The sequence below is a fragment of the Loxodonta africana genome, chromosome 9 (assembly GCF_030014295.1).
Source record: "Loxodonta africana isolate mLoxAfr1 chromosome 9, mLoxAfr1.hap2, whole genome shotgun sequence".
In the NCBI taxonomy this organism is placed as follows: Eukaryota; Metazoa; Chordata; class Mammalia; order Proboscidea; family Elephantidae; genus Loxodonta; species Loxodonta africana.
In genome coordinates this window covers 2,086,532-2,230,710 of record NC_087350.1, presented here as the reverse complement: position 1 = coordinate 2,230,710, position 144,179 = coordinate 2,086,532, and the positions used below count along the sequence as shown (strand labels likewise).

Sequence of the window (144,179 nt, the reverse complement as noted above, 5' to 3'; positions counted from 1 at the left end):
TCCACTTTGAATTGAAGTTATATAAAGAGCCAGATGAGACAGTTTATTTCATTTTGACTTAGAGTAACATGGCCTACAAATGGGGATTGATCTCAGTTCCCCTAAATTTGGATTTTTGGACTTGATATGATTTATTGCAAACACAACATATTTTTTCTAAGGTGCACTCTAGCTTAATTAGATTGTAATGAGAAATTTCCAGCCTTATGCGCCAAGGTCCCTCTGCAGGCAGTGTTGCAGTTATGACATGCAAGTTTTCTGCATCCTGTGAGGTGTGAACATGCCACTCAGGGTTCACGTGAGCGGTTAATAGTTTGCCATGCTAGAGAAAGTGGGAATCCTGAGGTAGGCAGGTAATTGAAGAGCTTGTTTTACTCCATTTTACCTGCTGCATTGACACAGTAGGCAAATATTCTTTGTTTCTTTTATAACCCGTTTAAAAATGTAGACACTACTCTTAGCCTAAGATCTGTACAAAAACAGAGCACAGGTCTGCTTACCCCTGCACTAGAGTATATACTAGAGTAAAACTAGAGTAAAGAGTGTTTTCTTTGTTTGTTTTTGTTTTTTAATACCTCAAACTGCAAGAACAAGGAGAACGGGTGTTCTGGTTATGATTTCTGCATGTAAAGGAGAAATAACCACATCTTTGGTGAAAATTCTAGGACACAGGTCCTTAGTTTGGACAACAGAATTTTCCAAATCTTTAAGTTCTGTTTTAATTTTGCATAGTTCATTTTTAAGTCCATCTCTCTTCTCACATTTTACTGTAAGCAGCAAGGAGAAACCATGCTGCTTCTTTAAGATCTTGCTTAGAAATCTTATCAGTCAAATATCCAAGTTTCCCACTTACAAGTTCTACTTTCCACCAAACATTTCAACATAATTCAGACAAGTGCCTTGCTATCTCCATAAAAAGCATCACCCTTCCTCCATTGACCAAACACATATTCATCATTTTCATTTAAAGCCTTACCAGAAGCATATTTAATGTTCACATTTCTAGCAACACTTTGTTGCTGGACCCAACTGTGTCCTCTAAGACAATACAGACTTTCTCTATAGCTCTTATTATTTCCTTCTGAGCCCTCACCGGAATTGCCTTTGACATTCATAATTCTACCAAAAGCCTCTTCAAGGCAATCTAGGCTTTCTCTATTAATATGGATGGATTACTGAAAAAACAAGGTAAGAACATGGCTAGCACATCAACAAAACAGGGGCACCTGCTGTCCAAAGCAAAGACTCATAGATACCAAGCAGACAGGACATAAGGAAAAGCCAGTGCACAACAATGATTCAAGAAAGACTTGACTCATTATCCTCGTTAAGTATAGAAGTGAATATTGTTTGGCAGCTTCATTGTGATAAAATCACTGAGGAATTTTTAAGAGCATAGAATAGAAAGATATGTTTTTAATTACAACATGTTTTTTTAGAGAGGAAACGGAAACCCTGGTGGCATGGTGGTTAAAAGCTATGGCAGCTAACCAAAAGACCGGCAGTTTGAATCCACCAGGTGCTCCGTGGAAACCCTATGGGGAAGTTCTACTCTGTCCTATAGGATTGCTATAAATCGGAATGGACTCAACAGCAACAGGCTTGGTTTGGTTTTTTAGAGAGGAAAGATCTATCTAAAAATAAAATACAGTAATTTGTTGTAATATTTGTTTTCTGATCACTAAATTATCTTTTATGATATCTTTTCATTTGTTCATTTATAATCCTATTATTTATTAAGATACAAGCATCAAAATTGAAATATAAGCCATTTAAAGCAAAATTGGTAAGTAAATTTTTCCTTGTAGGAGAGCAACAGAATTTTACATTGATTGTTGAAACAAGTATGTTCACTACTCATTTTCTTTGTTGTAGAATATGTGGAATACTCTTCTTGTAAAAAAAGTGGCTTATAGTAAAAACCTTAGTACCTTGCATGCAATAAATTTTATATTCCAGTTCATTGCATTCCACAAAAATGGCGTATTAGTTCAATCACTAATATTATATTTGCATTTTTTTAAGTTGAATAATGGATAGCTAAGACACACACATTTCATTATGATACTTTACTTTTTCTTGTCGAGCCACGCTTTGAAATCTCCTGTTCAACTTTTACTTCATCATTTCTTCCATTTGCTTTAGCTACTCGATGTTCAAGAGCAAGTTTCAGAGTCTCTTCTGACATCAGTTTTGATCTTTTCTTTCTTTCCTGTCTTTTTAATGCCCTTTTGCTTTCTTCATGTATGATATCTTTGATGTTATCCCACTACTTCTCTGGTCTTCAGTCATTAATGTTCAATGTGTCAAATCTGTTCTTGTGTTGGTCTCTGTATTAAGGTACAATATACTCAAGGCTGTATTTTGGCTCTCGTGGACTTGCTTTAATATTTTTTATACAAAGAGACAGGACGCCAAGCTTCTACTCTAAAATCAACAAGGCAGACTTTTCCAGGGTCCGTTTGGAGGGTACCAGCACCTCCCCCACACAGACACTGTTGGCTGCAAGCCTACTGTGAATTGCTAGAGAAGGCCCCCTGCAGTAGAATCTACTCTCATAGTCAGCACTCTACCTGCCTCTCTGCGCACCCCATAACTCAGGTGCTTGAAACCAACAGAACAGACCTCCCAGGGAGTCAGTTAGGGTCTGCCTGCTCCCCCTTTTGGTCAGCACTGAGGACTGCTGATTAAGGATGCTGTGTACTAAGGAGCAGGCATGTTGAGTTAAGGCTATACCCACAGCCAACATACTACAGGCAGGACTTTGGTAGCAACAAGACAGGCCTCCTAGGGGTCTGTTCAGAGCATGACAATTCCTCCCCCACCTGGACAATGTCACCTGCAAGCCTGCAGTGAATTGCTATAGAAGGCCCCTGGAGTGGAGTCTGCTCTTATATTCAGCACTCCACCTGCCTCTCTGGGCACCCCATAGCTCAGGCCTCTGAAACCAACATGAGAAACCTCACAGAGGGTCAATTTGGGTTACTCTGACCCCACTTCTGGTTGTCACTGAGGACAGCTGCCTGAGGCTACTGTGTGCTTGGAAGCAGGCATCCTGAGTGGGGGCTGCATTTGCAGCCAGCAATCTACCAGGAAGGTACTGATAGCAATAAGGCAGACCTCTGTGGGGATCTGACCCAAGCATGACATCCACTCCCCACCTGGGAACTGCAGTGGTGTCCATTTGCATAGACAACACTCAACCTGCCTCCCTGTGCATCCCATAGCTAGGGCCTCTGAAACCAACAGGACAGGCCTCCCTGGGGATCAACTTGGGTCTGTCCGCTTCCCCTTCCAGTCAGCACTGAGGACCACTGACTAAGGAAGGCAAACATCCCTGGGAGTCCATTCAGAGTATGACCATCACTCCCCCACTCAATAACGATCAGCTGGACTGATACAACCCCCTACAGAAGGTCCCCTACAGTGGAGACAGAAGGAGCGTCACCTATCAACCACCACAGGCCACTGGGGCTCTGAAACCAACAAGACGGATCTCTCAGAAATTCCTCTGGGGAGTACCAGCCCTTCCTCCTCCTCAGTCAGAGGAAAGTTGGCTTGTGCTTCCCCTGAAAGCCAGCTCAAATAGAAGCAAACCCACAGAGCAGGGAAGGAAGCCTTGAGCAAAACCAGAGGGCAACACTCAGCCCCGAAAGGGGCTCACTGGGTGTCAGTTCTCTAACTGAAAACTTGGTCTCAGAAGCAGTGAAGGGAAGGGAGCAATAACCAGAGAGAGAGTACTGAGCCCCCTGATGGACAGATTGATTAATACAAAATATCTCATGTGAGTGGTGGTGCTGGCTGGTGGATGAATTGATTGTAGCATTTTTCTGGTATGTTTGGGAGAGACTGAAAGCTGAAAATCAAGATCTGGAACTTTCAAATCCTAATTAAACCAGGGGCAAAAAAGAAGCTATAACACAGAGGCAGAGGAAACAGTAAGCAAAGACTGAAGGCTCTGTCTGCCTAAGAGTTTTTTGCAGAAGTATTGTGAGCAAAACTGCCTAATACTGGGGAGAACTGAGAAAGTAAATACCTTGAAAATCTCAATGGCCCAGCAAAAAAATCACAAGACACACAAAGAACAAAGAAACAATGACCAGTCAAAATGAACTTGAAAAGGGAATAAAAGTGCATCTAGGGATGACCAAATAATTTCGAAAAATGGAAGAATATAATACAACAACATTAAACACAATTAAAAAACTAAGGAAAACATAGACAAAGAACTAAAAGAAATAATGGAAACAATTTAAGAACAAAATGACAATTAAAAAGATACTGCAACTGAGGGGACAATAACAGAAATGAGAAACACAGTGGCAGAACTTACCAACAAATACAATCAGATAGAAGAAAGAATCAGTGAATTAGAGGATAAGACAGTTAAAATTACAGAGGCTGAAAAGGAAGCTCAAGAAGGCTGAGCACAGTTTAAGGAAATTATGGGACAAAAAGAGACACATCATGGAAATTCCAGAAGAAGATGAAAGAGAAAGCAAGAGAAAGAATATCTGAAGAAATTATGACAGAAAATTTCTCCAATCTAATGAAGGGCATGAATCTACAAATACAAGAAGGTCAAAGAACACCAAGCAGAATAAACCCAAAGAGATCTAAACCAAAGCACATCTTAGTTAAGTTCTCAAAAATTAAAGATAAAGAATCCTGAAAGCAGTGAGAGAGAAGCAGAGAGTCACATATAAAGGATTCCCAACGAGATTAAGTGCAAATTTCTCCTCAGAAACATTGGAGGCCAGAAGGCAATGGAAAGACATATTTAAAGTGCTGAGAGAAAAAACTGTTGACCAAGAAACTAACCTTCAAGAATGAAGGTGAAATTAAAACATTCCCAGTTAAACAGAAGCTGAGAGAATTCATATCCACCAGATTGGCTGTACAAAACATACTAATGGGGTTTCTGTAAATGGAAGGGAAAAGACAGTAGAGAGTAATCTACAGCTATACATAAAATGAAAGATTCCCTAATAAAGGGAAATGCAAAGACAAGTATAAGGGCTGGTAATAAAGTATTCATGCTTGATAATTCTAATTGTATTGTTCTTCATGATTCTTAATAACAAATATACAAAAAGCAGAATAAAATTATGTTATAGGGCACATAAAATATAAAGATGTAATTAGTGATAATAGCAACAAAAGGGGGGCAGAATGGTATAGACATCAAGCTTCTTATATATTACTGAAGTTGATAACAACTTAACGTAGAATGTTATAAATATGAACTTTTTAATGCAACACTCATGGTAATGACTAAGAAAATATCTTTAAAACATGCACAAAAGGAAAGGAGAAAGGAATCAAAATGGCTCACTAAAATAAGAAACAAACAAAAAAGCAAGCAGTAGTGAGGACAAAGATAAAGAAGGCTTAAGACACAAAAAACAAAACGGCAGAAGTAAATCTCTTCTTATCAGGAATTACGATGATGTAAATGGACTAAGAGCTCCAATCAAAAGGAAGAGAGTGGCAGAATGCATTAAAAAAAAAAAAAAAGAACATGATCTAACTATATGTTGTTTACAAGAGACACACCCTGAACCCAAGGAAACAGATAAGTTTGAAAGTAGAAGGATGGAAAAAATATTCTGCAAAAATAATAACAAAAAAAAAATTCAGGTGGCAATATTAATATCAAAGTAGGCTTTAAGACAAAACCTGTTAGAAGAGATAAAGATGGACATTATATAGTGATGAAACGGCCAATTAATCAAGGAGATTTAATAATCATAAACACATATCCACCCAACATCAGAGCACCTAATATATAAAGCAAATACTGACAGAATTGTAGGGAGAAATTGATAACACTACAACAACAGTTGGAGGCTTAAACACTACTTCAGTAGTGGACAGAAGTTCTAGAAAGAAGGTCAACAAGGAAACAGAGTACCTGAATGTCACTACAAACCAACTACACTTAACAGACATGAATAGAACACTCCACCCAACAACAGCACAATATACATTCTACTCCAGTGCACATGGATCATTCTCCAGGACAGACCACATGTTAGGTCACAAAACAAATCCCGATAAATTTAAAAAGACTGAAATCATGCAAAGTATTTTCTCTGACTACAATGGAGTGAAGCTGAAAATCAGTAACAAAAAAAACTGGAAAATACACAAACATATGGAAATTAAACACACATTATTAAACTGCCAATGGTTCAAGGAAGAAATCAAAACAGAAATCACAAATTTCTTAAGGTCGAATGAAAACGAAAGCACAGCATTCTAAATCTTGTGGGATGCAGTACTCAAGTGGAAATTTACAGTAATAGATGCCTACGTGAAAAAAGAAGAAAGATCTCGAATTAACAGCCTAACTCAACAACTCCAGGAACTAGAAAGAGAAGAGCAAACTAATCCTAAAGCTACCAGAAGAAAGTAAATAAAGATCAGAGCAGAAATAAAAAATCCAAAAACAGAAAAACAATAGAACAATAAAACCAGAAGCTGGTTCTTCAAAAAGATCAATAAAATTGACAAATTTTAGCTAGACTAAAAAAGAAAGAAGATGTAAATAACCAAAAAACAGTGGGGGCGGGGGGAAACATTACAACTGATCTGATAGAAATAAAGAATTATGACATAATATTATAAACAACTGTACAGCAACAAACTGGATCACCTAGATGAAACAGACAAATTCTTAGAAGCACACAACCTACCCAAATTGGCTCAAGAGGAAATAGAAAGTCTGAACAGACCCATAACAAGTGAAGCGATCAAATCAGTGATCAAAAACCTCCCAACAACAACAACAAAAAAGTCCTGGATAAGATGACTTCAATGTGGAGTTTTAACAAACATTTAGAAAAGAATTAACACCAGTACTGCTTAAACTTTTCCAAAAGATAGAACAGGAAGGAATACTTTCTAATTAATTCTATGAAACAAACATAACCCTGATAACCAAGACGCACAAAAACACCACAAGAAAAGAAAACTACAGGCCAATATCTCTTATGAATAGAGACACAAAAAACCTCAAGTACTATCGAACAGAATCCAACGGCATATTAAAAGAGTCATACATCATGACCAAGTAAGATTTGTTCCAGGAGTGTAGAGATGCTTCAACATTAGAAAATCAATCAACGTAATACACCACATCAATGGGACAAAGGAAAAGAACCACACAATCATCTCCGTGGATGCAGAAAAAGCATCTGTTAAAATCCAGCACCCTTTCTTGATGAAAGCCTTAAAGAAGATTGGAATAGAGGGGAAATTCCTCAGTATGATTCCGGGCATATATGAAAAGCTAACAGCCAACATTATACTTAATTAAGAAAGACTGAGAACTTGCACCCTGATATCAGAAACAAGACAAGGGTGCCTGTTCTCACTACTTCTATGTGATATTGTATTAGAAGCCCTAGCTGGAGCATTAAAACAAGAAATAAAAAGTATCCAGATTGGAAAAAAAGTAAAATTATCTCTATCTGCAGATGAAATGATCCTATGTACAGAAAATCCCAGAGTTCACAAGAAAACTTCTAGAGCTAATAGAGAAATTTAGCAAAGTTGCAGGGTACAGGGTCAACAAACAAAGTTTGGTTGGGTTTCTATACACCAAAAATGATAAATATGAAAGAGAAATTAGGGAAACAATTCCATTTACAATAGCATCTAAGAGAATAAAACACCTAAGAATAAATCTGCCAGGGACATGAAGGACTTTTACAATAAAATCTGCTGAAAGAGATTTAATAAGACTTAAATAAATGGAAAGATACTCCATATTCATGGATTGGAAGACTCAATATTGCTAAGATGTGAATCCTACCCAAAGCGATCTGTAGATTCAACAAGATCCCACCTGAATTTAGAAACGATCTCAAGACTAGATTTGATGTGTTGAACACTAATGACCAAAGACCAGACGAGTTGTGGAACGACATCAAGGACATCATACATGAAGAAAGCAAGAGGTCATTAAAAAGACAGGAAAGAAAAGACCAAAATGGATGTCAGAAGACACCCTGACGCTTGCTTTTGAACGCTGAGTTGCTAAAGCAAAAGGAAGAAATGATGAAGTAAAAGAGATGAACAGAAGATTTCAAAGGGTTGTTCAAGAAGACAAAGTAAGTATTATAATGAAATGTGCAAAGATTTGGAGATAGAAAACCAAAAGGGAAGAACGTGCTCGGCATTTCTCAAGCTGAAAGAACTGAAAAAAATTTCAAACCTTGAGTTGCAATATTGAAGGATTCTACAGAGAAAATATTAAACAAAGCAGGAAGCATCAAAAGAAGATGGAAGGAATACACAGAGTCACTGTACCAAAAAGAATTGATGTTCAGCCATTTCAGGAGGTAGCATATGATCAAGAACTGATGATACTGAAGGAAGAAAGCCAAGCTGCACTGCAGGCATTGGCGAAAAACAAGGCTCCAGGAACTGATGGAATACAATTGAGATGTTTCAACAAAAGAATGCAGCGCTGGAACCACTCACTCCTCTATGCCAAGAAATGTGGAGGACAGCTACCTTGCCAGCTGACTGGAAGACATCCATATTTATCCCTATTCCAAAGAAAGGTGATCCAACCAAATGTGGAAATTATCGAACAATATCATTACTATCACACACAAGTAAAATTTTGCTGAAGATCATTCAAAAGTGGTTGCAGCAGAACATTGACAGGGAACTGACAGAAACTGAAGCCAGATTTAGAAGAGGACATAGAACCAGGGATAGCATTGCTGATGTCAAATGGATCCTGGCTGAAAGCAGAGACTACCAGAAAGATGTTTACCTGTGTTTTGTTCACTATGCAAAGGCATTCGACTGTGTAGATCATAATAGGTTATGAATAACATTGTGAAGAATGGGAATTCCAGGATGGCTGATTGTGCACACTAGGAACCTGTACATCATAGATCAAGAGGCAGTCATTTGAACAGAACAAGGTGATACTGCTTGGTTTAAAGTCAGGAAAGGTGTACTTATGCTGTATATTGAGCAAATAATCTGAGAAGCTGCACTATATGAAGAAGAACAAGACATCAGGATTGGAGGAAGACTCATTAACAACCTGCGATATGCAGATGACTCAGTCTTGTGCTTGGCTCCTAGTTTTTCTTAACTGAGGCTGTACGGGATAATTTAAGTTTCCCCAACATCATCTTTGGACTTACACTAGTTCCCATCTATAAATGGGGTGGAACTAAATTTTGTTCCTCAATTTCCTCAAATGCATGGTCTCCCAAGAAAATGAAAGGGGCCCTTATGATTCTCCCACCCATGAAGGGTTGCCTTCGCAGCCTTCTCTGATCATTCTTTCTCTTGGTGTGGGTAGATGTATGTCAGGAGGGGAGAGAAAGATCTCCCTCTTCTCCATACTAGTCTGCATAAACTCCTGGAGAGAGGAGATGCGTTTCATTCATCTTCCCAGTTTCTTTCCCTTCACTCAGGCCCTTTCATTTTACTCTGGAGTTTGCATCAGGCCCTGCAAGGTGACTTGGAAGAGGAGGGATTATTTTCAGGAAACTCTTTGCCAAGGAGGGGAGGATATTGTTCCCAGTCTAGAAAGAAGCCCGTTTGGCTGGACACAGGGTGAGATAAAGCTGGAGAGGTGAGAAGGGCTAGGTCAGGGAGTACGATGAACACCAGGCAGGGGAAAGTAGCCACGAGGCACTTGCAGAGGCCTGAGAATCTCTTCCATGTGCAGATAAATGGCCAGAATATGAACTGTCATGCTTTATTGATTGTTAAAGTAATACATCCTGCCCCTCAGCCCCTTCTCTCCAACAGTTTATAGGGCATTGTAAGTGGTCCATGTTATCCCACCAATAAATGGACGGACGGACGGATAAAAAAAATCTCCCCTAGGTTCTCTGCCTTTCTCATTCCTTCTGCATTTTTGATGTCTTCCCACCCTAACAAATTGTCACTTGACTAAAAAATATGCCTGGGACAGCTTTCCATGTAAAAGCATACACATCTTCCTATTCCTTTTAAATTTTCAGTGTTAAACAGTATAGATAAGCCACAATTTAATTGGCTTCTTATCATTTGGCATTTAGGTCATTCCCACTTTTAACTGTGGCAACAGAGTGTCGACGTGAGGATCCTACAGGTGCTGCAGCTGGGTGCTAGACACTCTGTGGCTGCCCTCACCAGTCCTGTCTTGGGCAAAAAGATGGCCTTGAGGGAAAAGATGGCAACTGCTCCTAGTGCTCAGGAGGGACTTCCAAGTCCTGCAGTTGAGGCCAGAGCAGAACCGGAAGAGAAACAGGATGCTGCCAGTGCTGCTGGGGCTGCAGGGGAGGAAGGTGCAGCAGGGGCTACAGGGGTACCATCCCTGGCTGCAGAGCCTGTGGAGGCTGCCAGTCCCAACTTGGCTGCTGTCCACTGGGTAGGGCACACTGCCCTTTTCCCTGCAAGGTCAAGTCCCTGTGCATGAGGATGAGTCTGGGTTCCTGGCTCCTTCCTGGTTCCTCCAGGTGAAGTCCAGTCCCAGTTCCACCAGCTTCAAGCTGTGTGAAGGGCTGTTGGGAAGCTGGAAGCAGAAGTAGATCCCCTGGGCTCTGGCTGGAGGAAGGAGAGTAAGAAGCATTCCCAGAAGGCTCACACATTGCACCAGCTGGAGTCCCCAGGTCAGGAGGCAGGGCCACCTTCGTGTCGATGATCCGGGACCTGAGAAGACAGCTGGTCCGCAAACATCCCCCGACTCCCAGGAGAGGCAGTTGGCATCATTCTGGGCCTCCGGAAGGCTTTGCAGCCAAGAGTACTTGGGGGTGCACACACCAGGGTGACTCTGGGCTGGAATCTGGGCCCAGAAGGCCTCCACGCCAAGACTCCTCTGGCTTTTCCTTGGGATTCTAGCTCTTCGGTTCTGAAACCAGACCTGGGAAGGCCCAATGGAGAGACAGAACATTTCCCAATTAAGCCCAGTCCCATAATTACCATCACCAAGTGGCCTGTCAGCTGGGGTTAAGCAGTTGTCAAGTAAAAGCACATCTACTAGAGCTCAGAATAAAAGCTAAGCTGATCTAAACCATTGCCTGTGGCCCAACCTACCCTCCAGCCAAAAAACCCAAAAAACCAAACCTGTTGCCAAGGAGTCGATTCCGACTCATAGCGACCCTATTTTAACTGCCCCATAGGCTTTCCAAGGACTGCCTGGTGGATTTGAACTGCCAATCTTTGGTTAACAGTAGTAGCTCTTAACCACTACACCACCAGTGTTTCCACCTTCCATCCAAGTCTCCCCAAAGCACCCACTTTGCACCACATACCCATGTGCACATGGCTGTGCCCACTTTACACAACATGCACACATATGCAGGCACACGTGACATATGCCACGGGCCTTCATAAATTCTCCTCTGTGCTTGGACGTTCACTCTTGCACCTTCTCTGCCTCTCTCCAACTGCAATGTATTCTTTATTATCCATGTCAAAGATAATCTCTCAAAAAAGCCAGTAGGTCCCATCAGATAGAATTTTTAAATCCCTGAAGATCTTTGCCTTTTTAAAACATATAGAGAGTATTCATTAAACAACTACTTATTAAAATAACCAAGTATGTTTCAAAAACCTACTATGCCTACTATGTGCCCAGCCCTGGTGAAATAGTGAGATACTGAATATACAAACCAACAATGGCCAGACCACATGTGACAACAGGACCTTGACCCACAGTCTGCAGCAACCAGCCTGGGCAGGAATCAGCCCAGAATGGTCAGAACTTGGTTGATGACTGCCAGCTTCCCTATTTCTGCCCTTACTACCAACTCAAGACCAACCAGAGAAGACCAAATATGGACCCCAAATCAATCACATAAGATGCCCTAGCCTAGCTAGCCTACCTCCACCTCCAGCTCCCTCATGCCAATAGCATCCAATCAGGGCATATCTGATGCCCAAACTTATTTTCATCATAGAGCTTTCCCACTCCTTGCCCGCCTTTGAATTTTTGCCAACCCATGTGATGGGTTGTAATAGTCAGCTCTGGATAGCCTCTGTTCTCATTTGGGTAATCTTCACTTATTTCCACAGTAGCAACACATAAAATGGACATGCACCACCCCCAACTTCACCTAGGCCAAGTTAGTCCTTTGTGCAAAACAACTATTGATCATCTCTCTTCTTCTCCTTTTCCCAAACATCATCATCCCCTCCTCTCCTTTCCCCAGACTGGAGCAGGGCACCAAGTCACCCAGGAAGCCAAGTCAGAGGCTTGTCTAAAGGGCCTACTTCCTTCCTCCCATTTCTGAGATGTGGGTGGGTCAGGGTCAACTCCTGCCAGGAATAATCACTTTCCCTAGTGGGCATCTCCTCTCCCTCCTGGTCCCAGACTCAGTCCCTCCTCTCTTTCCTGCCCTACGAACACAGCCACTTTTCCAAATCCCAGCGTTCAGGAATGCCCTGAAGGTCACAGTGATATGATCATGACAGAAACTAGCTTGTATTTTCTCTGCTTAGAAAAAAATATATACATCCCAAGTTACAAGACAAAGCTCCAATTCTTCAGCCTGGCATTCCTGAAACTACCAACCTGGTCCCTCCCACATACACACCCCAGCCTCAGGCCAGGCCAAGCTGCTGGTTGTTCTTCAAGCCTGCTTTCCTCCTTCAGGACTTTTGCAAAAGTAATCAAATCTTTCCTTCTCTGCAAACTCTGTGGCCATTCCAGGCAAAATTAACTTTCTCCCAGGTCTCCCTGTAAGGAACACTGTGGTACAACATCAAGATAAGCACTTGGGTTTCATGTCCTGGCTCCAGGAGCCACTAGCTGAAACCCAGAACAATTCACTGAACTTCCAAAGTCAGTTCATTAGTCTGTAAAATGGTAATGAAATTGAACCCATCTAAAAAAAAAATAGGGCTGTTTGCAGCTTCAATGGAATAATGATTGCGAAGTCCTTAGGGTGTTGCGATAGAAACAGGATACTGTGCTGCCCAGGGCCTTTCTCTATCCCAACCCCCAACGAAGTTGCATTTCCCAAAGACCAGATGATAAAAGGCCTCCTTGGTGGCTTTCAGCTCTCTTTGAAACATAGGGTTGGCCTGGCCTCCAACTCACAAGGCTATCTCTAAAGTTTTCTGTATCTTGGTTTACTTTCTAAAGTGTTGTGGAACAGCAGGGCTTTATAAGAAAGAAGATACAGATATTTCTTTGGAAATACTCAGCTTAGGTTACCTCTTCTGAAAAGCTCCACCACTCTCACCTTTTCTCTCCCTACTACCTGCTTCTTTGGTTAACTCTTTCCCCTCTAGGTTGTGCTTTGTTTAAACATTTCTGGGGTTATACACATTTTTAAAATAAAATTCTTAAAAGAGTGCCTGACACATAGCAAAACTCAGCAGATGTTTATTCTTACTATAGTAGCGACTGATTTATTTCACCGTCTTTATCAAGCAAGCTGAGGAAAAATTGTAAAGAGAAAACTTCTGCCTCGGGGTGACAAGCTGAGACTAACAGTTTAAAGAGAGGGTCCCCACAGTGGGTGTGTGACCAGGGCTATGACAGGGAGCAGTGGGGAGCTGTGAGACACACTATGGGTGACTCGAGCTATGGGTGACTTGAACTCTGCGGCACATGACGACCACCTAGGGGCGTTTCAGAATTCCCCCGGCCCAGGACGAACCCCCTACTCAATTACGTCAACATCTGAGGGTGTGGGACCAGCTATGGGCAGGTTAATGCTCTCCAGGTGGTAACAACATGCAGTCAAGCTTGAGAATGCAGTGCAGGGCAAAATTTCCACATGCCAGAATCACCAGGAAGTTAAAAAAAAATCTAGATGCCATAAACCAAAGACACAAGGGAAAGATTAGTCCAAAGGACTAAAAGTACCACAGCTACCACAGCCTCCACAAGATGGTGCCCGGCTACTGCCACAGACTGCTCTGACAGGCAACACAGTAGAGGGTCCTAGACAGAGCTGGAGAAAAATATAGAACAAAATTCTAGCTCACAAAACAAAGCTAGACTTACTGGCCTGATAGAGACTAAAGAAACCCTGAGAATATGGCCCCCAGACACCCTTTTAGCTCAGTAACGAAGTCACTCCTGAGGTTCACTCTTCATCCAAACATTAGACTGGCCCATAAAACAAAATGAGACTAAAGGGGCACACCAGCCCAGGGGCAAGGACTAGAAAGCAGGAGGGGACAGGAAAGCTGGTAATGGGGAACCCAAGATTGAGAGGGCTGACATGTCATGGGATTGGTAACCAATGTCACAAAACAATATGTGTACTAGTTGTTTAATGAGAAGCTAGTTTGTTCTGTAGACCGTCATCTAAACTACAATAATAAAAAAAAAAAATCTAGGTACCAGGTCACACTCCCGAAGATTCAAATGGTTTGGGGCAGGGCATTCATTGTATCTAGAAGTTCCCCAAGTGGTTCTAACGCACAGGTAGGAGTGAAAACCATTGGTCTAGGTCAGGGATTTTCAACCTCAGAGCTCACAGTGGAGTTTCCCAGTGGCTGCAGGACATGTTCCCTGCAGATGGAATGTGGACCTAAGCATCCGGTCATCTTCTACTGCCATCCTTCTCACTGAATTTTCTAGCTTTAAAAATGTGGTTATTTTTCTTTAAAAATATGTTATTTAAGTTAATAACATGAAATTGGCTTATTATAGTCATTTTTTAATGAATTAATATTTTGAAATTTCTTAGTCTTAATGTCTAATACAGTAAATACTGGTAAAGATTACTCACATAAACCAATTAGGCAGAGTTGTAACCTAAGTTATTAGTAAACCTCTCTGATCTTTATTTTTCCAATCCAGTAAATGTGGATAATACCTACCTCACAGGGGGTATTGAGAAGATTAACTCAAAAGCTTTTTTAAGCCTGTCAAACAATTGACACTCAAAGAATGCTTGTTTTACAAATAAACCAATTAAAAAATGGGCAAAGGATATGAACAGACACTTCACTAACGAAGACATTCAGGTAGCTAACAGATACATGAGGAAATGCTCACAACCGTTAACCATTAGAGAAATGCAAAACAAAACTACAGTGAGATTCCATCTCACTCCAACAAGGCTGCCGTTAATCCAAAAAACACATAGTAATAAATGTTGGAGAGGTTGTGGAGAGACTGGAACACTTATACACTGCTGGTGGGAATGTAAAATGGTACACACACTTTGGAAATTGATTTGGTGCTTCCTTAAAAAACTAGAAATAGAACTACCACATGATCCAGCAATCCCACTCCTTGGAATATATCCTAGAGAAATAAGAGCTTTGACACGAACAGATATATGCACACCCATGTTCACTGCAGCACTGTTTACGATAGCAAAAAGTTGGAAACAACCAAGGTGCCCATCAATGCATAAATGGATAAATGAACTATGGTATATGCACACTATGGAATACTACACATCGATAAAGAACAATGTTGAATCCATGAAACATTTCATAACAGAGAAATCTGGAAAACATTATGCTGAGTGAAATTACTCAATTGCAAAAGGACAAATATTGTATAAGACCACTATTGCAAGAACTGGAGAAATAGTTTAAACAGAGAAGAAAATATTCTTTGATGGTTACAAGAGGGAGGGAGAACCGTAGTTCACTAATTAGATAGTAGATAAGTTTTATTTTAGGTGAAGGGAAAGACAATACACAATACAGGAGAGGTCAACACAAATGGACTAAACCAAAAGCAAAGAAGTTTCCTGAATAAACTAAATGTTTCAAAGGCCAGCTTAGCAGGGGTGGGGGTTTGAGGACCACGGTTTCAGGGGACATCTAAGTCAATTGGCATAATAAAATCTATTAAGAAAACATTCTACATCCTACTTTGGAGAGTGACATCTGGGGTCTTAAACGCTAGCAAGCAGCCATCTAAAATGCATCAATTGGTCTCAACCCACCTGGAGCAAGGAAGAATGAAAACACCAAAGACACAAGGTAATTATGAGCCTAAGAGACAGAAAGGACCACATAAACCAGAGACACATCAGCCTGAGACCAGAAGAACTAGATGGTGCCTGGCCACAACAGATGACTGCCCTGACAGGGAACTCAAAAGGGAAACCCTAAGGGAGCAGGAGAGCAGTGGGATGCAGACCCCAAATTCTCGCAAAAAGACCAGACTTAATGGTCAGACTGGGACTGGAGGGACCCCGGAGGCCATGGTCCCCAGACCTTCTGTTAGCAGGACAGGAACCATTCCCAAAGCTAACTCTTCAGACAGGGATTGGACTGAAACAGGGGATGGAAAATGATACTGGTGAAGAATGAGCTTCTTGGATCAAGTGGGCACATGAGACTATGTTGGCATCTCCTATCTGGAGAGGGGATGAGAGGGCAGAGGTGGCCAGAAGCTACCCAATGGACACGAGCAGGGAGACTGGAGGGAAGAACTGTGCTGTCTCATTAGACGGAGAGCAGTTATGGCAAGGTGTATGTAAATTTTTGTACGAGAGATTGACCTGATTTGTAAACTTTCACCTAAAGCACAATAAAAATTAATTAAAAAAAAATGCTTGTTTCCTCCCCAAACCCACCCCCACCCACCTTCTTCCTCAAAGAGAAGACATAAATAGCCAAATTTGTACTGTACCTGGATTCTAGACTCTGGAATGTGGGTTAGTTCAGCCAGTTCTCCTCGGACATCAATACCACGGTAAGGATCCCTTTCAAATGCCTCAGCAAGAACCTTGTATTGATTTTTGTCAAATTTGGTTCTTCTTCTCCTCTGGTTGCCTTCAGGTACTGGAACAGATAGATACACAGTCTAAGAGAAGAGAAGGTACACCTAGAGGAATCAATTATCTGAGTGTGAGGCCTGAGCATTTCTTTCCTTTCCCAGTTCAGCTTAGAACTTGCAGACTCCCAACAAGAACAAACTGGTTTTCACGCTTAAAGCTCAGGTCGCAGTCCCCCCTCTATATGTAATCTGTAGAAGTCCTTGGAACACTGACTCAGAACACACCACCAGACTCGTCTCCTCATCTCCTAACCTGGTGGCTTCCCCTGCATGCCTTAAAGCTACCACAAGTCAGTGTGCCCCAAACAATTCCTAGGGTCTCTGCAATATGGAATCACTTTATGTACACATCCATAGATAATGAGATGGGTAGGACTGAATCTTTCTAGACTCCTGTTAGTAGTTCACTACTGCATATGTACTGTTTTTGTCCTTTGCTAGGACCAAAAATAAATTATTAAAAGATGCCAAAACTCAACCCACCTGGATCAAAGGAGAATGAAGAACAAGAACACCAAGGTCACATGACAACTATGAGCCCAAGAGTTAGAAAGGGCCACATGAACCAGAGTCCTACATCACCCTGAGACCAGAAGAACTAGATGGTACCTGGCCACAACCGATGACTGCCCTGACAGAGAGCACAACAGAGAACCCCTGAGGCAGCAGGAGATAAGTGGGATGCAGACTCCAAATTCTCGTAAAAAGACCAGATTAATGGTCTGACTGAGACTAGAGGAATCCCAGCAGTCATGGTCCCCAAACCTTCTGTTGGCCCAGGACAGGAACCATTCCCGAAGACAACTCATCAGACATGGAAGGGACTGGACAATGGGTTGGAGAGAGATGCTGATGAAGAGCGAGCTACTTGTTGAGACTGTGTTGGCATCTCCTGTCTGGAGGGGAGATAGGAGGATAGAGAGGGTTAGAAACTGGCAAAATTGTCACAAAAGGATAGACTGGAAGGGCTGACTCATTAGGGGGAGAGTAAGTGGGAGTATGGAGTAAGGTGTATATAAGCTTATATGTGACAGACTGACTTGATTTGTAAATGTTCACTTAAAGCTCAATAAAAATTATTTAATAAAATAAAATAAAAAAGATGCCAAAAGCCAAATGTAAGGAAATTTCGTGTGAGAAAAACCTAAAATTGAGAAAATTCTGTATATTAACTTTAGTATTTTCCCCATGACTTGAGAAAGCTCACCAGCACTCAGTTTTAGCTTTGGACCTCCTGAGTCTATGAGAGTTAGGAATGTTGTAAAATTCGCTATGACTTATGGCTAAGTTCAAAACAGAGTTCACTCAGTGTGATAAAAAAATCAATCCTGTTGCCATCGAGTGGCCTATGAATCGTCAATTCCAATTCATAGTCTGTAGGACAGAGTAGAACTGTACCATAGGGTTTCCAAGGCTGTAATCTTTATGGTGGCAGACTGCCACATCTTTCTCCCAGTTAGGACCGCTGACCTTTTGTTTGGCAAACAAGCTTTTAACCACTGCACCACCAGGGCTCCACTCGGTGTAATAACATAGGCAAAATATAAGACTCAGGAGAAGCTATGAACTTCTTTTCCTCACCACCCAGCACTTATCCCTGGAGAGGCAACCAGCCATACCTCCTCTCCCCACAAGTCTCAGAACTACCTTGAGTGCCACTCTGCCCAGCAAAAAGGAATATTTCCCCATTTTTCAATTGAAAAAACCATACCACCTATGGTACCCCTCTACCTCCTGAATTTCCTCAAAGATGGGTTCTTAGGGCTTTGTTTTGGCTTGCTATTTAGCCTTTATTGTCTTAAGCCTTCCCCCTTTTCAAGTCTCAACACAAGTGCCACTGGTAGGCAGTAAACTTTAAGGCAACCATATGAAATGAGACCTGCCCTTAACAATTCATAATACATCCCCAAAGAAGGGGCAAGTCCACACTCCCCAGATTTTCCTGTTAAAGGACTCCGAGGAAAGGGAACCCTTTGGACCCTCCTTGAAAGAGACTCACGGTCAGAAGCCATGGTGAATCTGCGTGCTGCCCATCAGGGAGTCCCAGTGGGAGTGAGATTACTTCCTGGGAGTCTCATAAAAAGGCCCCTGAGAGACACGCCCAGTTAAGCCCCCTTTTAGCACCAGGCAAGGTCCACCTCCCTTAATATTATCTTCCCTGGAAATAAAATTTCCCAAGAATTCCTGGATGGTACAAACAGTTAACACCTTCACTGCTAACTAGGAGGTCAGTGGTTTGAGTCCACCAGAGACACCCTGGAAGAAAGACCTGGTGATTTCACTTCTGAAAAATCAGCCACTGAAAATCGTATGGAGCACAGTTCTACTCTGACACTCAGGGTTGCTGTGAGCCAGAACTGACTTGATGGCAACTACTTTTTCCATTTGCCTTTCAGAGCACAGGGGATTTTCTCCAACTGCTTCCTAGGCCTTGCAGGATTGTTGAGATCACAAACACACCTAACACGGGCCTTCAAGAAACCTTGCTTAAGGTTGACAAGCACAGCCGCAAAATAGCGGAGAAGCAATGTTTAACACTGCTAGTTATCAATGAGTATTTTCGGGTGGGGCCATAGCCACAGACGAATTAGCTATAGATTGAGGAAACACACTCCTTGTACCCCAAATGTTCAGTGCAGCAAACTCTCCTCAAAAAATATGTTCTAGAGAAGAGATGTTCAGCTTCAGAGTCATACTGTCTTAATTACTATGGAATCTTCCACTGCTCCTTTTCCTCATCTGTATTCTCAAATTTCAGTCCCTGGGTGCTGCAAATGGTTAAGCTCTGGACTACTAGTCCAAATGTTGGTGGTTCAAGCCCACCCAGAAGTGCCATGGAAGACAGGGCTGGCAATCTGCTCCTGAAAGGTCACAGCCTTGAAAACCCTATAGAGCAGTTCTACTCTGCACATGTGAGGTCGCCATGAGTTGGAATCAACTCGAAGGCAACTAACAGCAACATGTTCAAGTTGTCATTCCTCCACACAATTTTTTTGGGCATGAAATGAACTACCACTATGCCTACCTAACACACAGAAAGTGGTGAATTAAAATTTAGATTTCTACCATATGATTGGCCCCTTTTCTTTTATCTGGGTGGACTGATCAAGCCCCAGGGTTTTTTAGTACTGTGAAAACCTGTGAAAGTAGTTCAGAGCCACCTCTAAGCTGCGGGTCCTCTGACGAGAAGGAAAGAGAAAAGTTGCTCCTCTGTTATCTCTGGTGGTGATTAGCAGGGTGGGACATTAGTTGCAATCACATTTTAAAGACCATCAAGTGGTCACATTCAAGCCACTTAAAATTTTATTTTGTTTCTGGCTGGATTAATTTGCAAATAAAATTTTTTTTGACATCCTACTTTTTTTTTTTTTTTTAATAATAATGTCTTGGGATAGCTGCAGAAAAACAAGGAAAGAAATTATCTCCACAGAAGTCTGTACTGAATTGAAAGATTTAAATATCAAAAGAAGAGGCTTCAAAAAGATAGATGGGTTGAGAATAGGATAGGAAACCATTTTGGGAGCTGCTGAGAGAACAAAAACGTAATTCCATATAATGGCTTTCTGATAGTCTCCTGTGGAGAATTCCATTTCAAATGGAAATCTAGTTCCTTCTTTCTTCCTCCACTGTAGAGGAAGCTCAGAGACACCTACAGCCCAGGTCCTAGGTCATCCTGTATGCTCCCACCTTCCTTCGCCACTGTGATGGTCGGTTTTACTAACCTGCCTATGACTCAAAACTGACTCGATGGCAGTGGGTTTGGGACAGGATGGGAAGAAGCAGATTACAAATACATAAAACCTTTTAAGTTGTAAAAGGATTTCAACCACCACCAGTTGGGGTTAGAAAGGATCTCCAAAGCTGTCAAGAGCCCTGCTGATGTAAGAATCCTTGAAAAATACTCATAAAGTCTTGGCTTGAACGCCTTGGGATCAGGGACTTACGGGGGCGGTCACTGAAGGAGCCACTGTAGGATTATTTAAAAGCTCTTTTCTGACCTGCTGCTCTTTGTCTGAATCCCAGGAGCAGATTAGCCAATAAACAAGGTAAGCACGGGCTTACCTGTGCTTACTTACTTATCTGTAATGAACGATTTCACAGAGGTTTTGGTGAATCCCCGCACAACTCTATGAGAGAAATCTGGCTTGCTCACCTGGCTCCATTTTACAGAGACTAAAACTGCTGTAAGCCCATACACTTCTGCATTAGGGCTGCAGCTCCCACCCAGGCCTGGGGACTGTCACTATCCCTGTGTTTCCACGGCACCAGTTGCTGGAGAAGGACATCATACTTGGCATCATACCCTGTAGGGTCAGTGGAAAAGAGGAAGACCCTCAAGGAGGTGGATTGACATAGTGGCTGCAACAACGAGCTCAAGCATAACAACGATTGTAAGGGTGGCTCAGGACCGACCGGGCAGTGTTTCGTTCTGTTGTGCATAGGGTCCGTATGAGTCGGAACCGACTCGACGGCACCTAACAACAACATGTATTCCTAAAGGCTGGCTAAGCCTCTAGTCTTGAACACATTCTTATATCCTCTCTCCCTTTTTTTCAAATCTCCCTTGGAAGCTGTTGACAACCCTTGGCCTAGAAACAGAATATCAATATAAAAGGCACCTGGAGAGTTGATAGCTTCTAAGGTGTGTAGATAAAGAGTTCCAAGAACAGAGATGCATTTTGGAGATTGCGAATGGTTTCCTTGGTGAAGAGAGAGGCAGCATCGGTTTAACTCTCCCCTATGTCCTTGTCCTTGTCCAGGAGCCTCTGCTTTGGCTAGAAACTCTGGCGCAACTAAGCAACAAGTATATGACTTTAGCAAAACTCTTTGCTTTTCCTAATTCAAAATGGATCAAAGACCTAAATATAAATCCAAAAAGTATAGAGTTCATACAAAAAAAAAAAAAAAATAGAATCAATGCTAAAGGCCCTAATATGTGGCATTAACAGGACATAAATCACAACCAACAACACACGAACTCCAGCAAATAAGCTAGATAACTGGGATCTTCTAAAAATTAAACATGTATGCTCATCAAAAGACTAAAAAGAGAACCTACAGACTGGGGAAAACTTTTTGGCTATTACAAGTCAGACAAAGGTCTAATCTACAGGAAAATCCAACACCTCTACAACAAAAAGACAAATAATCCAACTAAAAAATGGGCAAAGGAAATGAACAGATACTTGACAAAAGGAGACATTCAAGCAGCCAACAGACACATGAGGAAATGCTCGTGATCACTAGAGAAATGCAAATCGAAACCACGATGAAATACCATCTCACCTTGACATTACTGGCACCAATCAAAAAAACAGGAAATAACAAATGTTGGAGAGGCTTCAGGGAGATGGAAACTCTTATGCACTGTTGTTGGGAATGCAAAATGATACAACCATTTTTGAAAATGATATGGCACTTCCTTAGAAAGCTAGAAGTAGAAATACCATATGATCCAGCAATCCCACTCCTAGGGATATACCCTAGAGAAATAAGAGTCGCCACATGAGTAGACATAATGCACACCCATGTTCATTGCAGCATTGCTCACAATAGCAAAGAGATAGAGACAACCTAGATGATCATCAATAGATGAATGGATAAAGAAACTACGGTACATACACACAATGGAGTACTAAGCAATGATAAAAAACAATGATGAATCTGTGAAGCATCTCATAACATGGATGAATCTGGAGGGCATTATGCTGAGTGAAATAAGCCAGTCACAAAAGGACAAATACTGTATGAGAGCACTACTATAAAAACTCATGAAAAGGTTTACACAATCTTGGTGGTTACAAGGGAGGGGAGTGGTGGGGATGGAAAAACGCTAAATAGACAGTAGGTAAGTAAGTGGTAACTTTGGTGAAGGGTAAGACAGTACACAATAAGGGAGAAGCCAGCACAACTTGACAAATGCAAGGTCATGGAAGCTCCATAGACACATCCAAACTCCCTGAGGGACTGAGTTACTAGGTTGAGGGCTGTGGGGACCATAGTCTCAGTGAACATCTAGCTCAACTGGCATGACATATTTTACAAAGAAAATACTCTACATTTTACTTCGGTGAGTAGTATCTGGGGTCTTAAAAGCCTATGAGGGGCCATCTAAAATACTCCACTGGTCTCGCCCCTTCAGGAGCAAGGGAGAGTGAAGAAAACTAAAGACACAAGGAAAAGATTAGTCTAAAGGACTAAAGGACCACAGCTACTATGGCCTCCACCAGACTGAGTCCAGTACAACTAGATGGCACCCTGTTACCACCACTGCCTGCTCTGACAGGGATCACAATACAGGGTCCCAAACAGAGCTGGAGAAAAGTATAGAACAAAACTCTAACTCAGAAGAAACTAACTCTGTCAGACTTACTGGCCTGACAGAGGCTGGAGAAACCCCGAGAGTATGGCCTCCTGGATACCCTTTTAGCTCAGTAATATAGTCACTCCTGAGGTTCACCCTTCAGCCAAAAACTAGATAGGCCTGTAAAACAAAATGAGACTGAAGGGGCACACCAGCCCAGGGGCAAGGATTAGAAGGCAGGAGGGGGAGGGAACCCAAGTTCTAGAAGGGAGAGTGTTGACTTGTCATGGGGTTGTTACCCAATGCCATAAAACAGTATGCTTACTGTTTAATGAGAAACTAGTTTGTTCTGTAAACCTTCATCTAAAGTAAAATTAAAAAAAAAAAAAAAAAAAAAGGCTGACAGAAAAAAAAAACTTTGTTTTTCTGGGTCTCAGTTTCTGCACAGTAAAATCAGGTATTTGCAAACGATAACCTCTAAAAGACTTCAGCATGCAAACAAACTAACCTTGGCACTCTTTAATCTTTGCCAAAATATTTTAACTTCTCCAGATAGGGAAACAGCTCTTGAGTTATCCTGACATTTGAAGCTATTTTTCTCCAAGTTTCTTTTACTAATTGGTTAGAATTGTGAGTTGGAAAATTACCTAACTACCTAATTATCACAGAGGTGAGGTTTTAGAGATGAAGGTTAAAAAAAAAAACCCATTGCAGTCGAGTCGATTCCAACTCACAGTGACCCTACAGGACAGGGAGAACTGCCCATAGGGTTTCCAAGGAGAATTGGTATGTTGGAACTGTCGACCTTTGTGTTTGCAGCCCAACACTTAGCTACCGTGCCAGGTGAGGAGATGGAAAATCACTTTCATCAGTGGGAACAAACCAGCAAGTGACACAGCCAACATTTTAACCTAAGCTTCAGGTTCCAGACCTGGGTTTTTACCACAGCATCACGCTGGAAGGGAGAATATTAGATTATGATTTCAAAGCAATCTTCCAACTCTGACATGCAGGGATTATTCAGGTATATTTCACCAGAAAACATAGTAAGAGCCTGGGTGTGGGTGGGGATGAGGACATAGAAAACTGCGATAAAATCTTTCTCCTCACCATATTAATTTTATTTTATTAGTTTCCTTAGGAAAATTACAGAGGAAAAGCATACAGACACATAAAACAAGGTTAAAACCAAGGTGTCCATCAACGGATGAATGGTTAAATAAATTGTGGTGTATTCACACAATGGAATACTAGGCATCAATAAGGAACAGTGACCAATCTGTGAAACATTTCATAACATGGAGGAACCTGAAAGGCATTATGCTGAGCGAAATTAGTCAGAGGCAAAAAGACAAATATTGTATAAGACCACTATTATAAGATCTTGAGAAATAGTATAAAAACTGAGAAGAACACATACTTTTGTGGTTACGAGGGGGGGAGGGAGGGAGGGTGGAAGAGGGTTTTTTACTGATTAGTAGATAAGAACTGCTTTAGGTGAAGGGAAGGACAATACTCAATACATGGAAGGTCAGCTGAACTGGACTGGACCAAAAACAAAGAAGTTTCCGGGATAAACTGAATGCTTCAAAGGTCAGCGGAGCAAGGGCGGGGGTTTGGGGACCATGGTTTAAGGGGACTTCTAAGTCAATTGGCAAAATAATTCTATTATGAAAACATTCTGCATCCCACTTTGAAATGTGGCGTCTGGGGTCTTAAATGCTAACAAGGGGCCATCTAAGATGCATCAATTGGTCTCAACCCACCTGGATCAAAGGAGAATGAAGAACACCAAGGTCACACGATAACGAAGAGCCCAAGAGACAGAAAGGGCCACATGAACCAGAGACCTACATCATCCTGAGACCAGAAGAACTAGTTGGTGCCTGGCCACAACCGATGACTGCCCTGACAGGGAGCACAACAGAGAACCCCTGAGGGAGCAGGAGAACAGTGGGATGCAGACCCCAAATGCTCACAAAAAGACCATCCTTAATGGTCTGACTGAGACTAGAGGTATCCCGGCGGTCATGGTCCCCAAACCTTCTGTTGGCCCAGGACAGGAACCATTCCCGAAGACAACTCATCAGACATGGAAGGGACTGGACAGTGGGTAGGAAAGAGATGCTGATGAAGAGTGAGCTATTTGTATCAGGTGGACACTTGAGACTGTGTTGGCACCTCCTGTCTGGAGCGGGGATGGGAGGATAGAGAGAGTTGGAAGCTGGCAAAATTGTCACAAGAGACTGGAAGGGCTGACTCATTAGGGGGAGAGCAAGTGGGAGTACGGAGTAAGGTGTTTTATAAACTTATATGTGACAGTTTGACTTGATTTGTAAACGTTCACTTGAAGCTCAATAATAAAAAAAAAGGGTTAAAAACAGTAAACCGAAATTTTTTCAAATGAGATAAAATTAGAGGGAAATATTTTCTCTCCACCACAACTCCTCAATAATACCTCCCCCTCCAAACAAAAAAAAATTTTTTTTTCCAAACACAACTCCCAAAAGTAACTTTTTCCACTGCTTTCCCAGAGTTTTCTTATATTTATACAGACCACATACTATTTATTTTGCAAAAACACAATAATGTTAAATATATTAGATTGCAAAATGTGTTTTCCCTTCTCTTGGACATCATTTCCTATCAGCAAATAGAAAGCTGCCCCCTTTCTTGTAACTGCTGCAAGGACTTCCATTATATGGCTTCATAGTTAATCCCGCCTTCACTGATGGATATTTAAGTTTCTTCCCCATATTTTTGCAGCTACAGTGAATGTCCTTTCACACACCTTTTTTGTGCTGACTTCTGCTGGCAGGATTCCAGCAGTGAGTTGTTAGGGAACAGGGTGCTGAGCACAGTTCAGCAGGACCATGGACACAGGGACCTGGCCAGACCTGGAAACCAGCCAGCCAACTCAGATCCAGCAGGGGGCAGCTCCCTACAGGGGAGGATTCCAAGATACACACCTGGTGTTCTCAGAGCAGAAAAGTGTCTACCCTATCAATGGCGTAGCAATCAGGAACAAGGAACCAGCTTTCCCCTGCTGAACCCTGTCCGCAAGGGGAGGATCAAAGGCCGGAGAGAGGGATTGTAGCTGTGAAATAGCTTAAATGGATTAAAAAAAAAAAAGACAGAGTTGCCTTTGAGTGGATTCCGACTCAGGGCAGCCACGTATGTCAGAGCAGGACTGTACTGCACAGGGTTTTCAGTGGCTGATTTTTCGGAAGTAGATCGCCAGGACTTTCTTCCCAGGCACCCCTGGGTGGACTAAAACTGCCAACCTTTAGGTTAGCAGCCAAGCACGTTAATCCTTTGCACCACCCATAATTTGATAGAGAACGTGAACATTTTTGAAGTAGAGCCTGTTTTCAAAGTCTTACAGCATTTAAATAAAAAAAAAAAAAATGTCCTGGGAAAGGGACTTGAAGACCCACTGGTTCTACGCTGACTTTCACTTTCAGCCTTGGGCAAGTGACTCCACCTCTCAACTCTCAATGTTGTCGTCTACAGAACTTGGGATAAACGGAAGGCTCTTAAATAGAACATAAAAAGCACTAACCATAAAGGGGAACAATGAAACATTTGACTTCATTAAAAGTAAGAGTTTCTGTTAAACAAAGAAGTAGATTAATGAGTGAAAAGGCGAGTCACAATGGGAGAAGACACCTGCAGTACCTAAATCCAGCCAAGAGTGCCGCACAATCGTGGAAGATTGTACACAATCCTAGTAAGGATTAGTTGCCTAGGATTTCCAAGGCTGTTGGGTTTAATCTTTATGGAAGCTGACTGCCATGTTTTTATCCTAAGAAGTGACTGGTGGGTTCAAACTGCCAACCTTTTGGTTAGCCGCCCAGGCTTAACAACTGCGCCACCAGGGCTCCTTCCCATAAAGATTACGGCCTTGGAAACCCTAAGGGGCAGTTCTACTCTGTATGTGGGTACGAGGACTTCTGACACATTTGGGGGTTTTAAAATACTTCCTGTCCCAAACAGGATCAGTCTGTTGTTACCAGTTACCACAGAGTCGGCTCTGGCTCAAGGCTACTTCATCTACAACCGAACAAACTGTCGTTCAGTACAGCGCCATCTTCATGATCATGGATATGTTTGAGTTCGTTGTTCTGGTTATTGTGTCAATTCATCTCATTGAGGGTTTCCCTCATCTTCATTGACCAGGATTAGTCCAAGAAGCCAATATTCCGTCTTTGGATGCCCCCTGGTAACTTCCCTCTGTGGCTACATTTTCCCATCCCTGCCAAATGCTCACCAAACAGATGAGTCCCCAGCAGGAGGGAATACTAGGAGAGTTTGGGGATGGGGGGTGGGGGAAGGAGTCCTACAGGCACCCAAACACCTGCAAAAGGGCAGGATTGGGTGTCTGTGACCTTATATGTGTAGACACACACCCAGATGGTGTCATGGCCACTGAGTAGATGAGTGGGGTAGAGAGGAGAAGGTGAAGTAAGGGGGAGGGGGGAAAACCTCAAGAAAACCTCTAGCCCAAAAAGCTATAGTGAGAAAGAAGGTCACAGGGGTTACCTCAGGAGACTGAAATTAGTGGAGGAAAGTTCTACCTCTCACAACCATTTGAGCTGTTGCAATGAACGTAAGTCCCCTATAATAAAAATACAATATTCAGAAAATAAAACAAAGATACTGCCCTTCTGCAACTAGAAGAATTCAAAGCCACTAAGAGGCAGCTTTTGGAAACCCTGGTGGCTTAGTGGTTAAGTGCTACGGCTGCTAACCAAAAGGTCGGCAGTTCGAATCCACCAGGCACTCCTTGGAAACTCTATGGGGCAGTTCTACTCTGTCCTATAGGGTCGCTGTGAGTTGGAATCAACTCGACGGCAGTGGGTTTGGTCTTTTTTGGAAGAGGCAGCTCTTATTCCAAGAATAAGTTTCCTCTCATTGGTGGAATGGGGTAAGGTGGATTTAGGGGTTTCTCCGATTCTAGAAAGCCTCGCATGATGTCTGAGAATTTCTTTTACATTCTAAACCCTAAATGGAGTCATGGTAGCCTCTCAGAGCAGAAAGACATAGAAAAGTGAATATCCACACCCCTCCCCCCACCTCCACACCAAAGGTTCTATGGTGACCCTGCCCCAGATCTGTCCTGATCCTAGGTTCAAATGCACCACATCTGAGGTGAACCCCTTCGCTGAGCTGCCCTTTGGGATTGCTAGCAGTTCCCACCTCCTGGAAATTGTGGAGAATGAGAGCTGCCTGGACAGGTGCATCCTCCACACTGTACGGTCTGCAGCCTCTGGATCTGCCTTCTGCTCTGGGGACCTTCAGGACCTAGGAAATGATGGCCTCCTGCCCTCCTGCTGCTTCAAGACCTGAGGCTTCAGGAAGGTCCTCAGAGAGGACCTTGCATTGTGGGCCCTGGGCCCCGGGCTCCTTCCAGTGCCACCTGCTCCAGAGAAGGCTCAGGCTCAGCTGCCACTAGCTCTGGGCTCAGCTGCCACCTCCTGCTGAGCGCCTGAGCTTGAGAGCAGCAGGATGCCCTGAAAGAGATGTTGTCTTGAGGTCCTGGGGCTGCAGGTCCTGCAAAGGGGCTACTAGGGCCTGCGCCGTGCGGAGCTCAGGCATTGTGTTTGGGACCATGGCTTCTTCCCTGGCCCCTGACCACTCCTGCACAGAGTGGCTCTGGGTCCTGCTCTGCCGGAGAAGGGGTCCGATCCTAGTGGGGTCTCATCACTACGGGGGATCCTAGCCCTGTGGGGTATCCCAGCTGTTTGGGGGGTCTCTTGGACTGCAGGGGTGGGGGGAGTCCCAGCACTGTTAAAAGTTTCCCAGTCCTGCAAGGGGGGTCCTGTGGCTGGGGCAGGGCTTTGCTCAGGTGTACCTCTGCCCACAGATAGCACGAGCTCTCTATCCTTCCAGGTGGGATTCTGGTCCTTTTACTCAGGAGCCAGGTCTTAAGGGAAAAGGGAAAAAAATTATTAAATTTTCTCACTTCTCTCAAGTCCCATCACTTCCTTTTTCATAAAATAAGAAGCCTATTTTAGACACAATTCTAGGACCATTGCTGATTTTCTAGGCAACTTGGAGTAAAAAAAAAAAAAAAAAAAACCAGTGCTGAGTAGGAAAATAAAAAATAATTTGATTCCATTAAGGTCCAACCCAAGATCCTTAGTGACCTGTCTCCAGCCCAGGTCTCTGAGCTTCTGTCCATTCTTTACCTGCACACCTATTCTGTCTGGAATTTGGCTGCTTGACATCCCCTATCACCTCCCAGCACACCCTGTGACCCTATACCCCCATGCCTTTACTGTGTGCTCCAAGGATTCCCATTGCAGGGAAGACCCTCCTCCATCCCCTTAATCGAGTGCAAATCAGTGATACAGTCTCCCTCCCAGAACAGTCCTTGCCCTTCAGCTGAGCTTCCCATCACCATTAGACGTGAGCGTGTCTTTTCTGCAGATGCATCACGATGAAACGTGATAAGATGGGTGATGATGAGGTCACAGGAAGAAACCTGGAAACCTTATTTTAGTCACTATCATTTTCTAGCCAACTCCAGCTCCAGGCAAATCGGTTAGTGGCTCTGAAACTCCCTTCTCTCATCCAGAAAAGAATAAAATATATTTATTATATTTATATTATATAAATGATATTGTATATCCATATATAAATAACATCCTAGTTGTTTAAAATATTCATCTAATTGTTAAATATTATATAACATATTACATATAGCAAAACACCCTTTGCTGTTGAGTCGATTCCAACTCATAGTGACCCCACAGGACAGAGTAGAACTGCGCCTATTACGTATACTGCACATAAAACACATACTCCCAGTTGGCATGAAGGATTGGAAATGTAAAATAATATTGATAACACTGTTTTTCTCTGGGTGATAGGATTGCTGATTATTACTGTGTCTTCAGTGCTTTAAAATCACTCGACTCTGTCCCCTTCTCCATCCACACAGCTTACGCCGGTTATCAGTTTATTTCCTCTTCGCCTCGAATTCACCCTCCTTTGCCTGCGAGAATAGACCTGGGTCCTTCGTGTTTGCTTTGCCAACTGGCGTGATGGTAATCTTTGTCAGTAGAGGGCACTAGAGAGACATTGCAGGAAAAAGGGCTTTTCCTTCCCGGTTCTAGTGTGCTTAGTCCCCAGGCTCCTGGAGCGCTCAGACGTCTCTCTTGTCCTACTCCTGCAGTGTAGGCAGCTTCTCAAGTGTCCCGCTCTGCGGGGGAATCTTCTTCAGCACACAGTTCCTGCCGCACATACAGCCTTCCCACAACCCGCTCCTGAGACGTGGGTGGCTTCACCGCACGTGATGGTGGCTCCTATAGCCAGTTTCTGCAGCACGTTCCAGCCAGCAGCGCTCGGTGGCCTGCAGCTTCCTCTGGCAAAGTGCCTGTATTAGTTTTCCAGGACTACCATAACAGAGCATCACAGTATTCTGTCACAGTTGTGGAGGCTGGAAGTCTGAAATCAAGGTGTCAGTAGGGCCATTCTCTCTCTAAAGGCTCTAGGGGAGGAATCCTTCCTTGCCGCTTCAGTTTCTGGTGGTCCCAGGCTGTTAGTTATAGATTCAGTTGTGATCCCCAAAAGTGTATGTTGCAGTTCTAGCCCCTGTTTAAAAATAGGGGTTTTCTTTTGTTAATGAGGATGTTGTTACTATGTGCCCTCCAGTCGATTCTGACCCTATAGGGCAGAATAGAACTGCCCCATAGGAACAGCTGGTGGATTCACCTTTTGGTTAGCAGCCTGTGCTCTGAACCACTTTACCGCCAGCGCTCCATATCAGAGTACGGTGGGTCCTAAGCTTAATCCTTTCTGAGTGGTGTCTTACAAAAAAAGGACAGAGTGACACACAGGAGTAAGACAGACGCTACGTGATGAAGACAGCAGGTGCATCCACAAGCCCAGGAAGAATTTTTAGCAGCTATTTTTTTTTTATTTTACTAAAAGCTGAAAAAGACAAAGAATGACTTTCCTCTAGGGCAGATGCCCTGATATGGACTTCTAGCCTCCAAAACTGTAAGACACTAAATTTCTTTTCTTTAAAGCCACCCAGTTGTGGTATTTGTGTTATGGTAGCTTTAGGTAACTAAGACACAGGCATTCCTTGGCTTGTGGCAGCATGACTCTAATCTCTGCCTCTGTCTTCACATGGCTGTTTCCCCCTGTATCTCTGTTTCTGTCTTTCTTCTCCTCTTCTAATAAAGATACCTATCATATTAGATTAGGGCCCTTACTCCACCAGTATGACCTCATCTTAACTAATTACATCTGCAAAGACATTTTGAAATAAGGTCCTAGAGGTTAGTAGTTGAACATATCTTTCGTGGAGGACACAAATCAGATTGTAACAGTGCCTCTTCTCATGAGATACCTTCCCATGAACAGTTTTCCCTGGTACAGAGAGGCAGAATTTCTGGCAAGTTCCAAAGGGCAAAATTTTGGCAAGCTCCACCAGCATATTATGGATAACATCGCGAAGAATGGGAATTCCAGAACACTTAATTGTGCTCGTAAGGAACCTGTACATGGATCAAGAGACAGTAGTTTTAACAGACAAGGGGATACTGCATGGCTTAAAATCAGGAAAGGTGTGTATCAGGGTTGTATCCTTTCACCATACCTATTCAACCCGTGTGCTGAGCACATAATCTGAGAAGCTGGACTATATGAAGAGCAGGGTATCAGGATTGGAGGAAAACTCATTAACAACCTGCGTCATGCAGATGACACAACATTGCTTGCTGAAAGTGAAGAGGACTTGAAGCATTTACTGATGAAGATCAAAGACCACAGCCTTCAGTATGGATTACACCTCAACATAAAGAAATAAAAAATCCTCACAACTGGACCAATAAGCAAGATCATGATAAATGGAAAAAAAAAAAAACTGAAGTTGTCAAGGATTTCATGTTATTTGAATCCACAATCAACACCTATGGAAGCAGCAGTCAAAAAATCAAAAGACGCATTGAATTGGGCAAATCAGCTGCAGAAGACCCCTTTGAAGTATTGAAAAGCAAAGATGGCACCTTGAGGACTAAGGTGCACCTGACCCAAGCCATGGTGTTTTCAATCGCCTCATATGCATGCGAAAGCTGGGCAATGAATAAGGAAGATCAAAGAGGAATTGATGCCTTTAAATTGTGGTGTTGCCGAAGAATATCAAATATACCTTGGGCTGCCAAAAGAATGAACAACTCTGTCTTGGAAGAAGTACAACCAGAATGCTCCTTAGAAGCAAGGATGGTGAGACTATATCTCACATACTTTGGACATGTTATCAGGGGGATCAGTCCCCGGAGAAGGACATCATGCTTGGTAAAGTAGAGGGTCAGTGAAAAAGAGGAAGGCCTTCAACGAGATGGATTGACACAGTGCCTGCAACAATGGGCTCAAGCATAGCAACAATAGTGAGGATGATGCAGGACTGGGCAGTGATTAATTCTGTTATGCATAGTGTCTCTATAAGTCAGAACCAACTCAACGGCACCTAACAACAACAACAACCACTAGCATGGCACCACAATACCTTTCGCCATTCGGTGAGCTACAGCTGCGCCCTCTTAACAGGGTCTGGATCTCATTCCCGCAGGGACTGGGTTGGGGCTCTTCTTTGGGCACTTTATCTTAGCCCTAGGGGTGTGGCTGCTCCTTGTATCTGCTATTCCTTATATTCTTCAGCGTTCTTTTTACGTCTCATTAGCCGTTCTCTCATAATTCCAATCCTCAATTACGGTTAGTATTTATTTACAGTTAACTTTCCCTGATCAAATTATCGGGCAGTTTCTATGTCCTGACTGGACCCTTACTGATACATGGCTCTGCTGCAATAATAAATGTCAGGGGGTTTTCTTTTCTAAAGAGACATAAATCCATAACATTTAAGTTGCATCGCAATCAGAGGCATTGCAATTTAATTAATCAGCCAGTTCTTTTTTGGTAGGAAAACCAGAGTAAAGATTTGCTTCAAACATTTTATTTAAAATGATTAGTTTGATTGGGAGTAAATTTCAAGTTTATACAAGTTTTCTTTCTATTGTCTCTCTACTGGTGATGAAGTTGAGGGAAATTTGGGTGAAAACAAAAACAATAACATTTAAGAGATCACTTAAAATATCAGTACCAGGGACTAAGCTTTAAATACTTAGTGCTTTACAAAGCCCTTCTAAATGTTTCCTTTTTTTTTTTCTCCAAGAAAGTGAAAACTAGGTGTATCAGTGTTCTGTATTTTTTTCTAGCATGAACCAAGAACATTAATCAACTCAAGGATATATTTCAATCAAAATTACATCTGTATAACTCATTATATGATAAATAAGTAGGAAAGTGGTCTATACGTTAAATATCAGGGAATATTGACTTTCCATATAGAAAAATTGTATTTCTAAACCACACCATAAACAATGATTAATGCAAAACTTATTACAAAAAATATTAAAAAGGAAAATATGAAAAAGTATAGGAAATATATTAATAACTTCTTGCTCAGGTAACATGTCTTCAATAAAACATAAAAAAGTAAAAATAGTTTAAAAATTGAAATATTTGATTGCATAAAAATATTTATAAAATAAAAGGCAATATCATTAAGCCAAAAAGATTGAGAACATGGGTGATAATATTTGCAACATGTATATGAAAAGGAAGGCTTTGACCATAATGAAGCAAGGATTAGATTTACTATTTTGCTGTAAAAAACTAAAAACGAAACATAGGAATATGGTAACAAGCAGTACAGGATTGTGATTCCTGAGAATAGGCAAAAATTATGAAGTAAGCCCTATGATCATGCTGGTTTTCTGCCAGGAGGCACATTCCAGACCACAGTATATAAAAAAAAAAAAAAAACAGTATAGGAAGGGGAATTTCAAGAAATTCCCCTGGTCATATTGAGTGGAAGAGAGAGATTTGAGTTAAGGGAGGCTCAAGCAGCTGGAAGTTGCAAGACAGAATTTCAGAAAAGACAGAACTCCATAGAAAAAGAGCTCCAGATATCTCCTTAAAAATAAACACGAAACCCATTGTCGTCAAGTCAATTCTAACTCATAGTGACCCTATAGGACAGAGTAGAACTGCCCCATAAGGGGTTCCAAGGAGCGGCTGGTAGATTTGAACTGCCACCCCTTTGGTTAGCAGCCAAGGTCTTAACTAACCACTGTACCACCGGGGTTCCACCTTAAGTCTCTGCTAAATAATGATGCACATGCATAGGGTGGAACTCCATAAGGCTGCGCAAAGAATGACGGGAAAACTGTGAGGTGAATGGTTCCCAGACCTCGGGGTCAGGAAGCTTCAAGTTCCAACCAAAGTGCAGAGTCCTCATTTATCACCTGGAGAATTCAGTGGGGACCCCACAGTGCTACATTTTAGTATCACCAACCAACCAACCCGTTGCCATTGAGTCAATTCCGACTCATAGCGATCCTATACAACTGCCCCACAGAGTTTCCAAGGAGCAGCTGGTGGATTCAAACTGCTGACCTTTTGGTTAGCAGCCATAACACTTAGCCACCGTGCCACCAGAGTCCACGTATTAGTACTACAGCCGCGTTATCTCTAGAGTAAAGGTTGCTTTAGACTGTCCTGAAGGACAGTGGTGGCTCAGCAGTAGAATTCTCACCTTCTGTGTGGGAAACCAGAGCTCTATTCCTAGCCAACGCACCTCATTGGAGGCTTGGGTGTTGCTATCACGCTGAACGGATTTCAGTAGGGCTTCCCGACAAAGAGAGACTGGGAAGAAAGACCTGGTGATCTACTTCCAAAAATCAGCCAATGAAAACCCTGTGGATCACAATGGTCAGCATTTCATTCTGCTGTACATGGGGTTGCCAGGAGCAGGAGCCTGACAACAGAGTTATCCTAATAAAGCTTTCCGACAAGTCTTGAAAGGATCAGATGGAACTGCAAGTAACTTAAATGACTACCAGAACAAATTTCAACATTCTTTAAAGAAAGACTACAGAATTCAGACACTTTACAACATAAAACTTAAAATGTCCAGTATTCAGTCGACCACTGCTAGACATGCCTATCAGAGCATATCTGAAACCTTCCTTTTTTTCTATTATGAAGCTGTCCTACTCCACTTTTGCCTTTGTGTCTTTGCCAAAAGGCAAGTGATGATGCCTGTCCCCCTTGCAATGTCAATGTCAAGCTCTGAAAAAATAGCCCTCTACTTGCTTTCATTTGCAAAGTGTTCATCTATTCCCACAAGGGAAAACTTAGTGAACTTGTGATGAAACATTCACACCTACCGGTTTTGTTTTGGGGCTTCCCACTAAGTTTCACAAGAGTCTTTGTGTTATGATTTGGTAATGCATGAAACAATGATTCACAAAGCATTTGATAATTTATATAAAGGGTTTTAAGTGTGGGAAAGGAGGTAAAATTTAGTCATGTGCAAGTAATTAGTTAAGTAAAAACTCATTTGCTTTGAAACTCTTCCTTAGCCTCAAACTCCAGCTAGTAAAACCAGGGCTTCGAACTGGTTCTGTCTGGCTTGATCCCCCTGCTGCGCATTGTTTTTCTAACCCACATCTCAGCAGCCGGTGGAACTGGAAAGAACCAGTTTGAAGCTCTGAGTAAAACTTGACTAAATAGAAGCTAATTTCCCTGCTTAAAGAAGTATCTTGTATTTTTTAGTTACATTTTTAAAGGATCATTTACACTTTTTCTTCTGCCAAAAGGACGTGTATTTACATGCTACATATGTCCTCATCATTTTGTAAACATGATGAAGACAGAGAAAAGTGCACTAGTTGTAAATGTGTGGCTCCTTAAAAAAAAAAAAAAAATTTTTTTTTTTTTTTTCACACCACAAAAGCCCCCTGGTTCCCCTTTCCAGGCACTTCTCCAAGGAGAATCATGTTTTTGATTTCTTCAGAGATTAGTTTTGCCTGTTTTTGTATTTTGTATAAACGGAGTCTTTGGGCATATATTCTTTTATGTCTGGCTTCTTTACTCAACATTGTATTTGAGATTCATTCATGTTGTTGCCAGTAGCAATTTCACTCATTCTCATTACCGTATTCAGTTGGGTGAATATTTCACACTTTATTTACCCATTCTACTATAGATAAGCATTTTGGTTTTTTCCAGCCCTTGGCCATTATAAAGAGTGCTGCCTTGAACATTCTTGAATGTCTTTGGTGAACGCATGTGCACATTTGTCAGATTAAATTCCTAAGAGTGGACTTACTAGGTCATAGACTGTAGGGTATAAATTTGCACTCTCATCAGAGGTCTAGTTCTGAGAGTTCTAGTTGCTCCACATCTTTCTCAGCATTTGGTACTGTCTACCTTTTTCATTTAAGTAATTCTGGTAAGAACAGTAATATTGCATTATGGTTTTAATTTAAAATTTCCTGATAACTAGTGAAGTTAAACACAGACCTTTTTCAAAAGTTTATTGACCATTTGTATATCTTTTGTTAAGTGACTCCAGATTTTGCCCATTTTTCAGTGGGGTTATCTGTCTCTGTTTTATAAGGGTTCTTTAAAACTCTGGATATGAGTCCTTTGTCAGATATATGTATTATAATTATCTTCTCTTTTCTGTGGCTTGCTTTTTCATTCTCTTAATAGTATATTTTGATGAACAAAAGTTCTTAATATTGGAGTCCAATTTATCATTTTTTTCTTCATGATTAACACTTGCTATAATCTCTTTAAAAAACTTAACCCAAGGTCATCACTATGAGTCGGAATCGACTCGGCGGCAATGGGTAGTAGTAGTAGTAGTAGTAGTAGTAGTAGTAAGATCATTACGAATTCTGTTTTATTCTAAAAGCTTCCTGTTTTACCTTTTACATCTAGATCTGCAGTCCATCTGCAATTTATCTTTGTACATGGCATGAGGTATGGGTGAATATACATTTTCCCCCATCAGACTTCCCAAATGACCCAGCATTATTTTCTGAAGATTATCTTTTCCCATTCCATCACTGTAACTATCTTCATTTTTTTAATACTGTAAACATATCATTGTATGGTACTCCCATAACTTATCTAGCTACACTTCCACTGGAGATTTGGGTTTTCTTTTAATTACCGTCATCAAACAAAGGTAATCATTGCTGCATGGATATAAAGACATTCTTCTGCAATTATTAACCTAGAAGTGGAATTTTTGAGTTAAAACATCAAACCACTGCCATTGAGTCAGTTCTGGCCCATCGCAACCCTATAGGACAGAGCAGAACTGCCCCATAGAGTTTTAAAGGGGCTGGTGGATTTGAACTGCCGGCCTTTTGGTTTGCAGCCATGCTCTTAAACACTGTGCCACCAGGGCTCCAGTTAGAACATACTTAAAAAAAATATGTATATACAGTGCTAAACTCAAAGCAGATAAAGAGATCAATGAAAAGTCTGACTCCTACCCTTTTCCCTTCCTTCCAGTTCCTACCCCACCTGAAAACCACAATCATTAAATCTTGTGTGTCTTTCCAGGTATCTTGTAATGCATATACGAGCATGTTATATCTTCTCCTTTCGTTTACATAGTTGGTGGCACTCCATATGCTCTGTTCTCAATCTTGCTTTTTTCACTGAACACTGTACCTTAGAAATCTTTCAATTACTGTATATAAAAAAGTGTTCTCACTCATTTTTGAAGCAGCATAATATTCCACTCACAGTGTATCACAATTCAGCCAGTCATCTATTTTTGGACATCTGTGTTGTTTCCAATCTTTTGCTATTCGAACAATGCTGTAATGGCTAACTTTGTACATGTCATTTCACACATGTGTAATATAGCTGTTCGATAAATTTCTTTAAGTGGGGTTGCTGGATCTAAGAGTATATATGTATTTGTAATTTTAATCAACTCTGCCAAATTACACTTCCACCAGCAATGTGTAAAAGTGCCCATTTATCCACAGCCTGGCCAATGGAGTGTAAAAACTGGGATCTTCAGCCATCTGATAGGTGGGAAATTATTGATTCATTTTGCATTTATCTTACTGTGTACGAGGTTGAGCATCTTTTCCTAAGTTCGTTATTTGCATCTTTTTCTGAGGTATCTGTGGACATCCTTTCTTGGTATCACCTCTTAAAAATCACTCAGGCTGTGCTGGGTGCAGTGGTTAAGAGTTCTATCGGTAATGAAAAGGTCGGCAGTTTGAAACCACCAGGTGCTTCTTTGAAACTTTATGGGGCAGTTGTACTCTGTCCTACAGGGTCTCTATGAGTCAGACTCCACCGAGCGGCAACGGGGTTTTTTTTTTTTTTCTTTCCCTTCGGGGTTTTGGTGCAGGCAGGTATGGAATCCAATTAATTACTCCAAAAGTTTCCTCCTTATAAGCCCTTAGGGCTTTATGGTCAGAAAGTTTGTGCTTTCTAAAAGCTGTTGCCAATTAACTTGCAGAAAAGTTCCAACTTAAGCTCCCATCATCAACGCAGCCTCTCTCCCTCCATCCTCTTTAGCCTTGTGTCGCACCGGTGAAAACGGCGCCTGCGCGCTGCTGAAGCGGGCACCTCCAGCTATGGACCTGGAGCGCCCACCGCCCGCCCCGGCCTCTTCTGGGCTCCTAGAGCGATACGGACCCGCGACCGCCCAGCCCTCGGACACGGACGTTCACTAGCCGCGGACTCTCGAGCTGAGGCGCCCGGCGCGCACCCGAGTCCTCGTCACGTGACAACGGGGCAGGGCGCAGAGGACGCGCCGGGCCGCCATCGCTACGTGATTCCCGGCGCTGGCGCTCTTCGCAGGGCAATGACTTATGCCGGAAGGCGTACGCTGCCACGCGACGGCGAACGCTTGGGGGAGGGCGCACGCAAGGCGCCAGACGGACGTCGCTAACCTAGATTCTGCCTCCGTTCCCGCCAATCACCGGACCAGGACGCCCCCTCAGCCGGCTCGCTGGAGGCCGTTCTGCTGTCACGTGACCGACGTCGGTTCCGGTCCCCTCCGGCGCGCTGAAGGCCGCTTGTTGCCAGGCAACCAGCCCTGAGCCCAGGTGCGGTGTGGATTCCGCGGAGAGAACTGGTTGGAATTTTGTCGTTCAGATCAGAGGGCAGGGGCACCCTGCGGCGCCGCCCCAAGCACGCCTTTGGGATGTGCGAGACTGGGTCTGCGTTGCGGGCGAAGCGGGCAGCCTGAAAAGGTGAAACGGGGGTAATAATCCCGGAAGAAAGGTCCGGAGAAAGGGGAGGAGGGGCCTGGCCCTGGCGTGGGTAGCGGGGGAAGGGCCGCCCCGCCCCAGAGCAGTGAAGGCACTGGGTTCTCGCAAGGTGGACTCCTGATCCGGTCAGTGCTGCCCCGTCTCCAATGGACCAGTACTGTATCCTGGGTCGCATAGGGGAGGGTGCCCACGGCATTGTCTTCAAGGCCAAACATGTGGAGGTGAGACCAGGGGCCTGTGGCAGCTTTGGAAGTGGGGACCGTGGGTGGGCAGGCCTTATGGGCAGTCTCACTCTGTCCTGTAGGGTCGCTGTGAGTCGGAATCGACGTGACGTCAATGGGTTGATTTTGTTGGCTGACCTTTCATTCTGAGCTGGTTCATTTTCCTACTTTTTTCACTCGGTATTTCCTTTGTAAAATCTGCCCTAGTTTCTGGGCGAACATTCGCACTGGTCCCCACACAGCTTTGCATGGTGTGTAGCCACTACATTTTGCCTTCAGTGGTGGACTTCCAGGCTGCCGCCGGCTCCCCTCCTCACAAGCTGTGGATGGGCACAGTGGGCGTCCCGTGCATGTCCACTTAAGGACCTCTGCGTGATGTTTTAGCGGTAGATTGGCTGGCTCCGAAGCTGTTCTAGACTTGATTTTCCTCCTTGCTGCCAAGTTGCACTGGTGGACCTCTTTCCACCCTCACGACGAGTGCTTCAGGTGGCTCTGTCAACCCAAATGGGTCCTTTCTCTCCTACCCTCTGTTCCCGTGGAGGTGGGATGGGAGTGTCTGCATTCTGTCCTGCACAGACTGGGGACATAGTTGCCCTCAAGAAGGTGGCCCTGAGGCGGCTGGAGGATGGCATCCCCAACCAGGCCCTGCGGGAGATCAAGGCTCTGCAGGAGATCGAGGACAATCAGTATGTGAGTCGGGGCTAGGCTGAGGGGGGTTCTGAGGCATCATATTCTCACCCTCCTTAACTCACACCCCCTCCCCCGCCCGGTTCCCTTCTGCCTTCATTTATCCACCTACACTTGCTCTTACTTTCAGGGGTTCACTTTCTCTGCCACGTACCCACTTTATTCTCTCATTTGCTTCCTTACTCCCAAATTTACTCCCTCTTTTGTCCACTTGTTCACCCTCATTTACCTGATTGCCTCGTTCCCTCCCTCATCCATTCCTTCATTTACTCTCTTATTTGTTCATTTACTCATTCACTTATTTGTTATCTTATTCTTTTATTCTCAAAACATTTAGTGTTGCTAATAATTATTGCAACTACCATTTATTGCACTCGTAATATGTTCTTAAGCCTGTGTAAAATGTTCTCCATACTTTATTGTACTGAATCCCCTTCACTACCCTACAAGGCAGGTTTCAGGATCTCTGTTCCATAGAAGAGGGGAGGAGATTAAGTCGCTAGCTCATGGGCACTCGGCAGGTCAGCAGAGGGTTGCCCTGGGTCCGTTTGAGAATCCGTACATTCTTCCCCTCAGGCTCACCATACACTCTGGGCCTGGTGACACTGAGAGGAACCAGCCCTGGCCTGGCCTCTGAGAACTTAAGTGTGGTAGAGGAGACAGACTGAGGCAACAGGGCCTACCCGGTATGGTTTGTGCTGTAACATGGGACTTGAGAGGAGCTGTGGGAATACAAGGAGGGACATCTTCCACCCTCAGCTCATTGCTGCTTTTGGTGCTTCCTCTTATCCATGTCAGTAGAGAGAGAGTGACAAGGCTGAGTCTCTATGACATTGTTGTTCATGTTCATTGTTTTATGGAGACGCCTGTAATGTATTAGATGACAAAAGCATGTTATAGAACTGTCAGTGAATGAAAGTCTTATACGTAGAAATGTGTATCTATGTGTGCCGTTTCTATGTTGTAAAGTCTGGGAGAGAATACTGTAGAATTGATTGTAGGTGGTAGGATTTTTCTTTTGTCATTTTTTTTTTTTATAATTTTGTGTATCCTGTGAACGTATGGTCTGACCTGTGAAATGATTGTGAGCTCCTCTCAAAATCAGAAAAAGTCAGAAAAACGGCAATTAGGCCATCTTATTTTGTACGGAAAATAAAAGAGCTTTTAGACAACCATGTGTGGGATAGGTGGAAAGAGACCCATAATGAGGCTGATGACGTGGTTCCCCACGCCCAGTCGATCAGCAGTCCTGAAGTTCTATCTTTAAAACCTCTTCCAGGTTTGACCATGGTCCAGTCCATGGTCAGCCCCACCAGAATGCCCGCGCAGCCTCTTCGTTGCCGCTCCTGCCTCTCCTCTGCCCCTCAGTCAGAGGGATCAAATCCTTCACTCCGCACTTGGAAAGCCCCAGTGGTTCTCTTCGCGTTTAGAGCACTGTCAGCATCTGCACCTGCCCACCTCCAGCGTCCTCTCCCTTTTCATTTATTCAGCAGAACTTCTTAAGTGCCATTCTGGACTTAAGAGTACAGAACAAAACAGACATCTTAACAGTGAACTCAGTCTTGAGTTCTTAGCCTCCTTTCTGTTGCTGCTTCAGTGCAGTACACTTGCTGTTCCCCTGCCCAGAACTTCCTAGATCTCTGCATAACTGGCTACTCCTGATGGCTCTTCAGAGAGGCCCTCTCTGGACCCACTCCATTTAAGTATCTTCTTCTCCACTTGCTCATAAATACTCTCTCCTTTTTCTATCCTTGTACTTATAAGGGTGTAAAAATATCCAATTCATTTGTTCGGGTATCTGTCTTCCTTATGCAGTAAACTCTGTAAGGTCCTTAAGAACCTGCTGGCCCTTGTCCCCTGGCTCTCCGCTTTGCATAGCTCCTGGCACCTCTATCACTGGTAGGCCCTCAGCAAGTAGTTGCGATGTTTCCAGCTGTCTCCAGCACTGGGAAAATTGCCCATCCTTGGTGCTGGAATTCAGTGGCTATAGGGAAAGCAGGGGGAAGCCTGTGCTGGTGTGTGTGTGTGTGTGCGCACGCACAGCTAGATGATTTTCTAGCAGGTGCCCTGGGTTGGGGGACCATACCTTCTTAGACCTCCTTTTCCTGGAGAGGAGGGCACAGGTGAGCACTGTAGCTCTCAGGTTCTGAGCTCAGGTCCCATCACAGCTCTCTGCCTGCTGGGTCCTTCATCATGGCAAGGGCTGGAGGTCCCAGGGGATTCTCAGAGAGGGTCTGGGCCATGTGAGCTAGGGCTGCCCCTTTCCGGTGGGCTGATGGATGCCCTGACCCACTGGTCCCACAGGTGGTGCAGCTGAAGGCCGTGTTCCCACATGGTGCCGGCTTCGTGCTGGCCTTTGAGTTCATGCTGTCTGATCTGGCCGAGGTGGTGCGCCATGCCCAGAGACCACTGGCCCAGGCACAGGTGAAGAGCTATCTCCAGATGCTGCTCAAGGGTGTCGCCTTCTGCCATGCCAACAGCATTGTACATCGGGTGAGTCCAGGAGTGCGGGGATGGGGTAGAGTGAGGGTGGGGCTCACAGGGACCAGCTTGGCCTGGAGGGTGGGGGAGTGGCTAGCCCATGACAAAAGTGTCGTCAGAGGCTAGCTAGAGCTTGCAGGTAAGTGGTGAGGGGTGTGGCCCCAGTGGAGGTGGGAGACATTTAGGGCCCCACATGTGCATGTCACTTGGGTGCCCAACTGCCAATCCCTCCTGTACCCAGGTCCTGTGGGGGCTCTGGAGAGACTGACGCCTTCTTTGATGCCCTCAGGACCTGAAACCAGCCAATCTGCTTATCAGCGCCTCTGGCCAGCTCAAGATAGCAGACTTTGGCCTGGCCCGGGTCTTTTCCCCAGATGGCAGCCGCCTCTATACCCACCAGGTGGCCACCAGGTAGGAAGGGCGGATTCCTGGGCAAGACCTGGCAGCACTCTCCCCCAGGGAAAAAATGCTAAATGAACCTTCTCCCAGCATTGCTTGTGGAGTTGCTGTAGGGGCCCCAGGTGATCTTTCAGGACAGCCTCCTGTCAGAGCAGTGACCTAGCAGCAACCACTTTCTCCCTACAGGTGGTACCGGGCTCCCGAGCTCCTGTATGGTGCCCGCCAGTATGACCAGGGTGTCGACCTGTGGTGAGACTCCTGTGGGGTGGGCAGGGTAATGTGCACCCTGGAATCATATTTTGTCTCCTCGGCTTTGAGGTTTCTGAGCTATTGGGTGGTCTTTTCCCTGTGAACTCTAGGTTGTTGTGGGGCTCTCTTCCCTAGTTGAGGTATCTGAGCAGCTTGGGGTCAGTGTTCTGTATTTGAGTTGGGTGGAGGTTCAAAGGTGGGATCTAGAGTGGTTGTTCCAAGTGTGAAGCATCTTAGTTGGGATGGGGAGGTGGTCTGAGACTCAAGAAGTTGTGGAGTGTCTAAGCTGATGTGCAGCGGTGAGGGGTGGAGGGAGGTTGGGGTATCCCAGGATGTGATGCCTCTAAGTTAATCAGACCTGTGTCCCTGGGTGTGAAGTCTCTGAGCCTTTTTGGGGGGATAGTTTGTGCTCAAGGGTGTGAGACCTTCAAGCTGTTGTGGAGGTCTGTGTGTCCTAGAGTGTGGGGCTCTGAAAAGTCTTAGAACTGTTGGGGAGGCTGCTGTGTGTTTTAGAGTCGAGGTCTCAGAGCTGTTTAGGGGAGGGGGAGTTGGTCTGTGTTCTAAGGTTGAGGTCTTTGCCCTGTTTGGGGGCCTGTATCTTTGAAGATGAAGCCTCTGGGTTGGTTTGTGGGGGTCTCAACCCAGGGTGCAAAGTGTTTGAGCTAGTGTGGGAGTAAGTCTGTGTTCTGTACTGTGAGCTATTTGGGATTTTGTGTCCGCAGGGCCGTGGGCTGCATCATGGGAGAACTATTGAATGGGTCCGCCCTCTTCCCTGGGGAGAACGATATCGAGCAGCTTTGTTGTGTGCTTCGCATCTTGGGCACCCCCAGCCCTCAAGTCTGGCCGGTTTGCAGGGGCCCATGTGGGAAGGACCTGGGACAGATTTACTCCATTTCCCCCAACTATTCCGTCCCAGAGCCTTCTCTTCGACTCTCTCATAGCCCCAACCCCTCTTGACCTGGCAGGTACCACTGTCCTGGCCCCCCCGGTGTGCTTCTCCCTTCTCGCCATCCTGGCTACAGGAGGAGGGAGGGGAGGTCTTGTCCTCTAACCTTTCCGCACTCACTCCCAGCCCAGCACACACACCCCCTGTGGCTCGAGTGGGCCTGGGTGGGTGACCAAGTGGGTGAATGCCTGGGTAAGCAATGGAGACTGAGAGACCAGGGAACAAAGGTGAGAGAGGGAGTGTGAGGGAGTGAGTGATGGAGACTGAGTGACAGACCAGGGAACAGAGGTGAGAAAGAGAGTGTAAGTGAGTGAATGATAGAGACAGAGTGAGGGACCTGGAACAGAGGTTTGAGAGGGAGTGTGAGTGAGTGATGGAGACTGAGTGACAGACCAGGGAACAGAGGTGAGAGGGGGAGTGTGAGCAAGTGAGTGATGGAGACAGGGTGACAGACTAGGGAACAGAGGTGTGAGGGGGTGTGTGAGTGAGTGAGTGATGGGGGAACAAGTGGATGAGAGGGCAGATGCCTGAGTGAAGAGAGTGGCGAGTGAGTGAGTGATGAATCAATGGCGGGAGCACTGACATCAGTGTGAGCTACTGAGGTGGGTACCAGACTCTCATATCCCCTGTCTGCCCCGGGCCCAGGAGATCACTGAGCTGCCTGACTACAACAAGATCTCCTTTAAGGAGCAGACGCCCGTGCCCCTGGAAGAAGTGCTGCCTGATGCCTCTCCCCAAGCCTTGGACCTGCTGGGTCAATTCCTCCTCTACCCTCCTCGCCAGCGCATCACAGCCTCTCAGGTAGGGTGGGGGGCCGTGGCCTCTGCTCCTTCAGTCCCCCCCACTGCCAGGACTCTACACTGGGTGGCCATATGACCATACAGTGAATGTCCCGCAGAACATGAGATGGGCTGGGGCCAGGACCCAGGCATCCAGGATGTCTGCATTGCACTGGAACCCCTGGGGGAGGGGGACGTGGAGAGGGCATGTCTTCACACGAGAGAGCCTGCTGGGCTTTCCCAGCCCTCCCCAGAGGGGCTGTAGTGCACAGAGTGACTCACTGGTGAGGAAATCTTCTCTCAGAAGAGCGCATCCCTGATGCGGTGGGTCCTGGGCTCTCAGGCCATGTGCAGGGCACAGTGATTGAGTATAAACCTAACTTGTATCTCCCTATATCACCTTGATTTCCTCTCCATGTGGAAGATTTATGCCTCCTGTATTTAGTCTCTGTTTATTGATTATTGGAAACCCTGGTGGCGTAGTGGTTAAGTGCTATGGCTGCCAAGCAAAAGGTCAGCAGTTCGAATCTGCCAGGCACTTGTTGGAAACTCTACGGGGCAGTTCTACTCTGTCCTATAGGGTCGCTATGAGTCAGAATTGACTCGATGGTAGTGAGTTTGGTTTGGTTTTTATTGATTATTGTCATCTTTTACATAATGACATCAGGGATTTCATGTTTTGAGCTTGTTTTTTTTAATCTTATTTTTGTGAGTTCCCTATCTGAGTTATCAGGATGCTCTGTTCTGTTTTCTTGTGTTGTGTTGATATCTGATATTATTGATTTTGTAACCAAAGAATTTCCTTTAGTAATTCTTATAGCTTTGATTTGGTTTTTGTAAATTCTCTAAGCAAAAAAAAAAAAAAAAATTTTTTTTTTTTGTGTTTATCTGTAAAAGATTTAATTTTGCCTTCATACTGGAGAGAGAGTTTTGCTGGATATATGATTCTTGGCTGGCAGTTTTTCTGCTTCAGTGGTCTGCATATGTCATCCCACTGCCTTCTTGCCGGCATGGTTTCTGCTGAGTAGTCTGAACTTATTCTTACTGATTCTCCTTTGTAGGTGACTTTTTGTTTATGCCTCGCTGTTTTTAAAATTTTCTCTTTGGTTTTGTCAAGTTTGATGATAATATGTCTTGGTGATTTTCTTTTGGGATCTACCTTGTATGGGGTTTGATGAGCATCTTGGATAGATATCCTTTTATCTTTCACAATGTCAGGGAAGTTTTCTGCCAACAAATCTTCAACAATTCTCTATATTTTCTGTTATCCCTCCCTGTTCTGGAATTCCAGTCACATGCATGTTATTCTTCTTGATAGAGTCCCACATAATTCTTAGGGTTTCTTCATTTTTTTAAATTATTTTATCTGATTTTTCTTCAAATATATTGGTGCCAATTGCCTTATCCTCCATCTCCCTAATTCTGCATTCTAATCCCTCAATTCTGCTCCTCTGACTTCCTATTGAGTTGTCTAATTCTGTAATTTTATTGTAAATCTTCTGAATTTCTAAATGGTGTCTCTCTGTGGATTCTTGTAGCTTATTAAATTTTTCATTGTGTTCTTGAATAACCTTTTTAATTTCTTCGACTGCTCTGTCTGTGTGTTCCTTGGCTTTTTCCGCACATTGCCTGATTTCATTTCTGATGTTGTCCCTGATGTCTTGAAGTGTCCTGTATTGATCTTTTGTATTCTACATCTAGCAATTCCAGGAATATATCTTCATCTGGGAGAGATCTTGATTCTCTATTTTGGGGATTTGTAGAAGCAATCATGGTCTGCTTCTTTATGTGATTTGATAATGACTGCTATCTCTGAACCATCTATAAGTTATCGTAATAATTTATTTTATGTTTGCTCAGTGTGTCTTATCTTCTTGCTTTGTTTTGTTTCAGTATACCCAGATAGGCTATTAGAGTGCTCTAAGTTGATTATTGGAGCCTTTGGAAGCACTAATGTCTTGTTACCAGATTGTTAGAGCTGTTACCAGATTGTTAGAGCTGTTACCAGGTGTATGAGCCTATGAGTCCATTCACTATTCTTGAATAGAATTAGCTCAGGCGTCCTGTCAGTCACCTAGTTTATGGTGTAGGCTCTCACCTACTGTCTTAGAGGAGTAGTGGTGATGGTTGTATGCACTGGTTTCTGGTAGTGGCAGGGGGTCACGCCCTGAGGAAGACAGGGTGCTGACAGCCTTCCCCCAAGTGTCAGTGAGAAGTGAGCATCTCTGTTCTCTAGAGTGCTCTGGTGGGTGGGCTCTGCAGCTGTATCTCAGGCACCCAGTGCTTATACCTGTAAAGACTAGTAGGCACCACTGTCCTCAGACCCCTTTCTCAGGTAGCTAGGTGGTGTGGATGGAGCCTCAGCCCTCAGGTCCCTACTGTGGGTAGGTGAGGGCTCTGTTTAATAGGTAGAGCCATATCAGACCTCCAAAACCTGCCTCTCCACCACTCAGCTGAAACAATTATAGTCAGACCTCTAACAGATTTACCTTTGCATTATAATAGCCACCTGGTTCCATGTAGGGGTGAAAGCCAAGGTCTGTGGATCTATTGTGCCTGGACTAGAGCTGCTTCTGCTCTGATCTTCCAGTTTAGGGGAGTTGGGAAAGTATTTTTCTCCTGTTTGTTAATTTGCTACATCTTCCAGGGGAATGGGTCAGAAAAAGCGCAGCACTTCTGTCTCAGGCCCAGGGAATTTGAATGTTAATGAAAGCCAGCTGGGGCAGGAAGGGGAGGGATCGGATAAATAGGAGAGAGTAGTGCTGTAAAATAGACAAAATCACTTATCTTGTGTGAAGCCCTGTTTTATCTCAGATTCCAGAGGCATGTGTAGCCTGTGTGTGCTGGCTGGGTCCCCTCTGAGATTGCCCCAGGGGGTTAGGGCTGTGTCCCATGCTTGCCGTGCCTCAGGAAACTACCATCAGCCCCACCACATTCGTGCCAAAGAACGGCACCGAGGAATCAAAGCTGAGGCGCTGCGTGGGCTCGGCAACTAGTCGCTGCTTCTGCACGGTCTCTTGCTCCCCTGTCGCTCAGATCAATTCCTTAGTTCTGTGTTTGATGGTCAGAGTTCATAGATTGTCATATATGTAATCGATTCACTTGTTTTTTTGAGTCTTTGTTGCAAGAGGGTTCAGCAGACGCCTCTGCCTAGTCAGCCATCTTGGCCTCACCTCCAGGCACAGTGATTTAGAGACTCATTCCTTTGTTCCTTCATTTCTTCTACAAACATTTATGGAGTATCTGGCACCTGCCAGGTATTGCCCCATCCTGGACACTGACCAGTGAACAAGCAGACGTGCCTCTGCCCCCACAGGCTCTCCGGCCTGTGGTAAGGCAGACGCAATCACAGGGGTGTGGTCGGAGAGCGGCCATGAGGCTGAGGGAGGCAGGGAGGGTGGGTGAGTGTGACCGACTTTGGGGGTCAAGCAAGGCTTCCTGGAGGAGGGCGTATAAAAGCACGAGGAGGCGTTTGTGAAAGAAATGGCTAAAGGGCATCCCAAGACGAAAGAACTGGGTGAGCACAGGCCCGGAGAGGAGCAGTCAGGAGAGGTTCATTGTGGCTGGAAGGTGGGAAAGGAGGGTGAGGAGGGCAGAGGGGTGAGGCTAGACAGATGTTGGGGCTTCTCTGTCAGGTGAACCTTCCTTCGTTCTGCCCCCTCACAAACTCCACACCAACACCGCATTCTTAGGCACGCCTTTCTTCAGTGCCCATCAGTAGCACTCTGTTTCTACTGCCAGCAGTTTCCACTGGCTCTGTCTTCAGAATGTACCAAGGCCATCTGACCACTCTCAGCCCCTTCCTGCTGCCACCCTAGTCCAAACCACTGCCTCTTCTGGTATTACTGGCCAGAATGGCTGTTTCTCCTCTTGTCCCATTTGTGTATTCTTTACCTGCTGGGGAGAGTGACCTTGTCCAAACGGAACAAATCACGTCACTCCTCTGCCCAGAGCCTGCCAGTGGCTTCCATCTTATTCGGTAAAGGCCAAGGTCCTAGCGTCCCACAAGAGCTACATGCTAGGGGCCCATCCCCTCTGAGCCTGCCTGCTTCTCTCCCCTTTACTTTCCCCTCTGCAGCCACAAGGCCTCCTTGATGGCCCTGAAACCCATCAAGTCTGCAGGCTTGCTGTTCCCTCTGCATGGAACACTGTCTGGCCAAGTGTCCTCGTGATTCACTCTCACTCCTCAGATTTTTGCCTCAACATCCCCTCTCAGTGTGGCCTTCCCTTACGACTTTTCACATTTACAACCTCTGCAAGATTGCTCATTCCCCTCTCTTGCTTTATGCTTTCCACAACACTAGTCATCATCTGACTGACTATGTATCTCACTTAGCTTGTCTCTCCCACCCCCCACCCCCCAGCTATATTATAAATTTCACAGAGGCAGAGCATTTTGTCCATATTGTTAACTGCTGTATCCGTAGCCACTGGACAGTGCTTTATATACAGTAGGCACTCAGTAAATGCTTGTTGAACTGACAGAATGAATGAGTAGGTGAAGGAATCAGTCAGCCGTCCTGGCCCTCTGAAGGGGAGGGTGTGGTCTCCCCACTCGGGGGGTAACTGAAGCTGAGGTGAGGTGACTTGTTTCCTTCTGAGATCCTTCTGCTCTCTCTTCCTTGTCCCCCAGGCCCTCCTGCACCAATACTTCTTCACAGCTCCCCTGCCTGCCCACCCCTCGGAGCTGCCAATTCCCCAGCGCCCAGGGGGACCTGCCCCCAAGGCCCACCCAGGACCCCCCCATGTCCGTGACTTCCATGTGGACTGGCCTCTTGAAGAGTCATTGTTGAACCCAGAGCTGATTCGGCCCTTTATCCCGGAGGGGTGATGCCCTGGCCCAGCCTCTCCTGCCTGATCCCCCAGGGCTACCCAGGCCTCTTGTTCCTCCACCTACAGCCTAATTTGACCTTCCAAGGCCCTCCCGGCACCACCTGGGCCACTCCATACCTCACCTGCTCCCACGGGGGTCCTGCTCCTGACAAGGAGATAGAACATGCAGCCACAGCAGAGAATACCCACACCTTCTGCTCAGCTGGCCTCACATCTGCATGCCGCTCATTTATTCATCAGAAAGAGATGCCAATTGCTGCTGCCACCCAGGGACCATGGGCATCCAGCAGCACCAGCCTTTGCTCTGGTCCAAGGCGCTGCCTCCCTGTTGAAGGACGTAGTCATTCGTGTTGGAGCCCCGGGGTGAAGTACAGAGTGTAGGATGTCCTCATGTTGGAAACTCAGCTGGGAAGGAAGATTGTGTTTTGTTTTGTTTTGTTTTCTCAGAGACATTAAACACTCTAGTTGAGTATTTGAGATTTATTATGAAGCTCTGAGTGCCTGTTCTGTGTCTGTTCTTCCTCCCTGGTGTTCCTAGCTAAGGAAATGGCTGAAGTAGTGTCTTCTCATGGCCTTCGTTTCCTCAGGGTCATGGGCAAGGTGGCTCCATTTGTAGGTGTCCTCAGAGGCTTGCTACACCCAGCTTCTGCAGCTGCTGCTCTTTAGACCTCACAGGATATGGTACAGACAGGCTGCACCAAGTTGTATTAAGTGAGAAAGTGAGACAACATCGCCATGCCCTGCTACCCGCCCCATCATCATCAGTGATACTGCCCACCCCTCACCACCCCCTGACTGGTGAGAGAGGCCATGAAGTGGAGGATGAGGAGTCTGAGGAGAAGAAGAAGGAGTAGGCTCTGATGAAAAAATAGAAGGACAGATTGGGAGGAGTGAGAGGATTCTGTGGTGGGTGGGTGATGAGTAAGCAGTGTGTGAAGGGAATGACTGCTCATCAAACAGTCACCAGTAGGTGAGGAGTGGGGTGAAGGATTGAGGCCTGAGCCCGAGGGTGCACATGCATGTTAGGGTACCTCCCAGGATTCCACTTTTTCCTTCACCCACAGCCAGTTCATCACTAAGTACCGCTGGCTTCATCCATCTGTCCTGGGACAACCTAGTCCAGACCCTGTCATCTCTTCTCCCTGCTTACACCCTTCTCCTACCCCTGCTGCTGGCTCCTAACTCCAGGGCGCACCACTCTCCCTCTGCCTGCACGCTGCCACCTACTGCCGTGGAGCCTTTACTGGCTAATCCTTCTCCCAACAGTTCTTTCCTTGGGCAGCTCCTGTCACATAGGTCCCAGCTCAAATGGTACCACGTCAGATGGAATCTGTCTAAAGGGACACTCTTCTCCCCATCCCACCAGGCCTTGCTCACATTACCTGTTTTTATATTCTTTATGGGTCATTTTGTTCCCTGATTATTTTGTATCTTACGATGTCCAGCCTTCAATTTGCAGAGCCTCACTCGGTGCCTAGCACAGAGAGCATGTACCCCAGTAAATTAAGTATCCAAACCAGTAGAGGGGGAAAATGTAAGAAGAAGAATAATAATCACTTGTCAATCAAAAAAAAAGCGAGAAAGGAAAATACATACATAAACAGGTATGACAAATAGAACACAAATAAAACGGTACAAATAAATCCAGATATATCTGTAATTACAGTGATTGCAAATCAAAGACAAAGTTTGTAGGCTACTTCTGTTAACAAAAGACACATCTAATACATTAGGACATGGAAAGATAAAAAGTAATACAATGGAAAAAGATATGCCATGTTTATACCACCAGTGACAATGAAAAGGTTGTTTCCTGGTATTAATAGACTTTAAGGGGAAAAAGTATTACTAAGGATAGAGAGGATCACCCCTTCAGTGTGGGAAGGGTCTCTCAGAAGATTGCCCATCTTGGGTGGGCCCTAGGTCCTAACTAGGACCAGTGTGAAGTGAGCTATAACTAATGAGTAGGTTTTTGTGTCAGCAAGTATCGTCAAGGCAAAGGTGGTTTTGATTCTCTGATACTTTATTCACTTCTCTGGTGATAGCTGTTCATCTAGAAGTAGGCTTAGGAATTCCCATCTTTGTAATCCAGCATTTTTGTTGTGGTTGTTTCAGCAGGAATGTTGATCTGAGGAATCTCATCTGCCATTTCCAGGAATCAGAACGATACAATTATATATGCGTATAATTTAAATAGCCAAGTGGGCAATTCTGTTTTTCGTCGCCCTCAGCAAGCTTTTCAGACCATCAGTCCCTTTTAAAACAAAACAAAATGCTAGAAGTCTAGTCGGGGGGCGGGGGGAGCGGGGAGGGTGGCAGAACGTCCAGGCTAAATCCTAGAGAAAGCAGGAAAGCAGAGAGGTAAGTGGAACACTGCCATTTTTACCCCGAGAGCTTCATATGTGCTTGATATGGCTGAGCTTTCGTTGGCACTGAGGTAGGCAGAAGTCAAGGCCCAGGGATGCCTCATGTTGGGCATCTAGCAGGAGAGCTATCTAACCAAAATCTCTACTCTCAGGACAAGGGTAAGCCAGAACCAGATGTGCCACCTCCCTGCTCATAGATACCAGACAGATAAGGAAACAGGTACTCCTGGAATTAATTCAATGAAATCCCAATAAAATCTAAGCAGGCTTTTTTTTTCTCTCTGTTGAATAATAATTTGATAACCCAAAAGGTGAGGAGAAAAAAAAAAGATGAAAGGACTTACTCTATCAGATAAAAGGTTATAATAAGAATATGGTATTGGTGCGGGGATAGGTTAAAAAAAAAAAAAAAAACAAAGCCATTGCCGTCAAGTTGATTCCAACTCATAGTGACCGTACAGGACAGAGGAGAACTGCCCCATATGGTTTCCAAGGAGCCTGGTGGATTTGAACTGCTGACCTTTTGGTTAGCAGCTCTAGCTCTTAACCACTACACCACCAGGGTTTAGCAATCCTTTATTTTTAAAATACTTAAGTTTCATGTGGATAAACTATTCTGTAAGTACTAAAGATGCAGAGGTGACCAATACTTCTATAGTCACTGCCCTCAGAGCACTTAGTGAGAATACAAAACTCCAGTTGCTTTCAAAGTCTGACTACTAAATATGTCTTTGAAGATGACTTCATGATCTGACCCAATCAGCATTACCCTGATAGCAAAACCAAACAAAGATAGTACACGGGAAGGAAACCAGAGACTAGCATCTCCCATGAACATAGATAAAAAATTCTAAACAAAATTTTAGCAAATCTAATTCAACAATGTATAAAAAGGAAAATACATCATGACCAAATGGGAGTTATTCAAGGAGTGCAATGTTGGTATTAGATTGGAAAATCAAAAAAGTAATTCACCATTTAAACAAACACATATAAGTGAGCACACACACAATTATTTCAGTAAGCCCAACTATTTTTATACATGCAGCAAATTTGGATCTTAAAATTTTATAGCAAAAAAATGAAGCCAGACCCCCCAAAGAAGTATAGATTGTATTATTCCATTTATATAAAATTCAAGAAAATGCAAACGAATCTATAATGACAGAAAGCAGATGAGTGGTTGCCTGGGGGAAGGAGGCAAAGGAAGATGGAGGGAGGACAAGGATGGGCAGGAGGAAAACTTACAAAAGAGGAGATAACTTTTGGGAGATGAATCTTGACTGTGGTCATAGTTGGACTTTTGAATATATGTGTCACAATGTATACTCCAATGTGTGTAATTTTTTAATGTTAATTATACCTTCATATAGCTGTTTTAAAAAAATAGATATTTTATGTAGAAGATACTCATGTTCTATGATTGTTTTTAAATTTACTGTAAGAATTATAACACATTGCCAATTCAACATTTTTCAGATACATAATTCAGTGATATCAGTGATGTTAATCACATTGTACAATCACCACCCATAATCGTTGCCAAATTGGCCATCACTGTAAACAAACACTGCTTCCTAAGCCAGGAGATTCCTACAAAAAATCCTAAGTAAATAACAAAACCTAGCATTTATGATATGTACGTTACCTCAACACCAAGTTTGGAATACTCAAGAATGCAGCGTTGTTTGACATTTAAAGATGGGTCAATGTAATTAAGCATATTGACTTAAAGAAAGAAGAAAAACTGTATGATTAATTCAATAGATGACAAACCATTTGATAAAATTCAATATCCATTCTTGGTAAAATTTAGCAAGCCAGGGATGGAAAAGAATGTCTGCAATTGTATAAATACAGCAAACTCCTTATGTAATGATGAAATTTTGAAAAAAATTCCCCTGAGATTGGGAATGTGACAAGGATACTTGATATTACATTTATCCAACATTCTGCTGTATGACTTAGCATTTGCAATAAAAGCAAATAATATGCATAAGGATGGGGAAGGGAAAAATAAAAATATCATTAAAGACAATTTTACATGTTAAATATTCAAAAGAATTTACAGATAAACATTTAGAAGCAATAACATTTAGCAAGTTTGTAGGATGCAAAATCGAAATCCAGACAATTGCATTTCTGTATTCTAGAAACAAGTAGAAGATGAACAACTTAAGATACCTTTAGTAATAACACCAGTAACCATCAAATCCCAAAGAATAAATCCAGCAAAAGATATGTAAGTCTTCCACATTGAGGAAAATAACATTATAGTGAGAAGTTAAGGAAATAAATAGAGGAACACCCCAGGTTAATGAATTGGAAATTTTAATATTTTAAACAATTCTTTCCAAACTGACCTTTAGATTCATATCAGTCATAATCAAATTCTAGTATTTGGTTGTGCGTGGAAATTTAAAATGTGACTCTTGAGTATATATGAAAATGCAAAGAAGAAAAAGCCAATATTGAGGTTGGGGATTCAATTGGCATTATATAATTCAGCCACGCTAACAATAAGACTCTGAGTTTGATTTTTGGCAATATCAGCTCTGTTACTACAAGAAATAAGGCTTTCTTTCAGGGCACAGTTGGCCACTTTCAGGTTTTTTATGCGGTACTCGGGCTGTGACCCCGAAGCCCTGAGCTTCTCTCTCTCTTTGACTGCTTTGTCTAGCGAAAGTAGGACCAGCCAACCAGCTTCCTTATATTTGTTATTCTGACAAAATGGTAGAAGAGTATCCAATATGCAGTTACCTGGAGCCTTGTTTCTCACAAATATTTGATCTGTTTTTGGTGATACTTTGCCAGTTTCTATTGCTGCCTCACGCCATGGATTAGCAGTGTTGTCTTTACTACTGGAGGCAGAGTCATCAGTGCCTTTAAGATTAGCCAGACTTGAGAGTCAATTTTCAAAACTCATTCTTAAAATTTTGATTCTCTAGAATCACTCTTGATACCAAATGTCTTCGGCTGGGTTCTAAAGAGAAGCAAAATTAGTGAAGTGTATATATGTGTGTGTGTGTGTGTGTGTGTGTGTGTGTGTGTGTGTGTATCTATCTATTTCAAGGAATTGGCTCATGGTTGTGGAGGCTGGTGAGTCCCAAAAATTCACAGGTCAGGCATCAGGTGGGAGGCTTCTTCTGACTCACATGGTTGTAGGGGCTGACGAACCCAAATCAGGTCAGGTGACAGACTGCTGGCCCACAGGGTTGCAAAAGTTGGCAAATGAGATCAGATAGCAGGCTGCTGGCAAATCTCAGAATTGACAGGTCAGATGGCAGGCTGCTGACTCAAGTCCCAAAAACCAGAGGTCAGATGATGATGAGCTAGTTGCAGGATCCAGAGTGAAAGAGCTTTACCAGAGCATTCATATATATTGAATGTAGGCCACACCCTCAAGGAAACTCCCCTTACTTGAGCAAGGTGGTGACTTGAGTAGGCTTTGACTGGAGTCACGCTCTTAATAAAGATATACCCACTCTAATCTTGCCTCGTTAATGTGTAAAGGTTTAAGATTTACAACACATAATTACACAATACCACAAAAAGGAGGACAGTTACATCAGATCACAAAATGGAGGACAATTACACAATGCTAGGAATCATGGTTGTCATGGATTGAATTTTGTCCCCCCCAAAATGTATCCATTTGGCTGGGCCATGATTCCCAGTATTGTATGGTTGTCCTCCCATTTTGTGATTGTAATTTTATGTTAAAGAGGATTGGGGTGGGATTGTAACACCCTTACTAAGTCACATCCTTGATCCAATGTAAAGGGAGTTTCCCTGGGGTGTGGCCTGCACCACCTTTTATCTTACAAGAGGTAATAGGAAAGGGAAACAAGGAGAGAGATGGGGACCTTATACCACCAAGAAAGAAGCACTGGGAGCAGAGTGCGTCCTTTGGATCTGGGGTTCCTGCACAGAGAAGTTCCTAGTCTAGGGGAAGACTAACGAGAAGGACCTTCCTGGAGTGCCAGCAGAAAGCCTTCCCTTGGCGCTGACGCCCTGAATTTGGACTTCTGGCGTACTAGACTGTGAGAAAATAAATCTCTCTTTGTTAAAGCCATCCACTTGTGGCATTTGTTATAAAAGCACTAGGCGACTAAGACAATGGCTTAGCCAAGTTGACATAACATTTAACTGTCAAAACCTTCAGATAACACTGACAATGAATATAATTGTCTTTACCCTCACCCTGAGCCTCAGCCAGACCCCAAACAACACAACCCCCTAACACTGATCCCACATGGACCTTGCACTTGAATCTGACTCTGACCTTAAAGCTGACCTTAAACTTAACTCTGATTATAGTTCTGACATTAACCATTGCTTGACTTTGACTCCAACCTGACCTTCGTCGTGAACCTTTCACCCTGACTCTGATCCACAACCTGACCATGGTCCTGATGCTGACCCACACTGACCTTGACTTTGACTTTAACTCTACTCTTAAACCTGACCTTCTCCTTGATCCCGATACAGACCTTAACACTCATCCTGACTCTCACCATGACACTGACCCTCTCCCTCACCCTAACCCTATGCTCAGGCCAGCCTGTATCTTCACATGATTTGGGCCATAACCTAAACAGACCTTGAACTTGACATTTAATTTAACCTTGATCCTGATCCTCATCCTGATTGTCCACCATCCTAAGCCTGATAGTCACCAAGACCCTATCCCTCACCTTCATCCTAACACACCCTGATCTTGACCATGACCTTAACCCGAACTTGACTCTGAACCTGACTCTGATATTCACTTTGGCATAGAATCTCACCCTTACTGTAACTCTCAAATGGCACTGACCTTGACCCTGAGCCGCTTCCTCAACCTTATCTTGCTCCTCAGCAGGCCCCCTACCATCGCAAGACCCTGAGCTTGATGCTACACTAAGCATGAATTTGACCAGGAACCTGACTCGTAACTCTGAACTAACCTAACCCTAGCCCGGAAATTTACCCTGATATTAACCCTGACCCTCTATCTGACCATCACCTTGACCATGAACTTTACACTAAACCTAAACTTGAGCCTGAAATGAACCCTACATTCATGCTGACTCTGAAATGACATCCTAACAGATTCTTAAGTAGGCTCCACCCAACAGAAGACCTTAAACCTGACTGCATCCTGGTCTTGAACTTAACCCTTATCCTACCTCTCACCTTGTCCACGAGCCTTACACTCATCCTCAGTCTGACATTTAACCTGACCCTTACTCTTAACATGAACATCATCCTGTCCCTGACTTTGAATTTGACTTTGAACCTGACTGTGACCCTCACCATGACCTTGATCCTGACCTTTACCTAGACACCCTCAACCAACTCTGCTAGAGCCTGACACATTACCATACTTTTACCCTTAATCCACACTTAGCCTGACCACAAACCTTGAAACTTATACTTTCACTCTGATACTGACAATCGCCCTCACCATGACCCCACTCTGACCCCGATCTTGACTGTGACTCTGGCCCTCACTAAGTCCCTGACTCTGATCCAACCTGATCTGAACTTGACCTGTAATTTAACCTTGCCCATGACCCTGACCCTCACCTTCACTCTGACACTGATCCTTTAAGTGACCCTCACCTTGATCCTGGCACCATGACCCTGATCTTGACCCTGGCCATTACACCCACTCTTACCCTGACTTGAGCATGACCTTGACTTGTCACTGAAAATAACATTTCTTTCACATTGATCACAATCCTGAATATGACCAGAACCCTGACCCTGTTCCAGAACATTTTCCAGAACAACTAATTTTCGACCTGACTGTGATACTCAATCTTACTCTGTTCCTATATTGAATTTTCACCTTGATCATGAACTCATCATAACCTTAAATTTTACCTTCAATCTGACCTGGACTCTGACCCTAAAACTGAGCTTTACACTGACCCTCGCCATTATGCTGACTTCATGAACCTGGTCACTGCCCTCACCCTGACCCATCTTCATATTGAACTTAACCTTGAACCTGACCTTAACCATAAACCTCACCCTTTCGGCTAACCCTAAACCAATCCCTTAGCCTCACCCTGAATCTCAGCCAGACCCCAATGCTCACATGACCTTGTCCCAAAACCCACCCTGAAATTGAATTTAACCTTAACTTGACACTGACCTTGACTTTATTTTGAACTGGCACCGAACCTGTCCTTCACCCTGACACTCTATATCTGATATTAACTCTCAAATAATACTGACCTTGAGCCACCCTAAATTTCAACTTGACCCTAAACCTGAAATCTTACCCTTAATCTGACAATCACCCTGACATTACCCTGCTCTGAGACCGTTTTTAACTTGAACTTAAACTTGGCTTTGACCTTGAACTTCACCCTGACACTAACTTTGCACCTGGCCCTGAAACTGATCTTTACCCTAACCCTCATCATGAACCTGAGACTGACCCTGACCTTCACTGTACCAGACCCTGACCCTGACATTGTTACTATCGTCCTGACATTCCACTTAAAAATGACCTTGACTAACCTGACCACCTTTACCTTAAACAATTCCTTGACCCTGTCTTTGATGTTGACCTTGAACCTGATCCTGAATTTAACCTGATACTTAACCTAACCCTGAAACCTACTGCACTCTGATCCTAATAGTCACCACAACCCTACTGCTGACCTTGACTTTTACCCTTATTATCATTATCACCCTGACCTTCATGGACCCCGACTAAACCCTAGTGGTGTAGGGATTAAGAGCTACAGTTGCTAACCAAAGTCTCGGCACTTCAGATCCACCAGGCGCTCCTTAGAAACTTTATGGGGCAGTTCTACCCTGTCCTACAGGGTCGGTATGAGTTGGAATCGATTCGACGGCAACGGATCAACAGGTAAGACTATATTTAATTTTACTTTAATCTTGACCCTGACTCTGGCACTGACCTTCACCCTGATCCTGAATCTCAAATGACACCCTGACCCTAATCCTTTCACTCATCCTAACTCTGACCCTTAGCCACACACTTAGCCTCACAGGACTTTTACCCTGACCTTGAACCTGGCCCTGACCTTCATCTTAATCTTGGCCCATGGAAGTAAAAAAAAAAAAAAAACTACTCATTTCCATCGAGTCGATTCCGACTCATAGTGACCCTATAGGACAGAGTAGAACTGTCCCATAGAGTTCCCAAGGAGCGCCTGGCGGATTCAAATTGGCAAGTAGCAGTCAAGAAATCAAAAGACGCATTGCATTGGGCAAATCTGCTGTAAAAGACCTCTTTAATGTGTTAATAAGGACTAAGGTGTGCCTGAACCAAGCCATAGTATTTTCAATCGCCTTCTACATGTGCAAAAGCTGGACAATGTATAAAGAAGACAGAAGAATTGATACCTTTGAATCATGGTGGTTGGTGAAGAATATTGGACTGCCAGAGGAACGAACAAATCTGTCTTGGAAGAAGTATAGCCAGAATGCTCCTTGGTAGTGTGGATGGTGAGACTCCTCATGTACTTTGGGCATGTTATCAGGAGGGACCAGTCCCTGGTGAAGGTAAGGTAGAGGGTCAGCGAAAAAGAGGAAGACCCTTGATGAAATGGATTGACACAGAGGCTGTAACAATGGGCTCATACATACCAATAATTGTGAGGATGGTGCAGGACTGGGCAGTGTTTCGTTCTGTTGTACACAGGGTTGCTATGAGAGAGAAATGACTTGATGGCACCTAACAACAACAACAAATAACTCCACATCCTAACTGTCTAAGATATCTAATGCTGCTATAATAGAAATAACTCAAGTGGGTGACTTTAACAAAGAGAAATTTATTTTCTCACAGTTGAGGAGGCTAGAAGTCTGAATTCAGGGTGCTGGCTCTAAAGAAAGGCTTTCTTTCTCTGTTGGCTCTGGGTGAAGGTTCTTGTCTCTTTCTAGTTTTGTTTCTTGGTTCCTTGGAGATCTCATGTGGCGTGGCATCTCTCTTCTTCCATCTGTGCTTGCTTGGTTGATTGCTCAGTGTGCTCTTTTATATCTCAAAAGAGATTGACTTAAGACACACCCAACTGTAATACTGCCTGTAAGAAAAAGCCTGAGTAGCATAAATAAGAAAACCCATTCTCAAATGAAATTATAACACAGGTATTGGAATTAAAATTACAACACATATTTTTGGGGGACACAACTCAACCCATAACATTTTACCATCTAGCTCCCCAAAATTCATGTCCTTCCCACATATAGAACACATTTACCCCATTACATCATCCCAAAAGTCTTAAATCAACTCCAAATCCAAAATCTAATTTTCTGAATCATCTAAATCAAATATGGGTGAGGCTTTAGGCATATTCAATCATGGGGTAAAATTCTTCTTTGTTTGTGAACCTGTGAAATCTAAAATACAAGTTATCTGCTTCTAAAGTACAATGATGGAACAGGCACAAGGTAGACATTTCCATTACAAATGGGAGAAATTGGAGGGAAAGAAGAAGTAATGAACACCAAGTAAGTCTTAAACCCAACAGAACAAATTATATTAGCTCTCAAGGCTTGAGAGTAATCCTCTGTTCTCCAGATTCTGGGTACAGGCCTGTTATGGGTTGAGTTATGTTCCCCCAAAATGGGTGTTTTAAATCCTAACCTCTATGCCTGTGGTTATAATCCCATTTGTGAATGGGTTGTCTTTGTTACATTAATGAGACAGGATTAGTGTAGGGTATGTCTTGAGTCAATCTCTCCTGAGATATACTCAAAAAAAAAAAAAAACCCAAACCCGCTGCCGTCCAGTGGATTCCAACTCATAGCGACCCTATAGGGCAGAGTAGAACTGCCCCATAGAGTTTCCAAGGAGCGCCCGGCGGATTTGAACTGCCGACCTTTTGGTTAGCAGCTGTGGCACTTAACCACTAAGCCACCAAGGCTTCCTCTTGAGATATAAAACAGATTAAACAAGCAAGCAGAGAAGCAGAGATGGGGACGAGGGATGCCAAGCCACATGAAGATCACCCAGGAGCAGAAGCTGAAAGAGACAAGGACCTTCCTCCTGACCCAACAGAAAGAGAAAGCCTTGCCCTAGAGCTTGTGCCCTGAATTCAGACTTCTAGTCTCCTAACTTGTGAGAAAATAAATTTCTGTTTGTTAAACCACCCATTTGTAGTATATGTATTATAGCAGCACTAGATAACTTTTTTAGATAACTAAGATAAGGCCCCTAGGCCCTGGGTGGAGGTCCCACCTTCCAGGCCCATTGATATGGGAACCTTACCCCCTTTGGGTGGACTTGTTCTCCTAGTCCATCTGAATGGCCATCCCACCCCCTTAGCCCAGGTAGGCTCCATTCTCCTGCCCCTTGGGCATGGCAGCTCCATCCCCTCAGCTTTGGGTAGCATCTCTATCCTCTTGGCCCACCTAAATGGCAGCCCCACAGTCTGGAACAAGTTGAAAGAGATCTGAGTCTTTGAAACCTAGGAGTCCTTGGCTCTTCCCTTTGAAACCCAAAAGGCCATGGCTTCATTCTTTGAAACCTAGGAGGCTGGGTTCCATGCTTTGAGGCCTAGGAGACCTTGGCTCCACCCTTTGAAAATGTCAGTTCTGCTTCCAGTGTTCCTATCAACAGTTCTGACCTCTGAGCTGCTCCAGGAATGATCCTTTTCTCTTCATGGAGGACAACAGATGTAGACTCTTTGGTCTGTTTCTTGTGTGTAGAATCAAAGAGGCAGACAGCTTTCCTTTTTTTCCCTCCTGTTTTCTGTTGCAGTAGTTAGATCCATCAGTCATAGGCTTAATCTCTCTAAAAGAAGATTGTGTAGCCACATGGTGAGAATTTTAGGGCACATGTCATTAGTTCATGCAACAGAATTTTCCAAACCTTTAAGTTCTAGTTTCATTTTGCACAGTTCATTTTTAAGTCCATCTCTTTCCTCCTGCACTCTACTATAAGCAGCAAGGAGGAAGCAAGCAGCCCCTTTTAAGATATTGCTTAGAAATCTCCTCAGCCAAATACCTAAGTTCATCACTTACAAGTTTTACCTTCCACCAAACATTTGAACATAATTTAGACAAGTTCTTTGCCACTGCATAAAAAGCATTGCCCTTCCTCCATTTTCCAATCACGTATCCATCATTTTCTTTTAAAGCTTCACCAGAAGCACACTTAACATCCACATTTTTAGCAACATTCTGTTGATGGTTGCATATGTATTCTCTAGGACAACAGAGACTTTCTCGCTCTCACTTCCTTCTGAGCCTTTACCAGAATTGCCTTTGATGTTCATAATTCTGCCACAGTCTCTTCAAGGCCATCTAGGGCCTTACCATGAAGCACATCAAAATTCCTTCATTTTTTACCCATTACCCAATTGCAAAATCACTTTCACATATACGTATCTGTTAGAGCAGCACCTTACTCACCGGTACCAAATTCTGTCTTAGTTATCTCGTGCTGCTACGACAGAAATACCACAAACTGGATGGCTTTAACAAATTTATTTTCTCACAGGTTGGAAGGCTAGAAGTCCAAATTCAGGGTGTCCACTCTAAAAAAGAGAGGAAGGCTTTCTCTCTGTCTTGGTTTTGGGGGAAAGTCCTTGTCTCTTTCCAGTTTCTTGGTTCCTTGAACATCTCATGTGGCGTTGCATCTATTCTTCCCCCAACTATGCTTGCTTGGTTGCTCACTTAATCTGCTCTTTTATACCTCAAAAGAGATTGAGTAAGATACACCCTACACTAATACTGCCTCATTAGCATAACAAGGTAAATCCATTCCCAAATGGGATCATAACACAGGTATAGGAGTTTTGATTCACAATTGTGAATCAAAACTCCTGTACGTGTGTATTGGGGGATACAATTCAATCCGTAATACTAACCTATGAAATGTTGCCTTATATGGCAAAAAGGACTTTCCAGATTTGATTAAGTGTACAGACCTTGAGATAGAAAGATTATCCTGAATTATCCAGGTTGGCCTGAATAATCACAGGAGTCTTTCAAAGCTTCTCCTTATTGCAGTGAGAGAGACGGAGAGGTAGAAAAAGGAGAGAGACGGCTCACTCTTACTGCCTTTGAAGATGGGGTCCACAAGCAAAGGAGTACAGGTGGGCACTAGTAGCTGGGAATGGTTTTCAGCTCATAGCCATTAAGGAAATGGAGGCCTTATTCCTACAACCACAAGGAACTGAATTCTGCCAACAGCTTTAATGAGCAAGGAAATGGAGTCTTACCTAGAGCCTCCAGTAAGAAATGCAGCCCTGCTGATACCTTGATTTTGGCTCAGTGAGACCCAAACCAGACATTTGAACTACAGAACTATAATAAGTTTGTGTTGTTTTAAGTCACTAACCACAACGTAATTTGTTAAGGTAGCAATAGAAAACTAATGTACCCACCTTGACTTTGATCTTGAGCTTGACCTTGATCATGAACTTGATTCTTACCTTGACATTATCCTTACGTTGATCTTGACTCTGAAGCAGACATTGGCTCTAGTCCTGAACATCAACCTTACCCTCACCTTTACCCTGAAAATAACCCTGAACCCTATTCAGAACCAGATATTCCCCTTCCACCTAAATCTGACTCTCGCCCTGACAGTGATCATCATCCTGACTCTGATCCACCTTGTCCTTAAAGTTGACCATTCTCCTCTAACTGACCCTTTAGTGGGCCCTCAACCTGACCTTGATCCTCACTCCAACCCTACTTCTGACCTTGACTGTCACTCTGACCTTGAACTAGATGTTAAACTTAACTCTGACCCTAAATTTTCCCTCACACTGATCTTGCACCTGAACTTGATTCTAACACTGACTCTGACCCTGAACATCATGCCATTGCTCACTTTGACTCTTAACCTGACTCAGAACCCTACTCTGAACTTGATACCAACCATCACACTTATTCTGACCCTTAACACTCTGTCCTGACCTTATCCTCATCTCATAATGACAATTGCTTTGACTCTAATCCACTCTGACCTTGAAGCTGATCTTGAACTTGGCCTTCACCTTGATCTTCACCCTTACACTAACTCTGACCTGAGCCAGGGCCAGGCCCAGGACCAAGACCAGGGTGAGGTCTAGGGTACAGGCCAGTGCCAGGGCTAGGATAGGGCCAAGGTGAGGGTGAGGGTCATTGCAAGGCTGAGGGCTACGGTGGGGCCATGGTGAGGGAAGGGCCATGTGAGGGAGGCACCAGGTTTAGGGTGGGACAAGGGCCAGAGTAAGGCCTCAATGAGGGCAAAGGACAGCCCCAGAGAGTGAGGCTGAGCGTGACTGTGAAGATGATGATGATGAAAATGAAGGTCAGGGCCAAGGCCAGGACCAAGGCCAGCTCAAGGTTCAAAGTGAGTATGAATATTAGGTGAGGGTGTGGCCAGTGTGAGGGCAAGGGCCAGGTCAAGAGGGAGGAATAGGGTCAGGGTCATGTTCAAGGTGTGGATCAGGAGCAGGCTTGACCCAGGGGAGGGCAGGGGCAAATGTAAGAGCCAAAGCAAAGGTCAGGTTCAGGGAGATGGTTAAGTTGAAGTCAAGGGTAAGGGCAAGGATGAGGTTTAGGACCAAGGCTAGGGCAAGCACAAAGCTCATGACCTGGGTGGGGTAAGATAAAGGGTCAGGGCTAGAGCCAGTGGCAGGTCCTGTGTCAGGGCAAAGGAGAGAGCTGCGGTGAGTGACAGGGCATAGGACAGGGCTCCAGATTCAGGGGCAGGGCCAGCACCAAGACTTGGAAGGTGCCAGGGTCAGGGCAAGGGCCAGGAATCTGATGGCCAGTGCAAAGGTGATAGGTCGAAGTGAAGGGCAGGGCAAAGGTAAAGAACAGGGAAGGGTCAGGGCACAGGTGAGTGCTGAGAATCAGTAAGAGAATTAGGATATGGGCAAGGGCGAATGCCAGGGGCAAGGCAAGAGTCGGGGGGAAGGGGAGTGGGCGGGGCTTAGCTGCGCGGGGCGTGGCTATTTGAGCGAGGCGGAAGTGCAGCGCGGCTGGGCGGGGCCGGAATCGTCACGGGGCTTGTCGAGCGGTGCGGCATCGCAGCGTGCTGGGCTGGGTTTAACTGTGCAAGGCGCCGCTGTTTTGGTTTAGTGGGGCGGAGACAGAGCGGGGCTGACCTGGGCTGGTAGAACGGGGTGAAGGTGTGGCCGGGCGGAAGCAGCTGTGCGGTCTGCGGACATGGAACCGCAGCTGGGAGTGCACGAGCTGCTTCACGTCTTCTCCTTCCTGGAGGCGCGAGACCTGCTCTGCGCCGCGCAGGTGGACAAGGTAACTCGCTGTACCCCGGGCGGGAGGCGGATTCCGTTTATCACCTGCGTGTCTGAGGCCGGGCGCCTCTCTGGGGCCTCAGTTTTCCCATTTTTAAGGACGGGCGTCGGGCGGCTCTGAATTTTTGATGCCGGCAGATGGCGTTGTTATTTCCCCAGCCGTAGCCGTCCCACCAGCGGCCTTTAGGTCGGTAGCGTCTAGGTTTTTAAGCTTCTACTCTGTCAGGCTCTGTGCAAAGCTCTTGTGAACAAGATGCACTTTATCTGCCATCAGAGTTCATCCCTAGGATTAGTTTAGGAATCCTTTTTCTTTTCGCTTCCACGTTCTCTGGAATGTTCTGGAATTTCCTTCCTCAGAGCTTTTGCTGAATCAGTTCCTTCTGCCTGGAAAGCCATGCTCCCAGTTCTTCCCTTGTCTCACATAGATGTCCTGGCCACCCTAGGGGGAGAGCGCACTGCCCAGTCACTCACAGTTCCTTCATCGCGTTGTTTCCTTCATTCCTGTGCTCAGTAAATACCTGTGCAGTGAATTAATGCGATCTGTCTTTCTCTGCACCACCACCCTATTTATTACAGGTACACACTGCTGTCTTCCTAGGACTCCGCACAACTGTAATTAAATAAATATTTGCATAACATATTTGTTTAATATCTGTTTTTCCCTGCTATACCCATTCACGGAAACCCTGGTGGTGTAGTGGTTAAGTGCTATGGCTGCTAACCAAAGGTTCGGCAGTTCGAATCTGCCAGGCGCTCCTTGGAAACCCTGTGGGGCAGTTCTACTCTGTCGTATGGGGTTGCTATGAGTGGGAATCGACTCAGTGGCACTGGGTTTGGTTTTAGGTTTTATACCCATTCACAAGAGCAAGGATTTTTCTTTCTCATCACTTTATCTCCAGCACTCAGTGCTTGGCGTTTAGTGTACTCTGAGTAAATACCGGTTGAGCAAATGAATTTCTTAAAGGAACTTATTTTACAAAAAGATTAATAAGCAGATCCTTACTTTAATTCTGTAATTATAATTTAAATGTATCAAGTAAAATATTAGATGTGCATCCTCCTTTTTACTGATAAGGAAATTGAATATCATTCAGTGATTTGTCCAGGGTCACCCAGCTAGTAATGCCTGTGGCTGGAACTGAATCCCTGGCTATCTTCACGACAGCAGGCTAGGGATAAAGGCAGAGTTTGAAAGGGAGGTGCCATATACCCTTCTATAAATCATAGTTTCCCCAAAGGTAAAAAGAAGCCAATAACCTCTGCCTCACTGTGTCATTGTGAAGGCCAGAATCTAGCAGAATGGTTCTCCAAGGTAGATGGCATTTATTTTGCAGAATATATTATATAATTCTGTATTTGGAAAATAAGATCCCAGTTGGGTTTTGAACTGGGAACCATAAAAAGGAAAATGCATAAAATCTTCTTGTCTGGTTGTTCCTACCAGTCAAGAGGACTTTTTAAAGGATGAGAAACTTTGAGCTAGCCAATGATCAAGAGTTGTGGAAACCGGAGCCCGGGCTCAGAGGATTGTTGCCTCTGCCAGGGCTTGGAAAACCACATACCAGGCATGGGGCCTTCAGAGGGGTCGACCACTGAAGGCTCTAGGGTGTTTCCTACTGAAGCCTTGAGGCCCCAGAATCCAGGGTGCCTACCCGAAGAGGGCAGGAAGTTCCAGGAGGCAGGTCTGGGCCTTAGGAAGGGAGAAGTGGCACCCTATCCCCATTCTGGGGGGTCATCCTGAGCCCCTTCCAGATCCTTCTGCAGAGAGCTGTTTGTGGGAGCAGGTTGCACAGTGCCATCCCCCTGAAGGCAATTATGATTCCATCCACTTGGCATCTCTGGCTCACAACCACTTGGTCAGTGCCGTAATTTACTCCACTACAACAACCTTCTGACAGGGTCTGTTGCTTTGCTGCCTCATTTCCAATCATTCCTTCTCAAAGTGGTCAGAGGGACAGTCCTAAAACACAGTTTGACCCTCTCACTCTCCTATTCAAAATTCCCAAGTACCTTCTCATTGTTTTTGCCATTAAGACTTTTTGGAAGTTGGTCTAAGCCAATCTTGGGCTTCTTTTCCCATTCTCCCCCAAATGGAACCCTATGTTCCAATTAGGGCAGATTACTAGTACCAGTTGCCATTGAGTCATTTTTAACTCATGGCAACCCCATGCGTGTCAGAGTAGAACTGTACTTCACAGGATTTTAAATGGCTGATTTTTTGGAAGTAGATTGTCAGGCCTTTCTTCTGAGGCACCTCTGGGTGGACTTGAACCTCCAGCCTTTCAGTTATCAGTTGAGTGTGTTAACTGTTTTCACCACCCAGGGACTCCAAGGCAAATTACTTACCCATCTTTTTTACTCTTATGAATCTTTGGCCAGCCTATTCTGTTTCTCCCTGGAATACTGCAGCCGTTCTCTTAGAGAACTACCATTCATCCTTTGGGACTTGATCAGCAATTGTTTTTGTGAGCCCATTAACCCACAGTCTCTACCCCCAGTGAATTATTTCTTTTCTTGATCATTATTTGTCCAAGTATGTATCTAATTCTCCAGGGTGAGTCTTTTTTTGACTGCAGAGACTGTTTTGGCTGTTTTTTCTCTAGAGGAGCAAAACCAATGAAGTATTAAATATATATATATATATACATATATGTATGTGTATTTCAAGGAAATGGCTCATGCAGTTGTGGAGGTTGGCAAGTCCCAAATCCGTGGATGAAGCAGCAACCTGAAGGCTTCTCCTGAGTCACATGGTTGCAGGGGCTGACAAACCCAAAATTTGCTGGTCAGGTGACAGGCTGCTGGCCCACGGGGTTGTGGGAGCATGTGAATCCAAATCTGCAGGTCAGGCAGCAGGCTGAAGGTTTCTCAGGTCCCAAGAACCAGAGGTCAGGTGACAACGAGAAGAATGCAGGATAGAAAGAGAGAGGGAGCTTTGCCAGAACATCCGTATGTATTTTGGATGCAGGGCACACCCCCAAGGAAACTTCGCTTCCAACTGATTGGCAGCTCACATCAGATCATAAAATGAAGGATGATTACATGTGTTTGCCAGACCTCTGAGAATCACAGCCTAGCCAAGTTGACATATAACATTGACTATCACAGAGATCTTTTCTGGTTTAGCTCTCTGTCCCCCACACACAGCTAGTTGCTAATTGCATATTGACTGACCAGATATTCAGATATTCTCTTCTCTCCCCCACACTCTCCTTGTTCTAGGTATGGAATGAGGCTTCAAGAACCAAAGAACTCTGGAGGTGAGTGAAGGAAGAGCCAGAGGTAGTCAGGAGATTGTCCCTCAAAGGTGAACTGGATGAGTCTTTTGCATGCTCTTTGTGTTTCTGGCTCAGTTGAGTACATAAAACCCGTCTCTTCAATTCTGACTCCTGGTGAGTACGTAAGAAAGGGTAATCCACAGTCTTTACTATCAGGAAACTCCTCCTACTTAAGGACATGGGACTCTTTTTTAGTTTTAGTGGCTTAAAACAACAACCATTTTATTATCTTTTACAATTCTGTGGGTTGACTGGAATCTGCTGGAGGCTTCATGTGATGTCACGTAGGGCTGCACTCATTTGGGGGCTTGTATTTTTATGGGCTGGATTGTCCAAGATGGCTGACTCATGGGGCTGGTAGTTGGTGCAAGCTCAGCTAGGGTTATCAGCTTTAGTGTCTTGATTCTATCCTACACTGCTTCTTCATGTGGCTTGGACTTCTCACAGCATAGTAACTGGGTTCTAAGAAGATGTATTCCAAGAACAAGGAAGCAGAAGGTACTAGTCATCTTAGGCTGGGGCTCAGAAGTCCCAGAATATCATATCCGCTCCCGTTGTATTGGTAAAAGCAGTCACAGGGCCAGTCTGGATTCAACACAATGGGAAATAAGCTCCACCCCTTGACGTGAGGGGCAACAAGCATGTAGAGGGAGGGGAGACTTTTTTTGGGGGGAGGCATCTTTGGAGATGAGCTGCCACAAACAGCTTGGAGTGTATTCTAACTAATGACATTGGAATTTTTTTTTTTTCAGTATCCCAGCACATTTTATTAAAAATCAAATGAAAAACTTTTATTATCATTTAATGTAAATAGATATTTGGTCTTATAAACATTCTTTTTCTTTTTTAATTGTGGTAAAAGTATATATAACACATTTGCCAATTTAATGTTTTTAACATGTGCAGTTCAGTGACATTGACTACATCAGTCTGGTTGTGCCACCCACACTGGATATTTTTAATTTTTAAAAATTTTGCCCATTTGATACACAAATAATATTATCTTACTTAAATTTGCATGTCCTTAATTTCTAGTGAAGAAGTCCTACTGGCGAAGTGGTTCGGGCACTTGCCTGCTAACCAAAAGGTTGGCAGTTCGAATCCACCAGCTGCTTTGGGGGAGAAAGGTGTAGCAGCCTGCCTCCGCAAAGAGTACAGCCTTGGAAACCCTGTGGGGCAGTTCTGCTCTGTTCCGTAAGGTTGCTATGAGTCGGAATCACCTGGACAGCAATGGGTTTGGTTTGGTTTTGGCAGTTGCTAGTGAGGTTAAGAATTATATATGTGTTTGTAGGACATTTGCATTTTTTCTGGGAATTGTTTTCGTATCCTTGTTTGTTTTGTCCTTTATGATTTCTTATCAATATATTGGAGCTCTTATATGTCATGGATGTTAATCTTTTGTTAGTTTTGTTGCAAATTTTTTTTCCCGTTTGTCTTTTAGCTTTACTCATGATGTCCTTTGCTGTTTGAAATTTCATGATGTTCATGTAGTCAAATCTATCAGTGTTTTCTTTTATGTATTCTGGGTTTCATGTACTCCTTGGGAAGGCCTTCCCTATCCTAAGATCGTACATATATTTTCCTCAATCTTCTCTATCTGTAAGCTTCAACTAGTTACCCATAGAGGTTGTGAGGTTTTCATATCCATTATATGAGTTGGGTATATACCAACTTCTTATTAGTCATATACCACATGTATATTTCAAGTGTTGGCCTCCTCGAATGGCACAAATGGCCAATCAAAAGGTTGGCAGTTCCAACCATGGAAGAAAGGCCTGGCCATCTGCTTCTGAAAGGTCATAGCCATGAAAACTGTATACTCTGAAACACATAGGGTCACCATGAGCCAGAATGAGCTTGGCAACTGGTTTTGTTTTTGGTCTTATATTTCAAGTATAGCAATTCAGTAATATTATTTAAGATTGAGTGAAAGTTTTAAATTTTCATAAAGTTGATTTGCTGACTTGTGATTTATTCTGTTGCATCAATGCTTAGAAGGATTTTCCTTTTAGGATCTGATATTAAGTTCTATTTATTTTTTTCTGTTTATTAACTTCTTTATGTTTTTTAATTTTTTGTTTAACTCATTCATCTGGAGGTTACTTTGGGCTACAAACCATTTACTACTATAACATTTATTCAGTAATACTCAGTTATTTAAAAAAATTTTTTTTATTGTACATTAGGTAAAAGTTTACAGAGCAAACTAGCTTCCCTTTCGATAGTTTGCACATAAAGCATTGCGTGACGTTTAGTTTCATGCCCCACAGTGTGTCGGCATGCTCGTTTCTGCCCTAGGTTCCCTATTTCCTTTCGTCCTGATTTTCTGCCCCTTCCTGCCTTCTTATCTTTGTTACGTGCATATGTTGCCTTTTTGGTCTTGTATAATTAATTGTTCTAAGAAGCATATTCCTTCTGGATGTTGTTTATTTTATGGGCCTGTCTGTTGTTTGGCTGGAAGGTGGTCTGTAAGAATGGCTTCAGTTCCACGGTAGAAGGGTGTCGTAGGGCCATAGTCTCAGGTTCTTCCAGCCTCTGTCAGACCAGTAAATCTGGTCTTTTTTGTTCTACGATTTTTCTCTGGCTCTGTTCAGGACCCTCTGTTGTGATCCCAGTCATAGCAGTTGGTAGTGGCAGCTGGGCACCACCTAGTTCTTCTGGTCTCATGGTTGTATAGGCTGTGGTTCATGTGGTCTGTTAGTCCTTTGGAGTAATTGCTCCTTGAGGCTTTGGTTTTCTTCACTCTCATTTGCTCCAGATGGTAAAAGACCAATAGTTGTATCTTAGAAGGACTCTTTTTTTAAAACAGAATATTGAAATATGTAGATTTTATTAACAAGTGGGAGTTCAATATAAGGCAGGGGTACCAGACTCGGGCCAGAGATGTATAGCAAGTCAGTGCAGCTGGCTGATTGAAGACAAATCAATAGAAATATAATCAAACTACCTTTTCTTTTTATTGTGCTTTAAGTGAAAGTTTACAAATCAAGTCAGTCTTTCATACAAAAATTTATACACATCTTGCTGTATACTCCTAGTTGCTCTCCCCCAATGAGATAGCACACTCCTGCCCTCCACTGTCTATTTTCATGTCCATTCCATCAGCTTCTGACCCCCTCTGCCCTCTCATCACCCCTTCAGACAGGAGCTGCCCACATAGTCTCATCTGTCTACTTGATCCAAGGAGCTCATTCTTCACCAGTATCATTTTCTATCCCACAGTCCAGTGCAATCCCTGTCTGAAGAGTTGGCTTTGGGAATGGTTCCTGTCGTGGGCTACCAGAAGGCCTGGGGACCATGACCTCCGGGGCCCTTCTAGTCTCAGTCAGACCATTAAGTCTGGTCCTTTTATAAGAATTTGAGGTCTGCATCCCACTGCTTTCCTGCTCCCTCAGGGGTTCTCTGTTGTGTTCACTGTCAGGGCAGTCATCGGTTGTAGCCGGGCACCATCTAGTTCTTCTGGTCTCAGGTTGATGTAGTCTCTGTTTATGTGTGACCCTTTTTCTGTCTCTTGGGCTCATAATTACCTTGTGTCTTCAGTATTCTTCATTCTCCTTTGGTCCAGGTGTGTTGAGACCAATTGATGTATCTTAGGTGGCAACTTGCTGGTGTTTTAGACCCCAGACACCACTCTCCAAAGTGGGATGCAGAATGTTTTCTTAATAGATTTTATTATGCCAGTTGACTTAGATGTCCCCTGAAACCATGGTCACCAAACCCCTGCCCGTACTACACTGGCCTTTGAAGTGTTCAGTTTATTCAGGAAACTTCTTTGCTTTTGGTTTAGTCCAGCTGTGCTGACCTCTTCTGTATTGTCTTTCCCTTTACCTAAAATAGTTCTTATCTACTATCTAGTTAGTGAAAAACCCTCTCTCACCCTCCCTCCCCACTCTCGTAACCATCAAAGAATATTTTCTTCTCTGTTTAAACTACTTTTCCAGTTCTTGTAATAGTGGTCCCATACAATATGTGTCCCTTTGCAATTGACTAATTTCACTCAGCATAATGCCTTCCAGATTGCTCCATGTTATGAAATGTTTCATGGATTCATTATTGTTCTTTATTAATGGGTAGTATTCCACTGTAATCAAACTACTTTTAACTCAGTTCTGATGTGACAAAGTTCTGCTGCTATCCATGAGGTCTTTACTGGCTAAGGCTTTTCAGAAGTAGACTGCCGGGTCCTTCTTCCTACTCTGTCTCAGCCTGGAAGCTCAGCTGAAACCTGTCCTCCATGGGTGACCCTGCTGGTATCTGAATACTGGTGGCATAGCTTCCAGCATCACAGCAACACGCAAGCCCACACTGTACGACAAACTGACAGACACACAAAGAATGAACAAATCTGTCTTAGAAGAAGTACAACCAGAATGCTCCTTAGAAGCAAGGATGGCGAGACTGCATCTTACATACTTTGGACATGTTGTCAGGAGGGATGAATCCCTGGAGAAGGACATCATGCTTGGCAGAGTACAGGGTCAGCGGAAAAGAGGAAGACTGTCAGCGAGGTGGATTGACACAGTGGCTGCAACAATGAGCTCAAGCATAACAATGATTTTAAGGATGGCTCAGGACTGGGCAGTGTTTCGTTTTCTTGTGCATAGCTTTCTGGTTGTACTTCTTCTAAGACAGATTTGTTCGTTCTTTTGGCAGTCCACGGTATGTTCAATATTCTTCACCAACACCATAGTTCAAAGGTGTCAGTTTTTCTTCGGTCTTCCTTATTCATTATCCAGCTTTCACATGCATATGATGCGACTGAAAATACCATGGCTTGGGTCAGGTGCACCTTAGTCTTCAAGGTGACATCCTTGATCTTCAAAACTTGAAAGAGGTCTCTTGCAGCAGATTTACCCATTGCAATGCGTCTTTTGATTTCTTGACTGCTGCTTCCATGGCCGTTGATTGTGGATCCAAGTAAAATGAAATCCTGACAAGTTCAATCTTTTCTCCGTTTATCATGATGTTGCTCATTGGTCCAGTTTTGAGGATTTTTGTTTTCATTATGTTGAGGTACAATCCAAACTGAAAGCTGTGGTCTTTGATCTTCATTAGTAAGTGCTTCAAGTCCTGTTCACTTTCAGCAAGCAAGGTTGTGTCATCTGCATAATGCAGGTTGTGAATGAGTCTTCCTCCAATCCTGATGCCCCGTTCCTCTTCACGTAGTCCAGCTTCTCGGATTATTTGCTCAGCATACAGATTGAATAGGTATGGTGAAAGAATACAACTCTGACGCACACCTTTCCTGACTTGAAACCAATCAGTATCCTCTTGTTCTGTACGAACAGCTGCCTCTTGATCTACGCAAAGGTTCCTCATGAGCACAGTTAAGTGTTCTGAAATTCTCATTCTTTGCAGTGTTATCCATAGTTTGTTATGATCCACACAGTCGAATGCCTCTGCATAGTCAATAAAACACAGGTAAACATCCTTCCGGTATTCTTTGCTTTCAGCCAGGATCCATCTGACATCAGCAGTGATATCCCTGGTTCCACGTCCTCTTCTGAAACTGGCCTGAATTTCTGGCAGTTCCCTGTTGATACACTGCTGTAGCCGTTTTTGAATGATCTTCAGCAGAATTTTGCTTGTGTGTGATTTTAATGATACTGTTCTATAATTTCCACATTCGATTGGATCACCTTTCTTGGGAATAGGCATAAATATGGATCTCTTCCAGCCAGCTGGCCAGGAAGCTGTCTTCCATATTTCTTTGCATACATGAGTGAGCACCTCCAGCGCTGCATCTGTTTGTTGAAACATCTCAATTGATATTCCATCAGTTCCTGGAGCCTTGTTTTTCGCCAGTGCCTTCAGAGCAGCTTGGACTTCTTCCTTCAGTACCATCGGTTCCTGATCATATGTCAGCCCTTGAAATGGTTGAACATGGACTAATTCTTTTTTGGTATAATGACTCTGTGTATTCCTTCCATCTTCTTTTGATGCTTCCTGCGTTGTTTAATATTTTCCCCATGGAATCCTTCACTGTTGCAACTCGGGGCTTGAATTTTTTCTTCAGTTCTTTCTGTTAGTGGAGCTTGTGTGTTAGTATGATGCTAAACAGGCGTCAGTGGATTTTCTAGACTAAGACACACTAGGAAGAATGGCCTGGCAATCTACTTCTGAAAACCAGCCAGTGAAAACTGTATAGATCACAGTGGTCTGATCTGCAAATGGCCATAGAGATGCCACAGGACCAGGCAGCATTGTTTCGTTGTGCTGAATAAGGGTCACCATGAGTCAAGAGCTGACTTGATGGCAGCTGACAATATCTAAAAGCCTCCCGGAGAGAGATATTCACTCTCCCTGACCTGAACTCCCATAGCACTATAGCTGCCCCTTGGAAAACTTAGGATTTCTTCTCTGAAGTTTAGTTTGTCACATCCTTCTCGTCACTGCTAGCCCGAGAGTGCCTTTAGGGCAAGAACTATGTCTAATACATTCTGGGACCACAGACAAGGTTCAGAAATTGCGGTGTGGGTTTTAGTTCTTAACAACCTTATGAGGGAGGTACAACCTACAAAGAAGAACTGACAGTAGTAGCATAGAGGTTTAAGATGCAGGCTCTTGGAAAAATGGCAGAGCAAGGAGCTCTGAAAATTCTCTTCTCCGTAAAGGCAGTGAGAAGACTGGTAGTTTCACAATAAACTTTTTCAGAGCTCTGGAAATTAGTCAAAAGTTTACAGCATATCTGGGAAGCATTTATGTAGAAAAATGGCTGAATCTTGTAAGAACAGCAAGCCTTGGAGCATTTTAACCTGCCCTAATCCCATCTTGCCCTCCAGACCTGTGGTAACTTTGAAAACCAATGGCTTATGGTCATGGTGAAAACCAGCAGTCTGGCAGCCAGTGAAGAGGGCAGAAGGAGGTCAGAGCTCTTTCAAAGCCTCATTTTCAGAAAATTGTTATTTGACCAGTCTGGTAGTTCTTGGAACACCCTATCTGCAAAGCTGTCTTTATTTGACCTGACTCTGAGCTCGCCCAGTGTGAAAAGCGTCTACCCTGGCGTGTTTGTTGAAACCATTACAATTGATTAACGTTGTCAGTTATGTTAGCTACCGTGTAGTCAATCCTGACTCATGGTGACCCCATGCACAACAGAATGAAACACTGCCTGGTCCTGTGCCATGCCCATGATTGGCTACAGATTGAACCATTGTGACCTATAGGGTTTTCACTGGCTGTTTTTCAGAAGTAGATCACCAGGCTTTTCTTCCTAGTCTGTCTTAGTCTAGAAGCTCCAATGAAACCTTTTCAGTATGATAGCAACATGTGAACCACCAATGACAGATATGTGGTGACTATGCATGAGGTTCATCTGCTGGGAAATTGAACTTGGGTCTCCGGCACGGAAGGCGAGAATTCTAGTGCGGAACCACCATCGCCTCTGAACTTTGTGAGCAGGAGCTAACAAAAATGCTTAAGCAGCTTTACTCTAACACATGGAGTTGCTATGAGTTGGGATTGACTTGATGGCAACGAGTTTGGTTTTTTATCAATAAAAACCATCTCTGAAGGAGTCTAGGTGCTGGACTTACTAGAAAAAACCTTTGAATCAGCTATTTTAAGTATCTTGAAAGAACTAAAAAATGATGTGTAAAAAAATAAAGGAAAGATTGAGAACATCATCTCATCAAACAGTGAGACTATCAATAAAGAGATAGAAATTACATACAAAAAATAACCCACTTTATTTATTTTCGTGCTTTAAGTGAAAGTTCACAGCTGAAGTTAGTTTCTCATACAAAAATTTATATGCGCATTGTCATGTCACACAAGTTGCTATCCTTACAGTATGTTAGCACACTCCTCCTTTCCACCCCGAATTTCCGGTGTCCATTGAACCAGCTTCTGTTCCTTTCTACCTTCTCATCTCGTCTCCAGACAGGAGCTGCCCATTTACTTGAACGAAGAAGCACACTCTTCATGAATATCATTTTATGTCTTATACTCCAGTTTAATCTTTGTCTGAAGAGTTGGCTTCGGGAACAGCTTTAGTTCTGGGAACAGAGAGTCCAGGGATCATGTCTTCTGGGGTTCCCCCAGTCTGTCAGACCATTAAGTCTGATCTTTTTACTGGGATTTGAGTTCTGCACCCCACTCTTCTCTTGCTCTTTCAGGAACTGTCGTGTTCCCTGTCAGGGTGGTCATTGGTGGTATTTGGGCACCATCTAGTACTTCTGGGCTCAGGCTGATGGAGTTTCTGGTTTATGTCTCTTGGGCTAATATTTTCCTTGTGTCTTTGGTGTTCTTCATTCTCCTTTGCTCCGGGTGGGTTGGGACTAATTGATGCATCTTAGATGGCCGCTTGCTAGCTTTTATGACCCCAGACGCCATTTACCGAAGTGGAATGCAGAATATTTTCTTAATAAACTGAAGTACGTGTCCCCTGATACTATGGTCCCCAAACACCTGCCCCTGCTACTCTGTGCCTCAAAGTATTTGGTTGTATTCAGGCAACTTCTTAGCTTTCAGATTAGTCCAGTTGTGCTGACTTCCCCTGAATTGTGTGTTCTCCTTCCCTTCACCTAAGATAATTCTTGACTACTATCTAGTTAGAGAATACCCCTCTCTGTCCCTCCCCATCTTCGTAACCATCAAAGAATGTTTTCTTCTGTGTTTAAACCTTTTCTTGAGTTCTTATAATGGTGGTCTTATACAATATTTGACCTTTTGCCGTTGACTAATTTCACTCAGTATAATGCCTTCCAGATTCATCCCCGTTGTGAGATGTTTCCGGATTCGTCATTGTTCTTATTGTTGCGTAGTATTCCATTTATGTGAATACACCATAATTTGTTTATCCATTTGTCTGTTGATGGGCACCTTGGTTGTTTCCATCTTTTTGCTATCATAAACAGTGCTGCAGTGAACATGGGCGTGCATATATCTATTCATGTGAGGACTCTTATTTCTCTAGGATGTATTACAAGGAGTGGGATTGCTGGATCATATGATACTTCAATAATTAGCTTTTTAAGGAAGTGCCAAATCGATTTCCAGAGTGGTTGCACCATTTTACATTCCCACCAGCAGTGTATAAGCGTTGCAGTCTCTCCACAACCTCTCCAACATTTATTATTTCGTGTATTTTGTGTTTCGTTGGGGTGAGATCGTATCTCATTGTAGTTTTGTATTGCGTTTCTCTAATGGCTGATTGTGAGCATTTCTTCATGTATCTGTTAGTAGCCTGAATTTTTTCTTTGGTAAAGTGCCTGTTATATCCTTTGCCCATTTTTTAATTAGGTTATTTGTCTTTTTGTTGTTGAGGTTTTGCATTATCTTGTAGATTTTAGAGATTGGACCCGGATCAGATGTCGTAGCCAAATATTTTTTCCCAGTATGTAAGTTGTCTTTTTACTTTTTTGGTGAAGTCTTTTTTTTTTTTTTTTTTATTGTACTTGAGATGAAGGTTTACAGAATAAACTACTTTCTCATCAAACAGTTAGTACACACATTGTTCTATGACATTGGTTAACAACTCCACCACATGTCAACACTCTCCCTTCTCAACCCTGGGTTCCCTGTTACCAGGTGGTGAAGTCTTTGGATGAGCATAAGTGTTTGATTTTTAGGAGTTCCCAGTTACCCGGTTTCCCTTGTGGTGTTTCTGCATTGTTAGTAATGTTGCGTATTCTATTTATGCCATGTGTTAGGGCTCCTAGTGTTGTCCCTAGTTTTTCTTCCATGATCTTTATTGGTTTAGATTTTATATTTAGGTCTTTGATCCATTCTGAGTTCTTTTTTGTGTATGGTGTGAGGTATGGGTCTTGTTTCATTTTTTTGCAGGTGGATATCCAGTTATGCCAGCACCATTTGTTAAAGTGACTCTCTTTTCCTGGTCTAATGGACATTGGGCCTTTGTGAAATATCAGCTGCTCATAGGTGGATAAATTTACGTCTGGATTCTTAACTGTGTTCTGTTGGTCTATGTATCTGTTGTTTTACCAGTACCAGGCTGTTTTGACTACATCGCGGTATAGTAGGACCTCAAATCAGGTAGTGTGAGACCTCCCACTTTGTTCTTCTTCTTCAGTTATGTTTTACTTATCCAGGGCCCCTTCTCTTTCTAAATGAAGTTGGTGATGTGTTTCTCCATCTCATTAAAAAAATGTTGGAATTTGGATCGGGATTGCATTGTATCTGTAGATTGCTTTGGGTAGAATAGACATTTTCACAATGTTGAGTCTTCCTATCTGTGAGTAAGGTATGTTTTTCCACTTATGTAGACTCTTTTGGTTTCTTGCAGTAGGGTCTTACAGTTTTCTTTGTATAGGTCTTTTACATCTCTAGTTAGACTTATTCCTAAGTATATTATCTTCTTGGGGCTATTGTAAATGGTATTGATTTGGTGATTTCCTCTTCAGTGTTCTCTTTGTTGGTGTAGAGTAATTACAATTAATTTTTTATGTTTATCTGATATCCTGATACTTTGCTGAAATCTTCTGTTAGTTCCAGTAGTTTTCTTGTGGACTCTTTGGGGTTTTCTGTGTAAAAGATCTTATCATGTGCAAATAGGGATACTTTTCCTCCTTCCTTACCAATTTGGATGCCCTTTATTTCTTTTTCTAGCCTAATTGCTCTGGCTCAGACCTCCAGCAAAATGTTGAATAAGAGTGGTGATAAAGGGCAGATATCCTTGTCTGGATCCTGTTCTCAAGGGAAATGCTTTCAGACTCTCTCCATTTAGGGTGATGTTGGCTGTTGGCCTTGTATAAATGCCCTTTATTATGTTGAGGAATTTTCCTTCTATTCCTGTTTTGCTGAGAGTTTTTATTAGGAATGGGTGTTGGACTTTGTCAAATGCCTTTTCTGCAGGTATTGATAAGATCATCTTTTGTTTTAGTTATGTGATGGATTACATTGATTTTTTTTCTAATGTTGAACCATCCCTGCATACCTGGTATGAATCCCACTTGGTCATGATGAGTTATTTCTTTTTGCATGTTGTTGAATTCTGTTGGCCAGAAGTCTGTTGAGGATTTTTGTGTCTATGTTCTCGAGGGATACTGGTCTATGATTTTCTTTTCTTTCTTTCTTTTTTTTTTTTTGTGGTGTCCTTACCTGGTTTTGGTATCAGGGTTATGTTGGCTTCATGGAATGAGTTTGGTAGTAATCCGTCTTTTTCTGTGCTCTGAAATACCTTTAGTAATAGTGGTATTAACTCTTCTCTGAAAGTTTGGTAGAATTCTCCAGCGATGCATCAGGGCCAGGGCTTTTTTTGATGGGAGTTTTTTTTTTTATTACGTTTTCAATCTCTTCTTTTGTTATAGGTTTATTTAGTTGTCCTATCTCTGTTTGTGTTAGTTTAGGTAGGTAGTGTGTTTCTAGAAATTTGTCCATTTCCTCTAGGTTTTCAGATTTCTTGGACTACAGTTTTTCATAATGTTCTGTTATGACTCATTTCATTTCAGTTGGGTTTGTTGTGATATCGCCCATCTCATTTCTTATTTGGGTTATTTGCCTCCTCTCCTGTTTTTCTTTTGTCAATATGGCCAGTGGTTTATCGATATTGTTGATCTTTTCAAAGAACCGGCTGTTGGTCTTATTAACTCTTTCAGTTGTTTTTCTGTTTTCTGTTTTATTTAATTCTGATCTAATTTTAGTATTTTTTTTCTTCTGGTGCCCAGGGGCTTCTTTTGCTGCTCTCTTTCTATTTGGTCGAGTTGTATGGTTAATGTTTTGATTCTGGCGCTTTCTTCTTTTTGGATGTGTACATTTATTGCTATAAGTTGACCTCTGAGCACTGCTTTTGCTGTGTCCCAAAGGTTCTGGTAGGATGTGTTTTCATTCTCTTTAGATTCTGTGAATTTCTTTATTTTGTCCTTAATTTCTTCTACAACCCAGTGGTTTTTGAGGAAGGTGTTCAGTTTCCATGTATTTGATTTTTTTTCCTTTTTTTGTTACTGATTGCTATTTTATGGCTTTATGGTCAGAAAAGATGCTTTGTAATATTTCAGTTTGGATTCTGTCAAGTCTTGCTTTGTGGCCTAATATGTGATCTACCCTGGCAAATGTTCCACATGCATTAGAAAAGAAAGTATACTTGCCTGCTGTTGGGTGGAGTGTTCTGTATATGTCTGTGAGATCAAGTTTGGTTGATTGTGGCATTTAGATCTTCTGTGTCTGTACTGAGGTTCTTTCTGGATGTTCTGTCCTTCACAGAAAGTGGTGTGTTGAAGTCTCCTAGTATTATTGTGGAACTGTCTCTCTTTTCAGTGCCGTTAGAGTTTGTTTTATGTATTTTGGAGCCCTGTTGTTAGGTGTATAAGTATTTATTATGGTTATGCCCTCCTGGTGTATTGTCATGGATTTTGCTTTAAAGTCTATTTTGTCAGAGATTAATGTTGCCACTCCTGCTCTTTTTTGATTGTTGTTTGCTTGACGTATTTTTTCCATCCTTTGAGTTTTAGTTTGTTTGTGTGCTTAAGTCTGAGGTGTGTCTCTTGTAGTCAGCATATAGATGGATTGTGTTTTTTTTTTATCCATTCTGCCCTTCTCTGTCTCTTTATTGGTGCATTTAGTGCGTTTACATTCAGCATAATTATTGCTAGGTATGAGTTTAGTGCTGCCATTTTGATTTTTTTGTTGTTGTTGTGGTGGTGGTGTTGACAGTTTCTTTGTTCCACTTAATTTTGTGTGTTGAGTCATTTTTCTTTCTTTTCGTCCTTTCATTGTGGTTGATTTCGTATTTGCTGAGTCTTTATGTTTTTCTTGTTTTTTATTTTGATGTGTACTATTGTTAGTTTCCTTTGTGGTTACCTCAATATTTACTTCCATTTTTCCAAGTTCAAACCAATCTTTTATTTCTTTATATCACCTTGACTTTCTCTCCATATGGAAGATCTATGACTACATTATTCAGTCCCTCTTTTTTGTTTTAATGTCATCTTTTACATATCGACATCTCTGTTTCCCTATGTTCAGTTCAGTGTTTTAGCTTTGATTTATTTTTGTGACTTCCTTATTTGGGTTGATATCTGGTTGTTCTGTCCTGTGTTCTAGTCTTGGGTTGTTATCTGATGTTATTGATTTTCTAACTGGACAACTCTCTTTAGTATTTCTTGTAATTTTGGTTTGGTTTTTACAAATTCCTTAAACTTCTGTTTATCTGAAAATGTCCTAATTTTGCCATCATATTTGAGAGACAGTTTTGCTGGATTTATAATCTTGGCTGGCAGTGTTTTTCCTTCAAGGTTTATATATATCATGCCATTGCTTTCTTGCCTGCATGGTTTCTGCTGAGTAGTCCAAGGTAAACCTTATTGACTCCCCTTCGTGGATGACTTTTCGTGTATCCCCGTGTTGCTCTCGAGTCAATTCCAACTCATAGTGACCCTGTAGGACAGAGTAGAACTGCTCCATAGAGTTTCCAGGGAGCGCCTGGTGGATTCGAACTGCTGACCTTTTGGTTAGCAGCCAAAGCACTTAACCACTATGCTACCAGGGTTTCCCATTTATCCCTAGCCACTCTTAAAATTCTCTGTTTATCTTTGGTTTTGGAAAGTTTGATTATAATATGTCTCGGTGACTTTCTTTCAGAATCTCCCTCTTGTGGGATTCAATGAGCTTCTTGGATAATACGTTCTCATCTTTTATGATACCAGGGACATTTTCTGCCAACAAATCTTCAACAATTCTCTCTGTATTTTTTGTTATCCATCACTGTTTTGGTACGCCAGTCACTCGTAGGTTATTCTTCTTGATAGAGTCTGACATAATTGTTAGGAAGTCTTAATTTTTCAAAATTCTTTTATCTGATTTTTCCTCAAATAAGTTGGTGTCAAGTGCTTTATCTTCAGTCTCACTAATTCTGCTTCCATTGCCTCAATTCTGCTCCTGTGACTTTCTGTTGAGTTGTCTAATTCTGAAATTTTTTTGTTAATCTTTTGGATTTCTAGTTGCTGTCTCCGTATGGATTATTGCAGCCTGTTAAATTTGTCATCATGCTCTTCTATAATCTTCTGAAGTTCTTCTCTTGCTTTGTCTGTGTGTACCTTGGCTTGTTCTGTGCTTTCCCTGATCTTCTTCCTGATCTGTTGAAGAGTTCTATATATTAATCTTTTGAACTCTACCTCCAGTAATTCCAAGAAGTTCTGTCCTCCCAGAAGTTCTCGATTCTTTTTTTTTTTGGGGTGCTTGGTGAAGCCATCATGGTCTGCCTCTTTATGTGATTTGATATCGACTGTTGTCTTCAAGCCATCAATAAATTATTATATTTATTTATTTTGTTTGCTTACTGTGTCCCAGCTTCTTGTTTTATTTTATTTTGGTATGTCCTAATACGCTGGTTGTGTAAGCTAGTTTGATTATTGGTGTCTTTGAAGCTCTCACATCCTGTCACCACATGGTCAGAGCTGTTACTAAGTATGTGAGTCCCGGAGTCCATTTACTTTTCTTGTATGGATTCAGCTCAGGTGTCCAGGTAGTCGGTCACCAAGTGTGTGGTGCAGGCTCTCACCTACAGTCCTAGACGGGCAGGGGTGTTTGGAGTAGGCACAGGTATCTGACTGCAGTAGGGGTCATGTGCTGAGCAAGGCAGAGGGCCGATGGCTGCCCCTGAGTGTCTGGGAGGCAAGTGCATCCCTGTTCCCTAGAGTGCATTGGTGGGTGGGTTTTCAGCCAGACTCTGAACACCGAATGCTGTTGACTGTAAGGACTAGGAGGCACCGCTTATTCTTGAACCCCTGTCGCGGGTAGTGAGGTGGCATGGGTGGAACCACCAGTCCTCAGGCCCCTGATGGGGATATGCAAGGACCCTGGTTAATGGGCAGGTCAGTGTCAAATGTCACAAATCTGCCACTTCACCATACAGCTGAAACAGTTGAAGTTAGACTTCAGGTACGTACCCTGTTCTGTTGTACTAATGAGGCCCTGCACGGTTGAAATGGGCCCATACATGTCTGTGCGTGGGTGAAAGGCATGCAGAGTCCGTGGACCCATTATGCCTGTGCCTAGGCAAAGGGGCTGTGGCTACCCTGATTTCCCAGATTAGGGAAGCTGGCAGATTATTTTTTCCTGTTTGTTAATTTGTTCCCTCTCCAAAGCCGGGAAAATGGCTCAGGACATGTGACGCGTCCTACTTTTGGCCCAGGGTGCACTGAATAGCTGAAGCCAGGTTGGGAGCCAGTGCAGATTGGAGAGGTGGCAGGTGAATGGGAGAGAGATTCCTCCCAAAGGGGATGTTTTTTTTTTGATCTGTGAGGTAGGTTAGACGCATGTACTTATCTTTTCCTGATTGAGCCACTTATTGCTGGTCCTGGTGGCTTGAGCAGACTCTCCACCGCCAAGTCTCTCCCGATGTAGAATATGCACCCTGAGCGCCACTGCTTGCCTTACCATGCATGCCAGCCAACCCAGCCTGCAGCATGCCAGTGCTGGCCAGGTCAGGCCTGGCAACTCCTCGCTGCTGAATCATTTCTCCCTCCCCTTGCCACGCAGTTGGATTCCTCAACTTTGCCTTTGATGTTCAGGGCTCCTAGATTGTCATTTATAATCGATTCGCTTGTCTTATCAGGTCTTTGCTGTAAGAGGGACCGCAGGAGGCATCTGACTACTGTGCCATCTTTGTCCCACCTCTAACCCACTTTAAATATGAAGACATAGAGACAGAATAAAAGTAAAGGGATGGAAAGATACAGCATGCTAATGCTAATCGAAGCCAGAGTTGCTGTATTAATTTCAGACAAAACAGACTTCAGAGCAAGGAAAAGTATCAGGGATGAAGAGGGGCATTACATAATGATAAAGGAATTCTTCAAAAAGGCATAACAATCTTTCATGCATATACACCTAACAGAATGTTAAAATACATAAGGCCAAAACAGAACTGCAAGGGGAAATAGACAAATCCACTATTATAGCTGGAGACTCCAACACCCCTTTATCAGTAATTGACAGATCAGCAGGCAGAAAATCACTAAGGGTATAGTTGAACTGAACAGCAACTGGATCTAGTTGACATTAATAGAATACTTCAACCAACGACTGCAGAATACACATTCTTCCCAAGTTCAAATGGGACATAACCAAGATATACTATATCCTGGACCACAAAACGTACCTTATAAATTTAAAGAATAGGAAGGATATGAAGTATGATCTCAGGCCACAGTGGAATTAAACTAAACATCAAGGACTGAAAGATAGCTAGAAAATCCCATCACATTTAGAGGTTAAGCAACACAGTTCTAAATAACACATGGGTCAAGTAGGAAACTCAGGAGAGATTAAAAATATTTTGAAATAATGGAAATGAAAATACAACTTACCAAATTTATGGAATGCAGCCAAAGCAGGGCTTAAAGGGAAATTTATAGCACTGAATGAGTATACTAGAAAAGAAGAAAGATCTAAACCAATAAGCTTCTACCTTAGGAAACTGGTGAAAGAAGAGTAAATTAAATCCAAAGTGAGCAGAAGAAAATTAATAATAAAATCAAAGTAGAAATCAATGAAATTGAAAACAGGAAATTAATAGAGAAAATCAATGAAACCAAAAGCTGGTTCTTTGAAAAGATCAATCAATAAAATCGATAAACCTCTAGCCAGGATAACCAAGGGGAGGGGTGAAGAAAAGACACAAATTACTAATACCAAAGAGGGGCCATCACAACACATACCATTGACATTACAAGGATAATAAAGGAATATTATGAACAACTCTATACCTACAAACATGATAGCTTTGATAAAATGGACCAATTCCTTGAAAGACACAATGTACTAAAACTCACCTAAGGAAAAACAGATAATCTGAATAGGCCTATATCTATTAAAGAAATTGAAACAACAATCAATAACCTTCCAAAACCTTCCTAAATAACCTTCCTAAATGTGCCAACTAAAACCACAAAATTCTTAGAAGAAAATGCAGAGCCAGCACTGTCAGGCCTAGCTTTTTAACAATGGATTAATATAATAACAAAAGCACAAACAGTAAAACACAAAATAAATAAATGAGACCTTTCATCAAAAGACTTTATCAAAAAAGTGAAAAGACAAGCTACTAACTGGTAGAATATCTTTAGAAACCATATATCTGTTAAGAATCTAATAACCAAAATATATATGAACTCTCACAACTTAACAGAAAGACCAATAATCCAATAATAAAATAGGCAAAGGACTTGAATAGACATTTCACCAAAGAGGACATTAAGTTGGCCACCAAACACATGAAAAGATGGTCAACATCATTAGCCATCAGAGAGATGCAAATCAAAACCACAATGAGATACCATTTCACTCCCACTAGGATCGCTAAGATTAAAAATAAATAAATAACAATGTTGGAAAGGATGTGGGGACATTGGAACCCTTATCCATTGGTAGTGGGAATGCAAAATGGTACAGCCATTGTGGAAAACAATGAGGCAGTTCCTCAAAAAACTAAAATGATCCAGCAATTCTACTCCTAGGAATATACCCAAAAGACTTGAAAGAAGAGACTCAAATAGCTATTTGTATACCAGTGTTCATTGTAGCACTATTCATAATAGTCAAAAGGTGGAAAGAACCTAAATGCCCATCAACAGATGAATGGATAGACAAAATGTGGTATATACAGACAGTGCTACGCAGCCAGTAGGAGAAACGAAGTCTTGATACATGCTACAATATGGATGGAGCTGGAAGATATGCTGAGTGAAATAAGTCAATCACAAAAGGACAAATATTGTGTGACTTCACTTGTATAAAAAGACAAGAAACAGCAAATGGATACAGACCCAAGTTTATCAGTGGTTACCAGGAGTGGGAGGGGGGAGCAGGCTGGGGGGTTATTGTTTATGGAGTTCTGAGTTTTGGTTTATGGTGATGGAAAAATCTCAATGACTAAGAGTAGGATTGAAGTCCCTGATGGAGAAGGAGAAAAGTGGGATGCAGAACTCAAATTCTAGTAGAAAGACCAGACAGTGGTCTAACTGAGACTGGAGGGACTCTGTAAGACATGGCCACCGGACTCTGTTAGCCCCAAAATAAAACCATTCCTGAAGCCAACTCTTCAGACAAAGATTAGACTGACTATAAGACACTAAATGATACTTGTGAAGAGTGTGCTTCTTAACTAGATACTCCTGTCTGAAGGTGAGATGAGAAAGTATAAAGGGACAGGAACTGAATGGACACAGGAAATACAGAGTGCAAAGGAGGAGTGTGGTGTCAATTATAGGGAGAGCAACTAGGGTCGCATAACAACATGTGTATAAACTTTTGTATGAAAAAATAACTTGAACTGTAAACTTTCACTTAAAGCACAATTTAAAAAAATTTAAAAAAGGGTTGTTCAGCTGATTATTGTACACACTGTCAATGAGTTGTATACCTGTAAAAAGTTGAATTTGCGAAAGTTGTGTGATAGGCATATTTACAACAACAACAATAAAAGAGCTGCTAAGGCTGCCTACATATAACCAAACACTTCATGGGTGTTGCTTCCTTGGTTCGGAGGTTTAGGGTCATGGTTTCATGGGACATTCCAGTTAATTGGCCTAATAACATTTAGTGCTTCTGTTCTGTCTCCTAGTTCATTGAGTAGTGCCTGGGGCTTTAAAAGTTTGCAAGTGGCTTTCCAGTGCACAAGTGGTCTGTGTTCTAGAGTAAAGTAGAAAGAAGGAAAGTCAGGAATTGGAGGAGGAAATGGAATGTGTGGCTAATTGCCTCTGTGAACACCTGCCTTCTCTGTCTTGAGACCAGAAGATCCAGAACAGAATTTCAAATTTTTATGGACTCCAGACTTTCTGGAGCCAGGGAGGCTGGATGAACTTCTGAAACTGTTGCCCTGGGATAGACTTTAAACCTTAAACCAAAAATACCTCCTGAAGTCTTCATATAACCAAACAGTAGTTTAACTTAATTAGTAAAGAATGTCTGCTTTGGCATTACGCTCTTTTAAGAACTATCTATACGGGATAAAATTGACAATAGCAACTCAAAAGGTTAGATAGAAACTTTAAGGGCAGTGAGTTTATGTTAATGGGGGAGGAACAACTTAGAAAAGGAGGGTGAAAATGGTTGCACAACTCAAAGAATGTGATCAGTGTCACTGAATTGTACATGTAGAAATTGTTGAACTGGTGTATCTTTTGCTGTGTATATTCTCAACAGCAACAACAAAATAGATTACAGAAGTAATAACCTTCCAAAACAGAAAGCCCAGGCACAGATCGTTTCATCAGGGAATTCTACCAAACATTTAAAGTAGAAATAATACCAATTTTCTACAATCTGTTCCAGAAAGTAGAAGCAGAGGTGATACTTATTAACTCATCCTATAAGGCCAGAATTACCCTAATACAAACCAAAGACATTACAAGAAAGAAAATTACAGACTAGTACACCTCATGAACACAGATAAAAAAATCCTCAGAAAAATATTAGCAGATTGACTTGAGCAATGTTTAAAAGGTATGCTACAACCAAGTGGGATTTATTTGAGGTATGCAAGCCTAGTTCAACATTTCACAAATCAATTAATGTAATCTGTCAACAGGCTAAAGTAAAATATGACTATATCAACAGGTGCAGAAAAAGTATTTGACAAAAATCTAATACCCATTCATGATGAAATCTATCATGAGGAATAGAAGAGGACTTTCTCATTTCCTTATTTTTGTAGATAGTGGATATCTACAAAAAACCTGCAGTTAACATACATAATGGTGACAAGTTAGATGATTTCCCTTTAAGATCGGTAACAAGACAAGGATGTCCCTTCCTATTCAACATCTTAATGGAATTTCTAGCTGGTGCAATAAGATAAGAAAAGGAAATAAGTTTAAGATTCTGAAGGAATAAATAAAACTGCAGATGGTATGGTTATTTATGTAGAAAATTTCAAAGGATTGACAAACCTCCTGGAATTAATAAGTGATTATTACTAGATTTCAGGATTCAGAGTCAATACAAACTTTCCTATATGCCAGCAGTGAACAATTGGAATTTGAAATTAAAAACATCATTTACATTAACACCAAAAAAGAAAGGAAATACGTATAAATCTAACAAAATACGTGTAAGATCTATATCAGGAAAATTACAAAACGAATGAATAAATAAAAGAAGATCTAAATGAAAGGAATTCCCTGTTCTTGGGTAGAAAGACAATTCTTCCCAACTCGATCTGTAGATTCAATGCAATCCCAGCAAAATCTCAGCAAGTTATCTTGTGGATCTTGGAAAACAGATTCTGAAGTTTATATGGAAAGGCAAAGACCCAGAATAGCCAACACAATCATGAAGAAGAACAAAGTCAAAGGACTGGTGCTACCGAACCTCAGGACTTACTGTATAGCTACAGTGATCAAAACTGTGTGGTATTGGTAAACCCACCCACTGCCGTCGAAAAGAATAGCTAAATAGATCAATGGAACAAAATATATAGCTCAGAAATAAGTCCACACAGTCAACTGATGTTTGACAAAGGAGCAAAGGCAGTCCAGTGGAGAAAGAATAGAACTTTCAAAAAAATGGTGCTGCAACAGCTGCACACCGATGTGCAAAAAAAAGAATCTAGACACAGATTTTACCTTTTGCATGAAAATTTAACTCAAAATACATCAGACAAAGATGCAAAACTATATAATTTCTAGAAGATAAATAGGAGAAAATATAGGTGACCTTGGGTTTGCCAGAGCTCTGGTGGCACAGTGGTTAAATTGCTCAGCTGCTACCAGAAAGGTCAGTGGTTTGTAACCACCAGTGACTCCGCAGGAGAAAGATGTGGTAGTTTGCTTCTGTAAAGATTTACAGTCTTGGAAACCCTATGGGGCGTTCTACTTTGTCCTGTAGGGTGGCTACAAGTTGGAATTGACAGCAGTGGGTTTTTTAGGTTTTGGGTCTGGCAATGAGTGTTTAGATACAACACCAAAAGAATAATTCATAAAAAAATAGAATGATAAATTCAGTACAATTAAAACTTCTGTGAAACACACTGTTAAGAGAATAAAAACACAAGGCAAAGACTCAGAGAAAGTATTTGCAAAATACATATCTAATAAAAGTATCTAAAATATACAAATAATTCTTAAAGCCCAACAATAAGAAAACAAACAACCCAATTATAAAATAGGCTGAAGATATGAACAGAAAACTCCCCAAAGAAGATACATAGAAAGCAAACAAGCATTTGAAAAGATGCTCAACATACGTCATTAGGGAATTACAAATTAAAATAATAAGATACCACTACATATGTAATAAACAAGCAAACAAAAACCAAACCCACTGCTGTAGAGTTGATTCCGACTCGTAGCAACCGTATAAAAAAAATAAATCTGCCCCATAGAGTTTCTAAGGAGTGCCTGGTGGATTTGAACGGCCAGCCTCTTGTTTAGCAGCCATAGTACTTAACAGCTGTACCTTCAGAGTTTCCATACCTAGTAGAACGGCTGAAATACAAAACACTGACAACATCAAATGCTGGTAGAATGTGGACCAACAGAAACAGTCATTCATTGCTAATGGAAATGCAAAATGTTCTAGCCACTTTGGAAGACAGTTAACAGATTCTTAGAAAGCTATGTGTAGGCTTACCATATAGTCCACAGTTGTGTTCCTGGATATTTATACAAATGAATAGAAAATTTTTATCTGCACAAAAATCTGCACACAAGTGTTTATAGTAGCTTTATTGATAATTGCCAAAAATTGGAAACAACCAATATGCCCTGCGATAGGTGAATGGGTAAACAGCCTGAGGTGTATCCATGCACGGGAGTATTATGAGCTCTCAAGCTACAAAAAGACATGAAGGAACCTTAACTGTATATTGCTCAGTGAAAGAAACCAGCCTGGAAGAGCTACATGCTGTATGAGTCCAACTATATGACGTTCTGGAAAAGAAAATACTATAAAGACAGCAAAAAGATACGTGGTTGCCAGGGGCCTGGGGGGAAAGGGGAAGGGATGAATAGGTGGAGCATGGGATTGTTCGGTGGTGAATCTTTTGCATGGTACTGTAATGGTGGGTACGTGACATTATGCGTTTGTATAAACCCATGAAACTACAACACAAAGAGAGCCCTAGTGTAAATTATGAACTTTGGTTAATAGTAATGTGTCAGTATTAGTTCACCAGTTGTAACAAATATACCACACTGATGCAAGATGTTAATAATAAGAGAAATTGTGTGCAGGGGGAAGATGGGGTATGTGGGAAGCCTCTGTACTTTTTTCACAATTATTATTTTTTTAAACCTGAAACTGCTCTCTAAAATAAAGTCTATTGAAAAAAACTAAATAGAAATTCTGGTGTTGAAAAGTACAATAACTGAAACAAAAAATTTGCTCTAATTAATAGCACATTTGGTCAGGCAGAAGATAGAATCAAGGAACTTGAAAATAGGTCAATTGAAATTATCTAGTCTGAGGAACAGAGTAAAAAAATGAATGAGGAAAAATAAACAGAGCCACATTGTTTCTGGGACACTATGAAGAGTTTCAGCGTTGCATAATAGGGGTCCCAGAATGAGAAGAAAGTGAGAGAAGGGGAAGAAAGAATAATTGAAGTAATGGCTGGAACTTCCAGATTTGATGAAAACCATTTATGCGTCAAAAAGGTCAGGGGGCTGGAAGTAGGATAACCTCAAAGAGATCTACACCTAGATACGGCACAGTCAAGCACTGACGCCAAAAAGAAGCAAAATCTTGCAAGCAGCAAGAGATGCCAGTCATCACACAAATGGATCTTTAAGATTAACTGCTGATATCTCATCAGAAATCATGGAGGACAGAAGGCAGTGGGATGACGTATTCAGAGTCCTGACAGAAGAAGATCGTCAACCAAGAATTCTATATCTAACAAAACTGGTCTTCAAAAATGGGGGAGGAATCAAGGCATTCTGAGATAAACAGAAACAGAGAGGATTCATTACTATCAGACTTTCCCTACAAGAGATACTGAAATGAATCCTTCAGTTTGACATGAAAGGGCACTAGACAGTAACTCAAATCTACATGAAGAAATTAAGAGTACCAGTAAAGGTAACTATATAGGTAAATATAAAAGATAATACAAATGCATTTTCTTGTAACTCTTACCTGATGAAAAAAAAAATAAACCAATAATTATAAATCCACTTTGATAGGCAGACAGCATATAAAGATAAAATTTGTATGACAGGAGCAGAAAGGAGAGGTGAGAAAATGGAGCTATGTAGGACCAGAGTTTTTATATACTATTGAAATTAAATTGTTATTAGTCCAAACTTGGTTGTTATAAATTAAGGTAATTGTAATCTCCAAGAAAATTCGCTAAGAAAATAGCTAAAAAAATATAGTGACAGAAACAACAAGGGAATTAAAATGGTACACTAGAAAATATCTGTTTAACCCAAAAGATGATAGTAATGGAGGAATACAGAAACAGAAAAGATAAAAGGAAATAAATAGCAAAATGGCATATGTAAGTTCTACCTTACCACTGATTACATAAAATGTACAGGATTAAACAATTCCATTAAAAGGCAGAGATTGACATAATGGATTGTATGTTATTTACAATAGATACACTTCAGTTTCAAAGATATAAATGAGTTGAAAATAAAAGGCTGGAAAAAGACCATGCAAACAGTAGCCAAAAAAGAGCTGAAGTAGCTGTCCTAATATCAGTTTAAACAGACCTTAAGACAAAATTTTCTTAGTAGAGGCAAAGGATATTTTATAATGATAAATGGGTCAGTCCATCAAGAAAACATAACAATTATAAATACATCTAACAACAGAGCTTCAAACTACATGGAGTAAAACTGACAGAACTGAAGGGAGAAATAGACAATTCAACAATAATAGGTGGAGACTTCAAAGAATGCAGGCTCTTGAGTCTCGGTTGCATAACCTTGGGGGGGGGGTTACTTAACCTCTCTCTACATCCTAGTATGTAAAATAGGAATAATAAGAGCCCTTTTTATAGGGTTGTTATGAAGATTAAAATGGATACATAAACGCTTAGTGCCTGACCTGTGGTAATACTACCCTCATCATTGTGCATGTTTTACAGGAAAGGAAAGTGAGGCTTAGCTGGACAAAGTGTCTTGTCCATGGTTTCACAGGCAGTAGTAGGTGGTGAAGAGGAGCCCAGGTGGCACAGTGGTTAAGTGCTTGGCTGCTAACTGAAAGATTGGCATTTCGAACCCACCAGCAGCTCTGTGGGAGAAAAGACCTGGCAGTCTGCTCCTGGATAGATTACAGCCTAGGAAACCCTAGAGGGCCATTGTACTCTGTCTTGTAGTCACTGTGAGTTGGTATTGACAGGACCAAACACAATAACAGATGGCAAAGCTGGAATTCAGAGACAGGCCCATTGACTCTAGAGTACGTCTAGTTGCTCTATCCTTTTGGTATTGTGCATCTGCTTTTCAGGCAGCTGTGTCTGAGACGCTGGTCCTCCTGCAAAGCCCCCCAGGTGGTTCTGGGCACACAAACATGGAAACAGTACTATCTCTGCCGATCTGAGCTGGAGTTCCGAATGGAGTCTGGGCGGCCGGAGGACTTTATCTGCAAAGCCATTGCTGGACATGAAGGTATGAGGTGGGGAAACGTAGTAGCTATATCTGTTCTCACTGCTCACCCTCTTCCTGATAGTGTCATAGGGTCCAGTGTTTCAGCCAGTGAGTTGGAAAGTGCCATTTGATAAGTATGTACCTTGCGGAATTATGTTATTTAGGTTATGTCTGTGTTATGTTATTTGATCCCCACAATAATGCTGTAAGGAAGGGATCATTACATCCATTTCAGAGCAGAAAAATACAGAAACTTAAGAGAGTAGAGAGTTGTTCAAGGTTACCTGGCTGTGGGCGATGGGCAGTCTTGGGATTGAAACCCAAATTGTAACTGTAAAGCCCTAGCTCTTTCCTGTCCATCTTTGAAGGAGTGCCCCACTGCTTCTGAGAGAGAGAGAAAGGAACGGTTTTCCTGCCTATCCTTTCACCAGGTTCAGTGTTCAGATCCCAAGCCATTTGTGTCTGTGTTCAAGGCAAGCCTGTGTTTTCTTACAGGAGAAATAGATGAGTTGGCTTACATCTCAACCAATGAGTACAGGTTTGATGGGAGGGAGAAGTCTGTGGTTTGCACTGTATCTTCAGACTGCACTGTCCGTGCCTGGGATTTGCATGAGGTGAGCTGGCCCCGGGGGGCGTTGAATGAGTATTTATTGAATGCTTAGTGCATCCTTGGTCTTTGCTAGGCCCTTTATGTTTCTAATAATCTCGTTTAATCACCACAGAAAACTTCTGAGGTGAACAGTGGAATCCCCATTTTACACATAAGAAGTTTGAGCTTCTGAGAGGTTCAGTCACTGCACCAGGTCACATTGGTAACATGTGTTGGACCTGTGCTTGAAACTTGAGTCAGATGATATATACCTTTTTTTTTTTTTTTTGCTCTTTGAAACTTTAAATTTTTTGTTTTTGTTAAAAATATAAACAGCAATACATACACCCCTTCAACAATTTCTACGTGTACAATTCAGTGACATTGATTACATTCTTCAAAGTGTGCAACCCTTCTCACCCTCCTTTTCTGAATTATTCCTACGCCATTGACATAATCTCATGGTTCCCTAAGCTTCCTGTCTAAGCTTCCAAGTTGCTGTTGTCAGTTTGATCCCAATTAGATAGCTATTTAAAAAAGCATAATGCTCAAGGCAAACATTCTTTACTAATTAAACTATTGTTTGGTTTAAAGAAGATTTCGGGGGATATTTTTGATTTAAGGTTTTAGGTTTAAAGATTATCTCAGGGCAGTAGTTTCAGGGGTTCATCAAGCCCCCATGGCTTCAGAAGGTATGAACCCCATGAGAATTTCAAACCCTGTTCTGCATTTTTCCCCTTTTGACCAGGATTCTTCTGTAAAATATTTGATCAAAACATTCAGTAATGTTAGCTGGTCATTATCCAGTTTTTCTGGTCCCATGGCAAAGGAGGCAATTTTTTTTGAAGGCAGTTAGCCACACATTCCATTTTTTCCTCCTATTCCTGGCTGACCTTCCTTTGTTGCTGTGGGTGAATAGAGACCAATTGTTGTACCTGGAATGGTTCTTGCAAACTTTTAAGATCCCAGGTTCTATGCAACAAACTATGAGGTAGAACAGAAGCACTTAACATGATATTAGGCCAGTTAACAGGGATGTCCCATGAAACCATGACCCTAAACCTCCAAACCAAGAACCAAATCTCATGAGGTATTTCATTGCTGGCCTTTTGTTGCAGAAATATCTATCACACAGCATTTGCCAATTCAACTTTTTACAGGTGTGCAACTTACTGACATCAGTTACATTAATCTACTGGGCAGCACTTACCCTTAGTGCTGCTTCTCCATACTGTAAACGAAACTCAGCACTCCATAAGCAATAACCACCCTCCTTCCCCCTACCTTCTACCCCTGGTAACAGCTCATAAAAGATTTGCTCTATTTCTTGATCTGTATGCATTAGAGTATCTATTTACTATCTCTGCTTTGCAGAATCATTTCTAACTCCCAGGAAACCTTTGATATTCTCTCATTGTCCTTTTTTTTGTTTAAAAGATCCAAAGTTATGTTGTGTTATTTCTGTTTCTTCTAAGGTCAGTTTTCAGTTGTTTACCACGGTTTTTCTTTTTCATGCTCTTGATTTCCTCAAATGCGTGACAGTGCTTGAATTTATAATTTTGAATGAAGGTCTGTGAGGACCAGTATAAGTGACTGATTTGAATTTGTGTTGCCCTGTTTCCCCAGCAAGCCTCTCCTCAAAGAGAAACCTGCCTGTAGGCTCTGAACATCTGGATACAAGTATTTGGGAGTCAGTAGGACTACCTTTGATTCTGGTGTCAGGTGGTGATGGCGGGGGACAGGGGAGTTCCCTCGGGGAGATGCAAAAGTGGCTGCCATATGCAGAAGGTAGGATCAGAAAGAGGCAGACCACTCCAGGTTAAATAAGCAATTTAAGATTGATTATGGGGAAAACTAACATACAAGGCGAGGTCCTGGGCAGCAGCAGGACAGGTAGATCTCTGCACTACTGCCTCAAGCTCTAGAGATTATATAGAGGAGCTAATGTGGGTTTGTCATGCATACCCCCTTTCCCGCAGGTCCAGAATGTCCAGATGTTATTATTTGGATCCTGGTTCCTTCAAGGATGCTGTTACTTGAGCCAAGGGCAGTATGTTCCTTAGCCTCTTACTCGTTTCTGGGAATAGCATATTTGCCAGGACTGTGGTCATCTTTAGGCTTGGAGGCAGCTTATAGGTCCTGGATGGGTCATGTCCTCATTTGTCCTGCCACTACTCTACTCCTTGTTACCAGTTCTTACATTCTTACATGGCCACCCCTTCTGCAGGTCTCCCTGAACCTTGCATTAGTGGCTTCATTAGCATGTGGGAGATGTGCTAGGCCACAGCCTGGCATGGCATACAGGAGGAACCAGATGTTGGCATAAGACCACATCCCCAACAGTTGGATCTATTCATCCCATTAGAATACAGGTGTACCCATTGGAGAAAAACATTCAGCTCTGCTGACAGGGCTGGAGAATATAACAGAAGTAAAAACATATTGCTGAAACAAATTTGTAGAGACCTGCACACATAAGTCTTCTCCATAAACGAGAATTATGCTGGAGGCTTCATCTTTAGTGGAGAGCACAGAATCTGCCTCAGGTACCTTCCCTGGATAAGCAAACTGGACATGTTGGCCAGAGGTCTCAGGCACCTTTCCCATAAGTAGGGATATAGGAAGGGTGATAACGCCGGACCAGGATGCCCACCCGTGTACCTTGTGGTTAGGCAGGATGGTAGGGTCCCACGTGAGATGGGTTGGATCCTCAGCTCCCTTCAGATCTAAGTATCCCACCCGTCCCAGTGGAGTAATCCAGGTCAGATTCTAGTGGTTTGCCCTTGCCAGTTTATGTATCCTGTGGTGTCAGCATAGTCATACTTTATCCATTGGGCGTCAGGCATGGGAGCAGGCTGTCAGGTGTACTCTTGGTAATTCGGATAGTACCCACTGCCAGTGGCATTGTTCCTAGCCGGGAGTATGGAGCAAGTGTCCCAGTAGGGACTTCATTCATCAATCTTATTGCTTGGGGAAGCACCCAAATCTACCTGGCCAATGTTTCTCTACCCATTAGAGTACATGTTTGTGCCTTAAGAATTCCGTTCTTCCTCTCCAGTAAACCTGCAGCTTGTGGATTGTAGGGCAGGTGAAAATGCCACTGTACATCCCTATTGCTTGCCCACTCCTGAACCTTGTGTCCTTCAAAATGTGCCCTTCTGTCACTGTCGATTGAGCAGGGGTACCCAAGCATGACACTGAGCTTCTCTAATCCTTTTATGTTGGCAGCTTGATTGGATCTCTGGCTCAGGAATGCCTGTGTGAGGCCCATAACAGTATCCACGTGTAACCAATCCGTTGCCGCCAAGTTGATTCCGACTTATAGTGACCCTATAGGACAGAGTAGAACTGCACCATAGGGCTTCCAAGGCTATAATCTTTATGAAAAGAGACTGCCACTCTTTCTCGCATGGAGAGGCTGGTTGGGTTTTAAATGCCAACTTTTTGGTTAGCAGCCGAGTGCTTAACAACTGTTCCACCAGGGCTCCTTATCCATGCATGCAAGAGCATACTTAGAGCTTTCACTGAGGGACATAGCACCTACGTAGTCAGTTTGCCATCGTGTACAGGCAAAGGGCTGCAATGGATATCCTCTTATTCTGCTGGTAAGCAGCGAGTTCTCTTCTGTGAACAGATGGGACGTGCCGCAGTCGTGCTTAGAATATCACTGTATTTAAGAGACAACTCAGCTTCTTTAGCTATTCTCCATCCAGTCTGGGCCCCTCTGCATCCACTCGTATGCACCCATTTTGCCAAGTCAGTGGCAGCCGAGGTAGCGATGTTTCTTACCTTATCCGAACATCTGCTTCTTGATTGCGTGGGACGAGGTCTGGCAGTGGGCTGGGACATGGTAAACAGTAAGACAGGCACCTGGGTCTTGTAATATATTCCAGACATCCTGCCACATTTCTTGTCCCCACAGGGGCATTCCTAGAATAGTCCTCCCCTCTTTCTGCCACTGTCTCAGACAACATTAGGCCTTTCATCACTGCCCAGCTGTCTGTTTACGTGGTGAATGGCCAGGGCACAAGAGTTATGACCATGCACACAACTCTGAGTTCCACCCACTGGGTGCTTTTGTGAGTCCTTGCTTCTATCCACATGGTGCCTGTTGAGGGGTAGACGGCCACCGTGGTCCACGTGGAGGGGCTGCCTTACCTAGAAACATCAGTATACCCTGCAGCATCTTTTATGGGGCCCACTCCCTCCTGTACTGTGGAAGGTGGGGTCGTGGGTGGTACGGTAGGAGTTTCTACAGGATCTTGGTAAGTGACCAGGTCTAATAACTGCCATGTCTCCATTGCTGGAGGGATAGAGGAAAGGATACTCCAATGTTGCAAATAAGCATGCCACTTTATCAAAGTTGGGGTTTGGGCAGAAGCTGAGTGGGGCTCTGGAATTGGCTCTCTTTTAAGGCAGAATTGATGAATCCCCTTGGTGGGCCACAATTACGCCACCACACAGTCTCCTCGGTGGAAGTTATAAGACCATGGCTGGAAAGGCCACACACAAAAGTAGTTAATCGCACTGCAGCATCTTTCTGGTATTCTCTGCTTTCAGCCAAGATCCATCTGACATCAGCAGTGATATCCCTTGTTCCGTGACCTATTCTGAATCTCGGTTGAATTTCTGGCAGTTCCCTATCAATGTACTGCTGCAAACGTTTTTTAATTATCTTCAGCAAATTTTACTTGAGTGTGCCGTTAATGACATTGTTCGATAATTTCCACGTTCTGTGGGATCACCTTTCTTTGGAATAGGCAAAATATGAATCTTTCCGGTCAATTGGCTAGGTAGCTCTCTTCCAAATTTCTTGCATGGAAGAGTGAGTGCTTCCAGCGTTGCATCCATTTGTTGAAACATCTCAATTGGTATTCCGTCAATTCTTGGGGCCTTGTTTTTTGCCAATGCCTTCAGTGCAGGTTGGACTTCTTCCTTCAGTACCATTGGTTCTTGATCATATTCTGCCTCCTGAAATGGCTGAATGTCGATTAATTCTTTTTGGTACAGTGACTGTGTATTCCCTCCATGTTCTTTTGATGGTTCCTTTGTCGTTGAGTATTTTTCCCGTAGAATCCTTCAGTATTGCATCTTAAGGCTTGAATTTTTTCTTCAGTTCTTACAGCTTGAGAAATGCCCAGCGTGTTCTTCCCCTTCGGTTTTCTAACTCCAGGTCTTTGCACATTTCATTATAATACTTTGTCTTCTCTAGCCACCCTTTGAAATCTTCAGTTCGTTTACTTCCTCATTTCTTGCATCTGCTTTATCTACTGTATGTTCAAGAGCAAGTTTTAGAATCTCTTCTGACATCAATTTTAGTCTTTTCTTTCTTTCCAGTTTTTTTAATGACCTTTTCCTTTCTTCTTGTATGACGTCCTTGATATCATTCCACAACTTGTCTGGTCTTTAGTCATTAGTGTTCAGTGGGTCAAATTTGTTCTTGAGGTGTTCTCCAAATTCAAGTGGGATATACTCACAGTCATATTTTGGCTCTCATGGACTTGTTTTAATTTTCTTCAGCTTAAATGTAATTTTGCATTTGAGCAATTGATGGTCTGTTTCTCATTCGGCCCTTGGCCTTGTTCTGACTTATAATATTGATCTTTTCCATTGTCTCTTTCCACAGAGGTAGTTCTGTGTTTTCCATCCTGTGAGGTGCACACGTATAGTTGCTGTTCATGTTGTTGAAAAAAGGTACTTGCAATAAATAATTTGTTGGTCTTGCAAATTTCTATCATGCTGTCTCCGGCATCATTGCTGTCACCAAGGACATATCTTCCAACTACAGATCCTACTTCTTTGTTTCCAACTGTTGCATTCCAGTCGCCGGTAATCATCAGTGCATCTTGATTGAATGTTTGACCAATTTCAGACTGCAGAAGTTGGTAAAAATTTTCAATTTCCCCGTCTTTGTCTTTAGTGGTTGGTGCGTAAATCAAACAGTAGTCATATTAACTGATGTTCTTTATAGGCGTGTGGATATTTTCCTATCACAGCCTTGTACTTCAGGATAGTTCTTGAAATGTTCTTTTTGACAATGAATGCAACGCCATTCCTCTTCAATTTGTCATTTCTGTCATAGTAGGCTATATTATCATCTGATTCAAAATGGCCAATACCACTGCATTTCAGCTCACTAATGCCCTGGATATTGATTCTATTTCATTTTTTGTGACTGCTAGTTTTGCTAGATTCATATTTTGTACATTCCAGTTTCTGATTATTAATGGATGTTTGCAGCCGATGGTGTAGGGGTCAGAGCTGGGCTGGGCTGGAACTATTGTTCAGGTTTTAGGTCGTTCCATAATCCCAACAGGACAGCATTCAGTTATCTATCAATTTTCTCCTGAGGGATACCTGCCTGGATTAAATCAGTCACATTTGCTTTTTGGTAACTGACACGTCCTCAATGGCAGAAGGCTTTTTCCCAGAACCTGGCTCCTTGGAGTGGGTCACCTTACACACCTGCTGTTTGGACGTGTTCGTCTCCCCAAGGTCTGCTAGAGACTGTTGGTCTGCTACTGGGCTTAACATGGAAATGAGAGCCTATACCAAGCTGGGGGGAGCTCTCTGCAAGATCTTGTTCTTCATCGCAGCTGTAAAGATAGCCTTATCGGGTCGCTCAAACAAGGCCACATAAACAGCTTGTCTCATTCCCAGATCCCTCAGGACCTGGAGGACTTCTGTCCCTTTCCATGGTCCATCATGGCCAGGGAGATCCCCCTCATTAGGCCATGCCTCACGACAGCACTTGATGTTCCAATCATTGAGGGTGGCATGGATGCCCTGTGTACCCCATGCACTGTGTAGGCACTGCCAGAGTGCTGGGTATAATGTTACCAATTTTCTTGGCTTCCTGGCCTGAAATGCCATCCCCACAGAGTCCCACAAGCACACCAGCCAGGCAGGAACGCTCTTCTGGGATTTCTGTTGGAATTTCGCTGTTATATGTAATAACTCAGCAGGGGTGTTCTCTCTCATCACCATGGTCTCTTGTACAGATGTCTGTCCTGCATCCTAGGGTGCCTGCATCTGCTGGTCTTTATATTGCGCTGCATTAAAGGCTGCACTTGGTACACCTCATTGTCCTCTGACTCCACCACCACTACATATCCTCTTCACTTTCATCACTTTCTAACGGATTCCATCGTCTACCATCCCAGTTTGGCTTCTTTACCGAAGCCTGCACCTAAACCCGTGGCAGCCTCTTGCCACTTAGCGTAATGACATGCCAACATCTCTATCTTTTGGTGCTGTTCACCTGATTATCTGCTGGCCCTGAAGCAAGCAGAGTGGTGGAGAGCCTCACATCCTTTTCTAACATCAGTTCTTCCTTGAATTTTCACACTTTCGGTTTTCAGTGCTAGTAAGGCATCGGTGGTCAGCTGAACTGCCAATAGCAACAGCCACTCCAGTGCAGCTGCCATATGCCTGCTTTCCTTCCCGAAGTGGCTGATCATTAAAGTTTCAAACAACTGTTCCAACCTGGCAGGCATTTTCGGGGCATCCCCGTACTCCGGTGGCAGCCTACACTCATCCAGCATACGGGCACACATACGGAAGTGGATGACAAACCTGGAATTCCCCCTGTGGACACCTGTTTTTCCAGACCCATTTCTTCGGTCTGCTTCTGGCTGGCTCACCAATTGTCAGGTGGCAGCACTGGGCAGGGGAGTTCTCTAGGGGAAATCCAAAAGCAGCTGCTGTACACAGAAGGTAGGAACAGACTAAAGAAAGAGGCAGACCACTGCAGGTTGAATAAACAGTCTAAGATTGATTATGGGGAAAACTGCCATACAAGGCGAGGTCCTGGGTGGCAGCAGGAGAGGTAGATCTCTGCACTACTGCTTCAGACTCCAGAGATTATATAGAGGAGGTACACAGGTTTGTCACAAAACCTCCCTTCCTTCAAGTCCAGAATGTCCAGATATTGTCATCTGGATCCTGGTTCCTTCAAGGATGCTGTGTTACTTGAGTCATTGAGTTCATTGGCCTCCTACTCATTTCTGGGAATGGGGTGTTTTCCAGACTGTGGTCAGCTTCCGGCTTGGGGGCACCTCACAGGTCCTGGGTTAGTCATGTCCTCATTTGAGCTTGAAACACCTGGCCTCACTACCTGCTATCTGAAACCTTAGACAAATCACTTAGATTCAGAGGCCCCTGGATAGGGAAAAGACCTGCAGGCTGGGGTCCTCCATAATGCCAAAACAAAAGGAGCTTGGCTCTTGACAGAGTGTTTTATGTTTTTTTAAAAAATTCAGTCTTTCAAAGATAAACAAACTAATAAAAATATGGTCATGTGCCACGTAACGTTGGTTTGGGCAACGTCTGACCTCATATATGTCTGTGGTCCCATAAGGCTTTAATAAAGTTCAGAATTCCTCAACAGAGAATATGACGTAGCAAGCGAAACGGCTTCCCACACATAACACGTGTATCTCATGACAAAGTGATTGCACTGCCAATATCCCATATAGCTTTCTAAGTATGTAGTATGGGTTTGCACAGCATCCAAGTTGTAAATAACATTATGTTTCACAGAACTTATTGTGGATGTTAAGCGACGCATGACTATACTATAACTGTGTCTGAAGTAAAAGTAATGGTCTCTGCTCTGTCTTTCACAGTCCTACCCACTCATGTAATCACTGTTAAGAATTTGGTCTGCACCTGTTGGTAATCGCTATGACATATAATTTTGACAACCCAAAAATATATGTGTGAGTATATATGTATGTATATACATACATATATGTGTACAGGTATGTATGTGTGAGCATATATGTGTATAGGTATGATATGTATATGTGAGTATGTGTGTGTATATATTTAATATGTGTATGTGAGTATATACTTGTGTATATATGTGTGTGTATATTTAATAGGTATGTGGGAGTATATATGTGTGTATATGTTTGTGTGTATATATATAACATGTATATATGAGTATATACGTGTGTGTATATATATGTGTGTATATATTCAATATGTATATGTGAGTATATGTTGTTGTTAGGGGCCGTTGAGTCCGTTTCGACTCATAGCAATCCTATATGCACAACTGCCCGGTCCTGAGCCATCCTCACAATCATTGTTATGCTTGAGCTCATTGCTGCAGCCACTGTGTCAGTCCACCTCATTGAGGGTCTTCGTCTTTTCTGCTGACCCTGTACTCTGCCAGTTATGATGTCCTTCTCCAGGGACTGATCCCTCCTGACAACACGTCCAAAGTATGTAAGACACAGTCTCGCCATCCTTGCTTCCAAGGACCATTCTTGTTGTACTTCTTCTAAGACAGATTTTTTCGTTATTTTGGCAGTCCATGGTATATTCAATATTCTTCACCAGTACCACAGTTCGAAGGCATCAATTCTTCTCTAGTCTTCCTTATTCATTGTCCAGCTTTCACATGCATATGACGCGATTGAAAATACCATGGCTTGGGTCAGGTGCATCTTAGTCTTCAAGGTGACATCTTTGCTCTTCAGCACTTTAAAGATGTCCTTTGCAGCAGATTTACCCAATGCAATGCGTCTTTTGATTTCCTGACTGCTGCTTCCATAGCTGTTGATTGTGGATCCAAGTAAAATGAAATCCTCGACAAGTTCAGTCTTTTCTCCGTTTATCATGATGTTGCTCATTGGTCCAGTTGTGAGGATTTTTGTTTTCTTTATGTTGAGGTACAATACATACTGAAGACTGTAGTCTTTGATCTTCATTAGTAAGTGCTTCAAGTCCTCTTCACTTTCAGCAAGCAAGGTTGTGTCATCTGCATAACGCAGGTTGTGAATGAGTCTTCCTCCAATCCTGATGCCCCGTTCCTCTTCATGTAGTCCAGCTTCTCGTATTATGTGCTCAGCATACAGATTGAATAGGTATGGTGAAAGAATACAACTCTGACGCACATCTTTCCTGACTTTAAACCAATCAGTATCCCATTGTTCTGTCCGAATAACTGCCTCTTGATCCATGTAAAGTTTCTTCATGAGCACAATTAAGTGTTCTGGAATTCTCATTCTTTGCAATGTTGTCCATAATTTGTTATGATACACACAGTCGAATGCCTTTGCATAGTCAGTAAAACACAGGTAAACATCTTTCTCGTATTCTCTGCTTTCAGCCAGGATCCACGTCCTTTTCTGAAACTGGCCTGAATTTCTGGCAGTTCCCTGTCATTATACTGCTGCAGCTGTTTTTGAATGATCTTCAGCAAAATTTTGCTTGAATGTGATATTAATGATATTGTTCTATAATTTCCACATTCAGTTGGATCACCTTTTTTGGGAATAGTCATACATATGGATCTCTTCCAGTCAGTTGGCCAGGAAGCTGTCTTCCATATTTCTTGGCATAGACGAGTGAGCACCTCCAGCGCTGCATCTGTTTGTTGAAACATCTCAATTGATATTCCATCAGTTCCTGGAACCTTGTTTTTCGCCAATGCCTTCAGAGCAGCTTGGACTTCTCCTTTCAGTACCATCGGTTCCTGATCATATGCCATCTCTTGAAATGGTTGAACATCGACTAATTTTTTTGGTGTAATGACTTTGTGTATTCCTTCCATCTTTTTTTGATGCTTCCTGTGTCGTTTAATATTTTCCCCGTGGAATCCTTCACTATTGCAACTCGAGGCTTGAATTTTTTCTCCAGTTCTTTGAGCTTGAGAAACGCCGAGCGTGTTCTTCCCTTTTGGTTTTCCATCTCCAGCTCTTTACATCTGTCATAAATTATAATACTTTACTTTGTCTTCTCAAGCCGCCCTTTGAAATCTTCTGTTCAGTTCTTTTACTTCATCAATTCCTCCTTTTGCTTTAGCTGCCTGATGCTCAAGAGCAAGTTTCAGAGTCTCCTCTGACATCCATCTTGGTCTTTTCTTTATTTCCTGTCTTTTCAGTGACCTCTTGCTTTCTTCACGGTTGATGTCCTTGATGTCATTCCACAACTCAGCTGGTCTTCAGTCACTAGTGTTCAGTGCGTCAAATCTGTTCTTCATATGGTCTCTAAATTCAGGTGGGTTGTACTCAAGGTCATATTTTGGCTCTTATGGACTTGCTTTGATTTTCTTCAGTTTCAGCTCGAACTTGCATATGACCAATGGATGGTCTGTTCCACAGTTGGCCCCGGCCTTGTTCTGACTGATGATATTGAGCCTTTCCATCGTCTCTTTCCACAGATGTAGTCAATTTGATTTCTGTGTGTTCCATCTGGTGAAGTCCATACGTAAAGTCGCCGTTTATGTTGGTAAAAGAGGGTATTTGCGATGAAGAAGTCGTTTGTCTTGCAAAATTCTATCATTCGATCTTCAGCATTGTTTCTATCACCAATGCCATATTTCCCAACTACTGATCCTTCTTTTTTGTTTCCAACTTTGGCATTCCAATCGCCAGTAATTAGCAATGCATCTTGATTGCATGTTTGATCACTTTCAGACTGCAGCAGCTGATAAAAATCTTCTATTTCTTCATCTTTGGCCCTAGTGGTTGGTGTGTAAATTTGAATAATAGTCGTATTAACTGGTCTTCCTTGTAGGCATATGGATATTATCCTGTCGCTGACAGCGTTGTACTTCAGGATAGATCTTGAAACATTCTTTTTGGCGATGCATGCAACACCGTTCCTCTTCAAGTTGTCACTGCCAGCATAGTAGACTATATGATTGTCCAATTCAAAATGGCCAATACCAGTCCATTTCAGCTCACTAATGCCTCGGGTATCAATGTTTACGCGTTCCATTTCATTTTTGACGATTTCCAGTTTTCCTAGATTCATACTTCGTACATTCCAGGTTCTGATAATTAATGGATGTTTGCAGCTGTTTCTTCTCATTTTGAGTTGTGCCACATCAGCAAATGAAGGTCCCGAAAGCTTTACTCCATCCACGTCATTAAGGTCGACCCTACTTTGAGGAGACAGCTGTTCCCCAGTCATCTTTTGAGTGCCTTCCAACCTGGGGGGCTCATCTTCCACCACTATATCAGACAATGTTCCGCTGCTATTCATAATGTTTTCACTGGCTAGTGCTTTTCAGAAGTAGACTGCTGGGTCCTTCTTCCTAGTCTGTCTGAGTCTGGAAGCTCAGCTGAAACCTGTCCTCCATGGGTGACCCTGCTGGTATCTGAATACCGGTGGCATAGCTCCCAGCATCACAGCAACACACAAGCCCCCACAGTACGACAAACCGATAGATACGTGGGGGATGAGTATATACATATGTATATAATGTGTGTATGTATTTATTATGTGTATGTGAGTATATACATGTGTATATATGTGTGTATATATTTAATATGTATATGAGTATATACGTTTATATATGTGTTTGTATATATTTAATATGTACATGTGAGTATATACATGTATGTATATATTTAATATGTATATGTCAGTATATATGTGTGTATATATTTAATATGTATGTGTAAGTATATACATAAGTATATATGTAAGTATATATTTAATATGTTTATGTGAGCATATACGTGTGTATATATTTAGGCGTATGTGTATGTATATATTTAGGCGTATGTGTATGTATATGCATATATGTGTGTATATGCATATATATATATTTATATAATAAAGCACTTGGGGGCACAGTTATGGATACTTCTTAGATATAACCAAACACCTTGTGGGGTTGATTTTCTGGGTTTGAAGGATTGTGACCGTAGTCTTGTGGGACATCTCGGTCAGCTGGTGTAATATAGTTCGTAAAGTTGTGTACTACATCCTAGTTTGGGCACTACATCCTGGAGTAGTATCTGGGGTCTTAAAAGCTTGCAGGTGGCCATCTAAGATACATCTGTTGGTCTCTACTCATCTAGAGCAAAAGAGAAAGAAGGAAACCAAAGACTCAAAGAAGAAACTAGTCTATAGGACAAATAGTCTACACAAGCTACAGCCTTATTTACCCTGAGACCAGAACTAGATGGTGGCTGGCTACCACTACCAGCTGCTCTAAGCATGGCTACAGTAGATGGACCCTGATAGAATGGGAGAAAAATGGTGGAACAGAACCTCAAATTCCTAAAACAAAACAAAACCAGACTTCTGAACTAGTTGAGACTGGAGGACTCCCCACGACTATTGCCACGAGGTACGCTTTACACCTTGAACTGAAACTAACCCCTGAAGTCATCTTGTAGCTAGGTAACAAATTGGCACAAAAAATAATGAATATCACCCATAAATACTGTACTCCTTTTTAAAAAATCACCTGTATCAGACCAAACAGTCAGCAGTTACTTTAAAACAAAGATGAGAATGTAAGGGGCAGGGAAACTAGATTAATGGAAACGAAACAACCAGAATGGAAATAATGAGAATGTTCACTCATTGTGAAGAACATAACCACTGTCACTGAAAATTTGTGTAGAAATTGTTGAATGGAAACCTAAATGGCTGTGTAAACCTTTACTGAAAACTCAAAAAAATACTATAAAAAAAAAAAAGAATTTGCCCTGTATCCTGCTTTTATTATATAAGCATGTGTATACAGAGAGGTGCTTGGTGCTTAGATTGTATTACTTTCTTTAATTTTTTTTACTGTAAGATCACATTGCTCATACTTCCCTTTTTCACTTACTATATTGTGGACATTCTTTCATGTCAATTCATGTGGGCTTATTTTGTTCTTTTAATAACTAGTATTATATAACATGGTTGTATCATAATTTATTCAGCCATTGATGAACATGCAGGTTTCATTTTTTTCTTCTTTTGCTCTTGTATACAATACTTGTACATGTGTTCTTATGTCTTAGAGCATTTGTTCTGTTGGGTAAATTTCTGTAACTGGGGTTTCTGGTCAGCTTCGTGAGCATTTTAGATTGCAATAAATACTGCCAGGTTATGTTCTGAAAAATTTGTAGCAATTTATAGGCCCACCAAAAGTATACAGAAGTACCAGTTTTAGCACATCCCTGACACCGTGGGTCACAGTCAGTCCTTTTTTTTTGGTCCAGTCTGATAGGCAAAATGTTATTTTACGTTTTCATTCCCCTGATTATGTTTGAATTTGAGCATTTTTGAATATGCGCTTATTGGCCATTTTCTTTTTCTCTTCTGTTCACAGTCTTTCCATTTTGGAGGGAAGGAAGGCTGGTTTGTGGGGCCTTTTCGTATCAGTTTGTAGGCTTTTTTATATGGGAGGGATAACAACAATAATAAAATAGCTGATTTGTAAGATTCCTGATGGTGCCCCGTGCCCTGTAGAACTCATTTACCCCTCACAGCCACCCCACGAGGCAGGGATTAGTACCATCATCACCATTTTCCCCGTGCCCTGTAGAACTCATTTACCCCTCACAGCCACCCCACGAGGCAGGGATTAGTACCATCATCTCCATTTTCCCCGTGCCCTGTGGAACTCATTTACCCCTCACAGCCACCCCACGAGGCAGGGATTAGTACCATCATCTCCATTTTTCCCGTGCCCTGTAGAACTCATTTACTCCTCACAGCCACCCCACGAGGCAGGGATTAGTACCATCATCACCATTTTCCCTGTGCCCTGTGGGACTCATTTACTCCTCATAGCCACCCCACGAGGCAGGGATTAGTACCATCATCTCCATTTTCCAGCTAAAGAAACTGGAAGATTAAGCAGCTTGCTCAGTCACTGGTGCCAAAGTTGGTACTAGTGATAGTCTTTAGGCTGTCTAAGCCGCAGAAATCACCTGAGGGGAAAAAAGAAGGCATACCAAGATATCATGACTGAGAGAGAGATGGATGACCACAACTGAAGGGGAGCCTAACGGAGGGGGTTCTGGGAAGTCAGGGACAGCAGTCAGCACATACACCCTCCAATGCACTGTCTTAACACATCGTAGTCTAGTGGCTCCCGACTCTCTCTCTCTATCCAGTCTCCAAAATCCCAGGAGATAACGTGAAGTTGACTGGCCAGGGTCAGTTGTTTTCATCTGGACCAGTGGCCTGTGCCTGGGTATAGGCCTTGGCCAGGGCTGGTACCTGGTGGCACTGCCAGGTGTACCCCACAGAGGAGAGCTGCTGTCAGCAGGGCAGCCACCGTACATGTAACATGATCTATGTGTTCACTTACATCTACAAGCCTCAATTTGCTTATCTGTAAAGCTGGGCTCCCGTGAAAATTGACTGAGATAATGCACGTGAAAGTTGTAGACCATGGGCAGTCTGCAGCGGTGCGAAGCCCAGACTTACTGGGATGTGCTCAGCGTGTGTCTAGCCTCCCTATCCTGCCCACGTCCTCCCCACTCCTATATAAGCGCCCTTCAGTTGACCGTAGGTAACCACTTGGAGTGCTTCAAACACAGCATGCCATTGTCTGTGCAGTGCCTTTGTTCCTTCCCTGCCCTGAGTCCTGCTGGTGAAGGCTGTTCACCTTTCAGAAGTCTTCCTAGACACTGAGCTAAGTTAGTGCTCCTCGTATATCTAGGGTACTTCTCTGTCCTCCACTGTAAAACACAGGTTTCAGCTGTTTTCCCTGCTCGTCAGTGGATCTGTCAGGGTAGGGGCCACATCCTTTTCATCTGTGTGGTCCCAGCGTGCACTATAGGGCTTGGCCCTTAGTAGGCACAGATGAATGTGTGTTGGTTAAATGAACAAAATAATACATGTTTATGAAATAAATAGATAAGAACATGTTATTACATGACTTGTATCGTTGCCTAGGGAACCGAGATCTGGTCAAGCCCTCTGCAGCCTGCTGCCCTGGTGAACTTGGTGACCTACCCTCGGCTGCAGCTGGTTGTCACTGTGGATGAGCGGGGACTGATCAAAGTGTGGGAAGCAGAGAATGGGCAGGAGTGGGCTTCCTTTTGTCTACCAATGTACTCGTCTGCTCTGGAAGCCTGTGACTGTCTGGATGGCCCCTTCCTAATGGTGAGTGGCACTGGCTCTCAGGAGCCCTTGCAGGACCCGGCGGTCTCCTGAGGTCTGTTTGCACTCTGGTCCATGACCCCTGTGATAGGGAGAGCCTTGAGCCACTGAGTGACTGTGTCTTCTGTTCAGAATTTCCCCTGGCCTCTCCTGGCCTCCACACAGAATTTCACAGCCAGTGTGCATTCACAGTGAGGCCCCCTGTGGATTGCCTGGTGGTCTTGGGTCACACCCCTTACCATCCTGCCTCCTGGCCTTTGCTCACATTCTGTCTCTGCCTGTGGTTTTCTCTCACTCCTGCATTCTTCCCCTTCTTACCCATTTCTCACGTCCAGGTTAAGACCAACTCAGGAAAAACTGAGGCATGCTTGACAAAATGTGAGCATTTGCCCAAGATATGAGCCCTTCAGTCAGTTGCCAGGACATTTAATTTAGTCTGGCTCTTGGGCACTTGAGAGTGGTTGGTGTTTGATCAGGAGAGTACAGTGAAAGGGTGTTTAAGGTGATAAATCTAGGCAGTGGTGCTCAACTGCTGACCAAAAGGTTGGCGGTTTGAAACCACCGGTGGCTCCACAGGAGAAAGATGTGTGACAATCTGCTTCTGTAGAGGTTTACGGCCTAGGAAACCGTATGGGGTCGCTATGAGTCAGAATCAACTCCACCACAGTGGATTTGGTTTTGGCTCTTCGGGGGTGCTTAATTGGAGGTAGTATCATCCACCTGTGGGGGAAGGAGGCCTTTGAGATGTGTGTGGAAACTGGTATTCCCAAATACAAAGATGACAGAAGTCCAGGAGTAGTTTAACATTGAAACTTTACTAACTCTGTAAAAGGGAGCCCTAGTGGTGCAGTGGTTAAGCTCTCGGCTGCTAACCAAAAGATTGGCGGTTCAGATCCACCAGCTGCTCTGTGGGAGAGAGGTGTGGCAGTCTGCTTCTGTAAAGATTATAGCCCTGGAGAAACCCTGAGAGTATGGTCCCCGGACACCCTGTCAGCTCAGTACTGCAGTCACTCCTGAGGTTCACCCTTCAGCCAAAGATTAGATAAGCCCATAAAACAAAATGAGACTAAATGGGCACACCAGTCCAGGGCAATGCCAGGAAGGCAGGAGGGGACAGAAAAGCTGGTAATAGGGAACTCAAGTTCCAGAAGGGGAGAGTGTTGACATGTCTTGGGGTTGGCAAACAATAATTGTTTAATGAGAAGCTAGTTCTGTAAATCTTCATCTAAAGCACAATAAAACACATACCCACAAAAATTACAGCCTTAGAGACCCTATGGGGCAGCTCTACTCTGTCCTATAGGGTTGCTGTGAGTCAAAATGGACTTGATGGCAATGGGTTTGGTTTTTTTGGTTTAGTAACCCTGTAGAGGAGAAGAACTAAGCAAACAAAAATGTAAGATCTAATGAAATAGATTTAATGTAAACAACTTTATAGTTGTTTAAAGAGGATTGTAGAATAAGTGTATATCTCCAGAGAAGTTTGAGACTATATTGTATACATGAAGAAGAAACAAGTATAGTTCTCTTCTGGGAATGGTACACTATGTCATTTGGACTATTTGTCTAAGAAGGACAACTAGAAAAGTTAGGATACACACAGACACACAGAGTCGTCCCTGGGTGGTGTAAATGGCTAAGCACTCAGCTACTAACTGAAAGGTTGGCGGTTTGAATCCACTCAGAGGTGCCTCAGAAGAAAGGTATGGCAATGTGCTTCTGAAAGGTCACAGCCACTGAGAATCCTATGGAGCACAGTTCTACTCTGACACACACGGGGACGCCGTGAGTCGGAACTGACTTGATAGCAACTGGTTTCTATGTATATGTGTGTGTGTGTGTGTGTGTATATATATATAATTTTTTAAATCTACTTGAAAACATCAGAAAGCTAAAAAGAGAGTGAACAGTTTCTAGGTCTATGCACTTTTTTCACTGGAGGCATTTACTCAAAGGCAGCAGAGTAGCTGAGCAGACCTTTGGCAGCCAGGGGGACCCAGGTGGGAGTACAGCCCCACCCACGAGGGGGCCTGTGATGCTCGTGCGTTGGGTGGGACTGCCGTGTGTGCAGCCTCTGAGTCACAGTCCTTGCACAGACTGCGGCTTAGCGCCCTGGCACCTGGTAGAAGTGATGGAAATGCTTTCTGGAGGAAGATAACATCATCCCACGCCTCACATTATTTTCGTCTTTCAGATGCGGTGTTAAGCACACACTGAGAGGCAACTGGGCACAGGGGGAGACTAGGTGGTATGAACTGGGTAAACAGAGACCAGTGGGCACTGGGGCGCAGCCACTAAACTTTTGCAAGGAAAGGAGAGGGTTTTGCTCTGAACAGTCATATAATGTCATATAGTGTTTGAATGTACTAATTTTTGCCTGTATAATTGAAAAAATAAGATATAACCTAAAAGTCATGGATGTGTGCACCCCTGTAAGGGAGCCCATAATACCATCTCTGTCTCAGAGCTGAAGAAACAGGTGTTTTAGAAGATGGCGATACTTCCTGCTCAGCTTGTTCTTTTCATGTGTAGTCCTCTGATTCGTTCTGTTTCACATTTCAGGCAGCCTGTGCGGGAGGGGACCTCTACACACTCACGGTGCCTCACTTACAGGTGATCTCCAAAGTGAACGCATTTAGAAACAACCACCTGAACCTTCTCTGTTCTCCTGACAAACACTGGGTGTTTGTATCCACTCAGAATTCAGACCTAGGTCCAAAGGTCAGTGCTGTGCTGTCCTTCCCCCAAGGGTCTGACTTTGTGCGGTGCAGATGGAGGGTTCTGTAACCTCAGGGGTATTGGATGCTCTTAGGAACTGCTCCTTGATCAGGACAAGCCCCATAGCCAGGGAGAGAGCAGCCAGGCATACAGCGTGGCCTTGCTGAAAACGCGCATTCTTTTCATCTTCAGTATATGTTTAGAATAATAATCTGCATGTCTCCTGGCAAAGTGATGTTGGGGCCTTCGGGACTCCAGGTGCCTTTGGTGCCCTGAGAGCAGAGTTTCCATGAGAGGGAGAACGAGGGCGTGTTCCCATCAGGCACAGAGAAGACAGGGGCACTGCAGAGGAAGCATCTGGGGATTGACTGTGAAGAGAAAAGTGAAAACCCACTTCTGCAGAATGCCCACCACTTGCTGCTCATCAGAGAGGGTCCTGTAGATTTGCAGCCAGAGAAGTGTGGTCACTTCTCAGATCTTACACCCTTTGAGTGCCAGAGCCTGAAATGGAAAATCAGACAAATGAAAAAGGCAGGGGGCTGGAGGTGGCCTTGAGAAATGCTCAGGGTTAGAGGAAGAGAGGAAGGAAAGAAAAAGGGAAAACACAGTCACCGACTAGGAAAGTACTGGGGAGGAGAGTGACCTGGCAGCCAAGGAGGGCAGGGCCGGGAAAGGGCCAGGTGCAGGGAGGTGATTCAATGAGGCCACCAGGACCTTCTGACACAGCAGTCCCAGTGTCTGAATGAGGGCTGAGGAGCCAGACTTCAGGAGATGAGGAGTATGTGGGACACACTGGAGACAGAAGCAAAAGAGGGATGCCCAGCTGTTCAGACACAGAGAAAGCAATTTATTTGATTCATCTCACTGGGCCTGGTGTGTGATGTTCCCAGTGTGGCCAGGCAAGGATTAACCTAGCACAGTCTGGAAAGGCCTCCACAGAGGGCCTGGCTGTGCCTGCAGCAGTGAGGGCTTTGTGGGGGTTGCGTGCAGGCAGGGTCGGCTTCCCCACCTGGCCCAGAGGAGGGAATGGTTCCTGTGTGCTCCTGGCCTGAGAAGGGCCTCTCCCTCACCGGTCCTGTGACCTGTGGTGGTATTTCTCCCCAGGTGTTTTACACTCACTCCCTGATACACCCATCAGAAGACGAGCCTCCTATCTCTACCACTCTCCCCATCTGGCTGAGCTCCAGAGCCTGCTGGGCCCCCGATGAGGCAGCCAGGCTAATGGTGATGCACAGAAATGACAATGGCATGCAGCTGGTGGTCACCACCTACGAGTTAGGGGCCAAGAAGTTCAGGGATCAAGTGAACATTGTGGGTAAGGACCCCCACCTATGCTAGGACCAGTGGGTCTGCATGTCTTCACATTGCATGGTAATGCTCAAATCTTGCATTTTTCCTCGAGACAAGTTTTCTTTTCTTTTGAGATACAGTGAACCAACAAACATTTTGTTTGTGTTTTTATGTACTGGTTGAGTGAGTGAGCACTTGCTATGAAGTGGGTCCCATGTAGCCGGGAATTCAGACATTAAATTCTGTCTACTCCTCCAGTCTCCCCTCCTAGCTGGTTTCTCTGCTTCCATTCATTCTTATCTCTTTTTCCACTTTTTTGTCAAAAGCACTGTTCTCATCACTGAATGCATACAAAGATGAATAAAAGCCACAACTATCTTTTCCTTGCAGAGTTCTTACTCCAGTAGGAAAAGAAGACCCACAGCCCTCTCCACCCTGTCTCTTATCAGGATTTCCCAAACCCCACACTACTCTGACAGGCCTTCACCTGTGGTCCTGAGCATTTTTTCTTTTGTATTATGTTTATTTGTTTTCATGTCATTATTTGACCATACGTTTTATCTGAGTTTCCTGGCAGCCGAGGAAAAAAGGGAAACAGGATGTGTAATATAACCCCTTGTCTGATACAAGAAAACACATGAATTCTTCCTAAGAGGTAATTTTTTTTTCTGTGGTTCTAAACTCCATAAGGAAACTACCAAATTGACTTTTTCTTTTTTATTTTTACCAAGGAACGTTATAAAGTATAAAGGACATCATCTTCAGGAATAGTTTTATGGCAAATGTCATACAGTTCTCACCTGGCCGTTTCTTACATCATCCTGTCATAGATGGGAAAGTGTAGAAGGAAGGGAACTTCAATTCCTGAATTGACTGCATGCATTATTTTATTTAGTCTTTACAGTAACCCTGTAGTAAGGCATAGTCATTATTTTACAAGTTGATGAAGTAGAGATTTAGGTAGTAAATGCATGTGTCAGGATTGGAATGCTGGTTTAAGTAACTTCAAAGCCATTGCTTTTTTCAGTGTGCCATATCATCTTGGTTTGGGACATATGTAGATCCCATATCCCTAGCTGCTGTTGAGAGATGCTAACCTACGTGTTTTTATTTCAAAAAGCACAACAGATTGCAAGCTTCCTGTTGCCAGATACCATGATGGCACCCCACCTGATGAAAGGCCATGGTTCCCAAGTGATGCTCCTGGTCTCCGGCTCAGAGCTGGTGCTTTTTACCATGCATGGTCTCCAGCTGGCAGCCTTCCAGGACCACCAGAGGCCCATCACCGCCATGTGGGTGGTAAGTGGTACCTCCCTGCCCACGCTGTAGGACTCTGCCTCAGGGAGCCCACAACCCCACCCTCACTTGACTTTCTCATTTCAAGGACCCGAGCCGAGTCATTACCTCTTCCTTTGACCTCTCTTTGCGAGTGTACGTGTGGAATAAGGAAAATAAATTTCCAGTTCTCAAGAGCTGCTATCACTTGCTTGGGGGATCCCATAGATGGGCCAGGTAATTGCTTCTAATTTCTTTACTTTGCCTGTAGAATGGTCTTCCCTGACCCACACACAGTACTTGTTAGGATACCTTGTAAAGATGTGAATAGGACCCAGAGGCACGAGCCCAGTCTGCCCCTTCCTTCCTAACTGGTGACCTTAGGCAAGATACTGTCAAATTCTGTTTCCTGTTGTGTTAAAAGAGACAAATAAGCTTGTTAGCTTTAATTGTGCATTATACACATTATCTCCTGTAGTGTGCAGAACGACCATGTGAAGTCGGTGTCATTCACATTTTATTGATGAGACGGAGGCTTGGAGAACTGAACATTTTGCTCAGAGTTACCCAGGGAGCACGTGGTCAAGGCCAGGTTGGACCTTGACTCTGCAGCCCGGCACTTAGCCCTCACTCTGACCCGCGCTGTCATTCCAATTTGATTATCAAACTCACAGGGTTATTGTGGAAATCGAGGAGAGCAAGATTGTAAAAGTCCAAAAGGATGAGATTTTGCTTTGTGTTTTAACATTAATATATTGGAATCACTTTTTTATTTTTACGTGACAGAATAAGTTCTATGAAGAGGAAAAGGCTGTAGAGTGCTTTTGTATTTTAAGAGCCCTTACACGTTCCATTTGTGTTACTTTTAGCAAGACCATTGCCATCAATTATGTCACAAGGTGTGGAGCAAATTCCGCCTCCTGTGACAAACATACTTTACAATCTTAAAAGAAAGATACAGTGTTCAAAAACAGGTATTTACAAAATGGCAGATTTCTGTAACATACAAATCTAGTCTCTAAGTTTTAAGTCTGTAGTCTTGAAGATAATCATTAAAGCAAACTTCTAATTAGTACAGGAAAATCCTTGTTCTTTTTAGTAAATTACTTAAATTTTGTGGTTAACTGGCTTGTGATTTTTTTTTATTGTACTTTAAATGAAGGTTTACAGAGCAAACTAGTTTCTCATTAAACAATTTATACACATATTGTTTTGTGACATTGGTTGCCAACCCCACAACATATCAACACTCTCCCCTTCTCATCCTTGGGTTCCCCATTACCAGCTTTCCTGTCCCCTCCTGCCTTCTCGTCCTTGCCCATAGGCTGGTGTGCCCCTTTAGTCTCGTTTTGTTTTCTGGGCCTGTGTAAACTTTGGCTGGAGGGTGAACCTCATTACTGAGCTAAAAGGGTGTCCGGGGGTCCATACTCTCAGGGTTTCTCCAGTCTCTGTCAGGCCAGTAAGTCTGGTCTTTTTTTGTGAGTTAAAATTTTGTTCTACATTTTTCTTTTTTTTCTGTCCAGGAGCCTCTATTGTGATCTCTGTTAGAGCAGTCGGTGGTAGTAGCCATGCACCATTGAGTTGTTCTGGACTCAGTCTGGTGGAGGCTGTGGAAGTTGTGGTCCATTAGTCTTTGAACTAATGTTTCCCTTGTATCTTTGGTTTTCTTCATTCTCCCTTGCTCTAGACAGAGGGAGACCAGTGGAGTATCTTAGATGGCCGCTCACGGCCTGTGATTATTTTTACCTTCTTGTTCAACTTTCTCAACAAAGCAGAATGGCTACTCAGTTCTTTGCATTCTGAAAAGCATTTGCATCTACAGCTTCTTTATTCAAAACTCCTTTCAGCTTTGAGGCCTTAGCTGAGTCAAAGTATTTGGGGTTATCATTTTCCCTGTCCACATCTGTAAGCTGTGCAGTGCTGGAGTTTTGCTGGCTTGTGTGCTTATACATTTGTACCCACAGCCCCTGCACTTGGAGCAGTGTTGTGGCCTCGTTCTGCTGGGTCCCACCTGGCGGCATACCAGCATTTGTAAAGCACACACCCCTCAGGCAGGTAGAGAGGTGGTCCAGGTTATCTACCCCGGCTTGTAGGACTTGAGACTATCAATAACTTTTGCCCCCTAAGTGGCAGGAAAATCTGTTCTGGGGAAGATAAATATGCAAATTCTTGCTTTTTGCCATTGGAGAGAGGCCAGATGGAGATTGCCTGAGAACGTGGCTAGGTCACCCTTCCTGGGATTGTAATAAGATGTTGACCATCCTAAAACGTGCCTCTGAATTGATCATGACCCTGAATTATACCCCTAACTCATATGAGATTCCTCCTTAAATTCTTAGTTAATTGAATGTTAATTTCTGCTTGGAAGCTTCATTGGGTAATAATAAACAACAGAAATCTTGCTTCATACCGTTTTTCCTGGTGAGTTTACAGATTAGGAACTATGGACTGCATTTCGTCTCTTTTCTGGTCCTTATTGAATGGTGCAACAAACAGCCAGTATTTTCTAAGAGCTTTTCAGTTTCCTGAAGTGTCATCGTTTATGAACACATACTCTGATTCTCCAAAGTAACGGGTCTGTTAAACATAAGTTTACCATCGACCCAGCAACAGACCCCTAGAGAAACAAAACACATTTTATTGTTTAAGACTTGTGCATGAATTTTCTTAGCAGCATTCTTCATTGTAGCCCAAAAGGGCAAATAGTGCAGATACCCATCAGCTAGCGAATGGATAAGTGCAACGTGGTCTGTCTCTACAATGGGACATGATTCAGCCGTAAACAGGAAAGAAGTGCTGATACACACAGGACACGGATGAACCTCAGAAACATTCTCTTAAGTGAAAGAAGCCAGATGCATAAGACCACACACTATACGATTCCATTTACTGACTTGTCTAAAGAAAGGTAAATCTGCAGAGGAGGCTTAGGGTTGAGAGTGGGAATGGGGATTGGCTGCATATGGGCACAAGAGATCTTTTTGGAGTGGTGACAGTGTTCTAAAACTGGATTGTGCTGAAGGCTGTACACTCGGCTAATTTAGTAATAATTATTGAATTGTAAAAAAATAAAAAAGAATAAGAGGAATTACTTAAGGGGGAAAAAAAAAAGAAAGCAGATGATAGTTCAAGCTTCAAAGACTACTGGCTAACCCACTCGTACCAAGGAATCTCAACTATTGTACCCTCCTCAGTCCTTACTGAGACCAGCTAGTTCTTCATTTTTATAAACAGTCTAGAAACTGCCACAGTCTATTCTTGATTTTTTTTTATTTTATTTTTGTGAAAATATACAAAGCAGATCATACACGCGTTCAACAGTTTCTACATGTAGAGTTCAGTGACACTGGTAACATCCTTCACTTGTGTCTCTCTCCGCATATTGTTTGGCTACCATTGACTTAGACTTACTGCCCATAAACTACTCATCTGTACATTACAGTTACTATTGCCAGTTTGGTCTGATATATATAATTCTTTAAAAGATTGCAATGCTCAAGCTATTGTTTAATATGAAGATAAAAAATTCTTCAGGGGATAGTTTCAGCTCAAGGTTCAAAAACTTCCTCAGGGCAACAGTTCTGGAGGTTCCTCCTGCCTCAGTGGGTCCAGTAAGTTTAGATTCTATAAGAAATTTTAGATTCTGTTCAACATTTTACCCCCTTGGGATCAGAACTCATCTGTTGAGTCCTTGATCAGAATATTCAGCAATAGTAGCTGGACACCATCCATTTAGCCCTGGTGGCACAACGGTTACGTGCTCAGCTGCTAACTGAAAGGTTGGCAGTTTGAACCCACCCAGTGGCTCTGTGGGAGAAAGACTTGGTGATCTGCATCTGTACAGATCCTGTGGGGCAGTTCTGCTGTGTCACATGGGTCACTGAGTTGGAATTGACTCAACGGCACCCAACAACAACAACATGGCAAAGGAGGCAGTAGTTCATGAAGCAGCTAGACCTACAGTCCAATTCCTTCTTTGATTCCTCTCCAGGGTCTCCTTCCTCTGCTGCTCCAGGCGTATAGAGACCAATTGTGTCTTGGAGGTCGCTGGCAAGTCTTTAGGACTCCAGGCTCTACTCATTGGACTGGGCAGTAGAGCAGAAACTCTAAAAACAGTGTTAGGCCAATTGGCTGGACAGTTCCACAAAGCCATGGCCCTAGGACTTCGAATCAAGAGAACTAATCCCAGGAGGTGTTTGGCTCTACCTAAGTTACCTAAGATGTTTCAGCAACTCTACCCTCTCTTTTTTTGTTGTTGTTGCAAAATTACATATAACATTTGCCATTTCTCCCTTTTTCTAGCGTACAACTTAGTGATATCAGTTACATTAATCAAGTCGTGTAACCATTACCCTTAATCAATGCCAATTTTCTCATCACCATAGACATAAACTCACTGCTTCTCAGAGAATGGTTCCCTCTCTCCCTGCCCTCACTCAGGTAACCACTAATAACCATTGCTCTCATATATTTACCTATTCTTGTCAGCTCATATAAGTGAGGTCATACAGTATTTGTCCTTCTGTGACTGACTTATTTCACTCAGCATAATGTCTTCCAGATTCATCCATGTTGTAGCATGTATCAGGACTTCATTTCTCTTTGTGGCTGAGTAGTAGTCCATTGCATGGATGTACCACGTTTTATCTATTCATCTGTTGATGGGCACTTGGGTTGTTTCCAGTTTTTTCCTGTTGTGCATAGTGCTGCCATGAACATACGTGTTCACGTCGCTCACTACTTTTAGGTCTCTAGGATATATATACCTAGGAGTGGAATTGCTGGGTCATATGATAGATCTATTTTTAGATTTTTGAGGAATCACCATACTGTTTTCCACAACACTGTACCTACCATATTACATTCCCACCAGCAATGGATAAGGGTTCCCATCTACCCACATCCTCACCAACATTTGTTATTTTCTTTTTCAGTCATTGCCATTCTAGTAGGAGTGAGATGGTATCTCGTTGCAGTTTTGATTTGCATCTTTCTAATGGCTAATGAAAATGAACATCTTTTCATGTGTTTGGTGGCCATTTGAATATCTTTGGTGAAGTGTCTGTTCATGTTCTTTGCCCATTTTCTGATTGGGTCATTTGTCTTTTTGTTCTTAAATTCTAACAGTGTATATTTTTTGAATATTAGATGCTTATTGGATATATGGCTCCCCAAGATGTTTACCCGGACTGTAGGTTATCTCTTTTCTTTTCTGATAAAGCCCTTTGATGAACATAAGTGTTTAATTTTTATGAGGTCCCAGTGATCTATTTTGTCTTCTGTTTGCGGATTTGTCGTATTTGATAATCTATCATTTAAAAAAAAAACTAGGCCCGATAGATTTTCCTCTACTTTTTCTTCCAGTAACTTTATGGTTTTAGATTTAACATTCAGGTCCTTGATCCATTTTGAATTACTTTTTGTATAGGGTGTATATGGATCTTGATTCTTTTTTTTTTGCATGTGGAAATCCAATATTCGTAGCAATGTTTGTTGAAGGACTGTTCCTTCCCTGATGAATTGATTTAGCACCATTGTTGAAAATCAGTTGACTGTAGATGTTTAGATTTATTTCTGGGCTGTCAGTTCTGTTCCACTGATCTATGTGTCTATCATTGAACCAGTACCAGGATGTTTTGATTACTGTTACTGTGTAATATGTATTGAAGTCAGGAAGTATGAGGCCTCCTACTTAGTTCTTCAAAATTGCTTTGGCTGTTTGGGACCTCTTGCCTTTCTACAAAGTTGAGAATTTTTCCATTTCTGTAAAAAATGCTGTTGGAATTTTGATCAGGATAGTGTTCAATCTGTAGATCGCTTTTAGCATTATTTACAGTTTCATAATATTAAGTTTTCTAATCCATGAACAGGGAATATTTTTCCATTTATTTAGGTCTGTTTTAATCTCTTGCAGCAGGGTTTTAATGTTTTTGTTATGTATGTTATTAATTTCTAAGTGGAATAGAACCTCAGTTGCATGAAATTTACTCTTACTCGAAGGGTATTTCATGAAAGCCTAAGCAGCAGAATTTCAGGAGCAAACTCAGGAAGTCCTCTCTCCAGTTATTTTCAGTTTTGTTTTCTGTTTTCTGTACACCTGCTGCATTGTTCTCAAGCCACAGGGCAGCCTAGGCAAGCTTAGGTAACATGGTGGAAAGTGACTGCCTCCATCAGCTCTTGAGTTCACATCTCCTTCGTTCAGGAGAGCAGTGAGATTGATCAGGAATTGATGGGGAATTCTGAATTCTGGGGAAATGAATGACTTGCCTAGATTGGACAAGTTTCTAGAATAGCTGGAATCATTGTGATTCAGGCAGCTGCCATCAGAAGGGTCCAGAACTGATATTTGTACTCAATAACCTGAAAATATTTTCTAATTGTTACAAATGAATACAGGTACTTAAAGGCCCAGAGTAAACAAAGGTGGGAACAGTAGAGGATAGGAGATGGTATAGGACATGGAGCCCCGTCTTCATCCAGAGGCTTTTACTGTGTAAACTGTTGTCCTTTTCTCAAGTTAATACCCATCGTGTCCCTTCTCTTTGCAGTGGATTTACCCATGTGGAAAGCGACAGTATGAGCATTGTGGGCGTGGAAGCCAGAGGCATTGGAACAAGTATTCTAAGGTCATATTACTTCAGAGTGCACCATGGTGAAAATTACTCTATCAGTTGAAGGTAATCTCACTTTCATATGGAGCTTGTATTCATACAAAGACTAAAATGGTTGTTTTATCAACATTGGGAAAGGAATTAGTCATTTTCACATGCCTACTGTGTGCCAGGCTCTGTGCTATATGATTTTATTTTTAAATCCTCACAACAAGCCAGTGAAATAGGTGTTATTGCCTCTGTTTTTCAGACAATGAAATACGAAAGGAGAGTAATTAATCCATTATTAGCCTCATTTTTCCAGCTGCTAAGCAGCCTCTTCAGGGTTATTCAACTCCTAAGTGAATTAGAGGAGCTGAAAGCCCACGCTTGAAGTACTGGAATTGTAGCATAATTGTTTTTGTGTCCAAATATGTAATTAATTAAATATTTTTTATCTTCTTATTCTGTGTCATGTGCTTTAGACACACTTTAATAAACAGTTCTTGCTGTCACATAGTTTAATTTTGGGCGACCATGTTGTGTAACGTTTTGACTGTCAAATTAATTCTGACTCTTAGCGACTGTATAGGACAGAGTAGAACTGTCCTGTAGAGTTTCCAAGGAGCAGCTGGTGGTTTCGAACTGCCCGCCTTTTGGTTAGCAGCCAGGCTCCTAACCATTACACCACTACATCTTACTCTAGGGATACCATTTATTTGTTTTGTCGCTATGGGCCCCTGGAGTTGTTCAACATGGAAGCCCTGGTTACTTTAGTGGGTACATCATTCAGAGTTCTTAATTGCAATCAACATTTGCTGATACTAGTTAACTAAAACCAAAAAAGGAATAGGAAGACTAGAGGAAAAGGCTGGGCACCAAGGGAAGCTGGGCAGCAGGAATGGCGGAGGCCTGCCATAGCAGGTCTGGTCTGGACCTCTCCACGGGCACTGCTGCTGGCACTACTGCCGTTTTCCCCTCTGGTCCCGCTGCTCCCGCTGCTCCTAGACCCACCTCTGGCGCTGCCAGTCGTCGCTGCCACCCCTTAAAAAGTTGCCAGCTGCTCCTGAGGGAGGGTGACCCTTTGCGATTCAAAACCAAGGTGTGTGTGTGTGATGTGCTGCACTTGGGTCACACACCCACACCCTCAAGGCCAGAGGAGGGAGACAAGGCGAATCTGGCCCCTGCACTTCAGTGGTAAATGCTGCCAGCCAAGACTCAGTGAAAGATCCTTCAAAAGTAGGAAGGAACAATCCCTCAAAAACAGAAAATAACAAAGGATAAAACTCTGTTTACTATAGTCTACCACTTCAGTTACCCTAAATACCTAAATACATCCTATCTAAATATGTCCTACTTCCTATATTTGCGCTTTAAAAAATGTATTTTACCACATACATGTAACTGCATCCTATACAGCCCAAACCAGAAGCAGTCATTTCGTCAGGAGACAGGAGACACCCGTCTTTTTCAGCTCTCATAACTGGCATCAAGTCACAACGCTTGTGATTGGTAGCCACTCCTCTTCTAGTTCTGCTTGATGTTCTAAAACTGGTGAATTAAATGTTGAAGAAAATCAGTACTAACGCATCTTATATACAATGGTAGGAGAAAGGAGAGGGAGAGAAAATAAATGCACACACACATGACACAGCAAAAAAGGAAATAACATTGAGAACAAATTGAGAAAAATACAGATAAATTGAGGAAACAGGGATTTTTGCTGAGGAGTGAGAGGGTTTGGGTTATTGGCAAGAGATTGCAGATTAGATAAGGGACCAGCCAGAGTTTATGGATCTACCTGAGAAGCTTGGACCCATGATGACTGAGGAAAACAGATACAGCTCTGATCATTTCTTGGTCCAGTCACACCGTCCTCCTTTAGTTAGGATTTAGGCTATTTTACGGTCCTAATTAATACTGAGACCATTGTTTCTGCTTCTGCAGCCCCCCCGCCATCAAAAAAATCCTTTAAAAGTATATCGTAACCGATGATACCACCTCTGTGCTTGCTCTGTGGTAGTTATCCACACGTTTCTCTTATTTACTTCCCTCCACTAGGCTTTCTTCTTTTCTTTTTAATTGTACTTTAGGTGAAGGTTTACAGAACAAACTAGCTTCTCATTAAACAATTAGTACACATATTGTTTCGTGACATTGGTTACCACCCTGTGACATGTCAATACTCTCTCCTTCTCTACCTTGGGTTTCCCTATTACCAGCTTTCTTGTCTCCTCCTGCCTTCTTTTCCTTGCCTCTGGACTTGTATGCCCCTTTAGTCTCATTTTGTTTTATGGGCCTGTCTAATCTTTGGATGAAGGGTGAACCTCAGGAGTGACTTCATCACTGAGCTAAAAGGGTGGCCGGGGGCCATACACTCAGGGTTTCACCAGTCTCTGTCAGGTCAATAAGTCTGGTCTTTTTTTATTAGAATTTTGCTCTAATTCTTCTCCAGCTCTGTCCAGGACCCTATATTGTGATACCTTTCAAAGCAGTTGGTGGTAGTGGTAGCTGGGCACCCTCTAGTTGTACTGGACTCTGTCTGGTTTCTACCTGGTTTCTGACTTCATCTTCAGTGTCTACATAGATAAACCGTTCGACCCTCTGGTCTCTCATTTCTTGACCATCTCACTTCCAAGTGACCTTGCTCACTCTCTGCTCACTCAGCTACCCACTCCAAGTTCATACTATTAACATGCCATTCTTCTACCATCATCTCCTCTCCATATCACTTCCTCACCAGGACATCCCTGTCCCCAGTGTTCTCACTGCCTCTCCTTTCCTCCTCCTCAGATTAGATTACATCATTTTACTATAACCAGTCCCTTACAGATACCCCAAATCACTCACCTCATCCTCATTCTGTTAAAACCAGGATTTCTGCATACAAATTACCTTCACCCAGACTGGTGACCGTGACAGAGAAGAAATGCATACCATATGGGCTGGTCTCATTTTAGATTTCTAGACAAACCCTGGAATCCCACCAGGGACATGATGTGGTTGCACAGGTGTTGTTCAAACTCAGCCTTCACTACCACTCACAGCGGCTCTAATGCTGTATTAGAACACCTCTGGAACCTGTCTACCTGGGTTGGAGTCCCAGATCTACTGCGAGATATTTAAGTGGTGGGTACTTATTTAAAAAAAATAAATCTTTAAAATTGGGGGGATTATAGAACTTATTAGGGAATTCTAATGATTAAGTTCTAGTGATTAAGTGCTTGGCTGCTAACTGAAAGGTCAGTGGTTCAAACCCACCAGCCACTTCATGGGAATATGCTATCATAAAGATTACCGCCTTGGAAACCGTATGGGGCAGTTCTCTGTCCTACAGGGTCACTATAAGTTGGAATCAACTCAATGGCACACAACAATAACAATGTAAAAGTTCTTATTGGATTCTTATTCTGCAACCAGAATGATTTTTTTTTTCCATAGAGAGATAGCAAATAGAAATCCAAAAGATTAACAATAAAATTTAAGAATTAGACAACTCAGTAGAAAGGCATAGGAGCAGAATTGAGGCAATGGAAGTAAGAATTAGTGAAATTGAAGATAAAGCATTTGACACCACTTTATTTGAGGAAAAATCAGATAAAAGAATTTTTAAAAAATGAAGAAATCCTAAGAATTATTTGGGACTTTTATCAAGAGGAATAGCCTACGAGCAATTGGAGTAGCAGAAAGGGGTGGGGGGCGGGGATAACAGAAAATACAGAGAGAATTGTTGAAGATTTGTTGGCAGAAAATGTCTCTGATACCATGAAAGATGAGAAGATATCCAAGAAGCTCATCAAACCTCACACAGGGTAGATTCCAAAAGAAAGTCACCAAGACATAAACAAATTTGGCAAAACCAAAGATAGAGAATTTTATGAGTGCCAAGGATAAACAAAAAGTCACCTACAAAGGAGAGCCAATAAAACTAAGCTTGGGCTACTAGGCAGAAACCATGCAGGCAAGAAGGCAATGGGATGACATATATAAAGCCTTGAAGGAAGAAAAAGTTGCCAGCCAAGAATTATATTCAGCAAAACTGTCTCTTGAATATGAAGGTGAAAATAGGGGCATTTCCACAATAAACAGAAGTTAAGGGAATTTGTAAAAACCAAACCAAAATTACAAGAAATACTAAAGGGAGTCCTGTGACTAGAGAATCAATAATAATCAGATAACAACCTAAGACTAGAACACAGAACAATCAGATATCAAGCCAGATAGGGAAGTCACAAAAATAAGTCAAAGCTAAAACACTGAATATAGGGAAACAGTGATCAATATGTAAAAGATGACAACATTAAACCAAAAAAAAAGGGATTAAATAGTCATAGAACTTTCACAAGGAGAGGAAGTTAAGGAGTTATCAAGAAATAAAACATTGGTTTAAACTTAGAAAAGTAGAGGTAACCACAAAGGAAACTAACAAATTTCCACATCAAAATAAAAAAGAAAATAGAGTCAGCAAATATAAAATCAACAATGAAAATACATAAAAACAGTACAGAAAATTAAATGGAACAAAGAAACTGTCAAAACCACAAAAAAATGACAGCAGGAAACTCATATCTATCAGTAATTATACTGAATGTAAATGGACTAACTGCACCAATAAAGACAGAGTGGCAGAATGGATTAAAAAACACCATCTGTCTCTATGCTGCCTGCAAGGGACACACCTTAGACTCAAAGACACAAACTAAAACTGAAAGGATGGGGGGGAAAAATCAAGCAAACAGCAATTGAAAAAGAGCAGGAGTGGCAATATTAATCTCTGACAAATTAGACTTTAAAGCAAGATCCACCACAAAGGATAAGAAAGATTACTATGTAATGATTAAATGGTCAATACACCAGGACGACATAACCATAATAAATATTTATGTACCCAATGACAGAGCACCGAAATACATAAAACAAACTTTAACAGCACTGAAAGAGATATAGAGAGCTCCACAATAGTAGAAGGAGATTTCATCACACCACTTTCAGTGAAGGACAGAACATCTAGAAAGAAGTTGAGTAAAGACACGGAAGATCTAAATGCCACAATCAACCAACTTGATTTCATAGACATATACACAGCACTCCACCCAACAGCAGCCAAGTATACTTTGTTTTCCAACTCACACGGAACATTCTCCAGAATTGACCACATATTAGGCAAAGCAAGCCTTAACAGAATCCAAAGCACTGAAATATTACAAAACATCTTTTCTGACCATAAAACCATAGAAGTAGAAATCAATAACAGAAAAAAGGAAAAAAAATCACGTACATGAAAACTAAACAACGCCTTGCTCAAAAACTACTGAGTTATAGAAGAAGTCAAGGACAGGATAAAGAAATTCATAGAGTCAAATGAAAATGAAAACATATTCTACTGGAACCTTTGGAACACAGCAAAAACAGTGCTCAGAGGTCAATTTATAGCAATAAATGCACACATCCAAAAAAGAAGAAAGGGCTAAAATCAAAACATTAACCCTACAACTTGAAAAAATAGAAAGCAAGCAGCAAAAGAAGCCCTTGGAAAGGAAATAAAAATTAGAGCAGAAATAGAGAACAGAAAAACAATTTAAAGAGTCAACAAGACCAAAAGCTGGTTCTCTGAAAAGATCAACAAAGTCAATAAACCATCGGCCAGACTGACAAAAGAAAAACACGAGAGGAAGCAAATAACTCAAATAAGAAATGAGACAGGCGATGTCACAACAGACCCAACTGAAATTAAAAGAATCATAACAGAATGTTATAAAAAATTGTACTCCAACAAATTTGAAAACCTAGAGGAAATGCACAAATTTCTAGAAACACACAACCTATGTAAACTAACACAAACCGAGGTAGAAAAACTAAATAAACCTATAACAACAACAAAGAGATTGTAGAGGTAATTTAAAAAACGCCCAACAAAATAAAGTCCTGGCCCTGACAGCTTCACTGGAGAATTCTACCATACTTTCAGAGAAGAGTTAACAGCAGTACTACTAAAGGTATTTCAGAGCATAGAAAAGGATGGAATACTGCCAAACTCATTCTATGAAACCAGCATAACCCTGATGCCAAAACCAGGTAAAGGCACTACAAAAAAAATTACAGACCAATATCCCTCATGAACGTAGATGCAAAAATCCTCAACAAAATTCTAGCCAATGGCAATCAACAGTACATCAAACATATAATTCATCATGATCAAGTGGGATTCATACCAGGAATGCAGGAATGTTTCAACATTAGAAAAACAATCAATGTAAACCACCACAAAATAAAACAAAGGATAAGAACCATATGTTCTTATCAATTGATTCAGAAAACTCATTTGACAAAGTCCAACACCTGTTACTGAAAAAAACTCTCAGCAAAATAGGAATAGAAGGGAAGTTCCTCGACAGTAAAGGGCATTTATGGAAAGCCAACAGCCAACGTCATTCTAAACAGAGAGAGTCTGAAAGCATTCCCCTTGAGATCGGGAAGCAGACAAGGATGCCCTTTATCACCATGCTTATTCAACACTATCCTGGAGGTCCTAGCCAGAGCACTGAGGCAAGAAAAAGAAATAAAGGGCATACAAATTGGTAAGAAAGAAATAAAAGTATCCCTTTGCTAATGGTATGATCTTATACACAGAAAACCCTAAGGAAAAACTACTGGAACTAATAGAAGATTTCAGCAAAGCATCAGGATACAAGACAAACATACAAAAATCAGTTGGATTCCTCTACGCCAACAAAGAGAATTTCAAAAAGGAAATCACCAAATTAATACCAGTTAGAATAGCCCCCAAGAAGATAAAATAAATACTTAGGAATAAATCTAAGCAGAGATGTAAAAGACCTACATAAAGAAAACCTACAAAACACTACTGCAAGAGATCAAAAGAGACTTACATAAGTGGAAAAACATACCACGTTCATAGATAGGAGACTCAATATTGTGAAAATGTCAGTTCCACCCAAAGAGATCTATAGATACAGTGCAATCCCAATCCAAATTCCAACGACATTTTTTAACAAGATGGAGAAAAAAATCACCAACGTCAAACGGAAAGGGAAGAGGCCCAGAGTAAGTAAAGCATTACTGAAGAAGAAGGAAGTCAGAACAGCCTGGTACTGATACAACAACAGATTTTACACAGACCAATGGAACAGAATTGAGAATTCAGATGTAAATTCATCCACCTATGATCAGCTGGTCTTTGACAAAGGCCCAAAGTCTGTTTGCTGGGTAACAATGCAGCGGCACCTGAACCCAAGGTCAGCCGCATCTCCAAGAGACCGAAGAAGGACTCCAGAACCAGCGATCATGACACATGTATGGTTTATTTGGGAAGCTTACTAACAGGACCGTGGCCCAGGGTGGCGGCTGGACCAGTTTAGTGCTCCACAGCCACCTAGCAAGGGACACAAGCTTATATACCATTCCAGCTGGGACCAATGTTCATTGTTTTTCTCCCACGTCCTTGGGCAGGCAGCGTTCCCAGGGACTTCAAGTCCAGGCCCAGATGTTTTCCTTCTTGTTGCTAATGAATTCCTCGGCCTTGGCCACTGACCCAGTCGTGCCACTCCCGGCCTTGTACCTTAGCCCGAGTCTATCCCAAATTCATCCCCAGCATGCTTCAGGGAAGAGCAAAGCTGATTCCATTAGGAGGGGATGCATATAGCTGAATAGCATTACCCTACACTGTTAAATTGGGAAAAGGTAGTTTCTTTACCAAATGGTGCTGGTATAACTGGATATCCGTCTGCAAAAAATGAAAAAAGACCCATACCTCACACCAAGTACAAAAACTAACTCAAAATGGATCAATGACCAAAATATAAAATCTAAAGTGATAAAGATTGTGGAAGAAAAAATAGGGACAATGCTAGGAGCCGTAATATATAGCATAAACAGAATACAAACCATAACTAACAATGCACAGACAACAGAAGAGAAACTAGATAACTGGAAGTTTCCAAAAATCAAATACTTAGCTCATCAAAAGACTTCACTAAAAGAGTGAAAAGACAAACTAAAGACTGGGGAAAAAAATTTGCCGACGACATATTTGATAAGGGTCTAATCTCTAAAATCTATAAGATACTGCAACACCTCAACAACAAAAAGACAAAATAACCCTAATTAAAAAATGGGCAAAGGCTATGAATAGACACTTTGCCAAAGGAGACATTCAGGTGAAAATGCTCACGATCATTAGCCATCAGAGAAATGTAAATCAAAACCACAATGAGATACCATCTCCCCCCTACAAAGCTGGCACTAATCCAAAAAACACAAAATAATCAATGTTGGAGAGGTTGTGGAGAGACTGGGACACTTATGCACTGCTGGTGGGAATGTCAAATGGTACAACTGCTTTGGAAATCAATTTGTCACTTCCTTTTTAAAAAGCTAGAAGTAGAAGTATCATAAGATCCAGTAATCCCACTCCTTGGAGTATATCCTAGAGAAATAAAAGCTGTCACAAGAATAGGTATATGTTCATTGCAGCATTGTTCACAATAGCAAAGAGATGGAAACAACCTAGGTGCCCATCAACAGATGAATGGATAAACAATGGTCCATACACACAATGGAATACTATACATAAAGAACAATGAAGAATCAGGGAAACATCTCACAATATGGATGAATCTGGAGGGCATGATACTGAGTGAAATGAGTTGCAAAAGGACAAATATTGTATGAGACCACTATTATTAGAACTCAGGAAAAGGTTTAAACACAGAAGAAAGCATTCTTTGATGGTTCCAAGGGTAGGGAGGGAGGAGAGGGGACTTCACTAACAAGATAGTAGATAAGAATCATCTTGTGTAAAGGGAAGGACAACACACAGTACAGGGGAAGTCAGCACAGCTGGACTAAACCAAAAGCTAGGACGTTTCCTGAACACAACCAAACAGTCTGAGGGACAGAGCAGCTGGGGCTGGGGTCTGGGCACCGCGGTTTCAGGGGACATCTAGGTACTGGCATAACAAAGATTATTAAGAAAATGTTCTGCATCCCACTTTGGCCAGTGGCATCTGTGGTCTTAAAAGCTTAGAGGCAGCTATCTCCTCTGAGCAAAGGAGAATGACGAACAGCAGAGACACAAGGAAAATACTAGCCCAAGAAACAAAAGGGCCACATAAACCGGAGGAGACTCCATCAGCCTGAGACTGAGGAATGGGATGGTGCCTGCTACCACCAATGACTGCCTGACAGGGAACACAAGAGAGAGTCCCTAAGGGAGCAGGAGCCAAGTGTGGAACAGTACTCAAATTCACGTAAAAAACCAGCGTTAATGGTCTGACTGAAACTGGAGGAACCCTGAAGCCATTGTCCCCAGATGCTCTGTTAACCCAGAACTAAAACCATTCCCAAACACCACTCTTCAGACAAGGATTAAACCGAACTATAAAACATAAAATACTTGTGAAGAGTGTGCTTCTTAATTTAGCAGATATATGAGACCAAATGGGGGGCTCCTTTCTGCAGGGAGGATGAGAGGGCAGGAAGGGACAGGAGCTGGTTGGATGCACACGGAAAACCCGGGGTAGAAAGGCGGAGTGTGCTGTCAGATTGTAGGATTGGATCTAGTGTCACATTACAATATGTGTATAAAATTTTGTATGAGAGATTAATTTGAGGTGTAAACACTCACCTAAAGTACAATTAAAAAAAAAATTATGAGCAAAAAAACCCAAAACCAAACGATAATGTACCACTTCACACACACACTAGGGTGGCTATTAGCAAACAAAAGGAAAATAAGAAGTGTTGGTGAGGATGTGGAAAAATTGGAATCCTCATGCATTGTTGAGGATTTGAGCAGCCACTGTGGAAAAAAGTTTTGTGGTTCCTCAAAAAGTTAAACACGGAGTTACCATCTGACCAAGCAATTCCACTCCTAGGTATATACCCAGAAGAACTGAAAGCAGAAACTCAAACAGATAGGTGTACACCAATGTTCACTGCATCATTCACAATAGCCGAACGGTGGAAACAGCCCTAGTGTCCACCAACAAATGAATGGATAAATAAAATGTGGTTGTAAAGTACCATGGAATATCACTCTGCCATAAAGAAATGAAATTATGATATGTGCTATGACATGGATGAACCTTGAAAACTTGCTAAGTGAAATAAGTCAGAGACAAAAGGAGAAATATTATATGATTTCACTTACATGAAATGCCTAGAATAGGCAAATTCACAGAGACAGTAGATGAGAGGTTACTGGGCTAGGGGAGGGGACAGTAGGGAGTTTTGGGGTACAGAATTTCTGTTTAGGGTGATAAAACGTTTTGGTGGTGGCACAACATTGTGAATGTAATGAATAGCACTGGGTTGTACACTTAAAATGGTTAAGATGGCAAATTTTGTTTTAAGCACACACACAAAAATAAATTACACATATGGTGTTCAGAAGTTGGCCAAATGACTCAGCTGACTGTCAGATCAATATGTCCAGAGCTCTGCACTCCCTCTGTTTTGACACCTGCTGTTCTCTGATGTACAGTGGTAACAGTGACTGAGACCAGTTAGGCACCTATGTACTGGCCAAAGTCCTGAGTACATTTTATTCCATCCTCACAACCACCCCATGAAATCAGTATTATTATGCCCACATTTGCACAAGGAAATTAGCACAGAAAAGCCAAGTAACTTGACCAGGGACACAAAGCTAGTAAGGGAGAGTTATGGATTGAATTGTGGCCCCCCCAAATATGTGTCGTAAATCCTAACCTCTCTGCCTGTAGTTATAAGACCATTTGGGAATGCGTTATCTTTGTTATGGTAATGAGGCTGGATGAGCATAGACTGTATCTTGAGTCAGACTCTTTTGAGATATAAAAGAGATTAAACAAGCAAGTGAGAGAAGCAGAGACAGGAAGAGAGATGCCAAACACTTGATTGCCCAGGAATAGAAGCTAAAAGAGACAAGGACCTTCCTCCAGAACCAACAGAAAGAAAGCCTTCCCCTAGAGCTAGCACCCTGAATTTGGACTTCTAGCATCCTAAACTGTGAGACAATAAATTTCTGTTTGTTCGATAATCAAAAAACTCCCAACAAAAAAAAGCCCTGGCCCGGATGGCTTTACTGCAGAGCTCTACCAAACTTTCAGAGAAGAGTTAACACCACTACTACTAAAGGTATTTCAAAGCATAGAAAATGATGGAATACTACCTAACTCATTCTATGAAGCCACCATTTCCCTGATACCAAAACCAGGTAAAGACATCACAAAAAAAGAAAATTACAAACCTATATCCCTCATGAACATAGATGAAAAAATCCTCAACAAAATTCTAGTCAATAGAATTCAGCAGCATATCAAAAAATTAATCCACCATGACCAAGTGGGATTTATAACAGGTATGCAAGGCTGGTTTAATATCAGAAAAACCATTAATATAATCCACCATATAAATAAATAAAACAAAAGACAAAAACCACATGATCTTATCAATTGATGCAGAAAAGGCATTTGACAAAGTCCAACACCCATTTATGATAAAAACTCTCACCAAAATAGAAACTGAAGGAAAATTCCTCAACATAATAAAGGGCATCTATGCAAAGCCAACAGCCAACATCACTCTAAATGGAGAGAGCCTGAAAGCATTTCCCTTGAGAACGGGAACCAGACAAGGATGCCCTTTATCACCGCTCTTATTCAACATTGTGCTAGAGGTCCTAGCCAGAGCAATTAGGCTAGACGAAGAAATAAAGGGCATCTGGATTGGTAAGGAGGAAGTAACATTATCTCTTATTTGCAGATGACATGATCTTATACACAGAAAACCCTAAGGAATCCTCCAGAAAACTACTGAAACTAATAGAAGAGTTTGGCAGAGTCTCAGGTTATAAGATAAACATACAAAAATCACTTGGATTCCTCTACATCAACAAAAAGAACACCGAAGAGGAAATAACCAAATCAATACCATTCACAGTAGCCCCCAAGAAGATAAAATACTTAGGAATAATTCTTACCAAAGATGTAAAAGACCTATACAAAGAAAACTACAAAGTACTACTACAAGAAACTAAAAAGGACCTACTTAAGTGGAAAAACATACCTTGCTCATGGATAGGAAGACTTAACATAGTAAAAATGTCTATTCTACCAAAAGCCATCTATACATACAATGCACTTCCGATCCAAATTCCAATGTCATTTTTCAATGTGATAGAGAAACAAATCACCAACTTCATATGGAAGGGAAAGAAGCCTCAGATAAGCAAAGCATTACTGAAAAAGAAGAAGAAAATGGGAGGCCTCACTCTACCTGATTTCAGAACCTATTATACAGCCACAGTAGTCAAAACAGTCTGGTACTGGTACAACAACAGGCACATAGACCAATGGAACAGAATTGAGAACCCAGATATAAATCCATTCACATACGAGCAGCTGATATTTGACAAAGGCCCAGTGTCAGTTAACTGGGGAAAAGAGAGTGTTTTTAACAAATGGTGCTGGCATAACTGGATATCCATTTGCAAAAAAATGAAACAGGACCCATACCTCACACCATGCACAAAAACTAACTCCAAGTGGATCAAAGACCTAAACATAAAGACTAAAACGATAAAGATCATGGAAGAAAAAATAGGGACAACCTTAGGAGCCCTAATACAAGGCATAAACAGAATACAAGACATTACCAAAAATGACGAAGAGAAACCAGATAACTGGGAGCTCCTAAAAATCAAACACCTATGCTCATCTAAAGACTTCACCAAAAGAGTAAAACGACCACCTACAGACTGGGAAAGAATTTTCAGCTATGACATCTCTGACCAGTGCCTGATCTCTAAAATCTATATGATTCTGTCAAAACTCAACCACAAAAAGACAAACAACCCAATCAAGAAATGGGCAAAGGATATGAACACACACTTCACTAAAGAAGATTTTCAGGCAGCTAACAGATACATGAGAAAATGCTCTCGATCATTAGCCATTAGAGAAATGCAAATTAAAACTACGATGAGATTCCATCTCACTCCAACAAGGCTGGCATTAATCCAAAAAACACAAAATAGTAAATGTTGGAGAGGCTGCGGAGAGATTGGAACTCTTATACACTGCTGGTGGGAATGTAAAATGGTACAACCACTTTGGAAATCTATCTGGCGTTATCTTAAACAGTTAGAAATAGAACTACCATAAAAAAAAAAATTTTTTTTTTTTTTATACAACCCAGAAATCCCACTCCTCGGAATATACCCTAGAGAAATTAGAGCCTTCACACAAACAGATATATGCACACCCATGTTTATTGCAGCTCTGTTTACAATAGCAAAAAGCTGGAAGCAACCAAGGTGTCCATCAACGGATGAATGGATAAATAAATTGTGGTATATTCACAGAATGCAATACTACGCATCGATAAAGAACAGTGACGAATCTCTGAAACATTTCATAACATGGAGGAACCTGGAAGGCATTATGCTGAGCGAAATGAGTCAGAGGCAAAAGGACAAATATTGTATAAGACCACTATTATAAGATCTTGAGAAATAGTATAAACTGAGAAGAACACATACTTTTGTGGTTATGAGGGGGGGAGGGAGGGAGGGTGGGAGAGGGTTTTTTACTGATTAGTAGATAAGAACTGCTTTAGGTGAAGGGAAGGACAATACTCAATACATGGAAGGTCAGCTCAACTGGACTGGACCAAAAGCAAAGAAGTTTCCGGGATAAAATGAAGGCTTCAAAGGTCAGCGGAGCAATGGCGGGGGTTTGGGGACCATGGTTTAAGGGGACTTCTAAGTCAATTGGCAAAATAATTCTATTATGAAAACATTCTGCATCCCACTTTGAAATGTGGCGTCTGGGGTCTTAAATGCTAACAAGCGGCCATCTAAGATGCATCAATTGGTCTCAACCCACCTGGATCAAGGGAGAATGAAGAACCCCAAGATCACACGAAAACTAAGAGCCCAAGATACAGAAAGGGCCACATGAACCAGAGACTTACAACATCCTGAGACCAGAAGAACTAGATGGTGCCCGGCCACAACTGATGACTGCCCTGACAGGGAGCACAACAGAGAACCCCTGAGGGAGCAGGAGATCAGTGGGATGCAGACCCCAAATTCTCATAAAAAGACCATACTTAATGGTCTGACTGAGACTAGAGGAGTCCTGGTGGTCATGGTCCCCAAACCTTCTGTTGGCCCAGGACAGGAACCAGTCCTGAAGACAACTTATCAGACATGAAAGGGACTGGACAGGGGGTGGGAGAGAGATGCTGATGAAGAGTGAGCTAATTATACCAGGTGGACACTTGGGACTGTGTTGGCACTTCCTGTCTGGAGGGGGGATGGGAGGATAGAGAGAGATGGAAGCTGGCAAAATTGTCACGAAAGGAGAGACTGGAAGGGCTGACTCATTAGGGGGAGAGCAAGTGGGAGTATGGAGTAAGGTGTATATAAACTTATATGTGACAGTTTGACTTGATTTGTAAACATTCACTTGAAGCTCAATAAAAGTTAACAAAAAAAAAAAAGCCAAACCCGTTGATAGGGACGCCCTGTGCCTCAGAGTGGACTGTGCTCCGCAGCGTTTCCAGTGGCTGATTTTTCAGAAGTAGACTGCCAGGAATTTCTTCTGTAGCACCTTTAGACGGAACCAAACCTCTAATCTTTCACTGAGCAGCTGAGTATACCATTCACCATTTGTATTACCCAATGACTGCAGATATGTCATAGGAGTTTACAAAAATAATTTTTTATGTACTTAACAAATTTGTCTGGCATTTTTAAGTATTAACTTATTAGTAATGGTTGTTAGTGATATGTCTATTTATCTGAGGCTTTGAAGTGTAGCATTTTTTTCTGCTTCATCTGTTATCACTATCATGGCTGTAATCTTGGTATAAGAAATAAAATAACAATTATTCTGTCAAAAAAAAATTTTCTGTTTGTTAAAGCCACCCACTTGTGGTGTTTCTGTTACAGCAGTACAAGATAACTAAGACGGGGGGAAGGGGGTGTTTGAATTTAGGTGGTTTGTTTTCAGAGTCTATGCTCTCAATGAACATGATACACAGAAGGCCGTCACAATGAGCTTAGCATTGAAGGGTCAGAGATGAGAGAAAGGGGACACTTCAGGAGATATGATGTTGAGCAAAGGCCTTGACTATGCAGATTGGGCCCTGGGGACCTGAATGGCTCAGAGGTAACAAGATGCTTTAAAGCTTGGAAGGTGGGGCAAGGGCATGTTGATGTGGGTGGGAGGGTGGGGAGGTGGGTGGAGGAAAAGCTAAATAGAAGAGGCATTGGGTCTAGATCATGTGGGAACTTATGGCCTAATGAAGTGTTTTCAAAATGCAGTCAATGACCCAACTGCATGGGGTCAAACTTCGGATTCCAGCCTCACCCAGAACCTACTGGATCCTAAAGAAGTGAAGATTTCAGTGTTCTTGGCCTATACAACTGGAAGGATGGAGTTCCCATTTAATGTATGTAGAAGTTTTTGGGTGAGGCAGGCATGGGTGAATAGACAAAGCAGGGGAAGTCAAGATTGGTTTGAACATGCTGCTTTGAGATGTCTTTTAGACAAAGCAGAGATGACAAGTGGGCAGCCTGGAGCTCAAGGGGGAGACTGGAGCTGGAGATAAGAATTCAGGAGTGACCACCACAGGCCATGAAATGATAGAATGTCTAGGATATCCTGAGGGGTTATATGAAACAAGATTAGGCATACTTTGGTAACTGTTGACAACTGAGACATGCATGATGGGTACTTGGGGGTTTCTGACACTATTCTGTTATAAAGACCTCTGACTTCCATGGCCTATCAAAAATTTATACTGGAGAAAAGAACACATTGCTTATGATTTAATGTTTTCATTTATCAAGAACCTGTACTCCTAATTACATATATGTTTCTTGTTTCTTCAAGAAAGAACTAAAGTGGAAATTTTTACTACAGATAAATTCACCTTGTGTTGGTCTTTAGGTTTCATATTTATTCCCACAATTCAAAACATTTTGATGTTAACTGCTGCTTGAGAAAATGATCCCAGGGAAGGTGCTGCTGGCTGGGAAGTTGATTGAAGCCTGAAATCATATTCAGATTTTCTCTCAGTTAAAACTGAATAAGCTCATCAAACCTTGCTAAAGCTACTAGAGCAACAGAGAAGATGCATACCCTGTGGGCTGCTGGTGCAAATGTTGGAGTTACACTTGATACACCAACGAACAAGGCAAGTTCACATTTTCAAAAGATGGCAGGAACAGATAAAAAGTTCCACTGGAGAGCAAGTTATCTTTCAAGCCATGGAGAGGGGTCAAGAGTTTTCAGTAGAACAATCAGGAGGACTTCTTGAGTCACTGCTGCACTTATAGTTCGGGGTCCTTTGACCCGTCAAGTGCTGACATTAAAGAAAAACTGCACCTGATCCCAGCAGGGCAATTTTTACCATACTTGGCTGATCATAGGAAGTGCTTGGAGTTGCTTATGGAAACTGCAGATTTCTGGGGCCCCCACTAAGTCTGAATCATCCTGGAAATGCTTGGTGGTAGTGAGTTGCAGGTGTAGCAGGTTTTGATTATGGACACTGATAAAGGACACAAGTGGACTTGCTGCCACCCTCCTGAACAGTATCAATACCTGTGTCCACATACTGACAGCGACCTTGTGTGACAAAGGGCTCACGCTGGCTCTCCTTGTCTTAAATCTTGGAAAGACTGCACGTTATAGAGCTGTGGGTCAGTCACATCTCTCACAATATGTCTGGAAAGGCTAGCAGGCACTTAAGTTTATTTTTCTTGAGGGAGTCTATGTTAGTACACGAAGGGAAAAGAATCTAAGACTCAGAGAATGTGAACCAGGGCTGGATTACCCAATAAGCAAGGTGCACATGGGCTGAATTGTGCCTTCCCACCAATTTGCAGTACACAATTTCACCTGTCCCCCACCATGTCAACGATGTGGCTAAACCCATGTGAAATTGTTCACCACAGATTAGCAAGTAAATACAATTAAGCCCTTGTGTACCTTGCTGATTACTCTGCCCCTGATGTGAACCCACATGACAAAAAACCAAACAGTTCTGAATTTATCATGACAACACAAAGAGGTGGGCTCACAGTGGGAGCTGGGATTGTTTGTGTGAGGGGCATATCATCTGTTTCTAACATAAGACCCTTTGCTGCTCCTCTCAGCCCAGCAACACCTTGCTCAGCCCTGCTTGTTCTATCATATAACCTGAAGTGTCCTGCTCACAGTTTCTGGGAGGTAGGGTTGCCAGATAAAATTCAAGATGCCAGTCCAATGTGAATTTGAATGAACATGAATAGGTTTTAGCTTGAGTATGTCCGTGTGGTATTTGGGGCATATTTATACTAAAAATATATATTTTTATTCTTTTTTAAGCCAAGTGTGGCAACCCTCCTGTGAGGGAGGGCCTGAGTACAGACTATGGGTCTCATTCTTCGGAGGACCCAGAGCGGCAGGCAACTCTGAAAAGGAAGCCAAAGATTACAGTGGCTCAAATTCATATCACCTTAGAAAAATTTAACAGGACAAGGCTGGAATCACTTTTTAAAGAAAGAGATTTAAAAGCTTAGAGTTTATTTTTTTCATATATCCTGATGGAGTAACTGGAGATGTAACAGACATAAACTGAACTTTAGAAGTTGATCAAGTGCAAGACAAGTAAATATAATGTGTGGTCCTTCATTGGACTCTGAAGAGAAACAGTGAGGAAGATAGAGGAAACACTGTCCTAAAGATTGGTGGACTGTATTTTAGATCACAGTATTATAACATTGTTAAATTCTCTGAGTATCACAATGTTATTGGAATTTTGGAGGGAAATTAAACAAGTGTTCTCTCTATAACACCAATAAAATTACCATACTGGTAAAAATTAACCAGCTGTTTTTCCGGGCCTGAGAGCCATCCCTTAGGAAGGTAATCATCAAGGAAGATAGAGCCCCTACTTCCCCTGTCATCATGGGAATTTACCCCAGGCAGCCTGTTCTAAGCTGTCACACTTGCTTGTCAAATAGATACAAGAAGTTTTATTTCTTCTTTAAATAAAGGCACTTAACGAACACGGTGGCACTCCAATTACCAAGTGAACTTAGGATAAGGAATGTATGGCAAAGAGTGTTGACAAGTCCTCTCACATGAAAATGTGTGATCGTTTATCTCGAGAACATGTAAGTAATGAATTGTACCTTCCTGGCTACATCAAATGGTAAAATTTTTTTCTTTTTTGTAATCCCTTTACTGGTGTGGTACACATCACAGCCTAGTTTAATTCCTATTGAATAAAAAACTAATTCCTCTCTTTTCTGCATTCACGGAGATGATTTTCTGAGTCAGCAGACTTATTTGTTAATTTTCCCCCAATAATATATACAAATATACCTATTTTTTTAAGTATAAAAAAGATTTATACCTAAGTATTAACAGTGTTTATCCCAAGGTCCACCACCCTTCTACTGGTTTGTTGTGCTATAATGGCTTATGTGTTGCTGTAGTGCTGGAATCTGTGCCACCAGCAGGGTCATCCACGGTGGACAAGTTTCAGCGCAGCTTCCAAACTAAGGCAAGGAAAAAGGCCTGGAGGTCTACTTCTGAAAATTAGCCAATGAAAACCTTTTGGATCACAATAGAACATTTTCTGACTCACTTGCTTTGGACACATGATCAGGAGGGATCAATTCTAGAGGAGAACATTGTGTTTGGTGAAGTAGAGGGCCAGTGAGGGGTGAGATGGACTGGCACAAGAGCCATAGCAATGGACTCGAATATGCAGGAGATTGTGAGGATGAGGCCGGACCAGGAAATGTTTTGTTATGTTGTACATAAGGTCGCCAAGACTCAGCGTTAACTCACCTCCATCCATTCATCCATCCATCCACCCATGCACCCATCCACCCACCTACCCACCCATGCACTCACCCACCCACGCACCCATTCACCCACCCATCCACCCACCCACCCATCCATCATCTATCTATTCCAAGGTGGCAGGGATTACTTGTATTTTATGATTTTTATCTATGCTTTTTCCCCCAGGATTTTCTACATTGGAGCAATTACTGTTTTTTATGTGAGAATCAACTAAACCAACAAAGGAAAAGTTAGTTTTATTTTAAAGAAAAGGAAAAAGGAAAGCTTGTAGCAGGTTACAAAGAATTTGAGTCAGGGTCTTGGCCAAGCAGGCCAGCTAATGGAAGGTAAGCTGTGAAACAGCTGGACCACAGGGCCACCTTATGAGATTTGTGGGCCCTAGGTACTTTTCCTTTCATGGGCCTCTTCTTCCAAAAAGCATATTAAACTCATATTTTTATTACTGGGTTGGCATAAAGATGAATATATTAATATTACATATTAAAACATTTTGTTCTACCTAAAAGTCCATCTTATTTCTTCTTATTGTAAAAGAGTGTAAAACGTTTTCTTGGGCTCTTAAAAGTATGGGGGGTCTTTGGCACTGTGCCTCCTATACATAATAAATAAGACTTTCCCAGAGGGTGTGGCCCCAGGTGTGTGTGTGTGTGTGTTTAGCTGGCTGGGCTGTTCTGGCCTGGCCACCGCACAGCATGTGGGGGAGATGAATGGTAGTAAAGCTATTATTGCAAGGTTAGGAGGCAGCGAGGTGCATAGTATAGAATGCTACGGAAAAGGATGGAAGCAGAGAAAGTAGGTAGGAGGTATTGAAATTACCCAGGAAGGTAAAAAGATCCTTAAACTTAGAATATTCAGTATTACTGCAATACCTTCTTAACCAGTTTCCGTGCTATTCCCTTTGCCTTCTTACTGTCTAATCTAAGCATGGTGACAGAGCTCTCTTGAAAAAAGAAAGCCACATCATTGTCACTGGAAGTTCTATCCAGGGAAACGAGGCAGGTAAAAGAAATACAAGGCATCCAGATTAAAAAGGAAGTAGAACCATCTCTGTTTGCAGATAACATGATCTTGTATATAATAGGCCCTAACGAATCCTCAAAAGCGAAGTAAAAACAAAAACAAAAACAAAACCATTAGGGTTAATAAACAAGTTCAGCGCAGTTGCAGGATATAAGATCATTACATAATATGCAATATATGAATAATTCATACCTTTAAACATGAAGTTGGTATTTAAGTCATGGCTAAAGAGGAATAGACATCCAAGTCATTTCACATACTGTGGATATGTTATCAGGAGGGACCAGTCCCTGGAGAAGGACATCATGCTTGGTAAAGTAGGGGGTCAGCGAAAAAGAGGAAGACCCTCAACAAGATGGCCTGACACAGTGGCTGCAACAACGAACTCAAGCATAACAATTTGTGAGGCTGGCCCAGGACCGGGTGGTGTTTCATTCTGTTGTACCTGGGGTCACTGTGAGTCGGAACAGACTCCATGGCAGGCACCTAACAACAATAACAACCAAGTCACCTTTGTGTGCATTCTGATTGCTGAATCCTTTCTCTAGGATGCCACAAACACATTTCAGAGTAGAACCTTGCAGTGTTAATAGCAAAGAACTTAAAGCCAGAAGGGCCTGTGGAGATTATTTAGTTCGATACCCACATTATATAGCCTTGCAAAAATTAAGGCTTAAAAATGGAAAGTAACTTTCCCAGAGACCACTGAATGTCAGTGGGAGAGATGGGAACAGAACTCAAAACTACCTGAGTTCTATTACACAGTAATAAAAATAAAGTTAAAAGCAACAGCGATTACAATGATAGCTCTTACCATTGTGGAGATGTCTGCAATGTGCCCTGTGTATATGTTATCTTACTTAATCCTTAAAACAACCTTTGATATAGGTACCATTATCCCTTGATGAAGAGTTTCTAAGTCCAGGATAACACAAGTAACACATGAAAAAACCTAAATTTGAATCAGATTCTCTCGTAGACCCAAGAGTCAATGTTTTTCTTACTACTATATTTTCATCTTAATTTTAGCATAAACTTGCATTTATTCATGTTGTTAAAACTATAGATAAATAACTGAAAATTGTATCAGTGAGAAAAAACAGAATTAAGGTATATATGCATTCCATGACCAAAACCAGGAAGATCTCTATAAAATGGATAAGGTTTATTTTTGTCTCAAGGAAAGTTCGAAAGAGTAATAATGCATGCAGTGCTTATTTCCACTTCCTGTTGTAAATAAAATAGAATCATCTGGAAAATAACAATGCTTTAATATCTCTTTTGTAGGATATATCTGTTGATTCTTTTGTAGGGGTTCCATTTTTGTCTTAAATCGTATAGTCTTTTTTTTTTTTTTTTTAACTTGTCTCAGTGGTTTCTTACACAGCTTTCCTGGGTCACATACAGTTAACAGGAGACTCCAGATGTTTCCATATTCAAACTGTTAGATGAACTGCCTTATCCATAGTACCACTGCTCACCAGAAGGGCGCTGGAGGAAAATAACCAGTTGTCTGGTGAAGCTTTCTCATAAATGTCTTCAGGGCCTCTTTTTCCTTATCAATCTCCCTGCACCTGGTATTTAAAGCCTTCTGGAGTTTGAGAATATGCGTCTTGGTCTTCTTTTCCTCTGCCAGGTTGTTCACATGGGCCCTCCGCAGTTTTGTGGAGTCTGCTGCTTTTAAGGTGATGTTCTTACTTACTGTGTAGCTCTTTCCTGCCATGTTCACACTTCAGTAGAGGAAGTTCAAGACAGGAGAGTGAAGCTGCCTGTAAGTGCCTCAGCGAATGATTCTCCTGGGGTTTGGAATATTAGAACAATAGCACCGTGGGAACAGAGCAGACAGAGTCTTAGAGCTGAGTGGCATCAGAGATCTGTTTAGTACAAACCTTAATTTTAATGATCAGAAGGAGCTCTAAGCTTGAAGATATTCTCAGTTTAGAAATATAGAGGAGTGTACTGATAGACAAAAATAGCAATCAGAATATCTGCTGCCATATTGTGCTTATACTTATGTGGAATGGTTAAGTGCCTTTAGGTGTTCACAATCAGGATCAGAGTGTTTACGGATGGAGAAAAACAGACAGCTGATTCAATATTACGGTTTAGTTTTAGAAGCTGTTCCTCATTCTCCTGTGTAATCCTTTGAAGCTGCTATATAACTGAGATTGTGTTTAGGTTTAGGGTTGTACTTAAAGATAAAAACTTCTTCATAAAATATATTTACAAATAGCTATTTTCACATAAGAAGGGGAAACAAAAAATACACGTATCTACTTACTTGTAAAAAAAATATGGGTAGGATAAGCGAAAAACTAATGAGTTATAGAGATGGGAAAGGACAAAGTAGAAAAGATGGGGAAATGGAAATGAGAAGATGGGAAAATGAAAAAAGGGGTAGGAAGAGTAGTACTCCTTCGAGTATTCTTACATTTAGAAATATGTTAATGTGTCATGTGCTCAAAAAATTATCAACAAGGATTGAAGGGCAGTACCCCAAACTACTTTGTGTGTATTATGGGAGTAAGCAAATAAGTAAATATATTCTGAATAATGAGATCCAGGGTTCTTTTTGTTGGAGAAGGATGCTATAGACAAGGAAAAGAAGGCTGTAATATACCCTGTGGTGCTGGATTGGATTTGGAGATACCAATATTAATTCATGGTTATGTGAATCAGTATGAATTCTTGTGAAGTATGGTCCACTAGAAACTCTGATCTTCAAAGATCCATTAAAGACTTGGGACTTCGTGGCTTTCCCTAACAAGGTTTGAGGTCCCTTTATTCCTGGCATCAAAAACTGTCTTTCTGGAATGGAGAGAAGACAGGCTTCATATCACCCTTTTTGGGTTTA

The 144,179-nt window shown here is 42.4% G+C and overlaps 1 protein-coding gene across 22 annotated transcripts; it reads left to right on the top strand.

Moving 5' to 3' along the window:
* Positions 1–38,695: 38,695 nt before the first annotated feature.
* On the top strand, positions 38,696–134,945 carry CDK20 (cyclin dependent kinase 20). 22 transcript variants are annotated; one of them, XM_064290981.1, is made up of 17 exons: positions 38,696–39,369; positions 39,946–40,059; positions 42,361–42,549; positions 42,827–42,948; positions 43,123–43,185; positions 43,908–44,031; positions 44,777–44,932; positions 68,561–68,598; positions 92,974–93,134; positions 93,609–93,727; positions 109,354–109,563; positions 112,123–112,281; positions 113,383–113,593; positions 114,689–114,867; positions 114,953–115,080; positions 121,392–121,520; positions 133,200–134,942. In XM_064290981.1, exons 1-16 carry the CDS (start codon positions 39,295–39,297, stop codon positions 121,516–121,518), a joined length of 2,175 nt encoding a protein of 724 aa, XP_064147051.1. In that variant the 5' UTR covers positions 38,696–39,294; the 3' UTR covers positions 121,519–121,520; positions 133,200–134,942. The 22 variants fall into 22 exon arrangements, 19 of the variants coding, with proteins under 19 accessions (XP_064147051.1, XP_064147050.1, XP_064147052.1 ...); XM_064290980.1 differs by lacking the exon at positions 133,200–134,942 and adding an exon at positions 121,705–125,093; XM_064290982.1 differs by lacking the exon at positions 133,200–134,942 and having other exon boundaries at positions 38,696–38,983; positions 39,258–39,369; positions 121,392–125,091.
* The last annotated feature ends 9,234 nt before the right edge of the window (positions 134,946–144,179 follow it).

Excerpts from the sequence above, each read along its gene's own strand:
- CDK20 (XM_064290981.1), top strand. The coding sequence starts at position 39,295 with ATGGACCAGTACTGTATCCTGGGTCGCATAGGGGAGGGTGCCCACGGC. Across the intron at positions 42,550-42,826 it reads CCAACAGCATTGTACATCGG|GACCTGAAACCAGCCAATCT; the intron begins GTGAGTCCAGGA and ends TGATGCCCTCAG. Across the intron at positions 112,282-113,382 it reads ATTCAGACCTAGGTCCAAAG|GTGTTTTACACTCACTCCCT; the intron begins GTCAGTGCTGTG and ends ATTTCTCCCCAG.